The sequence below is a fragment of the Strigops habroptila genome, chromosome 11, assembly GCF_004027225.2.
Source record: "Strigops habroptila isolate Jane chromosome 11, bStrHab1.2.pri, whole genome shotgun sequence".
NCBI lineage: Eukaryota > Metazoa > Chordata > Aves > Psittaciformes > Psittacidae > Strigops > Strigops habroptila.
The window spans coordinates 6,390,782-6,496,304 of NC_046360.1; the positions used below are offsets into that span (position 1 = coordinate 6,390,782).

Genomic DNA, 105,523 nt, shown 5'->3' on the forward strand with positions numbered 1-105,523 from the left:
AGTGGTCCTGCAGCTATGCTGATGTGGTCACAGTGGTGCTGGGATCCACACTAACGGGTTGTCAAGTTAAATTCAGTTTATCCAATATAAGGGACTGTGATTTATAAACAAAGCCTGTGGAAAAGCTTTCAATACGCCCTTCTCTACTTCAAATTCTGCATTTGGATGATCAGAAATGGGTCAAGAATCAGGGTTCTGCTGCTGCTGGACAACCCTCGGGGAAGATGGAGAAATGCTGCCGTCTTCTCCGAGCATGTGGCTTGCTCACCCATTCCCCCAGATGCTGGTGAAGCCACCCTGCAGTTGCCATCAGCTCTGGATGCAGCCACGGGAGGCTTGAGCTCCCCCGGGATGGAAACAGGATCTGGAGCGTTTCCAGTCAAAGTCACTGGTTCAGTGTAGGGCCAAAGGGCATCAGGAGCACATGTCCACAGCGCAGACACCGTTATAGCAGGCGTGCTGGTGCTATGGGTGCTGCATCATCTCCCATGGGGACACAGCAGTTCCGCGTGGGTGAAGCAGTGCGGATCCACCAGTGAAAGGGGTTTGTGCTTCGCAGACCCAAAGCTGAGAACCCTGTGCCCAGAACGGTGTGGGGCTCTGTGACACCCAAGGGGAGGATGCAAAGGACATCCCTTCGGTATCTCTGTAGCCACCCCTTGGGGCATGGTGTATTCAGACATCCCTGGCAGTTCCAACCACATCCACAAACCACTCACAGGGCGGAGACAATAGGTGCAAATCACAGCCTGAACAGGTACTTGGGGAACTCTCTTGGTTTCCCTCTGAAGCCAGGCTCACCGCGCGTTTCTGTGGGTCTGGGGACGATGAGCACTGCCTCTGCGAGGGGCCCAGCGGGTGGCCCGGGGGATGCACCGCTCCGGGGCTGCAGAGCCCTCTCCGGGGGCAGCGGCAGAGCGGGCATCCCCGGCGCGGCCGCAGGAGGACAGCAGAGACAGCGCCGGCACCGCTGCGGGCCCGCGGAGCTTCGCCTGCAGGGGCACAGGCGAGCTTCTAGCGGCTTGAAGATAGGGATGTAACATAAATGCGGTCTCCGTACTCCAGAACGTTGCTGGTGCTCTGCTGATGGGCTCCATGGCAGCGTCTCTGTGCTTGGATTCCTCCGGTCCTGCCCACCTCCACCCTCCGAAATAATAACCTGAGCATCATATTCCTATTGCATATTGCTCAGTCTGGATATTTTCTGACTATTTAAATTCTCAGAGGATTTTGTGAGGTTATTTCAGAGTTGAAACACATCTCCTATGTAATATAAGGGGTGGGAATTTAAAGGGAGCGCATTGGCCATCTGAACTTCTGAGTATTTAAAGCTGAAAACCTGAGTTTATGGCAGCTCTGCTTGCTGGGGTGGGCTCCAGGGTGCCAGTCAAGGTGTTTCCTGGCTCTCACTCCCCCCATTCAAGGCTCAGACAGCACTTGAGGCTTTTTCTATTTTGCTACCATGAGGAAAAGCAGAAGGAAATTTAAAAGAGTAAAGAGCAGTTTTCAAATGACAAAGCAACAGCAATGCCTGGATTTAAAGAAATCAGTAAGAAGTCATCTCAGAAAGAAGTCATCTCAGAAAAGACCTGGGATTTAACAACCTGAGAAACACAATAAGGTTACTGAGAAGAGACCCACCTTTACTTGCTGTTTCAAATCATACAACAGGCGTGTGTGCTATAAAAGGTCCCTGCCTCCTATAGCCTGCTTATAGCCAAAGAGAAGACTTAGTCCTACCCCCAGCCACCTTTTCTAAAATGGGACTTTCTGCTTTGTAAGCAATGACATTTACCTTCTCAACTCCTATTAATCAGAGAATGCCCTTGCACATCTGTGGGCCAGGAAAGCAGGTGGTGGGGATCAGCCCCATAGCTCAGGTGGAGCAGCTCTGGGTGATGCCCTATATCAGCAGAAGGGTAGGGGCTCCTAAACTTTTCTTGCCTTGCTGTAGCACCTGGAGATGAAGCTGTCTTGCTTCTCAGATGGCAGTCTGGGAGAGGACGCATACCAGAGCTGCCTTCGGCTCTGCCACATTGCTTATTTTCCATCCCTTCTGCCGGTGAATGTGGTGTATGAACTCGGGCTAAGCCTGATACTGCTGTAAGCAGAAGAACCAATCCCAAGGAATGTTTTGTCCTGGGGAAGGGGGCTTGTCCTGGTTCTCCATGTCCCAGGAATTCCTGGTAAGCTCAGTGCTGTGGATTGCTTACTTGCTTTTCTTTGAAATTTCCAGACAGGGGGATTTGCCTTTCCTCGTGGGGCTAAAATAGGCTGGTGAGGGATACAGGACAGCCAAAACCAGGGACTATGTAGCTGAGTAATAGCCTATAAGAAGACCAGCTTGGGCTAAGAATAGAAGAGGGTATTAAAGTTGGATGGTATGCGGAGGATTTCTGTAGGCATGTGCCAGGGCTGTATGTGGGGAAACAGAGGGGCTGTCTCTGGATCGCAGTATAAGTGATTACTGACCTTGTGGCACTAGTGAAATTGCTATAAGAGCTGCCAGAGCAGATCCCTGACCTCCACTTGGATTTCTGGTCCCTTGTTTAAAAAGAATAAATCCCAGATCTCTGGGACTGTGATCCTGTCAGCAGAGAAACTCTAACTCTGCACTAGGTTGCCAGCTCTGGTGGTCTTGTTTCTCAATGGTATGGAACGGTCTGGGGTTTGGGTTTTTTAAGGGATTTGAGCTTGACTATGCACCCAAACCAGTCAATAAAATGAGATCCAGGCCTGGCTTTTGCTGGGACAGCGATCAGTCTGCTCCAAGCAGCTTTGGGCATGCATGGCTTGCCAGGGGAAGAGCTGCATTGACAGGGTCACTTTGCTGCAGTGAGGACAAGACTTCACAAGCTTCCCAAGGAAATGCATCAAGATTTATGGGTTGTGCTGCTTGGGTACTGGCAACTCATCTTTGGGCTTCATGTGAGGAAATGCACATACTGGGGAGAGGCCTTCTCACCCACATTTGACAAGCTGAACCCAGCCAATGTGTTGTGCAGCTGGAAACTTTAGGAGCAAGAGGGTTTCTTGCTCTAGATCAGACACTTGGCCTGTTCTCCTCTGTCAGAACAAGTAGAAGGTTTGGGAGGGAAGCACACGCGATGATTGTGGAAGCCTGTTTGTATGCAATCCCTTCACTAAATTTCAAAGGGTACAAATGCCCTATTTTGCTTCCCAACTCATCTGTACTACAGAAATAGCCAAATATTCCCTGTGGAGTAGGGCAGGGAGCTTGGGCGGTTACAGGGCAACCAAGAGACAGCATCTCCTTCCTCTTCCCAGCCTGAGAAATTGATAGTTCTTCTGGATCTAATGCTAACTTTGTCTGGGGAATAGAAAATGATGGTGTTGAGTGGTCTTCATGTGGCAATTATCCATCATCATCTTAAAGCACCATGGCCACCTCGCATCTGCAACTCCTCTGCTCCTGGGGACTCACCCTGCTACTCCGCATTTACTTGGATGACAGCTAAGCACTGCACGCATCAACTCCTGGGCGTCAGCAAGGAGGCAGCGCTGTGGGATGGGTTTGCTTGTTTCCAAAGTTGCCAGGTAATGGATCGACTGTGCCAATGAGGGCCTGTTGTGACGAAGCTCCTGCCTTGAAGCCCTGCCTCTGAGCAGAGCTCACAGGGAGGGGTTCCACACAAGCCATGGTAACAGTTTGCCCCACTTACGTGCATTGCTGTGCTTGAACTTATCTGAAATGTCACTGCTAATGCTCAACCCAGCTTCTTAACTGCTCTGATTTCCTGAGCATGCAGAAGCAAAGGGATCAGTGTTTTACGGCAATTACATGCTTTCACCCTCCCTTTTCCTGCTGCTGTGTGCATCCTCCTTTTTTCCCCATGAAGTTCTCATTCCTTATTGCAAGAATGCACAGGTCTGGCTGATTGATGGTCTGAAACTGACGGTCTCTTAGGAAAGAAGATCCTGGAGCTCTGCTGGCACCGGTGGTTAGAGAACTTCTCATGTCTCTGTATAACCGATGACCACCACTTATTAAAGGATAATATGACCTCAGCCCGGGGTCAGGAGGACCAGAAATACCACATCATATTTGGTGAATCTCTGATAGTCTCACCTAGGAATATGGAGTGACCTGGGAACGCATATGGAAGGGAGAGATTTGCGTGGTGGGGTTTGACAGATGTCTGTGGTGCTGCTTTAAAACGTGTCCAAATGTGTCTGCTGGGCAGCAGCAGAGTTCCCAGGCTGCAATGAATGTGTGTGTAGAAGACCATGTAAAAGAGCGGAGCTGTAACTCTGGATGCTCAACTGGCTCTTTCTCCTGAGGTACCCCTGCGAGCAAGTGAATTCCTGCTTTTCTCAGCCCTGTGCTTCAGAGTGGTAAGATATTTGACTTCCCAGAGAGGAGAGAGCACTTCTAGTACTCGGCAAGAGGTTGCACAGCTCCCATACCTGATCTCCTTCCTTCTGCCATGGGGAATGTGGGGGGGGGGGAACATCCTTGTCATGTGGGTGCAGCTTGCAGTAGGTCTCATCCAGAAACAGGACATGGATCCTATCCTAGTCTCATAAAAAGCACAATGCCTTGCGTAGGCTGCTCTGTCTTCTACTGAAAAAGGGAGAGCTGACTTGTCAGGAATGCAATTCTTTCATCTGTTGGCTCTGGAAGGCTTTCATTATCATGTACAACCGAGACAAACAAGTGAGATCAGAAACCCCCTAAGTAAAAGCCATGCTCAGGTGAGTAAAGCTTTGCAGGGCCAATGCTAATCCTTCTCTGCAAAACACACACCAAACACTTGAACCTCCTGCATTTATAGGAATGAAGTCATGTCCCTACTGGCCTCCATCTCCTTTGGGGGTACTGAAGGGCCTTACCTCCCAAAGCTCTCCTCCCTGTAAGCCTGCCAGGGAGCAAGCCGGTGGCTGCCCTAGGAAGCCTGTCTCTAAATAGTTTCATTCTGGCAGCATGAGGTAGTGGAGCCTGATTGTTATTCTTAACCCTTGGGTCAAGTAAGGTAGCAGTGACGTAATGGAAGAACTTCACTCCCCACACTCTGTCACAGCAGCTCTAAAGTATCATCAATCAGCTGCCCCACTGTGACCTGCACTGGGACTTGGGTTGTTCTGTTTGCTGCGAAGGAGGATGGCCCCAGTGCCTCTCTTCCACTGGCATAAGCTGTTTGTCATTAGCAACATGAAAAGTTCTTCTCTATGCTGTCAAAGGCAATCTGTTTATTTACTGTTGTCCACCCTGCTGGGAGCCAGTGCAGGCTTCCTTGCCTCCCATGCTACCATAAGTGCAGGGCTTTGTGCTTCACCCTGTTTTACCAGTCCCTTTGGTGTGGACAGGATGAGGTGACTGCAGATGCATGAGCCAGCACCTCTACAGATCCTGGGCAAAGCCATTCCAGGGATAATGCCTCTCCTTCCATGGGTATCTGAAGACTGACACAGGCTGACTCAGCAAGTGCTTGCCAGGAAATGTTGATCCCTTAGTAATTCCTGTCTCCTTGGGCCCCAACAGGAGGCTGCCGAGTGATATGGGCTTGAGAAATATCTGAAGGGGCTACTTTACTATCTCCTAAGAAGTATCCCTCTCTGCTGAGCTCCCAAAGTATAACAAGTGCACTAATGCTATTGTGAGCCTTGCAAATGCAATTTAGGTGTGGAGTTTTAACTCAACTCTGCTTTCTGCTTCTATGTTGCTAAGGTGAGCAAACAAATACCAACAGACTCCACCAGAAGGCATAGCTGTGGGACTGTCTGCTTGTCCTTGTAATGTACATTTGTTTATGTGTGTGTTATCTCCAGCTCTGTTTGGACACTGCAGGTGTGCCCAGTGGAGCTGCTGGGGCTGCAGATAGCAGAGAGAAAGTGCAGGATTGTTCTCTGCCTGGCGTGATGCCTCACCTCACTTGAACCCGGTTTCTAAAGTCTATTGGCATAGATGGATGTGAAGAGCCCTGATGAATGTTAGGGAATAATTCAAACATGTATCGGTGAATACCCATCATAGCAGCAACCTTTTGAAGGCTGTTGTTTCGGGTTGCTGTTCCCAGTGCTGCAGAAGAGCAGTTTGTGCAGTTGCTGTGATGGGTTGAGCCCATGTTTATGGGCAGAGCAGCAAAGACAGTTTTGCTATTGGACTCTCCTTCACTTCTTCCTTCTTGAAGCCAGGAGTGCAGAACAGATGTTTATTTTAATAAACAACAAAAGCTTATTTATTTTAATAAGCAACAAAAACTTGAATGCAGTATTTAGCAAACCATGCTGATTTAGGGCAGGGTGAACAGAAGGAGAAATATTAGGAGTTAAATGTAATTGTACCTTTTATATTGATTACAAGTTATGTCAGTAGGGACTTGTATTCTCCATTAGAGACAAGCAGCCCCTTGTGGCTGCTAGTGAAGTCCAGCACCAGGAGGGAGGGTGGAGCAGCATCCAGCTGGGGAGACAGTGCCTTTGCTGGTGCTCCTTTTCTCAGTCCTTGTCCCCTGTGTGAGTGCAGGTCACTGGTCACTAACCTGTGTGGTGGGTGTTTGACTTAATAGCTGTCTTCTGAACCCTTTGCTCAGTGCTCTCGCACTTCCCTCCTTGGGCCGGGAGCTGTTTGTTTTTCCACAGGGTGTTTAAATTGCACCAGTGCTATCAGTGAAACCAGGTCTGTTCACAGCCTCTTGGTCTGCAGGTGGTGGAGGTCTCTGATCTCCTGCTCCTGTGCTTTTTGAAGATGGAGAAACATCTTGCACGAGTTTCCAGCACCAAACACAAGGCTACCACACCGTAACTACTTGTAAAGACAAACTAGCCCTACAGCAGCAGTGCTGCATATTTGGACTCATAGCAGATGTAAAAAGGGGGTTAGGGTGGACAACAGCTCTGTGGTCATGCAGCTGGGATCATTGAGCTTTCCAGTGGTTCTACCCTTGCTCTGAAATAACAACAGGAAAATACCACTGATTTTAAGAGTGGTGTTTGCCTGGTTAATGCTTTGCTCTGGTCAAGTGGGATGAGACGAGGCTGGAGCAGTTTTGAGGAAGGTCTAGGTTTGGACCACATGGATTTTTGCTTGGATGTGGAGTCTTTTGGTGGCTAGTTCAGTTCTGCTCATACCCCCACAGGCAGAGGATTTACCCAGTGGAGTTTCTGCCCTGTGCTGCTCTTCATGATCAACAACCATCCTCGTTCTATACCCTGACAGGGCTCCAGAAACCAACTTGTCCTGTCTTGGTAAAATTACCTGTGCTGGCGCTCCAGCCCTGTGAATGCGGGCACAGCTCTGGGAACAGCATCTGCCTTTCCTGCTTGCTGGATCTGGCTCATACCCAGCTCTGTCTCTATTGCTTCTCCCATCCTAGCAAAAACAAATGCAATCTGCTCGTGTGTATGGTGCAAAAGCCCTGCCAGGAACAAAAAGAAGTTCAAATATTTGTGTTGGGCTGTTAATCTTTCCATTCAGGCGATAAATGACAGGCTTCAACAGAGTCTTTTGGTGCAGAGTGTAGGATTTCCACCGTACTGGCTCCAGCTTCGCATCTGCACCAAGATGAAACACCTACGATTAACAGCTGGGTTTTAATTCGGGGAAAAATGACTGAGGGTAATAGAAATATGGTCTTAAAAATCAGACCTTCCCTGTGTCTAGTGAGAAGTGTCTGGTCTTTGTCGCAGTTTCACATAGAACAGCATTTTCACCATATACTTCACCATGAAGCAGTGTTACTGATGACTGTCCTAGTGCCTGGGATGCAAGCTGTCAGTCTGCATGCAAACATTTCAGAGCTGTCTTTCTTTGGAAGATCCCAAGCTCAAAGCCATGTTGAGACCTGAGTTTCTCTAGGACTGGAGCTCTTACTTCCATTTGGCTGAGCTGGTCAATGAGCCAAAGATGCTTGTTAATAAAATCATGAATTTCTGATCTCTACTTTTCAGTATCTGGGAAGCTGCTGTGCTTTAATACTCGATAAACCCAGAATGGTGAGCCAGCCTCAGGTATGAGCTAGGTCAGAAAGCAAGCTGGTTCAGTGTCACTGGGCCTGTTCAAAACTTGGGGGATAAAGACAGGAAAGGCATAATCCATCCTTGTGGGATTTCACATGCCAACATGCCAGATCAGCAGCAAAGCACTGCAGGGAATACAACCATCCAACACTGGCTACAGCAATACAGAAATGTAGGTTAAATTCTGTTTTAACAAAGGACAAGGTAATCAGCTGTTAGGGAAATGACTGAATTTCTCTGTCATACTGAAACAGATGTTACACAAGGTACTCATGAGTTGAATGCAATTCAAAGCAAAATCCCAACGAAGCCCTTGCTGCTCTGTATTGTGGGGTCTGCCTGGCTCTGTGCAACTCTCAGTGTTAGTTGCAGGGATAGTGGATGTTTCTGCTCTGGGGTACTTCACCTGGCTCAGTTCAGAGGGATAGGCATGATGTGCTGATGGCACTTGGGCTGCAAAATGAACTGGGAATGTCTCCGGGGTGTTTTTGGTAGGATATACAAGCAGGTTTTTGCCAGTTCTTGTGAAAGATGATGTAATCTGTGGCAAGGCTTGATCTCTAACCAGATGGTGTTTCTTTTTCTTTTTTCTCCCCACCCCCTTTCGTGTCTTTTGCTGTATTCCTTTGGATCTCCCACCAGGCCCAGACAGCCACAGTGCTGGCAACCTTTCCTAGCATCAGTCTGGACTAGATAATTACCTGTGCTTAACAAAAAGGCCGAGCTTAACAAATTCTGATTGCCTTCTCAAGTTAATTTGGTATTTTCCATTAGTCCCACCATGAATTTTCTGGCTCAGAAATTCCTTATCAGGAATTCATTAGCCTTGAAACTTAAAGGACTGACTCTTTAGGCTTAAATACTGTCTATAATTACCTTCTCTTTGTGCTGTACTGTGGCAGATGTCTCTAGCGTTTCACTTTACACAGTAAGCAATGAAGCTATCTTTAGTTCAGGTAACTGAAAAGCTATCGAATACCCCAAAAGCTTCAGCAAAATAACAGTGTCAGAGATGAGGCTTTTTCTGGCTTCCTTTTTTGACCTATTCATTATATGCGACGGATACAAGCAGCACTGTTTGAATCTGCTTCAGCTGCTGTCCATATTTCCTAAAAAGATCCATTTTAGCAGTCTCTTTAGGCTTTCTCCTTCTTACTTAGGTAATTTCTGAAATCATGTAAGAGCTGAGGAATCTCTCAGTAGCTTGCTTTTCTAAGTACTTTGTCCTAATTTGCTTCTAGGCCCAGCCTGACACTTAATAGATGTGCCTATTGGGGCTGTAATAAAAGCATGTATTAAAATGTAGATATCCCAGGCAAAGAGTAGAAGGTGGGTAGACACTATATAGTCCACATTAGAAATGCCTAAATCAATTTATTAGCATAGCCTGACCTTAATGTTCATCGACTGACACCTTTGAGGAGGGGCTAGCAAAGGGCTAAATCCTTTATTGCCCTTTGGTCTTTAGCACTGGCAGTGGATAGAGGCCAAAGACACAAGGACATAAATGGATTTCCTTTTTCAAGATAAACATAGGCTTAAAAAAACCCTTGCAGAGGCTATGTATACATCATTGTCTGCTTAAAAACAATTGATAACAGTTCTTGCAATCAGCACAAGGAGTACTGCTGGAAACTTTCTGGGAAACATATACACAGCAAACCTGTCAGTGAGCTGCATGATAAGAAGCATTGCACTTCAATGAAGATAGTGGGTAAACAGTGAAGAGGCTTTGGTTTCTTGGATAACGGGAGGAAGAAAAAAAAGCAGGCATTATGTAAGTCAGCAGCATATAAGCCAGTCATTTTGTGTAGTTACAGAATAGATTTAATGCTGGCTTTAATCATAGTACATTGTGATCCTGGAACATTTTAATTACTTATGTTCTCCTGAAATTTTTCATCTTTTCTCCCTTGCTAGAAGTAATCAGGCAGGTATTCTGGCAGCCTTGTAGTCTATCAGCCCAGTGGTTCTTCATTCCCACTTGCAACCTCTCATGCCCCACTGGGGAGCCATTTGTATTGAAATAGCCAAACATTGGCAAGTCTAATCTTACAAGCTAAACAGCCGGCAAGAGCTTTGCTAAAGAAAAGCAGTGAATGGCTAGCCTAAATCCAGAACATGGTGTACTACTCGGGACCTGCCAGCAGAGATCTTAAATAACTCACTGCTGCTGCAATGCATAGTGATGCCTTTACATGGCTGATGTCGTGCTGATAGCCAGGGTTGGGCAGGATGTTTCCTGTGGGATGCAGACAGCATGTGCCTCCTCTGTATCATGAGGAAACTGGCTAAACAATTATAAGGATGACACTCAATTCATTGTGTAGCAACAGTTCCTCTATGATTCAGATAAGAGCACACTTATGTTAAAATGGTATCATTTGCTCCAGGGCCTGTTTGTGCATGGTCTTTCTAACTGAATCCAACCACAAGGAATTTCTCTGCTCAAATTAAGCAGGTCAGTTTGACATGGGTGGCAACTCTTATCCCCAGTGACAGTGCTGACTTGAAGTGCCTGATAATGTTTGTGTTTTGATTGTTTCTGGTATATTTTCTTTCTCGTCTTGTTTCTGGTACATTTCTCTTTGTATATATTTCTTTAAATGCTCTTGGGGCATCCTGCTCACTATAAGGAAAAACTAAATCTCCTATATACAAAGACCTAATCCTCCCAGGTCTCACTCACATGCAATGATCAGAATGAATATGCACACATGAGAGAAAATGAGTGTGCATCTTGCTATGGCTATTCTTCCTACTAATGTACAATGGCTCTTTCTGTGTCAGAGTCACAGGGATAGGTCTTCTGTGCCTTACGTGACAGTTTGTACCTATACAGGTATTGGCAGATTTCTTTTTATCATGGCCTTACTTCAGTGTCCTGTGACACATTAAACTGATGCCACAGTGGTTACACACGTCTTTCAAGCTGATTCTCTTCCTAAGCATGTTGGCTGGCATTAGCCAGCTCCTCCACTGGCACAAGTCAATATAATTGGAATTGTTTCATTTGGCTGAGGCTCTAGGCTCCTATACAAGTGCCACATTACATTGAGAATGGGGTACTATGAAGTGCTTGGATTTTTTCGTGAAAGACACTATATTAGCTTCGAAGATTAAGACTGTTGACTGAAAAATCTGATTCTCAGTGTAAACCCTGAGATCTGAAAGAAGTCATGCCAAGCAAATCCTAGTCTTATAAACCACAGAGTAATGCCATCAAAAAATAAACAAGTTCTCTTAAATAGTTCCAGTGTTCCTCTTTCCCCTGGATGCCATTTAAACTGTTCTTCTGCCTACTTTTAATCTTTATCATATATAGTATATAGCTTCTGAAGGAGAAAAGCTCTAACTTATCAGTATTGTTGGAATGATAAAATATGTTATTTAAACCAAACTAACTGTGGTGTTTTAAATGCAAAAGCTATCATATTGCTCCCTAGGCTTAGGTCTGTAATATTATGTCTATACAAGAGAATTCAAACAGGCCATTAGGATCCCAGATAGGGTAAGGGTCAAGCTGAGACTGAATGCCAAATCAAAAATACGTTCTGTATTTCTGTGAGACTTACTACCCTGTAAGTCTCACAGTGGATGAGCTTTCCACTGCCAATCCCTTTGTATTCCTCTGGAACTTATACCTGTTTAACCAGCAGCATCCCAGGCCTATCTGTAGATACACTGCAATTGATCACTGTGTCCCCACAATATTTAACATATTTAATCCTCTACTCTGCAATTCCACTCATCCTATTTAACAGATAGAATAGAGGTTAGAGAGGTTTGACTGCACTATTTACTTTACCAGCATGATTATCTTGTTGCAGATGTGCCCAGAGCTTCCCAGGAAATTAATTGCAAAGCAGGGAGCATGAATGCACCCAGGACTTTGGAAATGTATGCTCAGGCTTGCCTTCCCTGCCCTGTCCGTGGGGTTAGGCTGTTCTTGTTAGTGTTAAGTAAGTGCATAACAGTTTGGCAGAAGGGGAGACAGCTAACCTTGTGTACTGTATTTTATCTTGTGGTCCATTAATGGCTATATTCTTGTTTCCACGTATTTGAGATTGTTTATTTGCACTAGAATGGAAGGGAGCTGCATTTAAATATAAGTTAGTATTAATGCTGTGTTGCATGTGGTCATGCTTTCTGTAACTGGATTGTATTAATGTTGCTATTCAAGCCTCGAAGCTGCAAAAAGTGTCCCATCCTAATGACACAACCTCAGCTGAGGTCCCTTGGTAATAAGTGAGTGGATAAAACTCTTCCTTACAAGTTTCTCAAGAGTCAGAGGATGTTGGTATTCTGCTTATTATGCCATATTAATTTTAAAAGGCTTTTGTCAAACAGCAGCCCAATAGCTTTTCTTCCCTCTGGGTTTTGTTAGGTTAATACATGAGTCATGGAATATTTGACTACAATATCATGGGAAAGCTCCATAGCCCTCATAGTTCTGGATGATCTTGCTGTCTGGTACTGGCAGGCCAGGTGTCTTCCCAATGCATGGATATACATTTTAGAGTGTCAATAAGAACAAAATCATTTAGTGGGAAATGTTAGAGTTAACCTGGCTTATTAGCAGAACAACTCTCACAGCTTGTACCTAGCCTGGGGAAAGCATTAGCTATTGACAGAGAATTCCTAAATCAGGATTAGTCTTTTTTTCTTGCTTTCATTTGGATATTTATTTTTATTAGTTGATTGTACCTGGTTGCATTTGACAAATGGCAAATGACAAGTGCTGAGATGTACATTTCTGATCTTTAATTGGATGTAATCATTACCGCATTAGTCAATACCAAATTCAAAAAATAGTACAGAAATAATTATGAGAAATTAGGTCTACAAAGACCTTGCCATTCACACATATGAGGGAAGAGACAGCAATCTAGTGGACTTAAGTACCTAAATACCTCTCAGAAATGCATCTCTGGTTTAACAGGAACAGCTAGAGACCTCCAGTCCCAGCCAAGTGCTTCACATTAACTGCATTTCTGGGCAATGCTATGCGAATTCATTGTCCAGAAAGCTCAGATGTGCAAAAAAGAAAGAAATGAAAAAAAACCAGCTTAAAAATAACTCTTATTTCATTATGTCCTTGCCATTAGGTCTTCCTTTTTGCTGTGGGGCAACAAATGCTGGGGTACAGATATCAGTGGGTCTCACATCTTAGCAGATCAGCATTGTGTTGTGGTGGTGGCTTTTTCCATGTTTTTGAAAGCACTAAATATTAAATCTCTTCTGATGCAACGCTGAAAACTTTTTTCCCATGCCACTCATTGCTTCAGGCTTCTGTGCTGCAGAATCGTCCCTCTGGTTTCCTAGAAATGTACAAGGACGAGGGATCATTGCTTTGGCGTGTTGCAACACGGATACAGATCCCAGCTGCTCGCTGCTGCACACAGCAATGTCCAGGCTCACTGCACGGTGCATCTGTGCCAAATCTTACATTTCTGTGAGGCAGCTTGTCCTTGTCAACTGGCTGATAACAAGTCCAGAGGAAGAGCCTCAGGGATTTTCCCCCCTCCCGCAAAGAGATCTTTGTGTTTGTAGGAGTGGGACTAGGATGATAACTTCCAAAGCCTGAGGTAGGAGTAACCGCTCATCTTGGGCTTTTAGGGAGAGGAACTCTCAGCCCCTGCCCAAAACCGGAACACTGAAAAGAAACCACGGAAAAGGGGATGATATAGCTTGCTTGTCCAAGGCCACAGTTTGACCTTGTCTGTCTCATTCCAGATGCTTACCCAACCTGTCCCAGAAAGGCTCCAGCAGTGACAGTGCTCTGCTGCCCAGGAAGCCTGCTCCCCTCCCGAACCCATCAGTGGGGGACAAATATCTCTTCATTGCTACTGAAACTCATTATGTCTTGTCCTATCTCCTGTGGATATTCCTCACTGTTACAGCTGTTATTTACATGTGGCTGTAAATAAAGGAAACTATAATTTCTGCCCTGGCTTTACAAGGAATGAGTAAAGCTCTGACTGGACCAATGCCTACTTGAAATGGTATATGCCACTGGTCTACTTGAAAACACAGACACCTCCAAGCCAGTTAGTCATAAAGAGGAAAGTTTCATTAACAGTCCCTTCACAAGGTGAAGCTGAAAGCTTGCTGGAAGCAGTCAGCCACCCCAACTGAGTTGGTTCCAGGTATGGGGTGCTCCTGGCCATGCCTCCCCTCCCCAGGGGCAGCAGTGCTGATGCACTAAACCCCAGAAAGAGCTCTGATGCAAAGAAAATGCCTGGGAATCCCATTTTTAAGCTGCTGCAGGTCTTGGACTTCCCACATTCATGACCAAGAGGATGAAGTGTCTGTTTCTGTAAGCCTGAGCACTTCTGTGGCTCTTTGCTGTAATTGAGCAGGGAAAGGGTGTTAAACCTGCTCTCAGATGGGCAGGTTTTGGAGCAGGAAGAACAAGGAGGCCTCTGATTCATAACAGGATAGATACAGGCTTCTCTGGGAAGTCACTGCTGCTTTCTACTATTTTAGCTTTCATAGGTGGTTTTTGCCTTAATGCTGTTTTTAAGAAGGGCAAAGACACCTGAGGTGATAAATGTGACTTCACTGTCCACCTGCACTGCTTTGGAAGGACTTTCTTGGGCTGAAAGGCTCTTTCTGACCATGATTTTCAGCTGTCTCCTGGAGAAGGAGGTGGCCCTTAAACCTGGAGGTTTCCCTTGTATGAGTCATGCCCTCTCTTCACCCCATGTTGGCCCTGCCCTATCTGGAGAGAAGCCGAGGCTGAAGGCTGAGCAACCACCTTCTGGCCTCCTAAATATATGACTTCATAGATGTGAAAGATAAGGGATGTGACACTCCTACTCTTCCTCCTGCTGTGAGGTGAGTGGTTATTTTTAACACAGAGGTCACCAAAGCAAGGGCTAGTGCTGAACCATGTTGGAACTGCTGCAGTAGATCCTGTTGACCTGAGTGGGCATTGGAGAGGGTCCCAGAGGACCTGGGTGCAGGCTAAAGTGAGGCCCACGTCCACTCCCAACAAACCTTGGCGTCACCAGGACTGATATGAGCAGCTCCACAGATGGACCAAAGTGCGTGTGCAGATGTGAAGGGAGGTTGAGGGTGGCAAGTGTGGGTCTGTTCTCACGCAGGACAGAGATGACAGCTTGTAAGGAACTGCATGATGATACCTGCTGATTTATGGACAAGCACTATTCGTTCTGGCAAGAAATAGCTTCCAATTAGCCCGAAAACAGACTGCTCTGGGTGGAGATTCACAGACTATCTTATTTATTGGCAAGCCTCACTGTATGCAAGCCTCACTCAATCAGCTGCTTGATAGGCAGGTTGGGTAATGGTCCTTGATGTGAGTACTAACAGATTTGAACACTGAGTACAGCCTTTAGTGCCCAGAGCCCTCCGCCAGTGGCTGAAATGCATCTGATATTAAAGTGCAAGGGGAACCTAGAGAGCCCCCTGCCAGAGCACCTTGCTGAGTGTGTTAAAATGCTGCCTTCAGTAATTCATAGAATCTGTTCAGTGAGTTGGTGTATATGTGAGGGGAGGGGGGATTAAAATATCTCAGACCTGGCCTGCCAGAATAATTCAGTGCCTAGTTAAATCTCTCAACAGTATTAATCAATAAAAGGCCCACAGAGTACATAAATCAGAATTTAATATGACAGGGCTATGGAAGTGCATGAAAAGCAATTCTTCCTCTCCTGTGTGTGATGCTAGGTGCCATACTGCTCCAGCAACTGGTATTTGAATAACCTCATTGCTCCAGTTGTTCAAACATCCCGTCCTTCCAGCTCTGTTATCCCATGTTTAGATGTCACCTATATGTCTTTGATTCAGCTGTGCATGAGACAGAGAGAGCAGTTGGCTGTGAAAGCTTGTAAATTGAGTGTCTCTAGTTTCACTGATCAAGAGATGATGTCATGAGTGGAGGATCACTCCCTTTCTAAGATAAAAGCATTTTACCAGAGTTGGAATGCTGTTTCTGCAGATCCCTGGTGTGATATGAACAAATACTCTTGACATAACTTACACCATTGTTGTAAATTTACAGATGTTTTCAGGGCTCCAAATTAATCTACTCATTCAGCCTCTCCAGGAATGCAACACAACATGGCTGTGTTCAAAACTCACTTATCCTGGTACGACTTTGGTGCAGTTCTACTGTAATCTGTGTCTTACCCTTACTGTAACTGAGCCAGAGTCTAACCTACTAACAGACATCTGAAATGGGTATGATTAAAAGATGTAATTTTAATTTTCCATTAAATTCAGCCTTCAGCTTGCTTTCTGTTCATTAACGCTAGGCTAATATTTACTGTTACCTTTTACAGATATTTGTAGACCTTCCACATTTTTCTTCCACTGAACTGATTTTCAGCCAAACACTGCATATTCAGTTCCTTCACTCCTTCCTGATGAATCTGGCAAAAATTCCAGCATTCAGGTTAGTGTTGGCTCTGCCCAGATTCTGGTGATTATGCTCAGCTATTAGGATGTTTGTGGAAAGCGGATGTGTAACTGTCTTAACACGTCTGAATTTTAACCAGATTTTAATCCACATGAAAACAGTGTCTGCTTTCCATCCAGGTGCACTCTGAAACTAAGCCATACCTGATCTTTCCTCCTGTGCTGCTCCATCCATCTCTTTTGACAGTGAAGTACCCAGAAAAAGTTTCAAGCATCCATTTCTGTGAAGAAAATTAATTACCCAGCAGCAGCAGCACTACTTATGACTACATACCTACCACTGCAGTACAGTTCGTGTTAAAGCTTATCTTCAAGCTTAAGCACTCATTCAATGCAAAGAGGAGATATGCGGCCAATTATAAGGCTCAGTCCATGTGCAGTAAACCTGCTCAGTCACATCTTGCTCATGTGCCCAAGCCTCATAGTTTGGCATTTCCCTTCCTCCAGAAACACTTACTTGTTTTCCTGGCCCTTACTCTGGGAGGCAAATGCTGTTATATAAAGATTACACAGGAGGGCCTTGGAGATTCCCTCTGCATTGAGCAGAACTTTGATTTCAAAACAGAGATACATGGCAAGGGAAAGAACATGTTCTTTGTGATTGTATCTGGCCAAGGGTTCCTCCACACCTTGTAGATACAAGTGGTTCAACTTCATGGGTGGCCGCTCTGAGGCTTCTGATCTCTCATTGTATGGTGTGGGGAACAGTGGGACGGAGTTGCTGAACTAGAAAAGCAGAAACATTAGGATCTTGGGAAAGACAACATTCTGGCGCACAGAAGATGCTTGTAGTAGGTACCTAGAACAGTCTAGAAACGCATCAAGAAACATGTCACACATCTGCCACTGGTTCTTTAGGACCTGAGAACATGGGTCTTTACTATATAGGATCAAATGTAAAATGTCACTTGGCACAGAAGACATGGTCATATGGATATGTCTTGCTCTTTGGGGATCGGGGGGCTAAAGTCTCACATAAGAGTCCACAGAAGCTCTGATACCTACAGCAAAGTACACACAGCAGCAAGCACCTGAGTATGCACCAGTCCTCCATAGCACCCACTCAGCTTCCAAGTTAGTTTTGCAGTCCAAAATTGTTGTTCCAAGTTACTGGTAAAAGAGTCAGCTTGCTTAAAACCAGTGTAGTTGTACCTACATGAGCTTTAGTCATATCTTGAGCTACTGGTTAGGTATGTACATAATTTATTTGATAGGTTGGACTATGATGAGAACAATTTAGCCCTAGATGGAAATATTTTTTCTGTCTTTATAATAAATCTTTGAGTTTGTTTGTTCTTGCATAATTCCCTCATGCTTCTGTAGCTTTATTCTACAGCACAGAGGTGGTGTCAGAGATGATAATTATATCATGCCTCTGCAGCCCAGAGGTAAGGATGGCACTCTTAGATTCCTGTAGGTAGAAACAGCCATGCTTATGACTACTGATTAAAACATGGTATTGGAAAAGAGTATCATCTGAGTCATCAGGATATCAGTTGTCTGTTGCTTTCCTTCTTGCGTGAATTAGAAAAAAGAATAAAGTTGCATTAAGTTAAAAGAAGAACTTCAAGAAAGTATTCAAAGGTTTCCCACAGTTGGGTGTACGATTATATCTTTCTCCACCCATTGTAAATCACAGCAGTAGATATTCCCTCACTCCTGTTTTGCATTAGTAAATTGAACTATATACTCTGTCCCCTCAAAGATTAATGCCTTCATCTGAGGAAGTAGTTGGATACGTGCTGGTGGTAGTACTTTCCTCATTAGCAAATGGGAGGCTGTGGGAGGAGAACAGAATTTACATGTGTTGGATGTTGGCCTAAATGTACTCACAGAATTCAGGACATCAGGGAAGAATTGATAGAGCATAAGCATTTAATTAGCAAACCACAGGAAAAAAAATTGAGGAATCCTACTTTTAATTAAAAAGCTTTTCAACCCTCTTTTGTTCCCAAACAAATGTTTTGCTAATACCATGTGTCTGCAGAGCGTACTCCAAATGCCTCAAACCTGTACTTGCTGTCAAGGGGCATTACATTTTATTAGTGGTCCTGGGGTAAGTTTTTAAATCTCTGTAGAAGTTTGAAATCTTCTCACTACTGCTACAAATGTTAAATTTAGTTCAAAGAAAGTGTCATGCCTCATGTGAGAGCATGGCATACAGCATAACTTGGTCCTGATTCTTATAGAGACCTCTGAGTACCTTCACAATTCTTATGCTACTTTGAAGTTCCACACACTCACTAGAAAGCTACCCACTGAGTCTGCTTAAAAACAAACACAGTTTGCTTAGAATAAAAATAACGTCAACAGAACAAAGAGGAGGCTGAGTTTGCCACCTGGCTCTGTATATAGCCACATGCAGAAAGCTATCTTAGAACCCACGTTTAATCAAAACCAATTGAAGTTAGACATTTTTTTTCACAACCAACAGCACATGAAGGAACAAATAAGCACACAGAGTACAGAACAAAGAACATTCATCACTGTGATATTTTGGCCTCTAAGTGAACAGCAGCCTTATCAACTTCCTCCTTTGCCCGGCACTAAGACTTGTGTTTCTGCTGTGCTAGGGAAGTAAAGGCAGAAACACCTGTGGTCACTAGAGATTTTACTGCAGCTCTTATAAGAGTACACTTGCTAACCATGGTGCTCTGGCTGCCTTCCAGTCAATACAGGGGATTTTGCCTGCTTAGAAATCATCCAAGGAACTTCAAAACATTTTCTTCACTTCCTGCCTTTAACTTTTGCAACTGTTGTTACCTGCATTAGAGGCAGCAGCTTTTAACAACTGGTAAAATAAATCCCTGGGTCTGTCATTTGGCAAGTAGCTTGATATTTTGGTTTTTTCAAGTTTGATGTTTGCCATTTTTACTGGTTTCTGTGTTAATTTTTAATTAACCCCTTGTGATCATTGACACAAGCCTGAAATTGTAGACTATGTTGATAGCAGAGGCCTAAAAGTGAGGCTGAAACAAGTAGTTAAGTACCTTGTATTAACAAAGTAATTTTAAAATGAATTTCTGCTGAAATCTCAAAGGTACCTTAGTTTTGTTTTGGTTTAAAGACTACTTCAGCAGATGCTGTTATCAAATTCCTATTGAAGAATATCCTTATCGCTTTTACAGTTCCCACCAAGCATTTAATAACTGCTGGAATTTGAGATGCAAATTACTACCAGTCAGGCTCTGCTACTTTTATATTGGTGCCTGGTATATGCTGTCATTTTCCCACCAACATCTTAAGTGCAGGATGGCACCTGAACACGAGTTATCTAGCAACCAAGGGCAACAGACCACAGGCCAGACGCTGTATCAGTCAGCCACTGCTTTTGTGTAGAAAACAAGGCTGGGAGGTGCTGCTTGGTCCTAGATTTTGCTGAGAACAGTGATTAGTGCAGACACTCAGCATCATGATACTGAATGCCCTCTGTTCCGAGTGTCTGCACAGCCAGTGTGTGCTTGGTATTGCAGTGATGATACACATCGATATATAAAGGTTGATATGGCGCAACTGTGTAAAAAGCAAACTTCAGACTGTGTGAGCAGAGGTGATGCCCATGAGGCACACTGTTCTCTCTGTAGCTGGGATATGATGTTCTCCTTTGGACACTGATAAGGGTGCAGATGAACTGGAGTGAGTGTGCATATGGCCTAGATACCATCATGGCTGGCGGTAGTGGGTTTGGGTAGCCTGGAGGAGGGGACAGGTCAAACGTGTGAGAGGTTCCTGCGACGGAGTGAGTGAGCCGTGGGCCTACACCACAGGGCAAAGCTTGCAGGTTACTGCCCAGCAGCAGTCTGAGGGTGGCCAAACCCTGGCACCAGGGTCTGGCTGGGGAAGGTTTCTCATCACGACATTGATTCCATATTGAGCTCCAGCACTGGGTGTCTAGAAAGGTGTCTCGGAGCAGCTGGGGGCCTGGTTTGCTCCCTCAGAGGAGCCGTGGGCCCTGCCCCTGCAGTGTGTGGAGAAGGGACAGACCCTGGGGAGGAGAGGGGCCATCCTGGGGAGGCGAGAGGGTGCTGCGGATGCCGGGCCCTGTCACGGCTCCTGTGGTGGATTGTTAAACCTTCACCCACACGGACCCATTCCTTCAGCTGCTGGAACAATCCCAAAGGCGGGGAGGGGGGAAGGCAGGATTCTCCCCTCCTCACACCCCATTCCCGACCCCATTCCCATCGCCTGGCCCCACAGCGGACAGCTGGTGCCGTGCGCTCGCTGACTCAGGGCTGGCGCCTTTAAATGTGCCGGGCTCGGTTCCCCCCCGCCTCAGGTGGCGGCCGCCGCCTCCCCCACCGCCGCGCACCGCGCCTGCGCCGCGGCCGCCACTCGCTCTGCCCTGCGCTCCGCTTCGGTCCGCGCTCACACAGCTTTGTCCGGGCCCCACCGGGTGCTGAAGCCCGGGCGTGCGGCGGGACCCCCGCGGTATCCCCTTCCCCAGCCCCGCTGTGTACGAGCAGTCGGGGGTCGCAGAGCGGCCCTTAAGGTGGACTTGGGTTTAAGGTGGACCGCTCCCGTAAGGTGGACTGGGAGTTAAGGTGGATCGCGCTTAAGGTGGACTCTCGGCGAAGCCGCGCCTGCCGGGCGGGGAGGGCCGGGGCTCGGCATGGGGAGCCCCGCCTGAAGCGGCTGCCGGAGGAGCCGCGCCGGGCTGTCCTGAGGAGGAGATGGGGAAGGCCCGCTGCTGAGCAGCCAACTTCTGCCCGGCATCTGACAATGACCAGCTCCCGGCCGTTCTGCGGGAAGAGGCAGCCGATGGACGAGGGCGAGGTGGGGAAGAGGAGCCCGGCGCTGAGCTGCCGTGGGGCTGATAGGAAAGAGGCTTCCCCCCCCGTCAGCCGGCCTCCGGCCCTGGCTGCGCTTTGTGGGGGGGGCGGTGGGGAGGGTGCCCCGTTGTGTTTGGATTGGGAGAGGTTTAGTTTTCTTTAAAGGCAGCTCCTTCACCGCCGCCATCCTCCTCCTCCTCGTCCCTTTGCAGCTCTGAAGCCGTCCCGGCCGCAGCCTCCCCGCCGGCTCCGGGGACCCCCGGCGCAGCGCCATGGAGACGGTGGGAAAGTTTGAGTTCAGCAGGAAGGACCTGATCGGGCATGGAGCCTTCGCCGTCGTCTTCAAAGGCAGGCACAAAGAGGTGAATGATCTCTTCTTGTTCTCCTTTTTTTTTTTCTCCTGCTTTTTATTTATTAGTAGGTTTGGGCCGAGCTGGGCACCACGTCCCGGTCACCCCGTCCCCGCTGGGCTGCGGTGGCTATTCTTAGCCTGAGCATCAGCCCCGGGCTCTGGGGCAGCTCTGGCGGTGGGAGACATATTTATTGTTGTTTATTATTGTTATCGCTGGAGTTTCTTCGGGCGTGTGTCCCCGCGGGACCCGGGCAGGTGCCTTCACCTTGCGGCGGGGCAGAGCAGGACAGATGCCGGCAGCCTGGTGTGGAGGTGTCCACAGAGACCTTCCGCTCGCCAAAAGCGGCCCTTACCTTGAAAACAGGCGAAAAAGACCCCCCCCCCCCCCCGCTGTCTGTGGAGCGTTCAGAGGGCTCTTGCTTTGTTGGGTTTTTTGTGTGTATGTGTGAAGTTTTGTCCTTCTCCACTTAATTTTTCCAAGAGAAGAGGAAATCACTTACTGGTAAATAAACTGAAGCCAATCCGGCAGTGGATTTTCCATTATTAGGGCTTGGGATAAGCCATGGCTCCCACAGTGCGTTATTTCTAGTGATTAAATAAGAGGATAATCGTTGTATAAAGTAGTATCAAAACCCCAAACCTTGGGCTTTTCTCCTTGGTCTGACAAGCATAATTCAGGAAAGGGCAAGTCTGAACAAGTGAGGGACAGGCATTAGGGTATAAAGTGAGAGGCCTTTACCAGTGCTGCGAGACACTTCTTTCGGTAATATTTGTAACCTTTTAAGAGGCTGCTTATCCTAATGTAAATTTCACCATTAATTTACATTTATCTTTGAATTATATATGCTCTCTTTCAGAAACCTGAGCTGGAAGTAGCTGTGAAATGCATTAACAAGAAGAACCTTGCAAAATCTCAAACTCTGCTAGGCAAGGAAATAAAAATACTTAAGGTAAAGGGAGACTGACTTGTTTTCTTCAGTCTTTGTTCTGTATGCCCTTTGTTGCTGCTGGCTAATGGTCTTTGTTTTATTTCTTCTAGGAACTGAAACATGAAAACATCGTTGCCTTGTATGACTTCCAGGTAAATACATTCAATTATGTCAAAGCATTCTGGATTAGGGAGAGGTTGAATGGAGTTTATGGAATTTCAGTTTTTAACGGATGTTTTTTAATCAAATGTGTATTCTGGGGGAAAAAAGTCTCAAGTTGGGGAAGGATAAACACGTCTGAGCAGATCATGTATTAATTGTTGTCTGGACCACAGAACTCTTACACGGTTGAGAGTTGCGGTGGGAGCTTCTGCTCCCAGGATGTTGAAATGCAGTGTGGGGTGAATATGTCTGTGTTGGAAGCTCATAAGTTCTATGTTAGAAATAAAAGTTACAGTAGTTATTCCTGGCATGCCTACCTTTTATTTTCTTTCTCTGGTCTGGATACACTCCCTAGGACAAAGAAATTTTCTTAGGTAATATAAAAATAGTGTGAGCATGACTTTGTAGCATATGATTGTCTTCAGTTCCAGAGGATTTTAATTTGCATTTTTCTGTTGTCCTTGTGGCAATCACTAAGTGTTAAAAATTGCATCAGACATTTTTAGATTATTGTGGTTTCCCACAGTTGCTTTTTCCTTCAAAGTCAGCTCTCAAGATCTAATCTAAGGGACTAAAACTGATCCCCTCTGAACCCCAAGTTATTCAAAGACTTTCATTTTTTTCTCCTTGAATTTTTACTTAGAAAATCCCGCTGGGTCATGGGGCAAGTTTTGTTTGATATTTGGAATGCTTTTTAAAAAGCACTGCAGGATCACAAAGCCTGAAATGGACCCTTCCTGTGCCTGGTTGGAGGGGCTGGCATGAGGGACTCGGTACAGCCTGTGCCGCCCTAAGATCTGATGTTTGTAAGTGAGGGCTGCATGACCGCTGGTCCACCAGACCCTTGCGTGGCCCTGGGGTGGCTTATCTGGCACTGCCTGCCCTGTCCCAGGTATCACGTGTCCTGCAGGCCGCCGTGTTTGTTGACATTCCTCCTTCTCCCATGGATTGGCTCCGGTGGCTTCCGCGTCACCCCAGACACGAGTCCCAGCCGGTTGGTACAGCCTGTTTGCAATGCCTTCTGGGTGCTGTAGTCTGCCTGTCACCCCCGTGCTGCGGCCCCCCCAGGGCTGTGTCACCCACCCTGTCCCCCTCTGCCAGAGCAGGGCGTTAAGGCAAGGTGCTGCAGGGGGCCAGGCACTTGGATGGCGTTTAATGCGTGCCGTGGTTTTGGCGAGAGGTGGATGTGGGGGATTTCAGGCTGCTCTGCGAGGGACGAAAGGCTGCTGGGAACGGGATTGGCTCTTGGAAATATCCTTTGAGTAAGAGGCCAGCTGTGCATTGCTCCTGAAACACCCTTTAGAGCAGGTCTTGCAAAGCAGTGGCTGCCTTCTGCCTGAAGTGTGCTGCAGATCAGCTCAGAGAGTTGGGGAGGTTTCCTCAAGGCGCAGGCCACTTGGGGCATTAGATCTCATGGGGTGTCTTTATTCTCCTCTGTACCTTCTAAATTTACTTAATAACTTTTCAGTTGAGGGAGCGAGTGGCTGCTCCTGTGTTTCCTCTAGAGTTTGCATTTGTATGAAGCATTATGCTGCTGGATTTGCTTACTGCAGATCTTTCAAAACCTTTGTTCATGTTCTGTTCCTCACCCTGCTTCAAGTAACTACTGCTAGGAAGCAGCTTAAAGACATGTCCTGCAAAAGGAGTGATTTCATCACTTCAGCAATGCATTTTTCTCTTTACGTGATGGCAAATGAGCTTTAGTTAAATTGCCTGTATAGCAGCGTAGCCTGGTGAGATATGAGCAAGAAGCTGTGTAAGATACCACAGGACAGGAACTTGAGAATGATCCTGGGCTCAAGGCCTGCCCAGGTATATATTTGGTTACCAGCTTTGTCAGAGTCCTTGTATGACCTGGGTAATTTGATTTATTGGACAAAATGAGATCACTTAAGTAGGATTGGATGTTATATAGTGCTACCAGGGTGTGGAGTCTCCTCTGGTGTGAGGTGATCGGTCATCAGACACAGCCTGATGCGGTCCACCCACAAAGGCTGTGTGTGTAATGTGTCTTGAGTGCTTGGCCTTGCTCTGAGTCTGCTCAGGAGCTGTATGACAGTGAATTATCTGCAAAGGTACAAGTGCAGTGCTGTGGAAGGCTGGCTTCTGCACACTTTTCCTTTCTTTGTGGAAAAGACTACTTGTTACTCACCTTGTTCCTCTGATACAAGATCAGTTGCTTCATTCAGAGCTGCATATATATTTACCCTCAAAAATGTCATGGTTGCAGTTACCTGAGCCCTTACTTTCTAAAAACTGAAGACATTTATTCTTGTATTACAACATCAAAGAGCAAAAAGGAAAAAATATTTCCTGTGAATCTTAATGTTGCCCTGTAGCTTTGTCTGTTGCTGTGTCTTGTGTTGTCCCTTCCTCTGCACTGCCTGTCAACAGTGACTTTAACTTTTACTCACATGTTCCCTACAAACAAGGAAATGGTTGCCAAAACCACAGAGGCTGTAAGCAAGTGATTACACCCGATGATGCTTTCGTTTGCATTTTCCTCGTTAAAAGCTAATGCTAACCAGGCCTCAGACAACTCAAGATTTTTGGTGTAATGCTGGATTTGCCCCAGGCAGACGCTTGCAGTGCTGATATTTAATACTGACAGCAGCTCTCACCCTGGCACACTTATTTTATCCTTCAAATCCAGGAAAATTGCTGCGTTACTTCTCATTTCATAGATCTTTCTGATACTTGTTCATAAATAATGACAAAATAAGCTTCCTAGAAATAAACGATACTGGTGAATGTTTAATGAATAAAAGTGCAGTGTCTGGACTTTTATAGATCCCCTCACTGGAGCCCTAAGAGCAGCATCATTACATGAGAATGGCTCACAAAATGAAATATGCATATTCCCATTATTATGTGCTCAAGTATTAATGAGAGGTACTGTGAATAGTCTAGGAGCCTAATGCTAGAGCCCCTGCTCAAAAAGGGGATAAATCATTGTATTGCATTTTTGGAATTACTGTCTGTTTAGTACCTGTATGGAGTTGTGGTATGGATATTTCCTAGGCACAGGAGATGTTTGGCATAAAGTAAAAACTGTATTCCACCATATGTAGAGTACATTAGTTGCTACTGAACAATCCCTGACTCCACAGCTGGTTTGGGGTCTCCAGACTGCAGCGGTCAAAGGGAGTGCAGCAGTCTAGAGGGACATCTGGATACCAGAAGTCTTTACTCTGGAGACGGATAAATAATTCATGTTCCTTAAGGTGGAAGTTAATGACAACAAGGATACAAGTTATGGTTTCTGTCGGATGAGGACTTGGTCTGGAAATGAGGTTTCTTGGAACACTGATTTCCGAAACCCTGAGCATCAGCTCAGCTCTTCACACATGTTGACTGAAAGCTTAGCAGCATGTTGTCTGGTGTATGGACTTGCTTTGGTTTCTTTTGTGACTCAAGGTATTGAATCTGAATCTGTGATCAGAGGCCACTTGATTAGCTAAGGGGGTTCAGTGGTAGGAAGGTAACTCTTGAACTTGTCAGATCCTGGGAGCACTGTGCACTAAACAGCTTCTTCCAGCACTAGGAAGAAGTAGGTTCTTAAGTGAATGTAACTAAGATCGCTGGAGCAATGGGAGGTTCTGGGTATGTTTTCTTCCCTGTGCTGTGCCAGCTGCGCAGGGAATGTTGGTTGAATATGTGACAACCAAAGCTCTCACATGTGGCTGTGTTGGTGCTAGAGCAGAAAATCTGCTATTCCTGGACATAAATCACACTTTGGATATTAGATAGCGTTTTCCTATGTGAAATAGGAAGAAGGATTATTTCACTGGCACGTTTTCTCCTCGTGTGCTGTGATCTGAGCTTGCTTCTTAAAGCAGCCTAGTTATAACTGTGCTTGTGTGGGTATCTGGTGTTTTAGGGATTTGTTGGTGGCTTTTTCCTCCAGTTTTTGCATGGGTAGGATGGACTGGTTATAGAAACATGCAGGGCACTGTGCTGCTAAGTTTCTGGTTCAGCCTATCTTACCTGAGGATCTGCTTTCCATAATTTTTTGTCAAGTTGGCTTATTGTACTCATCAGCTCAGGATGAGCTTACAGTAATGCTTAACTCGTGCAGTACAGACTCACCAGCAATACCTCTGCTGGGGTGACTGTGTCGCCTGGAGCTCCTGGAGACAAAGAACAGCGAGTCCTTGCAGTGCAGTTTTTCTTGGGCACATGGATTAAGGCATGGGTGGCAGAACAAATACTTCTCAGTTTAATGATCAGTCACCCTGGGCTGGTCTTGAGAGCCAGGTAACAACAGCCTTGTTCTATTGTTGCTATATAGAAAGTCCTCGTGATCAGTAGGACTATGGCTGTTGGGCTGTGATATTCTGTTGTGCTCTCTGCACCATCACCTTTTTCTGACACGGAGCCTTTAGCTGCTAATCCATGTGTTGTGTACGTGCCTCCTGCTGTCCCTTGGGACCTCCATAGCTCTGTGTACAGCAGTGTCCTCTGGTGTGCCCTCCAGCACTGCTCGCTTCTGCTGCAGCACTTTGCCGATGAGTGTGATGCCGGATGAATCAGTGTTGCTGCAGTGTCACCTCCTTGCCTCGCCACCTCTCGTGCCACCTAATGCAGAATCTTCTGCTGCTCGGGCACTGCTGTTCGGGTGCCCCATCTTGGGAGCACCACTGTGACACTTGGAATGACTAAGGAGGCACTCTGTGTCTGGGAGTTCACACTCCTGAGGTCAGGCTGCCTGCCTGGTTAAATCCTGTTTTAATTCCATCCCCGAGCGAAGCTGGCGAGCTGCCTGGTGAGTGGGTGTAAAGTGCAGGCTTCTCTCAACTGCCAAGCAATTCTCTTTCTGTTTGCGCTGTGGACAAGAATGGGGTGTCTGCTATCCTGCTCCGTCAGCATCCTCACATCTGTTGAAGGGAATCACTGTTACTGAAGACTGGATCTGGCTTAATTTAGAGCTAGAAGGGGACAAGGACAAAAAAACCCCAGCCACCCCCTGCCTGTAGTTTCGTAGAATGAGGCTTGAGAGTTTAGTGGGTCAAAATGGCTATGTTCATGCAGGAGAGAGAATGTTATAGTCTTGAACTTCAGTTTAATGTTGGCTTCACTAGCAGAGTACCCCACTGTGCAGGTCACAGAAACATCTAGCAAATGTTGACCACTAAATATAGACGTCAGAGGAGTCATGGGCTTTTTTTAGAGGGAGTTGTCGCATTTCTGAAATTATGATCACTGTTCTACTCATCCTGTGTGTAAAGCACATACCTGTGTTCCTCTCACATGATTAAGATGTCATGGAAGAGCTGGCGACGTGGAAGTTAATAGCCTCTGAAGTGCCTGTGGAAGGTAGCATTACTCAGACTGTAATGACAGAGTAAGGAATGTTTCCCAGGAGTAATCAGAAACTGGTAGGCTGTTGTGTTTGCAGTTTGACAGCAAAGTTCTGGTAACGGCTGAGGTGCTATTTGTGCTGCTCTTCTTGAAACTCCATCACTGTTTCCATTAGTAAAATTTCCATAGTTTAAATCCTTGTGATGACTGAATGCATTTGGTTGGAGTGTGCAAAGCAAGGAGGTGGAGATGTGTAAAATGGATGGGAAGAGGTGTTTCCTGATCTGTGGCTGGATGGGATTGAATTCAGATTGAGAACCACTGTTTGAATTTTTCAAGTCCAAACCAAAGCTCAATTAGAAGATTTCATTTTGTGGCTGGACTGGACTTGCCCCTAAACTGTGGAACTGCAATAAAACCATGTGTTTCAAAAGCTCATCTTAATGCTCAAGCATGTGAAGAGAATTGAGGATACAGTGCACTTTGTGTCTTCCTTTCTTCCACTCCCTTTCCTGCACCTCCTGCCTTCCTGCTTGTTGATACCAAACTAAAAAGCTTTTGCACAACAGGCAGAGTAGCAAACAGCAGACATAAGGGTGGTGGTGGTAGGAATCTGGACTGGATGGCTCTGGTTTGCCTTGGGGAAACTCCTAGAGAAGCTCTAGGAGTTTCTCTAGGAGAAACACCAGAGAAGCTCTGGTCCTCTGGTGTGTGTCCTGCCTGAGGTAAACTGCCTTCATCACATGGCAGGCGGTGAGACACAGTGGGAAATGAGACACTAAACACAGGGGTGGTCAGCAGAGGTGGTGGTCTTTGGTCTGCAAAGTCAAGGAGAGGGGTTTGGTTTGGTTTTGTTTTCAAAATAAATACAGACTTTTTTTGCTTATTGGTTGATGGGGTGGGTTTTTTTCTGTTTGTGTTTTTTTCCCATTACTCATGTTTCATGTAGCAATAGTAAATGGCAGACTTCATGGAAAGCGAATGGGTGATGTGGTCTTCCAAAGCAATGTTTCTTAGGTACAGGCATAAACATACTTTGCTTAAGAGAAGCCATCTTAATTGTCTTTAGCTGTTAAGGTCACTTTCCGAGAAATGTAATAAATGTCCACAGCAGTATCCAGGGAAAAACTCCACCAAGAGATACTATAGAACCTCTTTTGTGCTTAGTGTATAGCGAAGAGGTGCTTTAGCTGTGTGATGTTTCCTGCTTTATGATGTGCAAGCCTTAACATAAAGAGGTGCTCTCAAAATGCAAAGTGAGACTCTCAAAGCTGCATTTGTTTATTAAGCAAGGTTATTTCAAGGGGGACTGATAGAAATGAATCAAATTCTGCATCACTGGTTGCTTAGGGCAGTCATTCTGTCTGGCTGCAGGATCACCTGGCTTGTCTCCTAGCATCAGAACAACAGGAGGAATTAGGTCAGCTGAGCTGGCACACTAGAGATCAACCAGACAGCGTGGTTCCCATGGGGGAAATGAAAGATGCAGGATTCTAAATCACTAGAGAACCTATTTAGCAAAGGGTCTCACATCCCCAGGAAGGGGAGGCCTCCCAGCTGGGTCAGTAAGTGCTGGTAACCCAGACTGTGAGAGCTGCTGGGATGGGAAACCCCACGGATCACAGCAGAGGATGAGGTGGTGTCAGCAGGGCTGAGACAGCTCCCTGGGGCTGCTGGGTGGGTTTGGAGCACAAGGGCTGTGTCTGCTGCTCAGTGGCGCTGTGCACGTGGGCACTGGGGCTGCTCTCTCGTGGGAGGCTTCTTCATTTGCAGTATTTTTGTCATTTAGTTGGCATTTGTAACCAGTGTGCTAAATATGTTTAAAACATCCTCAGTTCTTTTCAGCTGTTACATACTGCAGATTCAAGCCCATGTTACTCTGGCTTTCCACTCTTAAATTAAGATCATTTTTATTTGAATGAAAACCCATGCTTTTTTCTTCTAACTCCTTGTTAGAATGCCTTTATGGTATGTGTTTGTTTTCTTAAATCTGGTACATGAAGTATGAAATTAATGGATGTAAAAGAGAAGACTTGCAAAGGCCAGTCAGTCATGCAGCTGCCATAGAAAACCCCGAGGAGATTGGGCTTCTAATGTCCAAGAGTTGCCTAAAAAACATCTCCTGCAGGGTATTGGATTGAGTTTGGGGTATACCTTTTAAAAAGCCAAGCTGTTCTTAACTTTATTAGTAGAACTACATTGATAGGTTCTAAAAATCAAACTTCCAGACTGTCACTTTGCTTGTATTTGCACGTATGTCAGTGAGCGTGTGATTGAAACATTCACTCTTACAGCCTGCCTTATTGTCCACCTCATCCCACAGCACTCCCCCACTACTCCTGCTCTTTGGGCAGGCTCATAAAATGCAACGTTACGGTATGCAAGGATTTCATTCCAGTACATGTGACTGAGCTTAAGGTAATGGGGAATTCAAGCAGAAATGTTCATTTTATAATATGACTCTGATGCAGAAAGGAGATGAGGAATAAATACACAAAAGCAAATCGGATTGTGAATATTTTTATCATTGTTTTTAGAATTCTGAAGTTTACCCTTGATGGGATGAACATAGTGCATTGCCATTTGCAAAGAAGAGCTTGCTGTTGGCAAATGGGTTACTGCTTCTTTCCACTCCATATTGGAAAGTCCAGCCTTTTCAGGATTCTTCTGCTTTTTTCCTCCATAGTCTTACCCTGGCTGGGCTGCTGTAGCTGCTGCACACAGATATGACCCATGCTGTGTGCTCTCGAGCAGTAATGCCTCCCGAGGATCTGGCAGCTGGGGGCACACACTGGTATAGGTGGTGCAGCATTACCCCCAGATGAACATGACTGCTCTAAGAAGTGATTACTTTCAGTGTCCCAGCAGCATGAGTCTTCAATTTGCTCTGAAGTGTTTTTGGCATTGCCTTGAAGCTCTGTGACCTGTGAAACCTGCCACTTTGTCTCCATACTCTTATTATGACATTATTCCTATACTTTGGTTTCTGTGGTTAGGCTGAGGTGCAGCTCTCGGCTTTGACTTGCTGTATGTGTTGCTGTGCAGAGGCACAGTCTGCCTCTGAAGGAGAGTCATGTTTTCCTGTCTGAGCTCTCTGCAGGTGCTGTAGCCATCAGTCATCCAGCAAGTGCATTGAAGCTCAGGGCTTTGATCGAGGCCTGCAGTGAGCTTATGTGAAGCCAGCAGCAGAATGCCCCGTCGCTGGGGCTAGAGCTAGGGGAGGAGAAGGGAACAGAGCTGGGGCTGGGTTGAAGGAAGCTGCAGAAGTCTCATGTCCAGTGGAAGGGATGGTGAAGCTTCTTCAGGTCATGTGAAGATTGGGCTGCTTTTCCAGCTGTCCTACCATTTGTCTGTGGTGGTATTGGCTACCTGGCAAACATCAGCTCCACAGACATGACATTGTGTTGTTTGTTTTTTAATGTCATGCAGTCAGACTTTAGGACCATTGCCAGGGGGATAGGAAATACTTTCCCTCCCTTCCTGAAGCCTGTGTAGAACCAGAGGATAACTTTCCTGCTGTTTTTAATCTCTGAAGTACAACCTGTCCTAAAACAACTCATCTGTTTTATAAGCAGAGAATACCGTAGTGCCTGGAATGGGGTATCATTGGCCCTTGGAATCATTGTTACTCTGGTCCTACAGAAGTCTGCCTGCTGTGAGGCTTGCAATGAACCACCTCTGTGCTGCAGGGCCTCCCTTCTGCTTGCCCTGTGCTTCTGCACTGCTGCTCTGCATCCTGGAGCCAGCTGACAGGTCTGTAGGAAGCAGAATGCAGTCAAGAGCCAATGCAAAAGTCTGTGGGCCTCTCTGGGTCTTGCTTCTTATGCTTATTCTCTGGGATCTACACTAAGAAATTATTCTTCTGGGAAGTTAAAGATCTTCTGACTGTGGTAATAATGCTTTCCAGTCAGTAGCAAGTTTTATTGCTGGACCTGGATTATCCAAAATAGACAAAGATAATGAGTAGATATTAGGAAGAAGTTTTAAATTAGGTAGGGGGGGTTGGAACTAGATGATCTTTAAGGTCTCTTGCAACCCAAACAATTCTATGATTCTCTGATGATTGTATTTGTTGCTTGCGTATCACCTCCCGGACCATACTTAAATGTGACTGCTACCGTAGATTGAGACCTATCACTTCCAGTGTAGCCTATACACAAGAGGAAAGGTGCTGCTGCTTCCTTATAATGTGCTAACTCTCTTGGTGCAGGACCTCACTGGCTGCATGTCTTGAATCCCAGAAGTCTGTCCTAAAATGTGCTTTTGTCTGGCTGTGAAGCTGTGTCTGGGTTTGAGAAACATTTTGTGGTATTGTACGTCTCTGCAGAGGAGATTATACTCCAGTAAATGAGTAGTTTCCCTTTTCTCCTTTTCTTCCTTCATCTGAGTTAATTTTTGTCTCCTGAATTGGATACTTGCTTGAAATGTTCCTGAATTCCTTATTGGTAAGATTCAGAGGAGTGAAGAGAACAAGGGCCAGAGAACAGAGAAACACATTCAGCTCCAAGACATGTTTTTCCTTGCATGAGGTCGAAAGGCATGTAAATATCTTCTAGCTCTTTTCTTTAGATCTCTTTTCCAAAGAGTGAGCATTGATAGGTGCTCCAGCAATTCACATTGATGTTACTATTGTCTTTTATCTTGCCTCCCTTCAAATAGTTGGGTCAAGAGATAATCCTTGACGGTTTTCCTTTCACTTTTCAGAGGTTAGCCTGCTCAAGCCAAGCTGCAGGTATTACTTCACCTGCACAGTGAAGTAATACCAAGAGATTTTACTGCTTGGAAAGTTTCTTTCCTCTCTTGAGAATGGTGGGTTCTGTTTCTCAAGCCCCTGCCTTATCTAGAGGCTTTCCAGGTGCCATTGGCCAAGGGATTGGTTTCTATAAAGCAAAACTGTGTTTGTTACAGCTCATGTTCATGATTCCAGTGTGCCTGACAGAATAGTGATGATGGGAGGCCATAGGCCAAAAGGGCGCTGGCTGCATGAAATCCTACTGGCAAAACAGGCGGATGTGATGTGCTCCTGCAGCAAGTGGGGGAGGTAGCATTAAAAAAACCCAAACCAAAACAGAGTGGAAAGGCTTAGTGTTCCATTGGTGTCAAGGTTATCTTCCACTGTCAGACTCTCAGCTTTGCTTCTGTTGTGTTGTACAATTAATGAGTCCTAGCCCTGTTCAGAGAGCTGTGTGTGGCAATTATCTGTGCTTGGCAGCTGCTCTGGGTGCTGTTAGAGAGGCAATGTTGAGCAACACGTGGTAGATACCTTCTTAGAGGCACAAAACAGGAGGGAGGACAATGATCAGATGGTGGTATGCTGTTCTTCAGGAGAGTAACAAAACCAGTTTTGAGCACTTGGGTTCATGCTGCTCCTCTCCTGTAGGCAGTAGGACCCTTGTCAGCCATGCGGTGCTCAGCACATGAGCATAACAGTGGAGCTACGTTTGTCTTCAAAGTGTTCCTCATTCATCCCCCAGTCTTCCTAGAAAAGAGGACTTGTGTGAGGTGGAAGCCATCCTTTGCTGGTTTTACCCCAGTGTCTATTACAGCGCTCATCCCACCCAGACTGGTGAGAACACTGCACTGCTCAGAGAGTTTAGGAATGCTGTGTAATTAAACTTCAACTTTTTTCCCCTTCCTGAGCATCTTTCTAAACTTGGTGTCAGGCCATGGGCTGGGATCGAGAGGAGAGGAAGATTTCTCTCAGGAAGTTTCCTCTCTCAGACTCTTTAAGCTGTGGTAGGACGATGACTAACTGTGGGTACACCCAGACATTTCCCTTTGGACACACCTAAACACACACTTTCCAAGAAGAGGATCATGCCACCTTCCAGTAGGGGTGGAGAGAAAATTTAAAGGGAGACAGGACTGCTGGATATTGATATCCATAATGCCATCCCTCCTAGAGTCCTAGTAAGGAATTTTAGCATAGCACTGTCCCGGGGTGATTTATAGTGTACTCCTAAATGAATTCTTTTCATTTCTTTGTCCTCCATCAGCAGATGTGTGTTATTTGTAGACAGTAGAGGCCGTTGCCTATTTTTACACTCAATTAAATTGTAACTTCATCGCTGGGGCCTCTCCTGCAAGAACTACAAGTCAGGCAGTGATCCAGACTGATTAATTATCAGCTTAATCTCTTTGGCAGAGGCCTTTTGCTGCTATTGTGGAGCATGGTCAGGGTGCTGCTGCTCTTTGTGATGAGAGGAAAACTTAGGGGGTTGCCTCTGTGCTGTCCGAGCTTGTCTAGTGACAGGATTAGCCTTGGCTTCACGGGCTAGCACATGTGAATAAGAGGTCCAGAGTAAATTATCTGTAGCACTTCTTGGACATGAGCCTGTGCAGAAATACAGCAAACTGTAGTATTATTCTTGTTGCTGATGTGGAAATAAGAGGGTTGGACATTTTGTTTCTGTTCAGAGAAAGTGGTAGTCTGCAGAATTTGGCTTGCAGTATTTTTCCCTTGTTTTGTTAATGAACAAATCGTAAATACTGTAGAAGGATAAAAATGGGAAAGAAGTGGTTTCTGCTGCTGAATCAGCTTGGGAGAAGTCCATCAGCCCATCTGAGAAACCAGAAATCTCTTTAGGCACTTGTATCCATTGTAACCGCAGTAAGCTACTGGCTTTTTCCAAACAAGAGCTTGTTTCCAGGGTCCTTCCTGAAATAAATGTTCAGTTTTATTGGCAAAATTCCCACAAATCTTTCTGGTAAGTGGGTCTCGAAATGCTGAAGTTACAAATGTGGAAGTTGTCACCCTACTATGGGTGTCTGCAAGCTGAAAATACACTTGCTACATGTTCCTGTGCTGTGGCGGGTGCGCGTGCAGCAGGGTGGAGCGCTTCCTAGTGAGGCTGGAGTGTTCAGAGTGGGCTGTTGCCAGTGGATGGTTGGGGGGGCCACCTAACTTCTGCCCCAGAAGCCTTTCAGGCATTGCCCTCTTATCTCTTCGACCTGTGTTGGTGGGATAAAACTGCCAAACACCAAGGTCACTTTGTTGCTGGAGAAATGGAGCAGAGCATCTCCCTTGCCTGTGTAGGTCCTTATTTAACCCTAGTCACTGTACACACTGGCTGCCAGCAATCAATTGCTTGCTTGATGCTTGTTTGCAGAGTCTTTAAATAACATACAGTGGAAAAACAACCAAACCCTACAGTGTACATTAGCTATTGGCTAATAACTATTACAAATATCTTCTGGACTTGGTTTGTGTGAGCTAAACTTCCCCTTCATTTTCTATATAGGTAATGATATATTAAGCTTCCTCAAACCGTGCTGGCACAATACTTATTAAATGTGTAGAGTTACTGAGCTACAATTATCACGGCATGTTTAGACAAGAAAAATGTTGCTGTAGCAGTGGTGAACTCTATGCACTCTGCAAAAGCCACTTCAGATACTTCCTCCATGCCCAGCAGTTGCCCTATAGTGAGCTCCCTGGCCTGCAGCCCCGCAGTTGTTCCCTGAGCACAACACAGCTGGAGTGTCCTCATGTCTTTGAGTACATCTGTGGCTGGACTTCCTGGAGAAGTGAAAAGGCCCAAGTGTCTTTCATAGACCTTGGCTTACTGCTGTTCTTGCTGAGGACAGCAGGACCTGATGGGCTTTGAACTCTTCTGACAGTTTTTCCCCAGCGCTTTGACATGTGCAAAGCTTGTGAGGGTGCCTGGGGTTTTTCTTCTTGTGTTGCTTCCCTACCACAGACTGGTTTCCCACTTCAGTTGAAGTGTGTGTGAAAGTGGATGACTTAACTGTGTGCTGCTTTTAAATGCAGAGATCGGTAAACAAACGCCTTCTTGAAGTATCACAGAAAATGGCTTTTTTGACAAACAGGGGGACTTCCAAAAAGCTCAGCTGGGCTTGGTTGTGAGAAGAGCTGTAAGAGCTGGAGAGGGCCAGCCCTGGGGTCTGGTGGATGCCTGAACCAGGGAGGCTGCTGTGTGGCTGGTCCCTTGAGCCTGCCCAAGGGAAGGTAGCCCGTGCTGCACGCAGCTGTAGAATGAAGGTAGTTCAGCTTCCTCCACTCACCCTCCTTCCTCCAAGTCTTCTGTGAAGCATCTGGAAACTCAGATTTCACATTGTGAGGTTAAAAGAGGACTGCAAGAGAAATGATGGGAGGTGCTGAGGACTTGAGGCATTGACAAAGGCAGGCAATTTGGTACAGGCTTGACTGGAGATAGAGTCCTGTGGGCAGACCAAGATGAAAGAGGATGGGAGCAGACAGTGGAGACTGCTTGGAAACTAAAAGGCTGGTAGGGTGGATGCTGGGGCTTTTTGAAGTTATAGTTGGGCTCCGAAGAGGAATCAGGCAAGCAGGTGTCTAAACAGCATGTAAGCAAAGGCATGCTGCCCTGGAGCTATGGAAATGGAGTGAAGTCTCTTGCTGTGCTGCTGCTTTCAGAGCTTCTCCTGCACTCACACAGGCAGTTGCTGGACTGGGCCTTGAGTTTAGGACTGACTTCGAGCATACAGGCTTTTACATAGGAGGTCTGATTCTGACTTCTCTTTCAACAAGAGGATTTAGAGTCATTCACTCTTCTGGGTCTACCCAGGGTTGAAACATCTGGTTGTTTTCATGTTTGTTCTCTGCTGGTGGTTTGGCAGCTGCTTGTGTGAGTGTGTGCACAGCCACCAAAGTTCCTTATGAGGCTCCGTGGTGCTGTATGTTTGATGCACTTCTCTGCAGTATACTGTGCTTTTGCCATGGACATGCTGTTGTGTACGTGCTTCCTGAGGCCAGGGAGCCAGTGGAGAAGATCACCTAAGGCTGGAGGTGAACTCTTGAGTTGCTAAGCAGCATCACAGTGCAGCAAACTTAGAAAAACACACATTTGGCCTGGACTTAGCTGGTGTTGACCCCCGTGATAATCCAGAAAGCTTTAGCCACCTGATAATAGCACTCTGTTAATGCAGCTGTAGAAATCGGTTGGCCCATATTGCGGTTTTGAAGTGCAGGACCCAAAGTTGTGTTGCTCTTATCTCTCTGTTCAGACTAAGGCTGCTCATGTGGGCACAGATGCTATAAAGGGCCAAGTTAAATGTGGAAATGATTAAGGCTCTGAGATAGTAGCGTGCCAGCATCTGTGTTGCATGCCACTGTTAATCCCAAGGGCCTGAAATGAACGTGAAGACCCAAGCCACAACACAGGAGATCTGCTTGGTTAAACAGATGCACACTCAGAAAGAAATAACATGCTTAAGTACCTGGTACTTTCAAAGTAAGCAATCTTCCAGGAATTAACCTATAATGTTCTTTACCTTCTCTTCAGTCTGAATCGCAACAGAGCACAATTTACCTGTTTAAAAGGAAATGCAGCAGCTGTAAAGCATGTGAAATATTTGAATGCATAAGTCTTATTAAATCTTTTATTTTCTCATTTTCTGTTTCCTCAGGAACTGGCAAACTCTGTCTACTTGGTTATGGAGGTGAGTGTGTGTGTTTGTCCTTTTAGTTTTATAAGCTTTTAAGCAGACCAGCTTGTCACACAAGCAGTGCTTTCTGATTGCAGTCTCACCTGTGATGCTTTTGCTTATCTAATCTGCAGCAGAACTGGAGCAGTGTGGGTGAAGGTAGCAGCCAGGGACACTTTTCATATTGCTGCTGTCAAGCAGCTGTGCTTGGCACAGGTTCAATCAGTCAGAAGCCTTACCTCAAGAGTCAAATGAGTGTTACTGGGTAGTATCTGCTTCAAAGATAAATGGAAAGAGAATTTTCTTGATGCAGCCTACCTGCAAAGTTTGTGAATGTTGTTTTTCCTCTGCAGTCTGCGCTCCAAGGTCTTGTTGACTTTCCTTAATGATGTGGAACACAATGTGGGGAATTTCAGTCAGTTTTCAGCCATGGCTGCTCCCAGCCTTTCCTCAACCAGCTTTCTTGTGGTGTCTCCAGTGGTGACCCTTCTGCCTTGTTCTGGTTTTATCTTTCTCTCTGATGTGCATGTGCACATCCATGTACGCTAAAGCTAGTTAATGCTTGTGTATCATAATGCAGTATAATGTTTGGGGAAATGGGACAGAAGAGGAAGCTACGGGAATGGGGTTTTCCCTGCCAACTTCTGAATACATATTTTGACATGTGTAGTTATTTATGTTTCAATACTATGACAAACATGCCATCCTAGTGAAGTTTACTGTTTTTCTTTTTGATCTTTGGTTTGCTTTGCATTAACTGAGCTTTCTGTTCTGTTTGCAGTACTGTAATGGTGGTGACCTGGCAGACTATCTTCACAGTAAGTACAGCAATATGGAGAATATCCTCTGTATTCAAAAGAAAACATTGACTGTTTAAGCTCATTAAAATTGCTGGGGTTTGTGCAAGATCTAAATAAGCAGATTGTGTATTTTTTTTCTTTAATTCCTGCAAAATAAACAGAGTATCACTGCTCCTCTTCTAAGAGGTTCATCCTTGATAATCAGTTGAAAACTGAGAATCCATGACAATAAAAGCTAATCTTGTAGTCTTTCCTATGTAGGTCAGTAGTGACTGTTGTCAGTAGTTATGTATTTTAGTTACAATGGCTTTATAGATTAAACATTTTATCACTGCTAGGGACATGATTTGTCTTTTCCTTGATCACTGGAAAAAAGCTATTTATGCTGAAGTAATAGTTCTGTAGGATTGGATTAAAATAAGATCCCAAAAGTGTATTTCACTTTAAGCTTACCCCTAAAGGTGTCCCCACATCTAGGACAGAACGCATTTCTTACTTCAGTGTACTGAAGGTGACTAGTGTAGCCAGTAGAGTTGTGAGAGTGATGAAAACTACTAACTTCAGGGTTTTTTGGAGAACATAGCAACAGGTATCTGTAACTGTGGTGCCTTGAAGAACTTTTTGGTGAGACTGAAGTGTGTCTTCGCCATCAAACTGAATGAAACATGCTTTGCATGTTATCCTGCTGTGTTGCTGGGACTGTGGTTTCAATCTCCCAAGCTATTTTTCCATACAGCCCACTGCACAAGTATCCTGGCCTATGTGAAAATCACATTGCACCCAAGTTCTTAAGTATCAGGAGGACAGCATGTTGCTTAGCTGCAGTCAGACACAGCCTTTATTTTCTGTTGGCCTGGCTGTATTTTTCTTCTTTAAAGTAGCTTTCTTGTTGTTTTGCATGTCAAACAAAGTTTATTCACATTGTTCAAATTAAAAGCTAGTCAGCTGGAAAATACTTCAGGCTCCTCATTTGAGGTACATGATGTCTGGAAATGGCAAAAATGAAGGATTAAAAGCTAAATTTCCATTTGCCCTACAGCTAGTGTTGGTATCCCTAGAATGATTATTTGGGGCTTGATGCTAGTATGTTGCACTATTCATATGGGGTAATGAATTACATTTGTGGACTTTATTTTCAGAAAGGATTTCATACTTGAAGGAAAATGAAGGAATATTTTGCCTTTCATCTGTTTTGCTTGTTTAAAATGTGAGACAGAAATGGCAGGCATTTGTTTTTTAAATCCACATTTAGTGTGCTTTGTCTAAGATAAGTGATGGTGTTTTTCATCTGAGTATTGCTGTGGTTTAAAAGAAGCATCTTTGGTGGTGGTGGAACGCTGTTATGAATCCCATGTGAAAATGGTTTTGTATTTTGTACCTTTTCTATTTTAATTTTAAAAATGAAATGCGTTTTTAAAAGAAGTCAAACTTCAGTTACCCAGTGCATGGGCTTTGAAAGCTATAGTTTTCAGCTTTCATGCACATGAAGTGAACCCTGATATTAAAGCACTAGGCTGTGGACTCCTATTGGCAAAGCTGTGTGTGTAAACAAGAACACAGCTTCTGGCTGAATGATTTATAGAAACACGGGTTTATAGAAAATCTTCCTGTGCATCTTACTGCTTCTATGTGTGCATTGTCACCATCTCCCTTCCACCACTCCACACTACCCCACCAAGAGAAAAATAAGTGAAGCATACTGTGCAATTAGCTAGCCTATTAATACAGCTCACTTCCTTGTTTATCAAATGAGACTACCCAGGCAATTGGTGGGTAGTTTGAGAAAGTGTTGATGAATTGTATTTTCCAAATAAAATTCAGGTTTACCCCAGCTTGTTTGGTTTGAGTGTTGCCTGGGGTAAGGTTTGATCCTTCTTTGCCTGAGTTCATTTGAGATATTTACCTTTAGCTCTGTTTTTAGCTATAAAATATTTCACCTTGACAACTGCAAAGAGCAGCTGTTGTGACTGGGAAATTGGTGCTTTCTTTTAACTCTTCACATCTGTGTGCCAGTTGCCAGTAAAGAAAACTCAGCAGGCACAGATTGCCAAAGGGAGCAGTCAGTAAGGGACTGCAGCAAGAAAGTTACTCCCATCACTGCAGTAGAGATCTGGTCCTCCAGATCCCAGAGCCTGGGTATAAGTGTCACCTTTTGCCATCACATCACTTCCTCCATTCCACCACATGCTCTTTTGGGGTATCTCCTCTCCCAACTTCTTGGGGTGCTTTTGACAATAATGATTTTTTTCCTGAAAGCTCATCTTGGAAAGTTCAGGTTTCTTGCAGGGTGTTTCACTGGTACACAGGAGGCTCAACCCTATTGAGCAGTTATTGTGCTGCTTCGGTTACTTTAATAATTGTGGTGGTATTTAATTACAACATCTACTTTCCCGCTGACTCCTCAGTCATTTTTGCTGGTAGTTCCTGTAACACTTAAGCAAGCTGAGCATGCAAATCCCCTGTTTCTCATTGAATGAGATGCTTGTAAGCTTCCCAATCCATTCTGCCCTCTAATTACAAGCATTAGGCAATATGGTAATTCTGTGTTGAATCCAGAGGCACTCTAATTCTCCTTGTCTTCATAACTGGAGGACGTGCATATGTGCACGTTTCAATGGAATATGTGTTTTGGCTGGGTTACACTGTTGGTCAGCTTCTATCTCTTTGATACAACCCAAGGTTGTGTGTGTTCTGCTAAGCACAACTCTTCTATGTTGTTGTTGTTGTTGTTGTTGTTTAATGGTACAATGCCATTTCCCTTCTGATGGATCTCTGAGGATGTTGCTTTCATTTAAAGCCCACCATAGGGTATGTTTTGAGCTGAGAGGGGCACATTGCTGATGTGCGTGGTAGAGCTGTGGGAAGCACTGCAGAAGCGACTGTCCTCTGTATGGGAATAACTGGAATTCTGCGGCCTCAGGTTCTCAGGAGGTCAGAGAAGACTGATCTAAAATATCTTCTTGAAATCCTTTGGGTTGGCATTGACACAGGCTGTTATGGACAGTTTAAAAGTGCATATTGATGACCTTTCCTAAAGCTGCTTTCTCTGAAGAAAACTATCGTATCAGAGCAGGGCATTTCTTGGTTTGCCCACAACACATGCAAAGAGCTGTTACCATCCCAAGTGGTGTGGGCACCCTTTTGCAAACAAGAGGTGTGAGGCATGATGTGTGACTTTTCACCCTCTACAGCTAGGTAGTTAAGAAATATCTATGGTAAGACCAGACCTATCTGGAGCAAGTCTTCTGACTTGTACAGAAGACTTCACAGGAGTCTCACTGGCCACGCTGTGCACGGATGGAGCTGGGGTAGTTACAAGACGGGCCCCAAATAAATCAGCTTACTCTCTCAGACTTCAGTGTGAGTTGGATTGGGCCCATGTTAGAGATACTTGTGGCACCTGTGAGTAGGAGGAGACATTCTTTTTCCTAAATAGCTTTTCCAAAATAGCGTTGTCATGTTAACATCAGCGGCTGCACTCCAATGCATCTAGCCTTGGATCAGCTGACAAGGGCTGTTACTAGTCTAGCTGGTAGTCTCTTGGTGGGTTGGACATCTCTGCGCAGGCTGACCAGGGCGCTTTTTAGGTGGTTTTGTCCTCTTCCTATGCTTCAAGAGCTACGAGGCACGCAGGCCCCACACTGACCCACAGTAAATATTTGCTCTGATCTACTGACCTGTGTAGCTGCTGTTCCCAAGGCAGTGAGCTGAGTGCCTTGTCACTGAAGCGGAGCCTATGAAAATAAACAGGGATATTATCACTCTCAGTAATAGCAAAGTAAGGCTTGTGAAACAGCGTTCTCTGCAAGAATGTATTGCTCACCACAGACCTCCTCGGGGATGCCCAGATTCAGTGTGGGCTTAGTGCTTTGCCAGTTTTCTGGTAAAGATGAGACTATCTCCTTTTTACAGGGACAGAAGTACAAACTCCCTATTTGGGATGTATAAAGGGAAGAGTTGTTTTGTTCTCGACACTTTTTTATGATTTTTTTTTTTATTTGATGGCACCCAAATTGAATGGGTCTTCTGTATCTTCTTCCTCCCTCTGCTGAGGGTAGCTGCTCTAAAAGATCTTTTGCAGACCAATATCCTGCAGTCACTAAAAGTGTCAGTTATATTTATGTCTCTGTCCTTCAGTTGGAGATTGCTGCTGTCGTGCAGTAGACTGATGGGCTGAGTGTAAAAGATAAGGACTTTTGTTTTTCTGTTATGGCCTGTTTGTTAATGGAGGGAGGTAGCAGGGTATGCCTCTGCACTCTCCAAGTAGCCAACTGTCCCTTCTTTGTTACTGAAGGCAGCATCTCAGTTTCACAGTCCTGCCTTGCAGCACTACTTGGATTTGTGATATTTAATGCTGCCAGGGGACTCAAGAGACCTTGTGTCTAATTTTGCTGTGCTTCAGCATGGTATCTCCACTGTGCCACAGGAGTTGTACTGAGGGAATCTGTCTGCAGGCTCAAGACACCAGCTTAGATTTTGCACATGTAAGGAAGACAGTACTTTTCCAGGGCTGAGAGCTTTGTACAGACTTCTAAGAAGTGAAAAAGCTTCAATTCTGCAGAAATCAGTAACTTAGAGGCTCTCTTTGGGTGAATGGATTTTTATGATCTTGGTAGCAATGTTGTTTAGAGAGGTAGAATCCACATTAGGAAAGCATAGCTGGCATGCTGATGGGTGGTGGCTAGTGCTGTGTTAGCCTTATAGCCACCAAATTATATAAAGGAGAGGGTAATGCCTTAAAGATGTGGCACGCTGTTGGGACTGCAGGTCAGAACAAGGCTCTCAACAACATGGTTTCTCTGCTAGAGGCACAGTGTATTTAGCCAGGAGTTTGTAATTGCCTGCCAGCTTAGTAATGCTAAGAACTGCCAGGTTTCAAGTCTTGCTTCGTGCTTAGGGGATGATAAGACAGCCTGGCCTTTCCTGGGCCTGAGCTGAATTGGGCAAAAAACTTCTGAATTCTTGCTGTTCTGTTTAAAGGTGGTGTTTTAACCATTTCTGAAGAGATTTCCTTGAATAGGAATAGCAGAAATGTTGTATGGATCTTTTGTTGAAGAGAAGATTGAGCACAGCTGAGATGCTGGACCTTTAATAGGCAGAAAGTGGTACAGGACTGAGTACAGATGCGTTTCAGCAGGAGGTCAGGGAAAGCCTTGTTAAAGATAAGGCAGTGCTTTTCTTCGGAAGATGAAAATGGGTTTGGATGACTTGCATCTGAGCTGCCTCTTAATATCGTCAAAATCCCTTCACAGAATCTCCCCTTCTTGCAGATGAGTCTCTTGAATTCCAGCTGAGTGCCAGTTCAGGAGGAAGAAGGCCCAGTAAAGGGAGAGAAACTCAATATGCATGTGCACTGGTCTCACGTGTATGGGTCCAGGACCAGCTGATAGCTGCGGTGACATTTTAGCTCTCTGCTTGTGCTTCCTTCTAGAACAGTGAGGTTTGGGAGTGGTGGGAGTTTATTTTCTGTTCCAAGTGCTGTTTAACTTACCCATATCCCTTGCTGTTTCCCATGCACGTATTTTCAAAGTTAGATTTTTAATTTCCTGTGTTGTGTTAAAGCTGTGTGCAGCCTCATCTGTGTTTTCATAAGGATTCCTCCCTTCTAGCTGACTAGGTAGAGGAGCATTTTGAAGCTCCTGCCAGCTTGTTTTAATGTCTTACTAGAGAACAGCTGGAAAAACACTAATGAAGTACCAAGTGATTTACAGGGACCTTTTACAGAAGAAATCATTTTATTCAAGAGGAATGGTGCTTGCTTTAAGCCTGACTTGCTCAGTGGCTGAGAAGGAGCCTGGGTGGTAGTGCTGTTGATCCTGGAGTTGGTTCAGCAGGCTGCTCCCAGCTTTGGCAAGAGTTTCATACCTATAGCTCTTAAAATAACGAGAGCTAATGTTGCATTGCTCTGATTAGAAGAGCCAGTTGAACGTTATTTTAATCCCTCCAGTGTTTATTTTCACACCACAATTCTTGGGAAGCCCATATCTCAGGAGAGGGCGGTTCAGAGCTTCCATATTCACTGATTTTTTTTTTTTTTTTTAATTATATATTTTAATTTGCTTATGAAGGCATTCTGAGATGTTCTGGCTGCATCTGTGGATGCACGATGGAGTGTGTCAGATGCCAGTTTGCAGGGCCATTTGGTAGGGGTATGTTGTTAGTTATTGGACTGGTTCACCCTAACACTGGGTTTGGGATTAGGATTATGGTTTGGTCTAGCAGATGATGATGCTCAAGGGTTAGGCCTAGACTTGGACTCTTCTCCCACAGTTACAGATCCTGCTGGCCATGTGTCCTGACTGACTGCATTTAACCTACCAGCCCTTTCCAGGCCCAGCATGAGCCGTAATGGTTCTTGCAGGCATATACCCTAATCCTAACTCCCTGGCTTCCTTTTAGCTCCACCTTTAGATGCAGTCTTTGTGATAAAGCTCTGACCTTAGGTATCCAGCTGCTGTCAACCATAGCTCAAAGGTAGTGACCCTCCAACTCCTTGGGCCACAGGAGTGCATGCCTTGATCTGATGGCAGCTCTTGTGGAGGGAAGCCTAAACCTCGCTAAATGTCACTTTTGGACCAAGTTAATAGCCTAGATTCAGCATCTGCCACTGGCCTGAGTTCACTATGAGAGACTCAGGGCTGAAACAGCCCTGACCACAGAATAAGCTGGGAATGCAAATGCTCTCCCTTGTTGCCTGTAGGAATTATTCAGAAATTGTGTGTGGAGAAAAAGCACCATACGTGGAAATAAAAATGACAAATTATGGGTAATTGCTGTGGAGAAACTGCCCTCTGGGCTCTTCGGAGAACCAGCATTGTAATGTTTTTCATCTGTGGTTATTTTTTAACTCCTTCCTAGCTATGCGGACACTTAGCGAAGACACCATCAGGCTCTTTCTCCAGCAGATAGCAGGTGCCATGAAAATGCTGCACAGCAAAGGCATCATCCATCGGGACCTGAAACCACAGAATATCCTCCTTTCCTACGCTGGAGGCAGGAAATCAAATCCCAACAACATTCGCATAAAGATTGGTAAGACGCCGTTACAAACTTCACACTAAGTGCTCTCAGGAGTATCTGGTGATGGATAAGAGCCAAGCCTCAGTCTTTCTTTGGGGAATTGTCTAGGAGAAGGGAAGAATTGCTGCACTTCTTAAAATACCCTAATGTTTTTCATCTTCCTTGCTTAGTTTCTCTGCTAGACATAGCCTTTAGTTGGCTCCAGGCAATAGGAGCAAGAGCTCTCTGCTCTGCCAGGACACAGGCTAGCACAAAAGAATTGGGCAGGCCTTGCTCCACTTCAGCTGAACGGTGCCTCCCTTGGTTAAAACAAATACCAGCCTGCCCTAATTGGCTTGTAATCTCCAGGCTTACCAGTAAATGAGCAGGCATTGACTTTTGTCTTCAGCTTTAAATAGTATTGAGGTAAATGTTGGTGTCTTATGGCCTGAAACTAGCAGTTCTCCTGCCTGTGCTTGGAGAGCACAATGGGAGTCAGGCACACCTAAAAGCAGGCGTTGCCACAGTCCCACTTAGAGGCAGGCTTCTTGGCTGCGTCTTGAAGAAACTTGCTTTTTGCACATTAGGCAGGTGGCACAGATGGACCAGTAGTTGGAACTGGTCAGATCAATGCTCCAGAAATCCAGAGCACACGTATCCCCTCTGGTCCCTCAGAAATGAGTACTGGATGATGCCACCCTCAACACGTGGACTTTTGATGATGTTACAGTTCACAAGCTGAAGCTGACACCAGTTAGATAAAACTCTTCCTCACCTGAACCCTGTGCTGTGGAGAAAGTGTAAATGCTTTCCTTCAGCTGAGAAACGAGGTCCAGTAGAAAAGATTGAAATGTTGCTGCCTGTTTGGCTGAAGCACTGTTTGTGTTTGGGTTGATGCTTTCTTTTTTGTTTGTTTGTTTTGGGGTTTTTTATTTGGGGTCCGCCCCCCCCCCCCCCCTTTTTTTTTGTTTGTGGAGTGTTGTCTGGAAGGTGGAAGCCAACACGGAGCTGCAAATGCAGGCAGGAGGGCTGTGGGCATGGCTGCTCTTGGATGTGATGTACCCTGCAACCCCTCCCTCCTGCTTCCCTGAGAAGAGCATGGTCCAGGGAATAGCTAGCTGTACCAATTCACTAGTGACAGATGACAGTGTAAACAGCTGTGTCAATCTCCTAGCTTGAAATATCTGGTAACCTTGAGAGAACCTCTCAGTGTCATATGATCAGATGCTGAGTAACCTGCAGAGGTAATTCATCTTGCTATTCCTTGTCCCTGGCTCTTCTAGCTGCCCGGTGAACCATGGCTCAGCTTTCTGTCCTTATACTGGGGTTAGCGCTGTTGAAACTCTTCTAAAGGAACAGAGCAAGACTTTTCAGATGGGCTGGTTTAGAAATGTGGGTGGTGGCGAGTAGTGGTTTCTCTTGGATGTCTGTTACATTGCAGCTTTTTCAATGGAGAGGAACTTTCAGTTCCCCAAATTAAAAGTTGAGATAGCAGCAGATGAGGTAGCTAATATGAACTGACATACCCTCACTGAAGTCAAGAGAGCTTTCCCAGCTTCCAGCAGCTGATGTTTTGGAGTGCAGGCAAATGGGTACAGGAAGAAGCGAATGTTGATATCTGAAAAATGGATGAGAGTTTGTTCTTTGGAATACTCTTTGTGGCTTGGTCTGACCTTTTATGGTGTCTGTGCATTAATAATTAGCACAAGGATGTGACTGCTCGAGAAGAGAGCTTTCAAAGTTCAGTTAATCTTTGCACTTGCTGCGAAGATTCATAGGAAGTAAAAGGGAAGACATGGGAATCAACTGGAGAAGGTGCAGGCTCTCTAGACCTGGTGTCTGATCCTGACCTACCTGTGTTTCTCTTTGTAGCTGACTTTGGGTTTGCCCGATACCTGCAGAATAATATGATGGCAGCAACATTGTGTGGTTCACCAATGTACATGGTAAGTGTGTTTTGCCTACAAGTTTTTCTGTATTGTTCTTGCTTTGCCCCCCAGAAGCAAGGCTTTGTTTTTCCCTAGTCATTTCCCCAAAGGTGAAATTTTATTTACTTGTCAGAAACCAGCTATTACACAGGGAGACTTCATAAAGTTCTAGGTGCCTGTGTTGCCATGTAATTTTCAGGTGAGCTTGTGGATAAATGTGGATAAATGGAACCGAACAAAACAGAATATTGAGTGCTGTCTGCTCCCAGAAACAGCATCTTCCAGAGGGACCCAGGACCTCTCCACTGAAAGCATTGAGAAATGAATTTTATTTCCTCTGCAGTGAGCAAAGCAACAGCAGAAGAGAATGAGGGCCAGGGTGATAATTTCACACATCTGGCTATATTTGAGGTGTTGACTCCTTGGTGAGGAACCTCAATAAATCACTGCTTCAGCAGGCCCTTTGGAGACAGAGCGGTTCCACAAACCTCCTGTCACCTCGGGCTTTGCAGTCATTTTTGCTAAGGTTACAGCATCAGAAGAAAGGTCCCTGTTTCACAGCAGCTTTGTAAAATCTCCAACTGTTTTTAGTTCTTTGGTCTTGCAAAGTCCTTTCAGGTCTATGAACCTTTGCAGGCAGAGACTTTGCCATTTTAGCTAACTTATTCCTAAGTGTGCTTCTATTTGCAGTTTATGTTTTTGTGCATTTCCACTCCCTAACACACCCCACCCGCTCCCACTAATTCTTTCACCAGACCAGCTGCTTCCAGGATGACTTCTTAGCTTGTGAAACAGATATGTTTAAAAACCCCAAACTGATCCCTTTTACCCACTTCATACTTTCCACTTTGGGCCAGGATGTGAGGAGGTGATCTCTTGTTTGTGCTCATGGCAGCAGTCAAGATCTTGATGTCTCAAGTCAGTGAAATGGAAGATGACAAAACCAGACCAGAAATAGAAATGTCAAAGCCATGTAATAGTTCCGAGGGATGTGGGTGTCTGAGCTCAAAGTAAGAAGATGTTGTGGATCATTTTAGGTTGACATTTTTACAAGTGCCCTGGGGCAGGAGGCATCTGATTTTGAACATGGTCTAATCCACTCTAAGGGGTTTTTTGTCTGTACTCTTTGGGCAGAGTTAGGCTTGGACTCCGCTGCACTGCACAGGGATAGGGTGTTTGGTAGTCTGTTCCACAGTATTAACTCAGGCAAAACAGATTTCCTCCCTCTCCCTTCTTTTTTTTGAAGCCTGATGTTTATTTGAACTATGCTATATGTGAAGATGATGTAACTTTTTTCTTCTGTGAGAGTTTCCTGAATCATCTATTTTTAGGGACACTTTTTCTTTCAGAGTCTTGTGAAAGTCAATGAAAACACCCAGCTTATTTTTTGAAAGGGTGGAGGAAGCTGGTGATGACCTTTTTCTCTTTTATTTTTTTATTTATTTTAAACAACTCTGGACATTACAGGGAATCTCAGTGTTTCCCATTGTTCTCTGTTTACTGATGGATCTGAAGGAAAACGGGAAGGGAGGGTTCAACTGGGATTTAGGGGGTGTTTGAAGTCTGTCCTTACTGCTGCTGTGGATCTTGTGAAGTAGCCCTGTGAACATCTGCTGGCAAGGCAGGCCTTTATTCCCTGCTTTAGCTTATAGCCCATTGCTGCTCTTTTCATTTTGCTCTTTTAAAGAAGAAATGTATTTTACCCACACGAGAATGAGTTTTTCTATCTGAACCCTGGTATGACCCATGTAAGACTTGAAACCGCCATGTGTAGTTCTTGTCCTGCTTCCTTGGCTTTGCTTGGTGTCATGCCTGCTTGCCTTAGGGACATACCAAGCTCCTGTCCACAATTTTTTGCTGCCATTTTTTTTCCATTGCATGTGTCCTTCACTTCTAACAGAGCTAGAAAATTGATCCTATTTCATGCCAGCAGCACTGCAATGAAATCTGTTGTTATAAACACATGGGATTAGCAAGCCTGTCCTTCTGTCCCTCTGCTGCTGCTCATACGGCACACTGCCTCCTTAGCCATGGTGGGCTTGCACCATCTCCGGCTTCTGGAAGAGGCCTGGGAGGGAGCAAGCAAGGGCATGGTGTGAGATTAGAACCTGGAGTCTGGGGCACGGCAGGGCGCAAGCTGTTGGACTGAACCATGCAGATCTGCCTTTGAACCCAACCTGTGACCTTGGCATGAGGCTCTGGAGCATAATTAATATGCTGCCATCTTGGGCTAAATCAGGAAAGTGTGCAAGTGATGCAGATCAGGATGGAGGCTGAAGCCTACCTGTTCAGTGTGAGCCTTTTCTGCTCTTGATCTAAACTTGCTACTTGCTTTGGTTTAGAAGATCTGTCTGTGCAATTTCAGTGAGGCTTCTTCTGGGCACAGGTGACTTCAGCAGAAAATGGTACACTGAGAAGAAGGAAAGAACTGACTTTGTCCAAAGAAGCTGAACAGCACAGGGTATTTTTTTGTCTGCCTGAACGAAAGTCTCTGCTTCTCCTACTTAGATAGGGAATTGACCCTTTCAAAGGTAGTGTTACTGTCTTCTCAGGAGCATGTCTTTCATGGTTACTGTGGAATCTAAGTTTTTAAACATAATAGTGACCTCTGTTTCTTTCAGCTGCTAATAAAAAAAGAAAAAGGAAAAAAGCTGCATCTCTTATAAAACAGATTTCTGGTTTCTCTCCCCAAAGGCACCAGAAGTCATTATGTCTCAACACTACGATGCCAAAGCTGACCTCTGGAGTATAGGAACCATCATTTATCAATGTCTAACAGGAAAGGCTCCTTTTCAGGTGAGTTGCTTAAGTCTAACGTTTCTGACTCTTTGTTGCATTTTTCTCTTTTTCCTTTTAATCTGTTTAAGGCTTCTGTCACCTATAATGTTAACTCCCCTAGACCCAGCCTCAGGGAGGTCTGGCTGTCCAACACCTTGCAAATGTGGTGCTTTATGTGTTGTAATGCTGGATGTGTTACTAGAATATGACTCTCCTTCTCTGGATTGTATCTCAGTGAAATGTATTTCCTGGTTATAAATCCTTAGAAAGGGCCATCTATTAAGAAAATTATTATGAATCAGTTAAAGCAGTGTTGTTTTCTTTCCAGGCCCACACTTAAAAAGATAGTTTCTATTTACAACTATGCAGTGTATACTTTATAATTCGGTTGGGCATGGAAGGACGATAAGGAAGATTGTAACTGCAGGTTCATGTTTCAGGATGGTTTGGTGGTAACTGGTATGTTGTAGCTCAATTGACTTTTAGAGCAGTTAAGTAGGATCTTATCAGAAGGATCTTATCTGTCATCTCACAGCAAACCATTCCCGTCTGAAATGTTTATGTTCACAAAGTCCAAGCCCCTCCAGATATAACACGGTCCAGTAAAACTCCACCTTGTAATTTATTCCGTAACTTCTGGATGAGTAGAGCATATCTTCTGTGAAAAACCACCTCTGATTTTACATTTTCAAATGATGGAGAGTTCATCACAGCCTTATGCAGGTTGCTTCAGGATTACTTCACGTTTTTAATGATACGTAGCTGGAGTTCCTCTAGACTTGGTGTATTTTTCTTGTTCCCAATCATTAGTATGCCACACTGTGTATTGCTTTTCTTCTTCCATGCTGAATAAGGTCTGCAACTCTCCATTTCAACCGCTATTTTGAAGTACTGTACTTGTCAGGGTTGTTTTTCCTTGCTGTCTTACAGACTAGTAAGGAGATGCTTGAGTGGCTGATGATACTTCTTTGCTGCTTTGTGTGAACTCTGTCTCTAATCCATGGGAAAAGACCAAACCTCATATTTACATGCTGATGTGTCAGCTGATGCCAACTCTTCAGCTTCTTAGATCAGTTAGGGCAAATGTGAACTGTGGCCCTCTTTTCTCATGTAGTGACATCTCTTTATCCCAACTCTCGAACAAAACAACCCTCAAACCAAAATCCCCAAACAAACAAACAAAAAGTGTGTGTGTGGGGGAGTGTGAAGCTATGCTCATGTAATAAGGCACATTTTATGAAGTGCAGGACTTTCTAAGCTTTAGTTCCACAGCCCTTTAGAATTTCACACAAGATTTTGAATGTTTACGCAGTAGCATCATCAGGATAAAGTGAATTCTGAACCTGTTGCAGGAAAGAGCAGGCAAATACAGAAGTAATTTAATGGTATATTTTGGTTTTGTCTGAGCCAAGAGCACTTTTCTCCTTCAGAGTCATTTTTTCCCTGCTGCTGTAAGAATCTTCCATTCCAGTGCTTTATGTTCTGTCCACCAGCTTGCTCTGCATTTAGAGAAAGACTTCATTTCCTTTGAATGTTTCTGTTTTTATAAACACCCCTACGAAGTACACTGCAACTCCTGAATGGCTCCTTTTTACTGGCTGCATCCACTTCTTGTCAGAGTTGGTATCTTTCTTTGAGAGGAGAAAATGACTGTTCAGATGAAAGGAAATAAATATTTGTGCATTAAGGCAAAAATGTGAGGGTTGAGAAAGCAAGCTTTGACTCTACATGCATAGGAGAGCCTTGCACTCATTCTGGCTTATTATTTGGTGCCTTTTAGTCTCTAAAGGCACCTTGATACTGTACTCATTCAAATTATTTAGTTATCGTTTAACGTGGTGGCTGTATTGTAGGTGTTCTTTGCTTAGTAGCTCACACACAACCGTGGGGCATCTGATTTCTTTGAAAACGTTAGGTGGCTTTTATCATTGCTCATTGAAGCATGTCACAGAAACGTTCTGGAAACATTTGTTCTTACAGAGAGGACTCTTCACAGGAAATAAAATTGTATACTAGTCAGCTTCATTCAGCTCCCCAGCCAAGGTTTTGAAAGGGCAGAAATCCATTGGCTCTGCCTATATGTGTGTCCTCAGGCTCACGCAGAGGTGAGAGCAGTCCTATATGCCTGTCGCCCTCTGGTTGAAGCATGGCCATACCCTGCCTTGTGGTGGGCAACGAAGGGACATTTCAGTCCCTGCCCAGCAGGTCCTGATCCTTGCTTTGTGCTTGCTTGACTGGATGACTTCTCTCTTCCCTGTATACATCCAACATCTGTTGGGCTGAGGACGGGGTCATTTGTTTCTCTATTTTAATTTTTCCCTACGCCCTTTCCTCTTTTGGGGTTTGTATTTTGAAGCCAAATGCCAGGCCCCATTTGTTACTGCAGCAGCAGCTGTGGATTTGTTTGATTAGGGAGAGAGAAGAGCTCAGCCCAGATGGTTCTCTGTGCACCATCTATTTGTTTTGACCATGTGTGTCACAAATTGCCTTCTCATAGCTGCAGAAGCCTGTCTAGGGCAGATGTTGGAAAGCTAGTTAAAGATTAACCTGCTTTATTTCTTTGTTGGCATGACTGTGTTGTAAGAATTTGCTGATGGTCACTGAGCAGGCAAGAAGCTATTATTTACAGAGCTTTTAGGAGGAGAGAGGGCTAGTGGACAGAGGTGATGGGGAGACCATGAATAGGAATGAGTGCTTTTGGGAGAGCACTCCCAAAAGAGCGCTAAGAATGGGTGAGGAGATAACAGGCTGATTCCACATAGTGCCACCAGCAGACCCAGTTGTAGGGGGCAGCCAGGAACTGGATTTCTGACATTAAACTCTTCAGGCTAAATCCTCACTGTGCCTTCCCTCCCAGGCTGGCAAGGACAGCCCCTCACCTCTCTTTAGCTGAGATTCCCATGGGAATCTGGAGCACGGTGGTGTGAAACTGCATTTGGGAGCTCTGTCTGTTCGCTGCATGAGCCAATTGGGCACCTTCACAAGGATGCAAACTAAAAGGACTCCAGTGGTATTTGCAGTGAGGAGGAATGAGCTGTCTAAAAATACAACAGGGCTTTGGGGGGACTGGGCTAGATGGAGAGAAGATCAGATGTGTGGAAAGGCTGAGGCAGCTGTCAATCCAGAAAGTGCTTGTTAAATCAAGGCAGAGATGTGTGCAAAAGTGATTTCTAGCTGTCTCAAAGTTAAAATTAACTACAGCTGGGTCACCCAAGGCAACATCCCAGAGCCTTTCCTGTCCCTTCCTTGCCTCATTGCATGCAGACAAGAGAGAAGCTGCTGATGCTTAGATGAGAACAGTTGGTGAGATGGCTGGTGAAGCTGTCTTAAGGAGCTTTTTGTCTTAAACATGCCCAGAAACAAAACAGTGGGACTGCCATAGGGATGAGATTAATGGGATTCATAATCCCTATAAACAGATTTGCTGAGCACTGTATTAATGTGGAATTGTTAATTTGCCTTGCCTAATGAGGGGTCTGCAGTTGCATTTCTGTCACTGAGGACTTGAACAGTGTGTTTCCTGGTCTTGCTGACCACTTGCTGCACTGAGAAGTGCTTAAGAGTGTAGTGGGTTTCTCTTGTCCTTACCCGAGCTGAAAAGATTGGGACCCAGTGCCCACGATAATGCTGTGTAGACAATGACAACCGGAAGCAAAACTGGAGCCAGAGAAATAAAAATACCTTTCAGACCCAATCTAGCGCTTATCAGATGGTATTTTAAATATGATTAGAGGTAAATGACCTCAATCGCTTTTATCTTGTTGGGGTTTTTTGTGGGGAAAGTGTGTATGTGTGTGTGTGTGTGTGTGTGTGTGTGTGTGTGTGTGTGAGGAATCACACTGATGTCCCTGGTGGCTTTGTTGTGTGACCCCTTTAAAAACTGGGCATCTCTTGGTAAGCAAATGCACCACCAAGCACATGCACTTTGTGTCAGAGCTGTCTCTGGCAGTGACACGGCTTCACGTGGACATCAAATCCTGCCTAAGGACTATGAAACCTGGTTTTCTGCTGTCTGAGCCTTTGTATGAATCTTCTAGCTGCTTTATGGGCATGGTGTGCTGTGTCTGCAGGAGAGTGAGCCAGGGAGCAGGGAAGTGACAAGAGAGGTAATGCAGGTTTTGCTGCCTTGTCTGCAGCTCTGAAAGAGTTAATGTGCCTGTGTATGTTCTCATCCCAGCTGGCTGCTAGGTGAAAAATTAATTTATAAGCCTGGTGTACCAAGTCCACTGCTTTATTTCTGGGTTAATTCTGCCTGCTTAAGTACTAGGATTATGTATCGCTTACAACAACTGCTGTGTTGTGAAATGGGCCTTGAGGAAGACTGGGGAAGGGAAGATTTTATACCTAGAATTTGAGCTCCTCATGTATTTTTTTAGGCAGGCTACTCTTCTGTTCTCAAAGCTGCTCCTCTGGACTGTCCTCTGTGAATGGGGAGAGGTATTCCTGGCTGTGGTAGGTTATTCTGCTGAGGCTGGGTGCAGTGACTGACTTGATGCTGTAGTGAGTGAGCCACAGGCTTTTGGACCAGTGTTTGTGAATCTGATCCTGCTCTGTTGGGAGCAGAGAGAAAAACATCCATGGGCAGCTAAAGAAGGTTTAGGGTTTTTGTTTGTTTCTGGTCTGTGTGCTTTCAGGTTCCCCCCAATGTCAGCCACCTAGTTGCAGTCGTCTTAAAATATCGACTGTTAAGACTGCACAAGCAGAAGGTATTTGCAGCAGGTTTTCAGGCTGTTCCCTAGACCTGCTGAGCTAGAAACATCATTACTTACTACTTTTTTCTGAATCCTCTCTGCACCTCTGAATCCCCAGGAATCCCAAAGGAAAGGATTGGAAGAACAGAGCATATGCTATAGATGTGCTATGAAGTGTTGACTAGGCAGTGCTGTTCACTGGGGGTGTGAATGCCTCTGGCCTTCCTCTGACTGAGTGCTGGGCTTTCATATCCAGCCTTCACCCAAGCGCAACAAATCCAGTGCTGAGTGCTTTTGGAAACACCACCCTGCGTGCTTTTTGTGTGCAATTCACTTGCAGGCAGCCAGCACCGAATGGGATTTGGCAGGGTTTATACTGAATGCCTCTGTTGGCTCAACATATTTCCACTGCTGCTCAGGACAAAGTAACAGAGTGGCAGGATTGAATTTGTCCAATTGTCTTTATATATAGAAAGGACAGGCAAAACCAGAACCAGTTACACTAATGCAGCTGCTCCATAGTAACATGAGAGGGGGAACAAGGGCATGAATTAGCCTGCTGGTGTGTCTCTTGTTTTGGGGGAAAACTGAGCTGTCCATTCTGCATCCCTGTTTCTGGCGGATGGATGCTGTCCTGCAGGTAGCAGCTGGCTCTGTGTACCTTGAATGGCCTAGTTGTTAGGTGCCAAAGATGTGCTTTTTCTGGTATTTTTCTTTGGTATGGTGTATCTGCCTGGAAGATGGATTTCAAAGTAAGTCCTTAGCTTCCTAAAAGAAGGAATTCACATGGCATTTTTAGTGTCTTGCAAACATTTCTGCATTGTTGGTTTGGGGTTTTTTTTTTTCCCCTCTTATGATTCTCAGAAAAGCAGAATTTATTGAAAGAAGAGGTGAGCAAAGTGACTGAAGGTACCAGTGCTTTATGAAATGGATGCTAACAGCAGGAGAACAGTGGTCATGTTACTGTGAGAGCCTGCTGCTAGGAGCAGAACTGCGTGACTCAGTTGATTAATAATGAAGTTATGTGAAGATGCAGTTGTTCTTTCCAAATTAGTGGTGATCCACAGTTGTCTGTGCTGGGCACTCACTGAACTGGCTCTTCTCCAGCAGGCAGCCAGCTATATCAGAGACCAACCTCGAACTGTGGGCTCCTGGGAACAGGAAGCATGTTCTGGGTGGGTGACTTGCAGAACAAGTGGGAATTGTACTGAGACAGCAGGATGTGGAGAAACACCATCCCTACAGGGATATCTCTTTAATTTGTACTAAGAGGAGGGGATAACTTTTACAAAGGATTTTGTTTCTATCCAAACCAGTGCTTAGAAACCCTCTCTAATGAACTGGACTTTGCACGTGTGCTGCTTTTAATATACTCTTGTCTTTATTACTAGGAAAATTTCTGACAAAACAGCATTTGAAATAGATCAGAGCTTCATTGTATTTGTGAAACAATTGAGTTGTTGCGACAGGAAATGAACAGAGCAAACAGCCAAGGCTTCTATCTCTCTGATGTGAGCAAGCACTTGGCTTCCCTGCAGTGGAGTTCTGTTCCTTGTGCGTTTTGTCTGTCAGGCATATTTTTCGTCACGCAGAGCATTGTGGCCAAGCCATTTGGTGTACACTTGCCTCATTGAAGTTTGCCTAATAATAAGAATCTAATTACAAGGTGAGATCTGCAAGGGGAAAGGTGTAAAATGGAGTTTTACTGAACCAAATCAGATTGAGTGGCAGTCATTGGAAATCTCGATGCAGTCTGATATCTATGTAAGAAGGTGCTTTGCTGAGTAACATTCATTTTAATGGCTTGCGGAGAATGTATTGTTGCATTTCCTGTTGGGTATGTTACTGCAGAAGGGAGAACCAGGAAATCTTTCTAATCTCCTTCTTTTAGGAATCCAGTAGTTCTTATTGGTACAAATTGATAGGAGAGCTGTGAAGCTTGGGTTGCTAAGACTATGCACGGAATACTGTCGTGATCAGTACTACAAGAGTCTACTGGTATTAGCAGCTTTTGGGACTCTCCCTTTGGTTTCTCTTGAAGTTTTGTACTGAGCTCTGTTATCCTGAATTTTCATCTTCAGCCAGAGGGAGTAGGTGATGTTGAAACAGCATCTTATGTGGTTGCTTTTCCAGCCATGCTGTGTTAGTGGTATTTTGATGGCCATCTGCAGATTGGCTTGTCTGATTTGCCATTTTAAGCATCTTAATTGACCTTAAATACTTCTAATTTAGAAATGGAAGTAGGTGGAAGGCTCGAGGGTGTTTGGAGCCTGCCCTGAACATCAGAAGAAGCTGCCTGTTGCCTCCTTGTTCACACTTTCCTACACACTCTGCTGCACCAACACTGATTGCAGATTAATCTCTCTGATCTTCCTTCCCTGTTTGTATGTGCCCTCATGTTTGTGTCACGCCAGCCAGCCTGCTCTGCCTTTCGTAAAGAGACTTTGCCTAAGCAGAAAAGCTTGAGACACTAGGGTTAATTTACTGGCCTGTGTTATTCATTGCATAAAAACAAATGGAGAAATTACATTAGGAGAGTTTTATGTGTCTGTGCTTCTATACTGGTGATTTTGTTTTTAACCACAGCCATAAGCCTCTTGTTGTGCCTAGCTTTTTCTTTTAAATAATTCCATCTCTCAGAATTTGGAATCTTATTGTCAACATCCCCAGCAGTTGTGTATATTACTGCACAAATAGGAGCTGTGGCTTGAGATCTTCTGGCTTCCTGGAATTAAAGTAGAAAATCCTAATTCAGTTGCTGTTTCCCCATGTTCCTGGTCTCTTCACAGATCCCCTGCCCATCAGTAGGCTCCCTGCCCCTTTTCTAAATGCCCTGCAGCATTAATCCATGTTCTCAGCAGGATCTGCCATTCATCATTTGAGACTCCTCACATCGGCAGTAGTTTAGCCTCCTGGGTGAGGCTATTAGGCCAGCTCAGACCTGAGCATCAGAGCTTGCTGCAGTGAAGCTCAGCCCTTGGATGGGGAGAGCAGGACAGAACCAGGTCAAGAACAAAAAGGCAGCAGGCTGAAATACTGTATTTTCCCTCTGGCACAGTGCTGGCTTTTCAGTCTAAAGCAAGCTGCAGGTTCTCATTGTTGGTGCTGGTTCAGCAATTGAAAAGTGCCTCTCTGCTCTTCAGAGTAACTGTGAAATAGAAATGCTAATCCCTTCCCTTCACTGTCAACTGCTTCATGCACTGGTTTTCTTTCTCTACAGGCCAGCAGCCCACAGGATCTTCGCCTCTTCTATGAGAAAAACAAGATGCTGATGCCCAAGTAAGCATTTTCCAGTGTCACCATTTGTATGCACTTGCTTACTCTGTATTTACACCTGTCCTTGCGTGCTCCTGGCTTGGCACTCAGGGAGGTGACTGTAAAATATTTGGCCACATGCCTTCCTCCATTCCTTAAACCAGCAGCGGTGTGGCCCAGAGAACATCAGACAGCAGAGGATTGCCGGAGTTGGTGTTCTCTCTTTCTACAGATCCTACTTCTCTCCTACAGTGCAGAAATTGTTAGTGATTTGCAGAGCCAGCTAGTCGTCCTGTCCCACATACGGCTTCCCTGAGGCTGGGAGCCTTGGGAAGAACCCGTGGCAATTCTTGAATCATGTGAGCAGCTGAACTGTAACCTGCCATACCTGACTGCAGATCACATTCCCATTTCTCACGTGTCAGGGCAGCAACTGCTTGTGCCCATCCTGCTAATAGGAGGAAATACTATAACCTCGATGGAAATGGACACTGCTGCAGTTTCCAAGGGGAAGATAACTGCTTTCATCCCACCGGGGTGTATGTTACCTAGCTGCTCAGCGCTGTGATTTGTCAGTGTATTTTGGTTTTGTTGCTGTGGTCTTTCTTTCTGATCCCTGAGCTCTTAAAGCAGAACCTCATGCCTGCTCTGAAAACCTCAGCCTGGTATAGAGAGATAAGACTGAAGTTCCAGATTATACATCCAAAAATAAGGCCTTTTTTAACCAGAAAGTTAGCTTCCATTTGGCAGACCTGTTAATGCAGCTTTATATGCAGAAAATTCAATGAGTTTCTGCATATGGATTTTACCTTTTTTCCCTTCTTAGTTTAGACAGCTCCAAGAGGTAGCAGAAAGAACTGTCAAGAAGCTAGAGCTCTTATCAGTGACTTAAGCTGTTCATTTAACTTCCCTTTAAGTACTTAAAGGGAAGGGGGAGAAGGGACACATTTCTACCAGGATTAAATTTGAGCCATCTGCTTACTTTTCTGGATTGAACCAGAAGGTGTGATGAAGTAAAACAACCAAGCAGAACAATCCAAAGCAAAAAACCCACCACATAGTTGGAGCTAGATAGTATGTGTGAGCAGAAAGTAAAGCTTTCTGTTTTCCCTACTACCTTTGAGGTAGTCCTTTTTGCTAAGAGAGAAGTGAATCCCTACAATTAATAAGGTTCCTTGTGTTGATCATGCTTTGGCTCATGGTGTATTCAGTAGGAGGCAGGTGAGAGGAGAAATGAAACTCAGCTGTAAGAGAGAGCATGTCTGTTCTTGTAGGGATTAGTCCTTCTCCTTTGTTGTGAGTCCTTTATGCACTCTGCATTTACTGTTTTCACTTATCTCCACTTTTTAACTACCAAATTCCTCCACAATTTAGATCCAAGCCCATTGTTTTTCCATCATAGAAGTCAGATCCAAAGTGGCCTTTGTGTAAATGCCGATTCCCTGCTTTCCAGACTCAGTTTGTCTCTCTAGCATGAGCCGCAATCTGTGCTATTTCCTGAGTAAACATGAATAAACTACCTCGCCAGCCCTGCCAGCACAGGATGAAACACAAAACCACTCGAGACCTCCTTCTCAGACTGCAGCAGTGCCAGGGTTTGGTTTCATTCTCCTTGGGGCTAGGCAGGCTGGCACCCACCTCCGTGGCATCGCCATGGAAAGTGCTGTGTTTTGGCTTGGAAACCGGGCGGGGAAGAAAAGCTCATTGGATGCTCAGTCTCTGCCTGCTGGGCTGGTGCTGTTGCTATTGCTGGCAGGTGAAATGCCATTCTGAGGTGGGGAGCCCATGTCAGTAGGAGAAAGCCCAAAGGCCTCACGATTTTAATAGCGCTGATCTACATAGCTAACATTCATTGTGCTGATTTGCATGGCAAAGTATGTTCTAGATCATGGGGGAAAAGGAGGCACTTCTGTTGCTTATGTATAAAAAGATGGCATTGGAAAATAGTACTGTAAAGCTTGATACTTTAGACATGAGAGATAGGAGGCAAACAGGCTGTTAATCCGCACTGTCTTCAGTCTGTGTTGCAACATCTGAGGTCTGCTACTTGACCTGCCTGTTTCTTGGTTTTAAAGCCATACGAAAGCTAAAGTCATTGCTGGGAAATGGGCTCATTTTGGATGAGAGCTTTATGTGTCGTGGACTGCAGGTCTCCAGCTCTAATGTATTTTTCAGGAGACACTGCTAGCTGTGGTATCTTGGGTTATTCCATTACGCAGTATGCTTCTAAGGCACACCTTTTTTTGACAAGAGGGTGTTTTTTCTTGGCTCAGAGTCTCTGTTTAACTGCATCCTTTCCAGAGTCCTGGTGGCTTCCTCCTTTGGGAAGGCACATGGAACCATTTTGGTGTCAGGGATGGAAAAGCAACTCCTGCAGTACAAACAGGGATGAGGAATGCTTGCCATCATTCTCCGTTCTAGGAATTGCTGGGCTCAAATTCCTTACACGAGCAAGGCCTGGGGCTTCACAGAAACATAACTGGGTAGTACGGAAACCTATAAATACATACCTTGCCTTGCATCTCTAGTTTCACTTGCGGGTTGGTGCTAGCTAGCACCTTTCCCCCCCCCCCTACTATTTTTGTCCCAGCTTCTTTTCTTACCCTGCCTGCGGCAGGGGTATAGTTGGTGGAAATGCTGTAGGAGGGGTTGTTTCTCCCAGCATCAGTCAGGCTTGGCTTCAGGGCAGTGAGTGATGCCAGCTCAGCAAAGCCGAGCCTTGCCTCAGTGCTGAGCTCCTGGGCAGGCTTGGGCTCTGCACAGTTGAAATTGCTATGCAGAGCACACATGCCATCACCCGAACTGACCCTCGCATGGAGAGAGGGGAGAGCCTGGCAGACCACGGGGGCCATGCTGGGCCTGGCCATGATAAATAGAGTTAATACTGAAAGAAGTTGGAGCCACTTCCACTTAATTTGGAGAGCTCTGCTCTGGCTGCAGACAGGGCCTGGCTGCTACAGCCCCAAACAGTGCTGCTGGTTACACAGGAAAGTCAGCAGAGCTGAATCCACTCTGCTTTCCCTGCCTTAATCTGTTCATTTATTCCTGCTGCTTACAATCTACAGGGGTTGTAAAGAACTGTCCTCTCCCCCATCTGCTTGTGGGATGAGGGAGAGCACAATGATTTTTCTAGCTCTTCTGTGCTGCAGTGGCCATTGAAAAGAGTATTTTCTTCCTAGCTGTACTGGAAGGTGGGGTAATAGCTGCACTGATTTTAGCTTGATCACGTGGCAGATGCTCACATCTTAGTGGCCTTTGATTAATAAATGCAGTATATCAAGGAAGCATATAGACAAAAGTTACTTGCTAGTCTTACATAAGCTGCATTGAAAAAGAAATGCCTTAATAAAATGGTAGTAATTGGTGATACATTTCACCACCAATGTCTTAACTGGAAGCTTCCACTTGGTAACTGGGTCGTTTTAGTGACCTCCTTATCCCTATTAGAGCAAGTAGAAGAGATCTTATTTATCATGTGCAAAATACTGCGTGTTGTATGGATGACATTGGCACCACTGTGAAAGGGAAGGATCTGCAGGTATTCATGGGAGAGGCCACTAAAGCTAGATTACCTGTAACCTTAACAATGACCATGGGGAGTAAAAGTCAAATAGATGCAAATCAAGATGTTTCTGTTCAGCCTCTCTCCAGTGAGCTCCTCTTACATTCCTAGCCCAACAGGCACAAAGTGTGTTTGCATTTGCAGGTTGCCTTCCTGAATATGTAAAAGCAGTTTAAGTAGACTGCAAGTCTCTCTGATTTTGCTTTTGTTTTCAATTCTAGCATCCCCAGGGAGACATCCAGCCACCTGAGGCAGCTGTTGCTGGGCCTTTTGCAGCGTAACCATAAGGACCGCATGGACTTTGGTAAGACCTTCTTCCAGTTCTAGCTCTGCTGCCTGTCTGTATTTTCCTCTGCACCATGGCACTGCACATAGCTGTGTGCTTTTGGCTGGTGCTAGCAGAGGCATCCAAACACCTGGATTTTACCTGGAAGGTTTTAGTGTATGTGCTAGAAAGGTCTGCTCATTCCAATACAGTTTTGTAAACCTGGAGATTTGGCACACCTTCAGCAAATGTTTCTTACTTGCATCCCTTCACCTGGCTTCAGCTTTTATAATCTCTCTGAACTTCTAGTGTGTTAAGTACCAGGTGAAATGTGTATCTTGTGTATCCGTGTTCTTTCTCTGTCATAGTTCCCTCCCAAAGCTGCAAGGTGCACCCATTTAATGATCAATTCAGTCTATACCCTCTGTTTCTCAAGGTCTCACTGATAATCTGAGCTAGGAGACCGTAGCTGCTTGCAGACCCTTCCCTCCTTCTCCAGGTTTCTGTGGAAGGATGCCTTGGTTCTTTAGGGCTCAAGTTGGTGGTCTTGTGGCTCTCCCTGTAAACCTGTCTCTGTCTCCTGACTTGGTAGGCATAAAGACTTCCTTTTTTATTTTTCATTGTCTTAATTCCTTCTAAAATGAGAACACTCATGAGCCAGGGGGTTCTGGCTTTGGCAGCCTCTTCCAGATGCGTCTAGCTGAGCCAAAAGGTCTGATGAACCTCTAGTGAAGCCATGTCCTAGAGGAAAGCAGGCAGAGGTAGAGCCTTTCCTGGAGCTCTTATAGTCATCTAAAGGGAACTGTGTGGGGTTTTTTATTCTTTCCCCCCATCTCTCCCTTCCCCTTGGGCAAAGATAGTCTAGACTTGTCTCCAGTACAAATCAGGACGTGAATACTCTCTCTCGCCAAGCAAGCTGGTCCTGGTGGAGTTTCCTCTGAGTGCAGAGGAGAACACCAGGGAGCAGCTTCCATGGGCCAGTGCTGCTGGTGGAAAGGGTAAGTTTGCTCCTCAGCCTCTGTGTTTGAATAAGGTTTGATGCTGGGGAAGTCTGTTCAAGTGGTTTTCCTGGAACAAGGCTGTGAGGCCAAAGCCTGTGGATTTGTGTTACATATCAAGTGGGCAGTCTCACAGCAACTCATAGAGCTTTCTGCTTTTGCAGACAGTACCTTTTTTTCCTGAAAATAAGGTGTGCTTCTGTGTGTTTTCAGGATACTGGTTTTTAGTCATGCTTGGGGTAAAAGGGTTTGATATTTATGTCTTTTGGGGGTTGGTTTTCTGTTGTTGTTGCTTATCTGCTCAGGTGGATTGTTTCCTGCTGGGCAGCATATGCTAGTTGATGAAAAGAAGTTGTTTTGCAGCCTCTGTTATTCTTTTGGATTAGATATACCAGGAAAGCCTTCCTGGGGACAGTGTCACCTGGGGGAGGCAAGCGTGTGGATTAACTGAGGCTGATCATAATTATCCAGTGCTGAATGTAGAGGACCAGAAGTAAGAAAACAAGCCTTTTGAAAAGAGTGCCATTGAAGATACTGACAGACTGATTTGGATATAAGCACTTCTCAGTATTACTCCCTGCAGATCTATCTGGGATGTGGATCTCTACTTCTTCTGTTATGCTGCTGTGCATTTCAAAAGAAAATATCCTTGAGGTTTCTGTTTCCCTGCTGTCAGAAATTGAGTCTGGTAAACCTTTTTAGCCCCCTGTAAGCTGTTTTTGTACCTCTGGGAGTAGACTGCATGAGTCAGAGTCTAACACTTGGAAATTTGAGATAATAGACTTTGATTTCACTCAGGACAACTGTTAACAGCACATCTTGCTGCATTGAGATTGTTGTCTGCCCTTAATCACAGGCAGGATCCTTTTCTTTCTAAATTGGCACGTCCTTGTAAGATGCAGTTGTTTTTCAGGTAGGGTTTGTGAATATATTCTGTACAGAAGCCTATATCTGAGATATTCCTTTTGCTTTATAGATGGCACATCTCAATGGTTGTGTGGCTCTCATGCTGTATTCTAATACCCTGTCAGTTGAGAGGAAAGCAAGTACCAGAGCCATGATTTATTTAGACCAATACACTTCTTCAGCATTCACTTGTATTCTTGGTCTCATCCACCTCTGCCTCCTCTCCAACTCTCTGCTGAAGCGTCTGAGCTTCCTCCCTACTTGTAACAACTGGTTTCCTTTCCCTACTGTCTTCTGCTGCTTGGTCTTCAGCTCCTCTGTGTTGCTTGGAGGCTCTCTGACCTACCCTACTGAATGGACCCTTCTTCCTTTCCCTCAAGTATCAGCTCAGGAGACCTCCAGATGATGCTCTTTCCCAAAACAGTATCAACACTTAAGTGAAAGCACTTCCCTGTTTCCAACTATCGTCATGTTTCCAGCTGTGGCCAGCTGTACACAAACTGTTGATGTCCCAAAGCTCTGGATCCTGTCAGAAGCAGATCTTCCCCTTCCCTTAGATGGCTCCCAGTGGGCAGGTGCTTTATCCTCCTACTGGCAAACTAACCATGGGCTGCTCTCTCCACCTGCACTGCTTTGGCTGATGTCCGGTGCCTTTGTTCACTGTTCTTTACCCTCCTGCACTATGTAAGGTGAAGATCTGTGTGTACTGCTGGGTCAGGGATGATTCCTAAGCCGCTGTCCCCAGTGAAGCAGGGTTTCCCGCTGCTCCTTGTTCCTTGAGTCACCCTGTAGTCACCTGGACATGTGCGTGATGCCCTCCACAGAGGTCCCCCAGAGTTTGGTTGATTCATGCAATAGCAAAACATAAGCTTGAAGCTTCGTTTACTTGTTGCATCCCAGCGGCTCTTCTACCAGGAACTGATGGTCTTTGCAAACTAGAGGAAAGCAAGGACAGTTTCAAGTTTCCTGCTAATGATTACAAGGAGGGTTGTTTAAATTTTGTTTTGCAAGCACAAGTAACAAGCAGTTTGGAGGGGGAAAAGTGAAAGAAATCATCATTTCCACCCCCTTTGTTGAATAGCTCGGCTGAGGGATGGTACCCTCTAGAGGAGCAGGCTGAAGAAGCAGCAGGAAACTCCAGCAGTTGAGCAGTTCCTAGCAGGGTAGGGATGTTCTCCATCTACGGCGAATCTAATCTGAGAGATTCCAGCTTTTCTTGCCAGAGATTTCCATCACTTCTGTTGTGCACTCTGGTCTCCAGACCAGTGCTCTCTGGCTGCAGGACCATGGCAGTGGCAAGGAAGGAGTGGGGAGAAGAGGGATTGTTTAAGTTGAAAAAGCAGACAAACAAAGAAAACAGTTGCTACATTATGGAAAGCTCACTGGCCAAAGAGGAGCTGCTTACAGAAAGCTGTACAAAAACTAGAAGTTTATAAACACTGGGTGTTGCAACAGGAAATCCATGCTGGGAAAAGAACTTGAACTGCCTGCCAAAGTTAACCAAATAATCAGCGTTGATCCATGACTAATGGCTGAGTAGCTGGTTGTGATAGGAGAGGACTCTGGCATAGAGCTGCAGTGGATCAGACATGAAGGAGTCAGGAGTGGCGGCTACTTGTAAGGACAAGTAAACTTGTAGAGGGTCTCCAGCAAGCCAGGACAGAAGCTTTTCTTGGCCTGAAGCTGTAGAATATTCTTCCATAATGAGTGAAGACTTCAGCACACGTATCTGGTGTGAAAGGAGGGGAGCTCTGGCCTGTTGTTCTGTGATGGCCCTTTAGAAAATGTATTTCTGGCTTTGAATGCCATTTCAGCCAGGGACTGTGTCTTTTAGTGCTACTTGGCACCTTGGGATTTCTCTCTTCTTGCTGATGGGAGCTTTTGATGCACATGTACTGACGTGGCCGTGCCAGGTCTCGACATAGTCGCACTATCTGGCCCTCAATAACTGCTTCTCATTCCTAGAAGTGTAAGAGCTATTGCAAATCAGAGGAACATTAACAATGAATGTAGTGTATTCTCCCCAGCAACCCAGGTTTTTAGCTTGCAACAAAACCTTACTAAGGTCTTTAATGCCCTGTGGAGATGTAAAATCCATTAGTGCTGGTATTGAGTCCCGAGGTACAAGCCCTCATGTTCTTTGGCCATGCTTCGGTCAAAGACTGGGGTTTTTTCCTTCCCTTTCTTCATTCATGTAATTGCCCAAGATGATTTCCCTTCTCTGTCCCTTTACCCCCCTGATTTTGCAGAGATGACTGGTAGCAGAGGAGCCATTTATTTTATTCATACTTAAATAGCAACCTCTGGATCCAAATAATTTCCCATAGTAGGTCCTTCATCCAGTCTGCAGTCTGCACTCTTGACCACTACTATATGCAACTACAGTCAATCAACTTCCATGGTTGATCTAATTGCATGGAAAAATCACTGTAAAATACTGTAACTTGCTATGCTTTAACTGCTTTGTAAACTTCTTACAGTAATTTCCTTTCACTGAGTCACTGTTCTTGATTTTTTTTTTTCAGATGAATTTTTCCATCACCCATTCTTGGATGCAAGTGCCTCAATGAAAAAATGTAAGTGTTGCATTTTTGTTTACAATCTTTGTGAACCATGACATGACTTCCTTTGCTGCTAGTTCAAAAGAAAAAGGCTGCTTTATGTTTTCTTAGTTCTTTAGGCGGGGATTCGGCTTTTGTTACTGTGTCATGTCCAGATTTTGCTGTCAAAACATATTTCATTTTGCTGAGTTATATTCAAAGGGATGATTATGGGGGCTGTTCAGAAACTTGAAGTAGAAATAAAAGTAGTTCTGAAACACATTCAGCTGCTTTGTATGAAGTGCTTGGCCAGTGAGGCTGCTTGTAGGTAAACAGGAGTATGAGCATCATCTTGCTTTTCTTCTGTATCTGTAGGACAGTTGGGGATAGTGAATGGTGGAATCTGGTGCTCTTGTCCATTCTTGCCAGGTGGTACCTTAGGCTGGCTCTGGTTACCAGCTCTTGTTTCAGCATTTACCTCCAAATTCTTGATCCGTCTTACTTTAGAAGGGTTAAATTTGGGTGCTCAGTGAGAACTGGCCAAAACAAAGACAGGTTTCCATTAAAGTTCTTTCTTTCCCCTCTTGATTTTGAAAATTTCCAACCACATATTCAGAATGATTCATATGTTATTCATGATTCAGAAGTTTATTTTCAATGGAAAACAAGTCAGAATTGCTTCTAGTGTACGGAATATAATAGTCCTCTGGCCAAGAGACTTGGTTTAGTGGAAATGTGTATAGTTACCTCCTTCTGGAAGGATCCTCCTGTGTCTTTAATCTTCTGAATAAATGATTAAGCCAAGAATTTTCATCAGTGACTGATTTGGGTTGCTGGAAGTTTTGGAGGAAGCGTGTCCAATGCTTTCTGAACATGGAGCCCCTCTTGAATATATGCCATGGGTGGACATCCCTTCTCTGATGTCCACATCACTCCTGACAGTCTCCTGCTTTCCTGCTTCTGGAGCAGGACTTCTCAGTTGTTCCTGATATAGATTTTAACTGTGTACTTAGGTGACCGTCCTGCGGGCAAGAAAAGACGCTTCTGGTTTAGGGGAGCTTGCAAGCCTGCCAGGCCTCTATCCCCATCTGCACCAGCAAGATGTGGGGCAAGTCCTGTAAAACAGGACTGCTCTGCAGGCAGGAAAGGACTCTGCCTGTGTAAGACTGCTCCAAAGCCAGCTCAGCTCTCAGCACCTGCTGTACCACTGTCGTGTGGGAAAAGCCCTTCAAAGTCCAATTCCCCTGTGGGCCCAGGACTCCCTGCTCAGGATGTTCTTGCATGCCCACCAACTCATCTCTTGCCTCTGGCAGTTCCATTGCTTCACTGGCCAGGGGAACAGAAAATACCCTGCAAACGGGAGAGAGTTCTCCAGACTTGGCCTCAGTTTCCAGCTTCTACACGTTTGCTGTGCAGAAACCAGAAGCATCATTGTGAGCAGGGGACTGTAGCTCAGCCTTTGCCCTCCCATGCACCTAAGTTAATAGTGTGGGGTCAAGGCCCAATAAACAGAGCACCTGTACAGGCAGGTAAGGACTACACGAACTCCAGACCTCTCTGCTGCCCTGCTGGTCCTTACGTCCAGGCATATGTCCACAGCCTGGAGTCCTCTCCAGGTAGGAGAGACCGCTACTGGTTTTGAAAAGACAAGGGGAGAAATATCTCTCCATTGCTGGAGGTCTTCAAGTTGTTGTGCGCAGAGATCTGCTAGTGGAGAAGATGATTCTTGTAGTCTGCTGTGGAGGTCTCTGCTACTGCCACATGGCAGTGATGGATGAAGGTCTCTGGGAAGTGCGCTGAAGAGCCTGGATGAGAGAGGCTGCATGTGGGAATGGTGGTCCTTTTGATTTCTAAATGGGTGAGAGAAGAACCAGTGTGTCAGCAAAGGCCTGGCTTATGGTGATCTCAATAAGAAAATCTCACCTGAGGTGTATGGAATGCTGCTTAACATGCTTAATATTTGCAGTTTTAGCTGAAGTAGATGACTTAGGAAGGTGAAGTTGCACAGCAGTTAGCTCCCCTGGCTTTGTGCGCAGAACTAAGATGGGTCCAAAAGTTTATTGTGCTACTTCATCTCAACATGTGGCTCAGCATTATGAGTGTAGGAAGTATCAGAGAAGAGATGCAGCTGCATGTAAAGCATAATGCTCAGACTGAATTAGTCTTCAGGCCTCCACACAGTACTGGGGGAGGAACAGCGTGCCTTTGTGCTTTTGTTCTCCTTGGGAGCTGGTAGCTACCACTGACTTCGGTGGAAGCAGGACTAAGGCATTCACATTTGAGTGTGCAGGTTTCTCTTAGGAGAGTTTGGTGGATGATCTGTACCAGCATTGTGGTTTTGAGTAGTAGCTGTTCAGTCAGGAATGCACAGGGACCCACTGTGCAGCCTTTACCTAAAGGACCTTCCAGTTCAGAGGTGCCTGCACTGCAGAAACAGGCAGTGATGCATCCGTTTAGGTCCCAAACCAATTTTTAGGTTCAGACCCGCTTTCTTTGCATATGAGAGCATTTTGCAGTCAGAGCGGGGGGGGTGGTCTCCTACCCCTGCAGAGAAATCTGCCCTCAGGTGGCAAGGGCAGAACAGGAGAGAACTGCCACCAGCGTGCAGAGCTGAGCACATCACCCGTGCTCCTGAACCCTGTCAAGGCTGGTCCAGCGCTGGTCGCACCATGATCAAAATAAAGTGAGAGCCATTGTCTGTGCATTCTGTGTGGATATGTGTTAGTACACTATCTCATGGAGTTATAAAGGGTTTTTTTAATACAATGTAATTTTGGAATTCTGGAAAATTGGGGAGTCCTCAAATGTGGTCAGTTCTGCAAGCGGCTAACTTAGAAGTTGCTACGGTGGGGGGACCCCCTTTAAATAAATTTGTTCTTCAGAACACTTCAAAATCAACATTTCTGTCAAAAATCTTTAAATATGAGATATCTGTCAAGCTCATGGTCTCCACTGTGGTTTCGAGGGATGACTGTGCTTATGTCCCTCCTCTCATCTCACTTCAGTGAAGCAAGGACATAAGTATGCTGCCATCCAGGGTGTACCACAAAGCTCTTTGCCACGGGCTATAGCCTGGAGAGTGGGTTCAGGGTCTTGGGCTGTGTTAAGCAAAACATGTACTTGATTTCTTTTGTTTATTTATATTTTATTTTCTGTTGTGGGTTTTGTACCTGTGACTAAGCATGTACTTTAGGTGTGTAAAAATTCATTAATAAAGTCTTTAAAATACTGTGTCTAGTCAGATTGTCGTCTGTCTGTAGCCAGGTCTGATCAGCATATGGTATGGGGCAGTGTGTTACAGTAATAATGCATGAGGAGGCATAATTAGATGCTTGTGCAAGTCTTCTCTCAGTAAACACACTGTAATTGGTACCCGTGCAGAATATTCTGGAGGCTTTTTTGCTCCTACCTTTAATGAATGCTAAGCTTGTACCTCCTTGACTTTGAGTTAAGAGAGCATGAAATGTGAGCAGTTATGGTTCAGAACTGCATGGGGTGGTTCAGTGTCTGGAATCTCTGTCAGGCTTAACATCTACCATCTTAATAATCTTATTGTACATAAAAACTGGCAAAAAATCACCATGACTTCTTAATGTAAAAGATTTTAATGGTGCAAAGTTCTAAACTCTAAAAAGCAGCTATTCTTTGGGCAAGTCCTTTCAGTTTTTGCACTGAGAGTGTTGCCTGGTCAGAGATTGCAATTAAATAATTTTTCATGACTGGTTTTAATTGAGTCCAGATAATCACAGAAATGCATCTCTCCAGTGTGTGTAAAACTTGGATTACAAATAAAGCTCAAGGCTCGGATATTTTAGGACTACCCAGGCCCTGGTAGGATGGTTTGTCAGAAGTGCCTTCTGCAAGTGTAGGATCCAGTGTGGAGATCCACACAGCTGGAGCACAGGCTTGCCTTTATGTCTCCCAGCTCTCCCATTTTGAAACCAGTTGGCATTGGTTATGCAACATGCAGGGATGACTGTTTTGTTGCTGGAACAAGTTGGAGAGGACAATTATTAAACCAGACTTATTTACATTACAATTACAATCCAGCAATTTCTGGATTTGGGTGGGGGCCTACAATCCGTGTTAACGTTGCCCACATTCAAACTTGAGCTGCAAACATGATGAGCCAAGTGTTTGCACCCTTTTTAATTTTAAACTGGGAGTGCCTGGGTGTGTGGAGGGGATAGAAGCGAGCATCTTGCTTTCAAGCTGTCCTGCGTGGCTGACGCTCCAAATGCACCAACAGGGATGTGGCAGTCAGAGAGGGTTTGTCAGAGCCAAGCCTTGTGGTTCTACATGAATAAAAGTCCTTTTTTAGTGTCAGGACCTTTTGAGTTGGGCCTCACTGTGAGTTTGGGGAGTTTACAGGGTTTAAGATAAGAACAATAATTAATAGAGGCTGTATCTAAAGGTGTGCTTCATGCAGATGGAGTTTTTAACTGGAGTTTCAGATGATGAAAAAGTCTGCCGGCTTGTCTTCCTTCCCAGATTAATGGAAAGCTGTCCAAAGCAAATAGACAAAAATAGAGAAGTCTCAATTCCAGCCAGGTTTAAATCAATAATGAACACAGAACCAAAATAGAGTGGAGGGGACCTTGAGAGAGAACTGAAATGACTCTAACAAAAATAACTGATTCTAGGAAAAATGCATGGTGATGCAAGTCTTGCAGCAGATGTGCGGATACAGTTCAAAAATCAGTTACCTTTTCGTGAAAGCATCTTTACATAATAGGAAGGTCTGTACAAGGGTGAATTGTTCTGTAAGAGCTGGCAGGGTAAAAATGGGGAGACTATTTTCCCCCCTCTCAGACTTCTGGTATTGAATATGTAGGGTAGGTACTAGGGATCACTGTGCAGGCGCTGTGGGAAGGTTGTGGTGTTGGCAGGACAGAGCTCCCCATGTTACAGTCAAGTTCTCAGACCTCTGTGTGTGTTCCCTGAGCGTGGGGAGTGGGAAGCAGCTGTGCTGGAAGAGTGTGTGGGGTGCGGGTGGAGGAGCTTTCCATGCCAAGCCCCTGACCGACCTCCCAGAACACCCATTGCCAGGGTACTGCGGTCCCAGTTCCTTTACCAGAGCCAGGGCAGTGCATTTCAACAGCACAGTTCATCAAGGGCACAGACATCAAGTGTAGAATAGATGCAGAGAATAAAAAGTAGCCTCTTGCAAAGCTTTGGAAAGGTTTATTTCATTGTGGACCTAACCCGCAAAATGCTGTGGTCCAACACAAAAGGCAAAGGCGTCTGTGTGTGCATGTGTTCCTGCACACAGGTCCCACGCAGCCGTCCCACTATGGCTTCATATTGCACAAGCCCTGGGACTCTGCTGAATCAGTCTTCATTTGCAGTATAACTTGACCTTTTAAAAAAAACATTTGGGTTTTGTTAACATTAGCAAAGGGTGGAAGAGATCACTGTGACCCTGATTAAACTATTGCAGTGGTTGATTACTTACGTTAAAACATGTATTTTAAGTCGATGCTTCTTTTGGCTTCATTTTCCTGTTGTTGGATCTTGTTACATCTCTGTCAGACTGAGAAATTGAGCATCAAAGTGATTGCTCTTTTTATGCTAGGGGACACTGGTCCAGTCATCCTTTAACCTTCTTTGATAGGCTACATGGAAAGACTTCTTAAAGCCTTTTATTAAAGGGCATATTTGCCCATTCTTTTATCATTAGAACACTGTTTCAACAGTTAATTGCAGAGAAATGTACTCTCATTTTTCTAGCCGGTTGAATGAAGTACTTTGTAGTATCTAATGGGATTAATGACAGAGGTAGTTTTACTTCAAACAGAAACATTCTTCTTCTAGGTGTTATTAATCTTCTGTTTATTAAGTATGGAGTCATTAGTGCAGATCTTGTAAAGGTAGAAGTCTGATACAAGGTGCTAATTCTCTGCCAGCACAATGGAAGAGCAGCAAAGTGTTCCTCTCCTCACTTAAGCATTTCCTCTGATCTCTATCTTAATAGATACGAATGGTTGCAGAGTAAAATCTGACTTCAGGCTGCCTTGAAATGGGGATGTTGGGAGTCTTCCGTAACTTCTGCACTGCTCTTGTGCGAGTGGACTGGGGAATTTGAACCACTAAGTACTTCAAAGTCCTTTAAGGAGCTAGTGTTACTTTTGCCTTGTCTCTCTCCTTGGCTGAGCTGAGCTCTTCTAAGTTATTTACTGTACCTCACTTGCATAAGTCATTGGACTTAAATATTCTTTTCTCCTGTGATGCCTTAATCATTGTTTCTGCCTGAAGGTCAGTGCTAAGTAGTCCTTTCAATGTGAGCTTCATGCCTCTGTATAAAAGCCAGTTCAACAATGCAGTGTATAAAATGGGCAGTTCTGGTATTGAACAATAAAACATAAAAGGAAGGGATGCAAGAATAGCCTGTGCTGTGGAACAATTTCTGTACAAAGAGATTAAATAAGCAAAACCTCTTTAACTTGCAGAAGTGACTCAGGGAGAACGTGTTGAGGTATAGGAAGCAATGAACTATTTCCTTGTGGATGGTTAATTATGTGGGTGTTTTTTTTATAGTATATGGCCTGGGATGCCCAAGTGACTGTTGGGGCAGCAAGGACGTAGGGCTTGAGTAGGCATGTGTTTGACTTAGCACAGAAATCCTCATTTTTGGTGCATGTGTGCTAAGCCACAAGGTCTGATGAAGAAGGGTATGGTCTAGCTTCTACCCCTGACATGAGTAATTCAGTCTGCTTCTCTATTTATCTTCCCCTTCATTTGCAAAGATGCTTTGGAGGCTTTTTAGGGCAGAAACCATCTTGCTATCTGTGTAGGACAGCTGTCAAGTGGACATCTGACCTTGATCGGATGTTCTGAGACCTTCCACCCCAAGAGCTATAACTGAAATAGCGCACAGTGGAGTGAATGATGCGAATCATGTAACCCAACAGAATACTAATTTCTCTTTCGTTCTCCTTTAATTGGTTGCATCTGATACATGAAATACATGATGCTACATAAGATAACCCATGATGGGTAAAGATGAAAAAGAACTTTTGTTATTAATTAATCTTAGTTTGACAACTTCTTTTGGTTTTGTCTTTTGCTGGTTTTAGCTGCTTCTGTGCCAATGCCTTCTTATCCCAGTTCAGGCTCCGGTAGTTCCTCCAGCAGCTCCTCTACTTCCCACTTGGCATCACCTCCCGTAAGTACAGCTCAGAGGATGTGCTGCTTGTGTTAACGGGTCTCCCTGCTTGCTTTATTGAAACAAAGTCTCTGCCTTTGCTGTCTTCTGGTGCAAGTCACTGAACTCTTTAGTTCTGCCTGGGTTTGGTTCGGTGTCTTCTCCAGTCTGTGTACAGTTTAGAGGTTGTCGTTTTTTCCCACAAGAAATATTTCAGCTTGGCCATTGCCTATTATGTGAAAAGCCTTTATGAAAGCAGTTGGTATTAATGATACTAGCTTGTCTTGGCAGAGGTGGAAAGTTCCTTGGAACCAAAACAGAGTCACTAATTCAGCATATGGCTGCAATTTCTCAAAGCAGAGAAATTTGTTTCCAAGCAAAGTCTCTGCAGCTGGACAGTGTATCCACCCTTCTTTGTAAAGCAACCCTCCTCCTTTCTGACCAGCATTCCCAGGAGCCACAGAGGGACATTCAGCAATACTGTTTGCTCAGGCCAGACCTGCCACAGTCCGGTGGCCTTGTGAGAGATAATCTGAACTGATGTTTTTTCTCTCTGGTTACCTGAAATGATGAAAATTTTTCCGGAGGGCAGAATATGAACTGACCAGTGAAGTGACATTCCTGTAACTCACTGAACTGAAAGCTTGTTTTTGGAGGCTCTTGGTGAAAGCTGCCTTTGACTTTGAACTCAGGAATGCTGGTGGTGCGATGGGTAGGGGAAGGGAGAAGAATTGAATTTTTTCCTCCCTGGCATTACTGCTTCTTTGCTTTGTCCTCTGAGTTTCCCTGGGTCAAGGTGTCTCAGCCAGGTGTGGGAAAGGCTGAGAGGCAGTGTCAGAAGTTGATATAGGTGCTCATGGTGTGAGCTGGACAGAGAGGAGACGTCTGCTCTCCTCTGAATGTCACATAACCCTGAGATCCCTGAGAGCTGCTTCTCCCCTGCAGCTGTAAGAAGAGGGTGGTTGGCTGAGGCCCTGCTGACCATAAGACTCCTGGAATGGGTAGGTGGTGTGAAAAGCAGACTCTTTCCCCTGAGTTTTTCTGGTCTGGGAAGCTCAGGGATGGTACAGGCTCACTGCTAGACTGGGAGGGATCCCATGTTGGAAGGATGCTGCACCAGCCCTGCCCTGCATTTTGTAGTTTTGCTGATGGAGGTGTGCTGGTTCAGCAGATTGGCTGGAAAAGAGACAACTTTGACAGCTGGAAAACTCCTGCTTGTATGTACTGCATGTACAGTGAGAGTCCCCACTAGTACAGCAGGAGAGTCTTTGGAAGGTGAACACGATCATAACAGGGCCCAAGTGAAAGCTGATTTCAAGTTTTTCTCAGCCTGAAAATGCATTAGGATAAATACTGTCATCTGCTCTGTGGGTAGTTCAGCTGTCTTAAAGCTATCTTAAACCATCCAGCCTCCTCCATCTGTCTGCAGAACACAAGGATTGTTTGGCTGAAGGAAGCAGAAAAATGGGACTTGAGGTCTGTCCTGCCTCTGATGGCTGTGAAGCGTTCATCTATTGAATGCTTAGCCTCCTTCAGGCCTATCTTTAACTCCTTATCAGCACTAGAGCAAAGCAGGGTTGTTCTGAAAGTGTAGGGACGCTTATGTTCCCAAGTGCTGCTTACTACAAAAGTGTGAGGAGACACCACATGTTTAAGAACAAAACAAAAACCCATAACCGAAAAGAACAACCAAAACTGTCTCTGAAAGCTCTTCTCAGTTCCACAGCCATGCTAAATTGAGTTGGTGTAAAACACATGGTTGATTCAGAAAGCCTTAGCAGAGGGATGCAATACCTCAGGTGATGTTTTTCTTACCTGTGGAGCATCAGACATGCTGGTAGTGTGTTTTGTGTAGCAGAAGATGCTCTGTTCTGACATGGACATGAAAGGGTGTTCCTTTTCAGAAAACTAAACAGCTGCTTCTGGCAAATAATTAGCCCTGGTTTATCAGCAAAATGTTGTGTGTAGCCTTGCACAGTTGAGTTTAAAGGATCGAGCAGAACGATGAAGTAGCTGTGCCGAAAGCCAGTGTTTGTTTTCTTCTTGAATTAGCAGTCCCTTGGAGAGATGCAGCAGCAGCTGCAGGAGAAGGCGCTGGCATCTCCTACCCAGGATTCCCCCGGCTTTCTGCATGGATCTAAGGACTCTGCTGGAAGCAGCAGTAAGAATTCATCTTGTGACACAGACGACTTCGTTATGGTCCCAGCACAGTTCTCAAGTAAGTTTCTGAAAATGCAGACGTTCTAAGCGGAGGGGGATGTGGATGTTAGAGATAGTTACTAGAAAGTTGAAAGAGAGTTTGAACCTGTCTGTTTTGACTAACGGAAATGGTTTTCTTATCAAGCTGGAAGAGACATCTGTCTCACAGGCTGATTTCATAGGATATTTTGTAATTACCTTCAAAGATAGGATTTGAGAGTGAAGATTACTGAAGGACCTCAAGAAAGGATTGAACCTAGAAATCCAACTGGAAAAGAAGATAAGTAGGCTCACAGGGAATGTCTTTTTCTCACAGAAGCCATTCCCATATTATCCTGTCTTCACTTAGCGTCACAGTCCAAGACAGGATTTCAGTTAGTAAGATGGATTCTACACTGGAAAAAATTCCTGAGGGAGAACTAAAATATGTTGGATTTTTGTTCAGACATTAATTTAACGCCTTTATGTGTTTATACTTTGATAGGAATTGTTTGAAAATACATGTGTACATAGGGACCAGGGTCCCAGTTAGCCACATGTCTAAGTATGTCCATGCACAAGTCCTTACTTAACCAGCAGAAGGATACTGTTCAACCCTGACCATGTGTATGATGCTTTGCTGAGTTGGAACTTGGTGGTAAATGCTGTGATTCCTCCTTTCTCAGTTGTAGTACTTATATTAAAACAGGAATTTGGAGGGGTAGAACTGTGAAATATCTCTGCTGTGCAATCCTGTAATAAGGAAGAGCTCAGTGTTGCTTGTATTTTTCCTGGGAACAGTGATGGGACCAGTATACTCTTGTCTTGTGCTAGTCATGTTTCCAGTGTTCAGATGCTTTGGCAAAGGCACAAACTCTCCCATATTGTGTATTCAGCTGCCAGCTCATTTGGCTGCCCTGGATTTTTGCCACTTAAGAAATGGGTATTTCAAAGCCCTATGTGCAACGGATACCACTGTCTTTTTACAGAGCAGCTAATTGCTTGGACCAGGTGGGCATATACCTGTTGCCCCAAATGATTCTGTTGGGTTTTGTCCCCATTCTTTTCAGCCTAGATTTTGCAAAACTTCAGGATATAAGGATCAGCAGCTTCAGCCCACATGTATTTTGCAAAACACTGATTCAGAAGTATCTCAGCAGGTCTTGGAGGACCAGGAAATTCTACCCAAATCTCAGTTGCTCTGAATATATAAAGATTTTTAAGAAAATTATCTCAAGTTAATCTGTTTGTGCACTTCCTTGTTCCTCAGGTGATTTAACTGCTGAGGCTGCAGGAGGGAAACCAATCCAAGACAGCTTGATGTATAGCGGGTAAGACCACCAAGGCAACTGAAATCGTTTAGCCACTGAAGCATACTCTGCATTAGGGGCTTTTGGGTTCTGGTGGATGGGAGGGAAGATGTGGCTGAGTTAACTTTTGTTTCAGGGATAACTGTCACCTGCCTGGTTGTGACCATTTTCAGTTTGATCATCAGCATGTGGCACCAAAATACCAGAAAGCAGCATGACAGGGCTCTTAGACTCAGAAAGGGAAGGGAGAAAGGTTGGTTCCCAGGCTCTAACAGCTGGGTTCTTTCTGTCATTCTTCAGGAGTTCTCTGGTGACTTCAGCAGGCTTGGAAAGCCAGGGAAGGACACCATCTCCTTCACCCCCATACAGCAGTTCTCCAAGCCCATCCAGGTAAGAAAGACTTTGGTGGTGACTATGCTACATTGATTGATTGAACACCCATTGACTTCCAGGAGGGGATTTTACAGAGGTTGGTGTGCTGGGCAAGATCCACATCTCTCCTTTAATTAAAGGGTAACAATAAACACCCAGGAGGAACCCCCCAGCCTTGAGCACTGATCAGTCCCAGCTACAGAGCTTGTCTCTCCTTCTTCTGGTCCTCAGGAGGGGCATTGAGAGAATGCGGTAGAGCTGGAATTAACTTTGTTCCCCGGGGGGCCAGGGATTGTTCTCAAGCAGAAAGTAAATGTACTCCGCTGTCATGTATGTACTACTGATCCGCCCTGTGCTCGGCCTGAAGAGGTGGTGAATATTCCAGCTAAAGACCCCTGTTTCTAAATTCATGCAGTGAATTAAAGCACAACACATTAGGCAAGGCTGAAATTACGATGGGCTTGAATTACTGGGCAAATGTGGAGGAGTATTGCTCATCTGCCCTTGCTGTGAAGGACAGATCTGAGCCTACTTAGTTGTTTGTAGCTTGCTTGAAGATCTGAAAAGCTCCTTGCACTACGTCTGTATAAAGTAATGCTGCTACATGGGCCTTGTTTGCTAACAGAGGATGCAGTACTAGGAGTAACAAGTGCAAACAGGCATGGTCATAGGTTTAGTTCCAGCTAAACCAGTTGCTATAAACCCAGCTTTGGCCTTTAAAAATGTCATAGGTGCCAGCTTCCCACACACACCACCAGCTGCCTAGCACCACCACCGGGTCCAGACGTATCTGTGTTCAGAAGATGTTAATGGTCTGTGGAAGGGGATCCCATTGACTCTAGAGCTTGCAGCTTTAGGCTATGTGCTTAGCTTGCAGGGAACTGATGGTGTTACTTTCCGTCTCATTCTTGCCTACTGGGGAAGCAGGACAGCTTTCATCTTCTATTCTGTCAGTATGGCACCTGTTGGGGGAGGACAGTTGAAGGAGATTTCACACTGGGAGATGGATAACCCTAAAATCTTTCTTAAGAAAAAAATGTAGTCCCAGGCTATGTGCTGATACACTCGTCACATAAATGGAGCCCAGAAAATGACAAAATATAGCCTCAAAGCATACAAATTTAAAGGAGAAGAATATAGCTCAAAGCCTTGCTGACGTGATCAGATTAATTGACAAGCACGTACCACAGTGTGGAGTTTAATTGCATGAGGCTTCTTATGCCATCGCCTGCTAAGCTTTTTAACAGCTTATTCCTTAACTGATGCCTTTGCATTCTGAGGATCAGTCTTTACTAAAGGATTTGGCCTTGTTTCTGGACAGCAGTGAGTGGAAATTCAAGGAAGTTGTTTAAAAATGCTGCCTACTTTACAGTGTTCATCTCTCTCTGCACCAAACTGGCCTCGTCGTATTCTACTGGATCACAAGGTGCAAGTCAATGCCAGCAGCTGTTTTGAACGTGTTTCTGCTCTCACTGTCTTTCCTACTTGTTCCCAGTAGCTTCTGTAGAGCAGATGCCAAACCCTCTAGTGCTACTTCCCACTTATATCTGCTTTGGAGAAGAACTGAAAAGTTACTTCCTATCCTTTCCAGGATGCAAATAAGACATAAGTAATGAAAAACAAGCAATCACTCCAAATACAAAGCGTAAAGCATGATATTTGATCTGTCCCCTGAAAGTGCTTTGAAGTTGTGCCACCCAGGTATGCCCTTACTCCTAACGTGGGTTTCAGTGCCCTTCACTGCAGACGTCATGAAGCCCATTGATTCAGCACTTGGCTTCACTGGCACAGAGGACTCCTGATTTTCTCTCTGTCTTCACGCACTCAGAAGCAGCAGTTCTCCCTTTCATGTGTGGCTCTAGGCTAGCAAGCAATGCTGGATGCATTCCAACTAGGACAGAAAGCAAAGGCTATTTTAGAGTGGCCAGCAGTGAGTTTTCCTCAGGATGTCACGGTATGCTCTAGAGAAGCTCTTCTTGTTCTTAACTTAAGAGGGTGAGGAATAGGCAGAATTAAAATATGCTGATAGTTGGGGTGTTTTGAATTTATTTGTTTTTGAACACTTCCTTGTTGAAGATGTTTAGGAAGTCTAATGAAGAGAACTTCCTTGGATGTATCCCACAGCAATGGATTTGACACCATTTTCAAAGAGTTTTTAATTACTGCCAAGTAATTAAACTCCATGTCCCAGCTTTATCTCTTGATCTTTGCAAATTTGTGGTCACTTGTAGTCTTTAAGGCTTGAGGCCAATTAGCAGTTTTAGTATATGTCACCTTATTTGGGTACTTCCTTTTGCAACTTGCACCTTGTGGAGAAACCTGCCTTCTATGAGCACTTGATATAACTTTTGGGAAGGATCCTTTCACCTGAAAACTGCTTTTTCTCCAAAGGATTTTGACCAGATGGAAAAGACAGCATCTGAAATGTATGTGGAAAATCAAGATATGCACAAAGCTTGACGTGAACCCTCCAATTTCTTGATTAAAGCTCTGTTCACTTTATGTCTGTCTTGACACCGTGTCTTACACTGATGGAAGGCAGAGACGCCAAAGCCTCGCCTTTCTGCTAGGCAATCAGAAACCTTGAATGCCTTTGGTTTATTGTATGTCAATGAAGAATCAAGGCTTCTATGCTGCCTTTGAGGGGCAAACATCAGATTAAGAGTCTGTTCTCTTGGTGGAAGAGCAGACAAAGAATATATAGAACTTAAAAACTTAATAAAGCTGTTGAGAGAAGAATGAAGAAATCAGAATCATTTTTTGATCTGTCAGCCTTGATCAAAGATTTCTTCCAGTTTTTTGGCTCTCTTGTGATGGAGGAGTGTTTTCATGTGCATAATGTGGAGATCTGCAGACACTTTCCTGCAGGTCAGCTTTGTTCAACACTGCCACTGTAAACCAGAGTGCTACTGACCCTTCCCAAAACAAGAAATTCTGGTAATGGGGTGCTCTGAACTGCAAAATGAGTGACAAACTCTTCTCTCTTCCCCTGTGCACTCATATATGTTCCTGCTGAATTAACTGTCTCCTTTCATCTTACGTGAAACACTTCTACTCCAAGTGATAGACTGAAAGAAGTGATGCTTCCTGCTTCTCAGGGGCAAACCTGAGATTTGTGTCTTTGATTGATGACAAGGAAGAAGCCTTCATTACCAATAAGATCTTTCTGTAACTGTGCAACATCCCTGCAATTGGTGTTGGCAGTTGTAAATAGCATCACCATGGCAATTAATCCTACAATTCTGGAGCCTTTAGGAAAAGACTATAGGCTGCTACTTAGTTGAGTGTGGTATTTGCATGGATTTTGTACAGCATGGGTTTGTGTATAGCAAATGGGCAAAGAGTAACAGGGGAAACTGTCACCTGGGGGAATAGATATCAGATGTGAGATGATTAACTTGCTTGGATGGAACTAGAAACAAGTCAGAAGTTTGCATAATGGGCCTATCCCATTTTGTGTCTGTGATATTCTAGCTGACATTGATGGCATAGATACCAACTCATGCTCCCCAGATTTATTCTCTCCCAAGTTGTCTTCTCTACCATGTAGTTAACTTGCAAATACTCAGTATTCTCTTTGTGGCACACTGAGACTTTCATGGAGATGCCATTGCTACAGTAGTGCCTCTGCATGAATCGGAAGTAGCTCTTGGCAGAAAATCTTTGCTGGTGTCCTTTGTGAGCCATGAATGTTTAGCCCCTGTTCAATGATATGCTCCTTGGCTGTGGATCTGAGCAGTTGGAAACTAGGCCAGTTGTGGCCTGAAATAACAGGGCTCCAGTTTTCCTGGAGGGAGTGGTGCACTTGGGTGTATGTTTTAACTTCACTCTGTGGGTGGGAATTGTGCTGGAGGAAAGGTGCGTGTTTTCAGGAGCCACATCCCTTTGATATGACTTTGAACCACCTCCCAAAACCCACAACCCAAGCGCAGCCGAGGGGACGCTCTCTGTGTACAGTTGCTCTACGAAGATAAAACCTCCAATTACCTGGTTGAAGGCCCACCCCTTACAGAGGCTTTCTTTGTCTGTCTCCTTTCAACAGCCGGCCAGGTCAGTTTTCCAGCAGCAAGTACGGACACTCCGTGCCCATTCCGGTCCCAACACAGATTCACAACTACCGACGGATTGAGCAGAACCTGCAGTCTCCCAATCAATACGCCTCTCCACGGTAAGTGCTGGGTTGGGAGGAGGGGGTAGCATCAGTGCAGGGGCTCTGGTATTACAGCTTGGGGGTTGTAAAACAAACTGCTTTACAGTGTGTTCTCTTGTACCTCTAAATGGGCATAGGAGGAGCCACTTGCTGTAGGGAGCCAGTGTGGTGTGTGTTATGTGGTAACCTAGTGTTAGGGGTTTTTTATAGTGGTGTTGAGATTCATTTCTTACCATCTACTGTAAATTTTGTGTGTGTGCGTGTATGTGACAGCTACTGTCACCTTTCAGTGCAGGCTGAGCCCCTTTGAGACTGACAGCTTTTCCCATGCCAGCTATGGGCTGGGTGTCCAAGCAGAGAACACCACCCATCTGGCAAATGTCTTTATAAAAGGAAAAAGTTGAGATAAACAACTAAAATGGATGGGGCTACAAAACTTACCTGACTTTACCTTAATTAGTTCCTGTTGCTAGTCACACCACAGATGATGTGTCTTACACGAGCTGCATATTAATATGGTTATGCAGCCAGGACTGATTAAACCATGAGCAATGTATGTCTGTGAGGCAGAGCATGTTTTCTGAAGGCCATCAAGAAGACTTGTATGCCAGCCTTCAGCCACAGAGCTGTCCTAAGTTCAGTGGTAATGCCTTGTACATCCAAGACGCTCAGGGCTTCTGTCTCTTCTCACGTGTTATTTCTGGTTCTTACAGGTTTGAAATCTAAGTTGACAGCTGGTTGGGAGGAGACTCATGCAGGATCTTAAAGAGTTTGTACAGCAGGAATATTCAGACAGAAGTGTCTGTGAGGTGTCGTGTCTTTTTTTGGATGAGTTGCTTTGGTATCTGGATTAGTTAAAGTTTAGATTTCAGAAGTAGGGTAATACCTACGCCAGTAGAAGTTTGGGCTTCAGCCAGCCTAACTCAGGATAAGTCTTATTCAAAGTAGGCCCAGAAGTAGATACATGATGTGTTGGTATTAATCAGGGATCAGCAGAGGTTGTTTTGTGCCAGTGTTACTTTAATACTATTTTATGCTCACTTCTTTCAGTGTGTGGCAGGTTTTGTGGTGAGCTCCTTCCCGTTTCCTATGCACCTTGTGTATTTTACACAAATAACCTGTGGACCCGTTAGTGTTGGAACTCACAAAAGAGTCCTGGTTGTCCGTGTGATGTATAAAGTCAGAGCTCTGGAGAAGGTGCAGAGGATGCACCAAGGCACATTGTGCCTGCCGCAGACCTGGTGATGGGCGCTGAGTTCAGGTTCACAGTCTGCAGCTACTGGTCAGGGATCAAACTGTCATGTTTTGCAACTTCTAGTCATCACTGTGTAATGTTGAGATTAGCATCATCCCTGCAGAGGAACTCGAGGAATGGACACAATCAGGATGATTCACACCCTGCTTTTAGCATCTTCTCAACATCTCTGGTGTCATGTTTTTTTCTGCCCCAGGAAGCCATATTTCTCTCTCACCATCACTTCCTCTAATCAGCAAATTCAGTAGACATCCTTCAGGAATGGAAGGAGAAAACTTCATCAGGCATTTAGTATGTGATTCCACTTTTCCATCAGGTGTATCAGATAGGCCATTACAGCCAAGTGCCGCATCATGTTTGCCAAGTCACTTGACGTACACTCTTGTTTCTGAACACTCAACCACTGTCATCTGACTGGCTCGTGTATGCCCGTGTAACATAGCCTGGTGGTGGATAGATAAGTTGCTTGTTGAGGTGGTAATTATGTGTGGTTACTTTTGGCCACATCACCTGTCTTGCTCATTTGCTTGCTTGCTTATCCCATCATAGGGTGGCATTTGACATTCCACATCTTTCAGCAGCAGCAGTCAGCTGGTGTTTTTTCTTGCAAGAGCCTGATAGATAGTATGCAGCCTTCTGGAGGGCTCATATTCTAGAGAGTTAATGGGGCAGCAATACTTTATGTCACTGAACATCCTAGTATCTTTTCACCTTGCCAGGTGTCCATTTCCTTACTGTGTATTCATTTTGCTTCAGGGCCAGGCACTTCAGAGATTAGGCCTCTGAATCTTGGAGCAACCTGAAGAGAAGTGCTTTTTTAGGTTAAAATTTTAAACTATTTCCTTTCTTTCCAAGCATGTGAATATAGCATGGATTCACTTGGCTGCAAAATATAGTAACATATTGAAGGGGCAGGGTCAAATCTCAGCTACTGAAATAGATTTATTATTGTTTATTTATTTATTTTCTGAAATGTGGCATACAGTAAAGCATACACCTTGTAGTCTTGTTGGGTTAGATGTACTGACATTTCACCAGGATGACCTTGCCACTCCTGGGTAATGTAGCTAGCCCTGCTTGCACTGCCAAAACCTATATGTCTTTGTTCCTCCTGATCAGATATGTATGGACAACTTAATGCGTTGTCACTGGGAGGGGAGGCAGGATACCTTGGTGAGAGCATCTTACAGTGGCTTGAGCACAGAGGGGGGGTTTCATCATATTTGTTGATTCCTGTCCAGAAAACCACCTGCTGGCTGAGACTAATGTTCTTTTAACAAGAGAAAAAATGTTTCCAAATTGAGAGTAGAATAAAGGACTTGATGAAAAGACTCTTTTTCATACAGAGGAGAGTAATGGGAATCTTGAGGGAAGGAGCCTGGAGAGGCAGAATGACATTTTGTAAATAGAGTTTAGGTTGTGTGTTCTTAATGAGTGGTGAAAACATTAAATTACTGAGAAATAATTGATGTACAATAATCCAGTCTCTCTCCAGAGAGATGGTGTGGATGTACTCGCTTTCCTGTTAGTCAGGTTTCCTCTTTTGTTTCATTTTAGCAGCAGAGTAACACTTGAGGTACCTGCATGTGTGGGCTGTACAAATTAGTTGTAACTCCCTAAGGTGAGGCTTCACAAGGAGTTAAAGGAGTTTGGAGCCCAGGCAGTTCTGACTGTCCAGCCCCAAAAGAAATTCCTCTGGGTGGTACTGAACTGTTTCAGATCTGACAGCCACACATTGCTCTGTTTTGCTCTGTAACTTCTGATTTGAGTCAAAGCTGTGTTGCAGAGAGTGCCTTTGGCACAGCTTACCTCCACATCCTACAGCCTGCACTCACAGAGCTTTCTACCTGACAGGCTGCTCTGACAAAAGGGCAAGTGGCTCAGCACAGGAGCTAGACTTGAATAAAGCCCTCTCAGGGTATTCTGAAGAGATTGCCTAAAATAAACGTCTGGATGTGGCAAGATAGGAAACTGTGTCATGTTCAGGATTGATGTAGAAACCTGAAAGCATCTAAAAGTGACTGAAAAATGACATGGTTTCTTGTACAGCTAAGCTAATCTCATTCTTTCCTTTCATTTGTTTTGCAAAATCTTGTTTGGATTGAAACTCTCAAGAACAAGGGTTATCATCATAAATCTGTATTGGTGTAGCCGTAGGACTGGGGGATTTTCATCCAGGATAAACAGTCATGAAGCTCTGCCTTCTGTGGAAGTAGCTCCGTGTGTGTGTCTGTGGTGCTGTTCTTACTCTTCTCACTGGCATCTGGAGTAACCTGTGTTCTGCTGTTGTTTCCTTTAAGATCTGGTACGGTCCGGAGGTCTAGCAGTACAAGTCCTCTTGGTTTTCCTAAAACTGGTGCTTCCCCTCCTTATGCTGGAGAGCATGGATCTGTGCCCAGCTCTAGAAAGCTCTCCTTTGGCGGTGCCAAGCCGTTTATGCCATCACCGCAAGGTAAGATGTCAACTGGCATGTTGCTGCCCTAATAAAATCATGTGCCTCTTTCCTGTAGCTGCCAGGTAATAGGGAATTCAGATTGTTGTGTTCTCCCATGGCTCTTCTCAGCAGATTATTTGACAAGTGTTTTGGCCTCAGTAAAATGGAGAGGAAGATCCCTCTTAGCCCCAGGAGAGGCAAGCTTTGTTTTGGTGCCTGCATCAAACATTTTGCTGCCCTCTGAAGGGGGCTTCTGTAAGTGCGAAGTATCTTTTTACTGACTCGGGCTGGGATAAGAAAAATAATACAAGGCAATTGTTGTCAGAGCAAAATTCTGAGCAGCTTTGGAAGGGCTTGAATTTTGCTGTTCAAACTGAGTAGTAGTGTCTGAATATCCAGTAGCCTGACACAGATGCAAACAAGCATTTCATGTGGAAAGGGATAAGAAAAACCCCAGTGTGCAACTGATGCAATTTGCTGTTTTTAATAAAGGCACAGACTCTGATGTAACGAGCTATTCTATATCCCTGGTGTTTCCAATCCTATATTTATTAGTCTCTGATGGTGGAGAAATGCAGAATATTCATATTCTATTCCTCTGAATTAATAGCACTGCAAAGTCAGACAAAAATGTGCTAAACTAATAGCAAACAGAGGGGTTTTTTCCTCCTTTTACAGTTGTTGTTGATCTTTTCACTATGCAGCTAGGGCTGAGAAGATGGAAAAGATTACTAGCGTCTTTCTGTAAAACAGGTGGTGCATAATGTTGTCATTGCGTATGGAAACTTAATACTGGATAAACTTCTTTTTCTCATTGTGTTCTCTCAAAGTTGGAACAATCCCAGAGCAGCCCAGCCAGACTGTTATCCCATCTTCTCTTGGAGCAGATGTGAGAAGCCGGATTCCTGTTGCTGGTGCGTTTGTTTAGTCCTTACCTTCCTTCATTACTCCTATGGATAAGGCCAGAACGATAGTCTCAGGGCATTCAGGGCTGCATGTGTTCCTTTGGCAGCTTCTCTTGATGCTTGGCCAGCCAGGATTTCTGTGTGCTGGTAGGTGTTGGGGTTGATCCATTCACATCCCATCAGCCAGTGTCCTCCAGTGCTGACAGACCCTGTGTCACAAAAACTTGAATTTGGGACTTTGAAGTCAATGGATTCAATGAAGGAAAAGGATCTCAAAACCCAAAACAGCCCCTCTGCCAAGTGACCTGCTTGATGTGCAATTTCCTTGCTTCTGAGCCATGACAGTCAGGGTCCCTTTCTCTGTAAAGGCTGCAGTGAAGGAGAGAAGCTATACCCTTATTTCCCTGTTCATATCTCTTCCTCCTGTAGAATCAAAAGCTGATCAGGCCTAGCAGTTTCGTGGCACTGGTCAGAGTGCCATCCTTAGCCACTCACTGAAGGCTGTGATCTGTAGATGCTTGAGCTTGATGTAGATGTGTGAGTTGGAGATGTTTGATCCCTGGTCTTGGGATCAGGCTGACATTTTGTGTTAGAACCAGCAAATGATGTGGTTTGTCACTCTGGGCCCTCCAGGTTCCTCAGCACCTGAACACTCTTCTCGAGGGATGGGCTCCCGGCTCCACAGTGCTCCCAACCTGTCGGATTTGCATTCCTGCAGGCAGAAGATAACCAAGCAGCACTCTGATCCTCTTGTTGCTCACTTCGGTCATACCCCAGTCAGCCAGCCTTTGCAGATCCACGGCTTGCAGCACTGCCGGCAGCTCAGATCCTCACCGAAGCTGTCTGAGTTCATGCAGAGAAGCCCTTTGCCAACGATAGTGGGCTCCCCTACAAAGGTATGTCAGGGAGTCTGCTTTTGGGTTTCTCATAGCTCGATCTTCTGGGTTACTTGGGGATGAACTGCTGTGTAACTCTGACCTGGATTTATCACCGCTCGTCTGCTTTCCTTCAAGGGCTGTTTAGTGATCTGTGTGAAATGGGGCAATGTCCTAGTTCTTAGTGGACAGATCTCCCTTGGCAGCAGTGTTCACCCTGAGCAGAGGCCAGGGTTTTAAACAGGCAGTGAAAAGGAGCTGCCCAGATTAGGCAGAAGCACATTAGTGAGCTGCAGTGCCTGGGCTGGTTTGCACACAGTGACTGGGCTGGTGACACAAGTGTGTGTCCAGGAGGAATCCCCAGCAGGGATGGGTGAGCAGGCAACAACCTGGTGTCCAGTGCAGAGCTGGGACAGCCTTTTCTCTGCTTATGTTAGGCTGCTACAGGTTTTCAGCAGTTTGTTGTCCTTTCACTTTAGTCTTTCCGGGACTGGGGACAAGTAAGAGCATGGGATGGGATTTCCACGTCCTTAGGTTGTTAAGCATACAATTTAATTTTGATAAATAATGGGGGATGAGGGGAACCTTCCTCCTTTGTTTTAAAGATGGGTCTCTGTTTTTTCTGTTCTTCTCAGGCTGTGTCCCCGTTTGAGTTTCCCAAAACCCCAAGTTCCCAGAATCTCCTCACCCTCTTGGCCCACCAGGGGGTCATGATGACTCCAACACGGAATAAGACCTTGCCAGATCTGAAGGAGATGGGTCATTTCCACTGCCAACAAACTGGCTTGGGATTGAGGCCCGTGGAAGAGATCAAGGGCAGGTGAGCTATAGTCTGCTTTATTCACTGGTGCTTTGTTTCCTAATACAGGACAGATGGGGCAAATTTCAAACCCATCTAACACTAAGGTTTCATCAAGTGGGGATGCAGGATTTGGTTATTAGACCAGACTCTCTGCATTATGCAGGTGTGTGCCTTGCACTGTCATGGATGAAAGGGTATTATGGGTGTTCCTTGTCCATCAAACAGTGGGCACAGGGCTTCAAACCAGAGATGTGTTTGAAAGCCATGTGCAGACTGTCAGCAGCATTGCAGGATACAAAGTCACTCAGGTGTTAGTGTTCCTGCAGCTTTCTCCAGTGATCTGGAGGAGTCCTCTGATGCTATTTTCTGTATCTTCCATCAAAGAAAACTCGTGTTGTAATAATGCTGTAGTCAGTACTTGCATTACTGCAGTTAGTCACAGTAGTTGCATGCTTTCTACAAGTAGCAGGAGGTGCTTCAGGTGCTCTGTCGAAAGAGGAAGAGTGGTTATTTCAGCTCCAGACTATTCACTGTGTGGTGTTAAGTGGTTGTGGGCCAGGAATGGCACAAACTGGAGAGGAAGGTAGCCGAAACACTGCACCTCTTGACTTTCTGCATCATGTTGTATGTCCTCTTTTTAGATCTCTGAGCACAGGCAGGCTCACTGACCTGCTTCTGAAGGCAGCGTTTGGGGCACAGATCTCAGAAGCTGGCAGCAACGATAGCCTGAACAATGAGAAGCCAATGGAAATTGCAGGTAGGTGGGGAGGCCAGGCTGATCTGGGTGGATATCCTGGCTTGGGGTGAACAGTTTGCCTACATGCTTCCTACAAATGGGAGGCTCCTTTTCTGATGGCTTTTGGCAAAGGAAGTGGCTGCAGTGTGTGAGGAGTGTAATGATGTTTGCCTTCTCTTTTGGAGCGCTGGAAGGTCTGTGGGCTACGCGTGCGGTGTAATTGTTGGCTAGTGGTGTGATTTGTGTAGGCAGGGCTTCCTCTTTGGCCTCTTCTGAATGCGATAACATGTGGAAGTGGGGACTTTCTGCCAGGCTGCTCGAGTATGAATGGTGGCTCTGCAAGGGTGGGTCTTCCTGGGCTTGCAGGTTGGGAAGCGAGGAGGGAAGAACAGCTGCAGCAATGCCGTGATGCTGCCAGGCTCGTGTCCTGTAGTCCATGCCAGCCTGTCCTGTTGTGTTCGTGGGGGATGATGCCTCCAAAGGGAGCGCTGGCCTCTGCTGGTAACCACTGTCTCCCAAGAGAGTCTGCAGGAACACAAAACCGCTGGGTGAGGCACACCATGCTCTGAGTAACTTTCCTGTAATGCCAGTCTGCACCTTTCAACTGTCTCCCCAGCTCCCTCAGGTGCTTACGGAGGGACCCTGCACTCTGGTGCCCGGGCTGGGGGCTCTGCCAGCCCATCCCCAGTGATTTTTACTGTTGGATCCCCTCCCAGTGGAACAACCCCCCCACAGACCACGAGGACCAGGATGTTTTCAGGTAAAGGGCTGATACCTACCTGCCTGTTCCAGTGGGAATGCCTGGGGGCAGAGCAATGTGTTGAATTCCTTGGTGCTGAACACTGGTGGTGGCAGAGGGCTGCTCAGAGCAGTCCGTGGAGCTCAGCTGGTCTAAATGCTTTTGAGGTTCTCGTGCTGGCTCCTGCCAACCACAGTTATTGGTGATGACTGTTTGCACTGGCAAAAGGACTAATGCCAGATAGTGGTTTTCCAGTACTGGAAGAGACAGACAAACTCTTGTTTTACTTCATTGCTCTCTGCTTCAGGAACGATGCTGCAGCTGTTCATAGATCCAGTGTTGCTGATAGGCGAACAGATGTAAAGTTTGTGTTGTGTTCTGAGCATTTTGGATGAGCTATAAAAAACAAGCGTGACCATCCGTGTGCAACAGTTTCAGTGCACAAATACTGTTAGGCTCTTACGTAAAGTTACTAGTGGTGTTACTTGTGCTCTGAGCTGCCTAAGTAGGAGATGGGGAAGTGCACTCCTGCTTGACAGATACTTCTTGTAAGACACCGAGTGCTCTGGCCTCATCAGCCAGCAGTTGAGGCTGTGGCAGTTGGCCTTTTTGGGATAGTGTGTCTGGCAGCTGGAGTCTGTGTTCCATTTAAGAACATTTTTTATTTGCATTTTTGGCTTCTTTGGGTTCTCGGCTGTTCCTCATCTGAATGTTGTTGACTCTGTTGTTGTTAATTACTGCAGGAAAGGTTTGGATGTAACCACAATAAGCTGCTTGACTGGGGTGGGGACACACATGGGCTCTGTTCCTGGGTATAGCTTGCATTTCCATCATAACTAAAACCACTCACATCCTTGATTGTCTGGAAAGTTGGGACCATAATCCTTTCTTTGTCTCATCTATTTAGAGGGTAAGCTCTGTAGGGCAGACACTCTTACAAAGTGCGTGATGGGCCTGTAGCACAACGGAGTTACTCTCCTGGCTACAGCCTCTAGCTACTACTGCAATGTTATGTATAGAGAATTCAGACTTCCCGTATTGCTTTTGCAGGGATAATAGCATTTGGAAGTAGATCCAAGCACCAGTTTTTAGCAGGTTGATACTTAAATGCTTAAGGGTCTGCCAAACAGTCAAGATCTCAGATTGGATGCCTGAAAGAGAAGGCTGTTGAATAGTGAACTTACAATACATACACAGCATTAGATCAAGGCAGTCAAAGCAATGCTGCTTGATGCTTTATTTATTAGGTCTGTGGAGTAACTCCTTACATTATAGTTAATACACAAAGTTAATGGTGAAAAGGGGAGCTTTGCAAGCTGAAACTCTGCACCCTGAGTGCTTGGACAAGCCATGAGTAAGATCTCTTGATGCATACAGAGGCAGAGCCTTTTCATGAGTCATCATAACAATTTTGCAAACAGCCTCTCGGCATTACAGGGTATCCAGGATGTGATATTGTTGGTCCTTCTCTCTCTCTGAAAGATCTGGCAATACTCTGCCAGTCTTTGATGATCCACTTAGCTTTGAAGCATAGCTGCCAACAGGGAGGAGAGGAGACTGTGCCTCTCTGTAGATCAGTTGTGCATTATTATATTGCTGAAACTTCTGAAGGCAGGGCAGGGCAGCAAATTAAATTCATGCGTAGAAGAGAAACATCTCCCACCAAAGGATCAGTGACAGTGGAGAATATTGCCTTGGTAGAATTAGCAGAGTATTGTAGCTGGTATTGGCATCCCCCTGTGAGACAGAACATATCTCTCTGTGGCAGTGGATATAAAACCCTCTGGAGTGGTGAATGTGTTATGAATACCCTGAGACAAACTCCTTTTGAAGTGTCCATCTTTTATGTGCAGTGTGCTCTTAGAGCGGACTCAGTGGTCAAGAAGGGGAAAAGATGATGGTGAGGGGATTGTCTGATGGACATCGTACGTACAGGTTCTACTGAATCCTGAGGTTAGGGTCCTGGCTCAGCTGAAGTCACTTATTCTCTGCCCAGCCTCCTATCTGTAAAGAGGGGAAAGCAGAAATGCAGGGCATGTAATGGAAAGCTCTCCTGGTTTGCATCTAAGGGGTTGATGTTTTAAAACCATAATAAAACCCTCACTTATCAGAGGTGCTCATTCAGTGATAGGGAGCCAGGGTTCAAACCATGCTGATCCATGACTGGGAACTTGGCTGTGGTGTTGTATCATAAAAATCAGCTCAAGAAATTACAGGAGGATTCAGAAGGGGTTTGGATAAAAAAAGAACGAGTACTCCTGAATTGTCCCCATAAACAACAGACATTCTGGAAGGTGTGTTAAATCTGCTTGAGCTCGTAAGCTGGGCTGCCCGAGTCGCTAAGGAGCTTAGTTGGGGAGTGGTTATTCTGCATCAAGAGTTCTTGCGTCCTCCTCCAAAGTACCCGTTGCTGGCTCCTATCAGATCCAGGATCCTGGATCCTACAGGACTGTCCCCTCTGTTGACCTACTATTAATACTTTCAGTAATCCCTTTGCCTGTTTTTCTTCCCAGTGGGGTCTTCCAGCTCTCTCAGTTCTGGAGGCTCATTCACCGGCAGGCACTTGGCAGTGGGAACTGGTGGGGATGCTGCGGAAGGCCCCTCAAGTCTCCGGTACGCTTTTGCTGATCCGATCACGGCCAACCTGGAAGGTGCTGTTACATTTGAGGCACCAGAGTTGCCCGAAGAGACGCTCATGGAGGTGCGTATATCCTGGGCAAAGGATGGAGGAGTAAAAGTAAAGCAAATCCAGAGGTCAGATATCTAACTCCATGTTTACAGCCAAGGGGGTTGCTTCTGAAGATGGAGCTAACTGGTTTCAAGAGAGCAAGGCCAGTGCAGTGCTCAGAAAGCCCAGGGCACGCTTGGCACAGTGACTTTTGAGTCTGCTGCCAAGCTGTTTGATCCATGACCAGGGTTAAAAGTCACCATTTCCAAAGCTGAAATTGCGTGTTGGAAACACCTGGTGCATCCTATAGTAACAGCTTCTGAAGAAAACCTGGCTAGTTTGGGCCTTTTCCCTTGTAAAAGGCTCAACATAGCTGACTTGAGAGCGTGAGTAGCTCAGTGTATCACACACTGCCTCCCGCATGCACTTGGGGAGTCAGGCAGTGATACAGCCCCAGCTGAAAGAATCTGAACTAGAGTAAACCTGACACTTGTGTTAGTGATGGGAGTGGGGGGACACCATGTTCTGCACCAGAACAGCTGAACCGGATTGTGGAGCTGAAAGGCTGCCAGGCTCCCCTTCTCTGCGGGCTGAAGCAGAGCAAATGCTTTTGTAGCTGAGATATATTTGAAATGTAGGTCAGGCTGCCCATTTGCAGCAGAGGTGGGAGGCAGATTCAGGCACAGTTTTAGCTCTACTCGTGATGCCTCCTTGGGCTGTCTGCGACTGGGGAATGTTCTTTGTATCTGTATTTGCCAGTGCTGCTAAAAACCCCTAGGTAGCCACAGAGATACGCTTATATTGTTTTAAGGATGTGGGTTTGCTCTTCTGCTTCAGATTTTATTTAGCTCTATTTTTGTTGTTAATTGTGCATTGAATTGCATCGTTTGCTTAATTACCTGCAGAGCCACAGGGTTAGGACTTTCAGCACTGGTGTGATTGCAATAGTAGAGAGTTTAAGTGAGCATCCTACCTATGTGAGGTCCCAGAAGTATGGGGCTCTGCCAGCTGCCACCACTGTGGACACTGGACTGAATTGTCCTAAGGAAGTATCAACTTGATCTTGTTAACAGCGCTCAGCTTCTGTCTGTAATAAGTCATTTGGTTTCAGTCATTATTCCTGCTGAGCACAATAATCCATTTGCACATCACAAAACCTTTACAGCATATTTCAAGACCCCTTTGTGCCCTGTGGAGTTGGCCAGAATGCAAACCCGGCAGGCTTTCTGATTGCTGCTCATATTTTCAGGGCATTGAAATCTCACTGTTTAAGCACCCTTGTTTATCTTGAGCAAAGCTGTTGTGTTCAGATGGGTGGTTCTTCCATCTTCTGTAGAAGTTTCTTTAGGTGCAGACAAGGCAAATTAGAGGTTTTAGTTTCTTTTGGAGTGCTTTAAAAACAAAATACAGATGGCTACAGAAGGAAAGGCTCTTGTGATGCCAAATGAGGCCATGAATGCCAGGATAAGTAATAGAAGCCAAGAGGAAGGACTGTGCATTGGTTAGAGATACCAGGCTGAGACCTGCATGATCTCAGCAGTTTCCTGCTGTGCCACAAACTTGTTATATGACTTGGCAATTACTTAATCTCCAAGTTCCTCCTCTGCTTTTAAAGACAATAGAGGAAGATGGAGATAACACTTCCTTACCATACTGGACTGTCCAGCTAGCAAGACAGTGGGAGGAGAGATTCATAATTCAGATAGTCAAAGCTGCCTTAGCAGCTAAGTGCCAGAGCCAGTGAATGAGAAAGAAAAGCTTGCAGAACTTGAGGATTAGGGGGGGGTGCTGGTAAATTCATGTGGGAAACATCCTTACCAGCCCCCTTTGAGAGAACTGAGCCACTGAGTATGTGAAGATCAAGCAGGTTAGAGAGTACAAACAATGGAGTTGCAGCTGATCCGGGCAGCAGTTCATTTTGTAGACCCACATGCACACAGTTTTTCCGCAAATACTAACTTTCCAAACATGCTTGCGGTGACTTAAGCAATGCAACTTCCCAGAAACGGGATAATCCCCTTTGATCTGTAATAGCAGAAGAAAAACTACTTTGAACTGAACATAGCACTTAGCGTGAGAGGCTCTCTGCCCTCAATAGCTGGACAGGAGTTGCAGATCAAAGGTTGTCGTTGCTGTCTCTTCAGAGGACCTCACCCAGGACTCACTGCGCTGAACTGAGAGAATATAAAGACCAAGAGCTAAGTGAAGGCTGTAGGGTGGGACACACTTTGCAGTTGTTTGCAGCATAGGAGGTTGTCACTCTCAGGAAGTCTACACATACATTCAGTTTTGTACCAGCATTGCTGTGGTGGGAACCGGAGCTGGGCCCATAGCGCAGATGGGCTCTCCCCCTTCCTGGCTGACTTCTGGAAGAGTCCCACAGAGCTGGGATCCTCCTTGAGAAGGGGTCATGTATCTTTGGAGCATCTCACCAGCTTCTCCAGGGAGCTGCCTGGAAGTTTCTGGCCTGGGGCTGTTACTTGCTGCTATAGCTGTGGAGGAGGAACTGGTGTTGTGTGTGGGCTTGAGGCTGAGTTTGTCTGTCCCTACCCAGAGCAGAGGTGTAGCGGATTTGGGGCTCAGGTGTTACTTCTGTAAGCTGGGATGAGCTGCTGGCACAGCTCTAGGTGATCAGCCTTCCCTCATGTGCCAGCATTCCCTCTGTAACCCCTGTCTTGGCATCCGTTCAACAGCAAGAGCACACTGACATCCTGCGCAGCCTCCGCTTCACGCTGGCCTTTGTCCACTACGTGATGGAAATTGCTGCCCTTAAAGGCAGCTCCAGCGAGATGAGCAGCTCAGTGACAGCCGAGTACCAGCTCCAGGAGAGCGTGGTGGCCGACCAGATCAGCCTCCTCAGCCGGGAGTGGAGGTAAGGACCGGGAGAGGGATGCCAGATCCCAAGCCTTCCGTCACTCCCTCCCGTAGCAGAAGTCCTTCAGGACACTTACCACTGTCCCTTCAATCTATTGTGCTTTCTTTACAGCTATGCAGAGCAGCTGGTGCTGTACCTGAAAGTAGCAGAGCTTCTGTCCTCGGGGCTGCAGATGGCCATAGAGCAGATCAAAGCTGGCAAGCTGTGCCTCTCCTCCACTGTCAAGCAAGGTAAGGGGCTGCTGGGCACACGGCACAGAGGATTCCTCTGGAATGGAAGTGTTAAAAGTATGGCAAAGGGTGTGGAGTGGGTTGAGTGAGTGTGAACCCCAACCCGTATGCCCAGGGGCTTGTATCTTATTGTCCCCTTTACAACCAGGTCTGTTTTTATTAACACTGAGGGGATTGTTCCTCTCTTCACATCAACTTCATGTCCCAAAGCTCTTGCTCATGCCCTGGTGAGAATCTTCAGCACTGATTAGTGAGAGGGGGATGTATCTTATCTGATTGCTTGTTCATCTCTGTCTCAGGTGCTTATTTGTACTTGAGTAAGCCCAACTTAATTACACAGTGCATGTCCTAGGAAGTGCTTAGCTGGCAAATGGAGACCTGTGTTGGCAGTGATGATTTTTCAAGTGAAACAAAAACACAGGAAGCACAGTACTGGTAATGCCAGCGTCACTTCTTTGTTAGTGTTGCAGCCTTAATGTTTGCATCTGACTGGCTGGCTTGTGATGCAAGCTGGCTGTGATTCAGTGATTAGAAAAAAACAGTTTTAAAACTACCATTGTAATGGCAGTTGAAGTACTTGACCCACCAGCCACCTTCCCCAAAAGCTCAGCCTGTGAAAGCACTCGTGTTGCCTTGGGATGGGGTGTAAAATAGTAGCAGTTAAATGCAGTGAGCACACAGACCTCGTAGCAGGCACTATGGGGCAAAATACACAGGTTTAGCTGCACATCTTCCACAAGTTCAGGCTAACAGGAAAGTTGTCATGACCCAAATCACTCCTTTCAGGGCAGATTGCAACATCCAGATTTGTCGTGTAATTTGTCCTCCCATGTGTGGAAATTGGGCAAGGCTGTCTTGTCTTGTTTCTCTCACCACAAAATCTGTTCCCTTTAGGCTTTTCAGGGCACAGTTGAGGACAAGAGGGTTTTCAAGATAGTTGTGTCCCATGTATATGGAAAAAGCAGGGAAGCATGACAGGACACTGCCCTGGAATGTCCTTTGGCGGTGTGTGCAGGCAGGGTCTGTACCCACAGCAGTGTCTTCTCTGCCTCTCTTGCTGTCTTACCTCTGCCTGGGAAGGCTAGATTGGGTTGTGAGGCCTGGCTCTCATGTGAGGTTGCACCTCTGCATCGTAGCTGCGAGAGGCTGGTTCATGGCATGTGTTGATTTGCCTCCCCCAGGAGCGAATGGTGCAGTGTGGGGGATTTTCAAATGTGCACGTAGCAGTTAATACTCATCAGATGCTTGTGGGAGTTTGTATTCATAACTTTGTATAGGCCATGACATGCAGCTAAGGAGACTCAAACCTGGGGCATCACTTGCTGATTTGGATTGGTATTTGACCAGAATCACACTTGATTCCTGATTCTCTATCTCATAACCTTCTCATACAAGCTGCCGTGGTTCAGGAAAGGAGGTGGCCTTTCACAGGCATCAGCGTCCTTTCTTCCTGGGACAGCAGAGTCTCAGGAGATATTCCCTTGCTTAGTCAGTGCTGCTCATCCACACGCAGCTCCAGCAGCTACCGCACACTAGTCACGTACTTCTTCACGGCACGTCATCACCCATCAAGTAGCAGAAGCTTTGTATCTGGCACGTCTGTTGCTTCTGGTGTGCATGAGACATCTTGCACGGTGCAAACTGCTCTGCCTTGTGGCGGCTGAAGGAAACAGAAATAGACCTGGCCTCAGGTGAACTGGGCATATGTGTAGGTGTTGCCACGTGCAGGCTTGTAACTGGTGAAGGTGACAGAGGAAGGAGAAAGACCCTGTTGGTACAGCAGGTACTTCCCTACCAGTCTTCTGGTTTGACCCTGTTGTCTTGAAGTTACTCATTTGGGTTCCTGTACATGGAGATAGGGAGGCACAGGGAGAACTGGGAGTAGTGCCTAAAGCATTTCTTTCCTTTACTCTAGTTGTGAAGAAGCTGAATGAGCTTTACAAATCCAGTGTCTCATGCTGCCACTGCCTCAACATGAGACTCCAGAGGTTCTTCTTGGACAAACAGAAACTCATGGATCGGATCAACAGCATCACTGCAGAGAAGCTCATCTTCAGCTATGCTGTGCAAATGGTAATAACCACATAGTGCCTGGCAACAGAGTTAGCACAGAGCGAGCGTTGGGCACTAATGGTTCCTGCTGGTGGTCTTAGCCGGGTGGTTTTACTCATGATGCTGTGTGCAGCCTCTGGGTGAAGGAGGTGCTCAGGCAGCTGAGGGGCCATTGGGTCTGCTCTGGGGGTAACCTCTTGGCGCGGGGTTGTTGCTGCAGGTACAGTCTGCAGCCCTGGATGAGATGTTCCACCGCAGAGAGGACTGCGCACAGAGGTACCACAAGGCTCTGCTGCTCATGGAGGGGCTCCTGAACATCATCACTGAACAGGGGGACATAGAAAACATCAATAAATGTGAGTGTTCAGTGACTTCTTTTCTTCTCCCACTGCAACACGTGTTTTTCTAACTGCAGGGATGAGAAATTTCAGTACCCAGCATCCTTTTTTCCTCTGACCACATCTTGGTGGACATAGCAGAGATCTCTTGGCTTGTTACAGCTCCTCGTAGCCTTGCCTCCTGCTTTCCCAGTGGGAAAATTGTTAGAAATGCATGTCCCAGTTCTGAGCCATATTTTGAGTTTCCCATGCAGAGCAATTGCCAGGGCTTTGCTGGAGCTTTTGATGTGTGAAAGAACTCGCTGAAGGAAGTGGTTTGGCAACAGCAAGGGCCGGGTTTGGTTTCCAGCAAGAACCATCCCTCTGATTGCACAGAGCACTTGAATGTGAAACTGCAGCGGCTGTGGGGCAGTGATGGCCCATCAGCACAGCGAGAGCTCCTTCCAGCGGGGCTCCTTATGAAACAGGACTGCTCTCCAATCTGGTTCCCAGCCCCTGGCCTGGCTGAGAAGGCAGCAGACAAATACTTTCCTCATCAAGTGCTTGCTGTAGCAGTGAAAGCTGAACTCTTCCCTACTTGCTGTTGTTTGGCTTCCCTTCCCAGGGACAGATGGACCCCTCTGTCTGCTGCTCCAGGCTGTCACCTCCCTCATGCTCTCCCTTTGTCAGGAACGGTGTTACTGTGCTGCTGTGGGCTCTGCACTCGTGTGGAGTGGAAAGCACCGGCCTCACTTGCTCAGAGCACACTTTCCCTGCCCTTACAGCCGGGGTTAATTACCTCTCTTGTCCCTCTCTATGGGAGGCGGGCAGAGCGGATGGGGAATAGCCATCGTCTGTTGGAGCAGCTTGACTTGGCCACAGCCAAACCAGCCCATCTGCAGCCATCCCCGACAGCATCAGAGCGGCTGAAGGGAACGGCTGCAGCTGGCAAACCATTGCCTCTCCCCACTGCTGGCTACCCACTGCCTTCCGTGGGCCAGCATCCAGAGTGCTGCCGGGCTGCTCCAGCCATCCGTGCAGGCAGAGCTCGCGGATAGGTAATGAGAGGAGAGATTTCTGTCTCACAGGCAATCAGTCAGTTAATTATCACCAGCTCTCAGAGCTGACATGAGGCTCACTGAAGGAGAGCAAAGGGAGATTGGCAGGTCATGTGTGGTACCGGAGGACTCAGTGAACAGGGAATACTAAGTAGTGTCTGTTGTACTATTTCTTACCAAACCTAAATCACATCCTTTGTCCAGAGATACAGCTAATGCATCTAATAGATTTATTTTCCCAGGTGATATCCTGGTATTCCCTGCTTTACCCTATGTTCCAGCTTCCCGATTGAGCTGTTCTCTGGTAGGCTGTAGTGGCTATGCATTTAATTTTAGACCTCAGCTATATGATAACTTAATTCTGAAAAGTAAAACGATGAACCTAGAAATAACAGCAAGTCTTCCTGTGAGAGGAATTAATTCCACCAAACATCGAGCTTTTGAGAGAGTCTTGGGCACTCAGGCAATGAGGATCTGGCACTGACTGTGCTGGGCTGTGCTCAGTCTCCCAGTTGTAAGCCATGACAAATGGCATTGCAGACCTTGAGTCATCCTGCCTGCTGGCAAAAGCCACTCCAATAACTAAAAGTAAATAAGTTGTTCCCGGCAGCCGGTGGTTCTTTGTAACATCTCGATACCTCTGTCAGAACAGGCTTTCATTGCTGGATCTCTCATTATTCAGCCTTTTGACCTGTCCCTTCCCAGCGTGGTGACTGTGGTCAGATCCTCACCTAGTCTAAAGCAGTGCCTGGTAATGATTCTCAAGAGGCTGCTTAGATTTGATGCAGTTCTGCCTTTTCCTCCCAATCTCCAGCCTGTTTTGGTTGTCTTTCTGTTGCCAGGGAAATGAGAAGCTGATTTCTTGCGGTGTTGTTTTCTGTCCCAGGTAAGCTGTGCATCGAGCGCAGGCTGTCGGCGCTGCTGTCGGGGTTCTGTGCCTGATGTCAGGGTTGCTGTTCTTCGCGCCCCAGCTGATGGCTTTTTTTCCAGCGGCCTGCTGCTGCGGTGGGAAGTGATTCTGGCAGCAGGAGCCCTGCAGGATGAACTGCTCAGTGTTCCGTATTCTGACGCTTTGGGAAGTTGTTCCACGGACTCGGATTCCTTTGTGGGGATGCATGACTGCCCAAAGGCCTGGGCGAAGGTGTAGCCGATGTGGAAAGGTTTCCCTCTTTGGCAGAGGGGTTGAAGGATAGAAATCTGCTTCTTCCCAGCACTTTGAAGGATAAGACTGCTGCCTATCCCTCTTGCTTAAGAACAGGGTATTCCAGTGCTGTGTCCATTGCAGGCAATGGATGTGCTGAAACTGCTGGCTTCAGTTAACGTTGGAGGGTGTCATTCAGAAATCAAGGCCAGTTTGTGTACTTTCCCCTACCCAGCTGAGAGCCAGGCATCTTCAAGCTTCCTGGCACCCTGAGGCTCCCCTCCTTTCCCTCCGTTGTCCCCTCTCACATGTGTTTATGCCTTGGAGTGCTTACTGAATGGCAGAGAAGAGGGAGGCAGCTCCCTGTTGCCCGAGCGCTGCTGAAGTAGCTCCCACCTCAACAGACTTGCTGAGCAAGGCAGAGGAGGCGCTGCGCTGGGGCAGGTTGTGTTTCCCATGTGGGCAAACCACACAGGGAGAGAGACTCTGCACAGGGAACGGGAGGATGACAAAGTGTTAATGCTCCTGTGTTGGTAAGAAGCCAAAATGAACCTGTTCCTCGCTTGGTCACTAAGCTCAGCAGGATCAACTCGAAGGACTCGTGGCTGTTCAGCTCGGCCTCTCAGTAGGTATCTACCAGGAGGAAGCACTAGCGCTGTCCTGCTTTCAGCTGTTGGCTCGATAACCCCTTTCCTGGAGCCCTCACCCCACCCCAAACTGAAAACACTAGCTTTGTGAATCAAAGGAGCACTTTACACACTATGGGAACTTTGAGGAGTTGACTTTGCATCACACAACAACCCAGGAACATCACGACTGTTAGGAATGTTGTTCTTTTTATTCCTTTTCCTTGCTTCCTGGTTGTTTTATTGCACTACATGTGTGCGTATATTAATATGTATTCCTCTGGGTGAATATATATTGATATAGATATGGTTTGTGTGTAACTGTATGTATTTAACTGTACTGTATCTTGTGAGTGTGAGGCAAAGAGCACTGCAGTCTGTGCTGTTCCTCCTCCACACTGGGCAAAGCTGACTTGCAGTACCATGGTTTGTTTTGTTGTTTATTTAAATGTTCTTTTAAGGACAGTCAGTATAAAGCTTTTTAAAGAGCTCAAGAACAGGCGTTCAGATCCTACACACTTACAATTAGAAACCCTTTTTTTTTTTAAGTTTTATTTGCTGCTTCGTGTTTTTTATAAAGAAATCTTGTAGTGTTCAGTTTTATGTTCAGCATTTCTTCTAAGGAGACTCTGTAGCCAAATGAGACTGCGAGTGCGAGTGGCTCTGGTTGAGGCTTCGGATGCTGTGAGCATGTGTGAGAGGAGAGCTGGCTGCCTTTCCGTCTGCGTGTGCATGTGTGTGTCTTAATTTATCAGTCGTGGCAGTATTCTGTTAGCGCTGGGCAGAAAAGGATCTTTGAAAGCAACTCAAAACCTCAGGCTTTGTTTTTTTTGGGATTTAAACATATTTTGCACATGGTGGTTAAGTCCTCGTCGCTTTTTTTCCTCTCAATATTGGCACGTTCAGTGTGATACTTTACAAAGGGTTTCAGGAGCAACTCGATTGACTTTGGAGCTGGCATCATCTTTGGCAACGTGGGTGTTGAAACGCCAATAAATGAATTAAAAGAGATTCCCAGTCGCCCCAAACAGGGAAGTTTAAGTGTAGCTTTGACAAATGCTTCAGTGTTGGGCCGCTGTTACATCCTGCACTCGCAGCCTGCTGCTTCTGTGGCCGTTGTGCTTGTGCCTGGGACAAAGAGAACAGAAGATAAGGATACAATCCCAACCAACCAAGGCCCAGCCTGTGGATGGGAACGCCGAGGAGACCCAGACTGCTGCCCAGAGGCTATTGCCAGTTCTGCAAAGGGCTACGCTGCAGGAGGTGGCGCGGGAGCACTAAGCCAGGACTGACTCTGCAATACAGACACCCCGAGCCCCCCCGGCACACAGCGACAGCTCCAGCCCCGGACACGCGGGTGGGATGGTCCCTGCGCATGGCGAGCTCAGCACTAACCTTCCAGCCGTGCTTCATAACTTGAATGTATCAAAATCGTCCACATTCAATGTACACAAGTATATATTGCTCCAAAAAAAGCGTGGTTTACAGACCTACAGCCGGTATATATGTATGTGTTTGTGTATATACATACGAGGAGGTGTGTGTATGTGTATGGATACACACGCAAACACAAACGTGTATATAGATGTTTTTTCTCTCAATACTTGAAACTTAGCCACTGTGCTTGAAAAAAAACAAAAAAAAGACAAAAACACACAAGAAAACACATAAAAAAACCACCCCCAAAACTGGGGGGGGGGGGGGAAGAAAAAAATCAGACAGGTGATTTATTTTGCCATCACTTTGGTGACTTCCTTTTTTATCTAATTGCATGGAGCGTGAAACCAACTTTTTTTTGGTGAATAATATTTATTGCTTTGTAGACAAGGTATGCAAAAAGAAAAAAAAAAAACACACAAAAAAAGAGAAAAAAGCAAGAAACCAGCCCAAAAGCAGCCCCCACCGTTGTGAAGTTGCTAGTGTAGCCCACCTGCTGGTGTCATGGCTTCCTTCCTGTTGCAGCGTTTTGTGTCTGGCGTCTTCAATAGATTTCAAGAAACCTCAGTCTAATAAACACGTATCTTCAGGTTTGTGAGAGCAGATGGTGATGATGTTCTTTATAAGGCAAAATGCTTGATACTTTGTCAATGTTTTTTATTTGTGTTTTGTGTGACCTTATGTTGGGTTTTGTTTTTTTTGGCTTTAAATTGTACAACACCAATTTAAGAAAATAAAATTGATTTGAAATTGTTAGTGGCCTGTTGTGTCGGTACTTTATAATCCCAGTTAGCGCAGTGTCTGAGTGAGGTGTTCCATGTGTTTGGTTCTACCAGCTTTGACTTTCAGGTGAAAAAGTGCTGTTACCCCCTTTCACAGAGGGTGAAGCTCGGGACAGAAAAGCTCCGTTGCCTAAAGCCACACATGAAGCCTTTGCAACTGGAAAAGCTGAAGCCGGTTTCTAGATGGGTGCCGTAGTCACTGTTCATCATCCTTCTCACCTAGCCATGATCACCTCCTGCTATGGTTAGAAACTCTGTCATGAGTTGACAGCAGACCCCTTCCCATCCAGTTTGATGCTTAAGTATCATCCCTGTTTCAGTATTTACAAGTTGGAGCAATGTATTAGTTGGCACAAAGCACACTGGGGCAGGGGCGTCTGATGGCTGTAGAGGCTAAATGTAGGTTCAATGGTGGTGTCTTTATGAAACCTAATAGTTATGCATTACTTTAAACCCTATGGGTTTTTTAACCAATAGAGCCAGGCAGCTTGTTGCTCTACAGAAGGTACTTAAAGATGAAGCGTGAGCAGAGTGGTAAGATTTGGGTATTTTTAAATCAGTATTTTCCTGCCATATTTGTACTCACTGCAATTTGATGTTTGAACACAGTGGCACATGGGTTAGCTTTCTTGTGCCCATGAAGCTGTGCAAAAAGCCACTAGACATGGCAAAAGGTTCGATGAGGATGCTGTGAGTATTGGTCCTGACTTCAGGTGCCAGATGGGTAGTTGTAGTCCCTGCTCTGTCTGCATGGATAAACTACAGCTAAACTCTGCACTGGGATGTGAGAACCACGCTGAATAAACCAGTGCAGTCCTTCCACTTAGAGAAACTTTGGCCACAGAGGAGTAAACGTTGAAGAGCCAAATACCACAATTCTACCAGACGTTTCCCAAAATTCCTGTTGCTGGGCTGTGCATGTTGTTGTCTGTGAGCATCCCTGGAGATCCCTGTACGGGGTGACTCCGCATCACCCCACACAGCTACTCGCCTTTATTGTCTTCTGGTAAGAAAAGACCCGATTTCAAAATCCTGATGTACCATGAGCTGGAATTGTTTTTTCTTGCTCAGCCCTATTTATAACTCCTGTTTCCTGCCCCTGCCTTTCCCACCGCAGGGAACTGGACACCGCATATTCACTCTGTGAGAATGATCCTGCCTGGAAGCGCCGGGCTCTGGTCACTTGACGTTTGAGCTGACTCATGGGCAGGGATTCCTCTTCCCTACAGCGCTGCTCCACGCCTGGCAGCTCAGCACCGTTGATCTGTGGGGTTTTTGGTGTTCTGTGGGGGTTTTATAACATCTAAACCCCCCATTTTGTGGAAAAACCTTGTGTGTGTTTGTTCCTATGGCAGGGGGTAAAGAATGTCTGTGTGTGTATCTATATATAGCATATATAGATAGATACACACACACGCAAGTTTCTGATACTGAGGGTAAGGGAGGGAGTTTCTTTTGAAGCTGCCCCTGAAGAAGTTTGAGGGTTCAGGTGGAAAACCTATAGCCAAATGAAAGATCACTGCACGTCACATGCCCATGTGAACAGAGAACACTGCTGAATCCATAGGACTCTTTCAGAGGTGGCAGAGCAAAGGGGGGGAAAGTGCTGGCTGGAGAGACTTAACAGAAATAAACAGCCTCTTCTAAAAGCACTAAACCACGGGGCCTGGGCAGTTCACAGCACCCGTGAACATTGCACAACTTTCTAGATGTTGACTGTGACGTTTCACTGCTGTTGTTTCGAGGAGAAAACAAACCCAAGCAATTCTTCCAGCGTATTTGGCTTCGCTCCCGCGCTTTATATTTAGTTGTTGGTAAGTACGTCAGCAAAAACATGCTCATTCAACTCTGAAAGATCAGAGGTGACTCGGTGACATCAAGGAAGTCGAAACGGGTGGGTGTGTGTTGAACCAAGATACAAAGACCAAGCTTTAAAGCTCTTACAAAGCTTCACAAGGAGTTAACTCCTTCATGGCATATTTTAGCTCTTCACTTGCGATGCGTTGTGCCTGGTTACAGCTCCTGAGTGCTCACCTGAGCGGGGTGGTGGAAGCTGTGCTGGATGGAGGGGTGCTGCTGAGGGAGGAGATGGGCAGTGTGTGGCAGGGGGACCATAGGCTGCCACAGCTCTGCAGGGCAGCAGCTAACGCTCTCCAGCCAAATCCTAGCGGTTGGATTTGTTTGAATGCATTACCATAAATGTAGCGCTGGTGCTGGGTGCCATTCCCTGGATGAGGAATGGCACGTAGTGCGGGGATACAAACCTCCCTGGGACGTTTCTGTTCTAAAACCAGCGTTTTTAGGGACAATAGAGTCAGAACCACCCCCCTCCTGGGAGCTGAAACCTGGCAAGGGATTTGAGTGCTTTCAGAACACGTATTAAATAGTGTACTTCTAAGAATGAGCTCAGGCAAATGATGTCAAACCCAGGTTTCTCCATTACTGTGGACAGAGGGTAACCGAGTTTCCAAGTGTGCATGGTTGTCTTTCATGAGCCCTCACTGAGCCCCAGATGTTACCAATAGAGAGATCCCTGGGAGCGAGATCTTGGTTTAGGCAGGCAAGTCACTTCCATGAGAAAGGACTGGCCTGTGTTACACCAGGAGCACCTAGTGGAGGAAGAACACTTGGTCTCAAACAGGAACGTTCTCCACAGCTGAAAGAGTTCCCAGTGCTCTTTCCTTGTATTCTACTGTGTGCAGGTCTTGATTGCTGGGTGGGCTGCACTCCCCACCCCAGCTTAAACTTGTTGAAGATCAATTGCGCAGGTTTTTTTCTTCTCCTTAACAGAAAACAGTTTGAAGAAAATGTCCTTCAAAAGCTGAGAGAGCTGGGCTGGGTCAGCCTGGAGAAGAGAAGGTTCCTTAAGGGGAGACCTTAGAGCAGCTCCAGAGCCTAAAGGGGCTACAGGAAACCTGGAGAGGGGCTCTGGACAAGGGATGTAGGGACAGGACAAGGGGAATGGCTTTAACATGCCAGAGGGGAGACTGAGACGAGACACGATCAGAGGCAGCTCCGGGAGCAGGCGGCGGTTGGCGCTGCCAGAGCCCCCCCTGCAGGCTCTGGAGGCCTCTGCAGGCCCCCCCCCGCCGCCGCCCGTGCACCCGCACCGGGACCGGTTCTCCGGCCCTGCCGAGCCCTCCCCAAACGGGTCCGTCCGGCCCCGGGGCGGGGAGCAGCGGGACCCTGGAGGGAGGGAGAATAGAGCAAGGAATTGCCCAGAGAACCCCAGCCTGGTTTGTGTTGAAGCGACCTTAAAGCTCATCCAGTTCCAACCCCCTGCCACGGGCAGGGACACCTTCCACTAGAGCAGGTTGCTCCAAGCCCCTGTGTCCAACCTGGCCTTGAACACTGCCAAGGATGGGGCAG

The 105,523-nt window shown here is 45.6% G+C and overlaps 1 protein-coding gene across 10 annotated transcripts; it reads left to right on the forward strand.

The window, feature by feature from the left end:
• Nucleotides 1-20,730: 20,730 nt before the first annotated feature.
• On the forward strand, nt 20,731-101,635 carry ULK1 (unc-51 like autophagy activating kinase 1). Of its 10 annotated transcripts, none has more exons than XM_030500572.1 (29): nt 20,731-21,198; nt 21,407-21,556; nt 22,404-22,496; nt 22,586-22,627; nt 37,329-37,361; nt 38,128-38,164; nt 45,005-45,178; nt 47,018-47,091; nt 49,768-49,869; nt 57,763-57,821; nt 61,581-61,663; nt 66,054-66,104; nt 73,145-73,233; nt 75,265-75,430; nt 76,661-76,721; nt 77,001-77,090; nt 81,115-81,240; nt 84,778-84,929; nt 85,742-85,825; nt 86,450-86,712; nt 87,327-87,511; nt 88,135-88,250; nt 88,846-88,989; nt 91,482-91,669; nt 94,330-94,508; nt 94,623-94,741; nt 96,657-96,814; nt 97,014-97,149; nt 99,055-101,635. In XM_030500572.1, the coding sequence occupies exons 2-29, from the start codon at nt 21,467-21,469 to the stop codon at nt 99,108-99,110; spliced, it is 3,150 nt and encodes a 1,049-aa protein (XP_030356432.1). In that variant the 5' UTR covers nt 20,731-21,198; nt 21,407-21,466; the 3' UTR covers nt 99,111-101,635. The 10 variants fall into 10 exon arrangements, with proteins under 10 accessions (XP_030356432.1, XP_030356433.1, XP_030356434.1 ...); XM_030500573.1 differs by having other exon boundaries at nt 75,268-75,430; XM_030500576.1 differs by having other exon boundaries at nt 20,755-21,198; nt 22,586-23,631.
• Nucleotides 101,636-105,523: the final 3,888 nt, after the last annotated feature.

What these genes read in the sequence shown, in the direction of transcription:
- ULK1 (XM_030500572.1), top strand. Translation starts at nt 21,467, where the DNA reads ATGGAGACGGTGGGAAAGTTTGAGTTCAGCAGGAAGGACCTGATCGGG. An exon ending in GTTTATGCCATCACCGCAAG is followed by an intron (nt 84,930 to 85,741) that starts GTAAGATGTCAA and finishes GTTCTCTCAAAG; the next exon opens with TTGGAACAATCCCAGAGCAG. An exon ending in AAGCCGGATTCCTGTTGCTG is followed by an intron (nt 85,826 to 86,449) that starts GTGCGTTTGTTT and finishes TGGGCCCTCCAG; the next exon opens with GTTCCTCAGCACCTGAACAC.